This window comes from Apodemus sylvaticus, chromosome 12 (assembly GCF_947179515.1).
Source record: "Apodemus sylvaticus chromosome 12, mApoSyl1.1, whole genome shotgun sequence".
NCBI classification, from domain to species: domain Eukaryota; kingdom Metazoa; phylum Chordata; class Mammalia; order Rodentia; family Muridae; genus Apodemus; species Apodemus sylvaticus.
The window spans coordinates 76049718-76193896 of NC_067483.1; the positions used below are offsets into that span (position 1 = coordinate 76049718).

At 38.6% G+C, this 144179-nt stretch overlaps 1 pseudogene; it reads left to right on the forward strand.

Annotated features, from left to right (window-relative positions):
* The first annotated feature begins 28039 nt into the window (after positions 1 to 28039).
* On the forward strand, positions 28040 to 90493 carry LOC127697073 (ferritin light chain-like; annotated as a pseudogene).
* The last annotated feature ends 53686 nt before the right edge of the window (positions 90494 to 144179 follow it).

Below are 144179 nucleotides of genomic sequence, written 5' to 3' on the forward strand. Positions count from 1 at the left end.
CATCCAGGCACCAAAGCCATCCGGATGTCTAAAGGCCCTGGAAAGAATACAACCAACAAAACCCAGGGCAACATAACACCTTCAGAGCAAAGCCAAACTACTATAGTTATCAAGTGGGTATCCAAACATGACTGAGGCAGATGAAAATGACCTTAAATCCAATCTTATAAAGATAACAGAGGCATTTAAAGAAGAAATGAATTAATCCCTTAAAGAAATACAGGGAGATACAATTAAAGAAGAGAAGGAAATGAATAAAATTGTTTAATACCTGCTATTAACTATTTCCATTAACTATTTAATGGAAATAGAAGCAACAAAGAAAACACAAACTGTGGGGATCCTGGCAGTAGAAAACTCAGAGACGAGAACAGGAACAACAGATGCAAACACCACCAATAGAACATGTGAGAATCTAAGTCAAAGAAGAGACAATAGAAGAAACTGATGCATGAGTCAAAGAAAATATAAAATCTAAAAAATTCCGGATACAAAACATTCATGAAATCTGGGATACCATGAAAGGACCTAACCTAATAATAATAGGAATAGAAGAAGAAGAGTCCTAGATGCAAAGCCCAAAAAATATTTTCAGCAAAAATCATAGAAGAAAACTTCCCCAACCTAAAGAAAGAAATGCCTGTAGACATAATGGGTATTATAGAATACCAATTAGACTGGATCAGAAAGAAAATCCTCCCTACACATAATAATCAAAATACAAAATTTACAGAACAAAGGGAGAGTATTAAGAGCAGCAAAGGGAAAAGGCCAGGTAAGATGTATCAGAATTATATCATATTTCTCAAAGGGACTCTAAAAGCTTGAAAGGCCTAGACAGATAGGTATCTTGCAATCTTTAAAGAACCACAGATGCCAACCTAGACTACTATACCCAGAGGAACTCTCAGTCACTATAGATGGAGAAAAGAAGATATTTTAAGACAAATTCAAATTTAAAACAATATCTTTTCACAAATCTAACCCTACAGAAAATACTACAAGAAAAACTAAAACCCAACCAAGACAACAACATTCAAGAATACACAGGAAATAAGTAATTCCATACCAGCAAAAACAAGGGAAGCACACACAAACACACACACAAACACACTCACAAATGCACACACTCATAAACACTAACATTAACAACATCAAAATAACAGGAATTAACAATCACTGGTAATAAATATCTCTCAATATCAATCGACTCAATTCACCAATAAAAAGACACAGACTAGCAGAATGGATACAAAAACAAGATCCATCATTTTGTTGCATACAAGCAACACACCACATCAATAATGATAGACATTACCTCAGAGTAAAGGGCTGGAAAAGAGTTTCCAAACTAACAGACTCAAGAGAAGCAGGTTAGAGTGGATATTTTAATATATAATAAAATATACTTTCAACTAAAATTAATCAAGAGACAGGGAAGTACACTGCATAGTCATCAAAGGAAAAATATACCAAGATGGTATCTCAATTCTAAACATCTATGCCCCAACCTCAAGGGCACTCATATTTGTAAAAGAAATAGTGCTAAAGCTTAAATATACATTGAACTCACACATTAATAGTGGGAGACTTCAATACCCCACCCTCACCAAATGAAAAGGTCATCCAAACAAAAACTAAACAGAGAAATAATGAAACTAATGGGCATTATGTATCAAATGGGCCTAACAGATGTCTACAGATTATCTCATCCAAATACTAAAGAATATATGTTCTTCTCAGTACCTCATAGATTCTTCTTCAAAATTTACCATATATTCTATCACAAAGCAAGCATGAACAGGATAAAAAGAAGACTGAAATAACACCTTGTATCTTATGGACCACCATGGATTAAAGCTGGAGTTTAGCAGTAACAGAACACCAGAAAGTATAAACATTCACGGAAACTGAACTACTCTCTACTCTATGATTTGTGTGTCAGGAAAGAAATAAAGAAATTCAAGACTTTCTAGAATTAAATGAAAATGGAGGCACAACATACCCAAATTTATGTGACACAATGAAAGCAGTGTTAAGAGGAAAGTACCTAGGACTAAGGGACTCCATAAAGAAATTAGAAAGTTCTCATACTAGCAACTTAAAAGTATACCTGAATGCTCTAGGAGAAGCAAACACACCTAAGGGGAAAATATGGCTGGAAATAATAAAAACCAAGGCTGAAAACAATCAATTAAAAACAAAGAAAACAATAAAAATAATCAATGAAACCAAAAACTGATTCTTTGAGAAAAGCAACAAGAGAGACAATCCCTTAGCTAAATCAACCAAAAGATAAGAACAGTATTCAAATAAACAAATCAAGAGGAGACACAACAGCAGACAAGGAGGAAAATCAAAAAGTCATTAGGTCTTACTTCAAAACCTGTTTTCAACAAAATTAGAAAATCTTAATGAAATGGATGATTTTCTAGACAAAGACCATTTACCAAAGTTAAATCAAACTAGTCAACTATATAAGCAGCCTTATTACCAATAAGGAAATAGAAGCATTCCTTAAAAATCTCCCAACTAAAAACAAAAAAACAAAATTCCCCAGGTTCAGAGAGTTTTAGTGCAGAATCCCAGCCAGGCTTTTAAAGAAGAGCTAATACCAATACTCCTCAAACTATTCCACAAAATAGAAACAGAAAGAACACTGCTAAACTCATGCTATGAAACTACAGTCACCCTGATGCATAACCACACAGAGACTCAATAAGAAAGAGAATTTCAGAACAATTTTCTTATGATCATCGATGCAAAAATACTCAGTAAAATACACGCAAATTGAATCCAGGCACCCAGAAAAACATTATCCATGGTGATCACGTAGGTTTCATATCAGGAATACATGGATGGTTTAATGTAACCCACAGTAAACAAACTGAAAGAAAAAAATTATATTACCATTTCATTAGGTGCTGCAAAACCTTTGACAAAAATGCAAGACCATTTCATGCTAAAAGTCTTAGAGAGATCATGGATACAAGGCACATACTAAACATAATACAAGCAAAATAGAGCAAGCCAATGGCTAAAATCAAAATAAATGGAGAGAAACTTAAAGCAATTCCACAAAAATCAGAGACTTGAAATTCTAGCTTGAGACATAAGACAATGAAATCAGAGCAAGATGATCAAAATTGGAAAGGAAGAAGGCAAAGTAGCACTACTGATGGATGATATGATAGTATATATAAGTGACCCCCCAAATTCTACCAGACCACTACTAAAGCTGACAAAACATCTTTAATAAAGTGGCTGTATACAAAATTAACTAAAATATATCAGTATCCATCATCTATTATAAACTAGGCCAAGAAAGAAATTAGGGAAACAACATCCTTTACAATTGCAAAAATAATATAAAGTATCTTGGTATTACTCTAACCATGTAAGTGGAAAACCTATATGACAAGAACTTCAAGTCACTCAAGAAAGAAATTCAGGAAGATATCAAAAGATGGAAAGATCTCATGGATTAGTAGGATTAAAATAGTGTAAATGGCCATCTTCAATTGGTAAGCACTACAGATTCAATCCAATCACCATGAAAATTCTAACTAGTTATTTACAGACTCGACAGAAGAATTCTCAACTTCATATAGAACAACAAAAAACCCAGGATAGCTAAAACAATCTTGAACAATAAAATAACTTCTGGAGGTATCATCATCCCTGATCTCAAGCTGTACTACAGAGCAATTGTAATAAAAATTGTATGACATTTGTGTAGGAACAGATATGTTGATCAATGGAGTAGAACTGAAGACCCAGAAATAAATCCAAGGATCTATGTTCATTTGGTTTTTGAAAAAGAAGGCAAAACTATACAATGAAAAGAGGAAAGCATCTTCAACAAATGGTGCTGGTATAACTGGATGTCTGCATGTAGACAAAAGCAAATAGACTCATATCTATTTAACTGCACAAAACTCAATCCACATGGATCAAAGATCTCAATTTAAAACCAGATACACTAAATCTAATAGAACAGAAAGTGGAGAACAACCTTGAACTCATTGGTACAGGAGACAAGATCTTCACCAATCCTATATCTGAGAGAGGGCTAATATCCAAAATTATAAAGAATTCAAGAAATTAGACACCAACAACTCAAATACTCAAATTAAAAAATGCAGTACACAACTATACAGAGAATTCTCAACAGAGGAATCTGGAATGGCAGAGAAGCATTTAAAGAAGTGTTAATAATCAGGGAAATATAAATTAAAAGGATTCTGAGATTCCATATAACACCCAACAGAATGGCAAAAATCAAAAACTCAAGTCATAGCTCATGCTGGTGAGAATGTAGAGCAGGTAAAAAATTCCTCCATTGCTGGTGGGAGAGCAAACTTTTACAACCATGTTTAAAATCAATTTGCTGGTTTCCTAGATAACTAGGAATATTTCTACCTTAATATCTACCTCTTCTACTTATGTGTATACTCGAAAGATGCTCCACCATGCCACAGAGACACTTGCTCTACGATGTCCACAGCAGCCTTATTGTTGATAGCCAGAAATTGGGAACAACCTGAAGAACAGATAAAGAAAATGTGGTACATCTACACAATAAAATACCATTCAGCTGTTAAAAACAAAGACATCATGAATTTTGTAGGCAAACAGATGGAAGTTGAGACTATCTTCCTGAATGAGGTATCCCAGTCCCAAAGGATATGCATGGTATGTACTCACTAATAAATGGATATCAGCCCCCCTAAAAAAGTACAGAATACCCTTAATACACTCCCCAGACCCAAAGAAGCTACACATGAAGGAAGGCCCAAGCAAGAATCCTTGAATCTCACTTAGAAGGAAGCATCAAATAGTCATAGGAGGTAGATGGATGGAGAGAACTAGGTGGGAAAGGGCATGGGGAGTGGTGCTGCCTGTGCCCTAGACTACTGCTGCTTGATCCTACCTGCCCTTGGGGGTTGGAGGTGAGGTGGCAAAGAATCAAGGACACAGAGTCCAGGAGAAGATGAGAAAAGCCACAGCAAGGCTACTGCAAGCTCCTTTAATACTCTCTACCTGAGCCCCAAGAAAGCGTCTCTTCTAAATAGCAGCTCCTGATTGGCTGGCATTATCTGTACCAGCAATCCTTGGTCTCTCAGGCAGTTCTCTCTCTCTCTCTCTCTCTCTCTCTCTCTCTCTCTCTCTCTCTCTCTCTCTCTCTCTCTCTCTCCTTCCTATTTTTAGTGTTATTTTTTGTTTTCTTTTGGGAAGAGGTTGCAAGGGCAGAGGTGTGAATATTGGGGATAGGGAGATGAGTGGGATCAGGTGCATAATGTGAAATTCACAAAGAACCAATAAATAGTTTTTAAAAAGAAAGAAAGTTAGGAGCTGAATGTGGGGGTTGATACAAGGGAGAAAACAGGGAGTAGATATGAGATATGATCTAAAAATGTTGTGTTTGTTATGAAATTATTGAAGAATAAATACAAATGAAAAATGAACAGTAGGAGGGCCTTTCTGTCGTGGATTAATTGCTTCCATTTAGCCAGCTGGGTCCTCATTTTATCTTATAAAGGTATCTGTACGACACTTATTGAAAGAATCTAATTATATTCTAGAAACTCTCCAAGTTCTTTATGCAGTTAATATTATTTAATCCTAACACAGAGAAGAGACCTATATAGTGGCCCTTCTTTTTATTAGCTTACAAAGAACTAACTTGTGTGATGGCATTTTCCAAATAAATTTGCTTCCCTCCTCATTTCTTCCCCATCATCTTTCTGTCCCTGGTGCCCTCCAATGACCTCTCTTTGGACCCCTCCTATGACCTTTGGCCTCCTTTCCTCTTCCAGATCATTTACCAAAACCTCTTGTTTTCCTCTCACGGTCCATTATGTGCATAGCCTACCTGCAATCTCACAGCCCTCTGATTTGTACAAAACAAATTTAAAAGTTAGGATCTGCGCTTGAGTGATAACAAGAACCAACTTTTTTTTTTTTTTTTGGTCTACAAAAACACACACATCCAAAAACTGATTATAAAAAAGATGGAAATCAAACTTCCAAGCAAATAGAAGCTGCAAACAGAAGTAGCTAAACTTACATCTGGTAAAGCAGCTTTCAAACTAATTCTAATCAGAAGTCACAAAGAACACTACTGCACCACAATGAAGGGAATACTCCTTAATAATGATATAATAATTATAAGCATTATGTTCCTAATTTCAGAGCAGCTCCCTTTGTAAAAACAAACACTAAAAGATGTAAAGGGCCACACAGGTCTGGACTCAATAATAGTAAGAAACAGCAATACCCCACTGCCACAGCTGTAAAGATACCCACGTTAATATTAGCCAAAGTATTTATTATCTAAATTATAATATAGATAAACTGGATTATAAAGATGCAGAATATTCCATGCCACAGAGAGGGAATGTGCATTATTTTCAGCAGCATGGACAACATTCCCCAAAACTAATCACAGCATAGACCACAAAGCAAGCTTCAGCAAATCTGAGAATATTGAGGTAATTGCTTGCATCCTATTAGACCATACTGCAATAAAAATAGAAATCAATACTAGGAATGACTATAGACATTATATAAATGGAGAGTGAATGATACACTTTTGAATGAACTGTGGGTCATTGAAAAAAATCAGGAAGGAAATTGAAAAACAATTACAAACATATGGAAATGAATGCACAACCTACCAGCCTGTCTGTCCTGAGAGGGAAGTTTATAGCTGTAAGTGTTTACATGAAAAAACTCAGAGTGATCTCAAATAAACAACCTAATGATGTAACCTTAAAGCCCTAGAATAATATGGAGCTATTTGCAAAAGGAGAATTTGAGTTACAGTGTGACAGAGTGACTTGCTCATGTTCTACTGCTGAAATTCAATTTAAGACTGCTAACTCTAGTTTAGATGTTGCCACTAGACTAGGAATTTAGTCTTTCGAGTACTAACTAATCTCCTCAGTTTACAGATAGTCTGAGACTCACATTTTGCCTTTATTTCCACTTTGCTCTTAAAGTCCCTAACCAATAAAAATTTAAATGTTTGAACCAGATTGGGGAATCTTACATTTATTTGTGGAAAGTGATTTCTTTTAGATGAGTTTGTTACATTGTTTTTGTACACAGAATGATCCTGTGTTCACTGCTCAGTAAATAGTTCTTTCTCAGACTGAACATCTTGATTTTTTGCTTTTTTGTTTTTTTGTTTTTTATTTCTCTCTCAGTTCTTCAGCTCTGCCTTTGGATTCTCTCCAGAGCGTAGAGAACTTCTCACTACTTCCAGCAGGACCGTTTTGGTTCAGGTAAACATCGTTATTCACCTGTCTTCTAGCCATAGCTTCACAGCTAACCTTCTTTCAAGGTCTTTACGGTCTATGTGTCACAAGGCGGCCACAGGATGCTCTCAAAATGCTATTTGGTTTATGTTAATCCTATGCTGAAAGCTTTCCAGAGACTGTGACTCCAAAGTAAAATTAATTTTTTCCTTTTATTTTTTCAATTTTGTTATTAGATATATTCTTTTGTTATTAGATATATTCTTTATTTACATTTCAAAAGATTTCCCCTTTCCTGGTTCCCCCCTCCCCTCCCCTTGTTCCCCTCTTCCAAGCCTGCAAGTGAGGAGAAGGGAAAGCCGATACTGTCTCCTACCTCTGTCTCCCTCATTGAGACTGCGGATACACTGTTAGGCAATACTACCCTGAAAACATGCCTGGCCTATTGATACCTATCGGGACTTTACCAAAATTACTTAAGTATTTCCATTTTTTAAATCTTATTCTTGTTTCTGTTCTAAATTTACCTTATCAGAAACTGCTTCCTTGATTACTAAAGACCACAATTTCTGTTTCCCTTTTAGATTAGTAGTTCTCAGCCTATCTGTCACAACCCCTGTGGCAGTCACATATCACATAGCATGTACATCAGATATTACGATATGGAAGAGTAGCAAAATTACACTTATGAAGTAGCTGAAAGGGTTGCAGCATTAGGAAGATTGAGAACTACTGCTTTAGAAACTTTACACATTAATACTGTATACTTGATTACCAAATAGAAAATATTTCATATATAAATATAGAAGAAAATATCTTCAAGCATTTTCCAATTCCAAAATAATTGCCAATGTTTACTTCCTCATAGTACTCCTTAACAAATATTTTAAAATATGACAGTACAAAAAGTAATGGATTTATCATAGATTAGATCCCTGTGAGGGATCCATATTGAGACATGTACACCGGTTAAAATTCATTGCTGAGGCCCCTATAATCTTTATTTAATAATCAGCTCCGCTTGTCTCCATAATGGGAAACAACATTCTGCTCTTAATAGTGTCTAATTCCCTGCTTCTCTTAAAATTTGGCCACCAAAATGTACAATCCTGTAAGACACAATTAAAACTGACTCTTGTTCTTTATTTCATAGGCAGTGGATTTTTTTTAAAATACATTTTTTGAGTTTTCTTTTCTTAATTAATTTAATTTTTATACTCCATATTTTATTGCCCCCTCATGTCCTCCCTCTGACTGTTCCTCATCCTGTACGTTCTCCCCACCCTGTCTCCACGTGGGTATCCCACCCTCCACCTCACCTGACCTCTAAACTCCCTGGTTTAGGTGCATCATCTCTGAATGAACACAGACCCAGCAGTCCTCTACTATAAGTGTGTTGGGGCCTCATATCAGCTGGTGTGTGCTGCCTGTTTGGTGTGTGCTGCCTGTTTGGTGGTTCAGTGTTTGAGAGCTCTCGGGAGTCCGAATTAAATGAGATTGCTGGTCTTTCCACAGGATTGCCCTTCTCAACTTCTTTAAGCCTTCCCCAATTCAACCACAGGGGTCTGATGTTTCTGTCTTGTAAATGCCCACAGTTACATTGAACGGGTTACCTGGGGATTGAAGGGAAGCTGGGGATGTATGGGAAGGGGGCAAAAAGAGATGGAGATCAAGATAACATCTGCCATTCAAGGTCTCAAAGTTTAATGAAGAACCCCAAATATATAGGCAGAGGGAAAGGCTGGAAACTTCTCAGCAGAACCAGTTCAGTTGCTCTGCAGGTGGCTAGTGTTTCTCTGGAAACTGCAGGTCCTTGAAGAACAATGGGCTTCACCTTGGTCTGAGCACTCCACCCTAGGTGGAGGGGATTATGGCTAACACAGGAGTTCTCCTGGGAGAGGAACTTCACATGTCAAGTTCCTGCCAGGTGGCATGGCACCTCAATAAGGCTCTCTACACTGTCTATTGGTTGGGTGAAAATATCTGCATTTGACTCTTTCAGCTGCTTGTTGGGTCTTTCAGAGCGTGGTCATTCTTGGTCCTTTTTGTGAACACTCCATAGCCTTAGTAATAGTGTCAGGCCTCGGGACCTCCCCTTGAGCTGGATCCTACTTTGGGTCTGTTTCTGGACCTTCTTTTCCTCAGACTCCTCTTCATTTCCATCACTGTGATTCTTTCAGAGAGGCACAATTATGAGTCAGAGTTGTGACTATGGGATGGCCCTTCTCTCCCTCATTTGGTGCCCTGTCTTCCTGCTGTAGGTGGGCTCTATAAGTTCCCTCTCTCTACTGTCAGGCATTTAATCTAAAGTCCCTCCCTTTGTGTCCTGAGAGTGTCTCACCACTCAGGTCTCTGGTGTATTCTGAAGGGTCCTCTAACCTCCTATCTCTGGAGGTTGCCTGTTTCCATTCTATCTGCTGGCCCTCAGGGCTTCAGACCTTTTCCCTCACCCAATACCAGATCAGGTTTCCCCTCTCCCCCCACTTACTACTCCCCATCCACTTTCCCTCCCAGGTCCCTCCCTACTTCCCTACTTGTGATTGCTTTGTTCTCCCTTCCAAGTGGGACTGAGGCATCCTTACTTGGGTACTTCAGGCTGTTGACCATTCTGAGTTCTGTGGACTGTATCTTGGGTACTCTGGACTTTTTAACATCCACTTATTAGTGAAAACAACCATGCTTGTCCTGTTGGGTCTGAGTTACCTCACTCAGGATGATATTTTCTAGTTCCACTAATTTGCCTGCAAAACTCAGGATGTCCTCATTCTTAATAGCTGAGTAGTATTCCATTGTGTAAATGGACGACATTTTCTGTATCCATTCTTCTGTCGTGGGATATCTGGGTTGTTTCCAGCTTCTGGCTATCACAAATAAGGCTGCTATGAACATAGTGGAACATGTGCCCCTGTGGCATGGTGGGGCATCTTTTGGTTATATTCCCAAGAATGGAATAGCAGGTTCTTCAGGTAAATCTATTTCCAATTTTCTGATGAATCTCCAGATTGATTTCCAGAGTGGTTGTACCAGTTTGCAGTCCCACCAGCAATGGAGGAGTGTTCCTCTTTCTCCACATCCTCTCTAGCATGTGTTGTCACCTGTGGTTTTGTTCTTAGCTATTCTGATTGGTGTAAGGTGGAATCTCAGGGTCATTTTGATTTGCATGTCTCTCATCACTAAGGACTTTGCACATTTCTATAGATGCTTCTCAGACATTCGAGATTCCTTAGTTGTGAAATCTCAGTTTAGTTCTATACCCCATTTTTTGATTGGGTTGTTTGGATTTTTGGTGATTAGTTTCTTGAGTTTTTTATATATTTTGGATATTAGCCTTCTATTGAATGTGGGGCTAGTGAAGTTTTTTCCCAATCTGTAAGTTGCCAATTTGTCTCATTGACTATGTCCATTGCCTTACATAAGCTTTCCAGTTTCATGAGGTCCCATTTATCAATTCTTGATCTTAGAGCATGAACCATTGGAGCTCTGTTTAGGAAGTTTCCTCCTGTGCCAATGAGTTCAAGGCTCTTTCCCACTTTCTCTTTTATTAGATTTAGTGTATCTGGTTTTATGTTGAGGTCCTTGATCCACTTGGACTTGAGCTTTGTGCAAGGTGACTAGTATGGGTCTATTTTCATTTTTCTATAAACAGACAGCCAGTTAGATCAGCACCATTTAATGAAGATACTTTCTTTTTTCCATTTTATATTTTTGGCTTCTTTGTCAAAGATCAAGTTTCCATAAGTGTGTGGTTTTATTTCTGGGTCTTCAATTCTGTTCCATTGATCAATGTGTCTGTCTCTGAACCAATACCATGCAGTTTTCATCACTATTGCTCTGTAGTATAGCTTGAGGTCAGGGATGGTGATTCCCCCTGGAGTTCTTTTATTGTTAAGAATTATTTTTGCTATTCTGTTCTTTTTGCCTTTGCAGATGAATTTGAGAATTGCTCTTTTCATGTCTTTGAAGAATTGTGTTGGAATTTTTATGGGGATTACATTGCAACTATAGATTGCTTTTGGTAGGGTGGCCATTTTTACCTTGTTAATTCTGCCAATCCATGGCCGTGGAAGATCTCTCCATTTTCTGAGATCTTCGATTTCTTTCTTGAGAGACTTGAAGTTATTTGCATACAGGTTTTTCACTTGTTTGGTTAGAGTTACCCCAGGATATTTTATATTATTTGTGGCTAATGTGAAGGGAGTTGTCTCCTTAATTTCTTTCTCAGCCTGTTTATCATTTGTATAAAGGAAGGCTACTGATTTATTTGAGTTAATTTTACATCTGGCCACTTTGCTGAAGTTGTTTATCAGCTGGAGAAGTTTTCTGGTAGAATTTTTGGGGTCCTTTATGTATACTATCATATCATCTGCAAATAGTGATATCTTTATTTCTTCTTTGCCAATTTGTAGCCCCTTGATCTCTTTTTGTTGTCTTATTGCTCTAGCTAGCACTTTGAGTACTGTATTTAATGGACATGGGGAGAGTGGGCATCCTTGTCTTGTCCCCCATTTCTGTGGGATTGCTTCAAGTATGTCTCAGTTTAATTTGATGCTGGCTGTTGGTTTTCAGTAAATTGCTTTTGTTATGTTTCGGTATGGACCTTGAATTCCTAATCTCTCCAATACTTTTAACATGAAGGAGCGTTGTATTTTGTCAAAGTCTTTTTCTCCATCTAAGGAGATGATCATGTGATTTTTTTTCTGTGAGTTTGTTTATATAGTGGATTATGTTAATGTATTTTTGCATATTGAACCAACCTTGTATCCCTGGGATAAAGCCTACTTGATTGTGGTAAATGATCATTTTGATGTGTTCTTGGATTCTGTTTGCAAGAATTTTATTGAGCATTTTTGCATTGATACTCATAAGCGAGATTGGTCTAAAGTTCTCTTTTTTGGTTGCATTCTTGTGTAGTTTAGGTATCAGAGAAATTGTGGCTTCATAGAATTAGTTAGGTAGTGTTCCTTCTTCTATTCTATGGAATAATTTGAGAAAAATTGATATTAGGTCTTCTTTGAAGGTCTGGGCGAATTCTGCACTAAATTCATCTGGTCCTGGGCTTTTTTTTTTTTGGTTGGGAGTATTTTTAATGACTTTTATATTTTTATTTATTCTTTTTTTGCTTATTATAATAGATTTTTGACTCATGTATTTTGTTACATGCAGTTCTAATCCCTTTATTTTCCTTATAACCTATTTTTCTACTGAGTGAATATCTACAGCTCAGTTTGGTTTTTAATTTTGTTGGTGGTGCAGAGTTGGCATTATGCAGCATGCTGCTTTGGCCACTTTTGTGTACGATTCTGTGCATATGCACATGGACGTCTGTGGGTTATATACCCAAGGATGACATTTCTAAGTCAGAGGTTAAGGGGATGTGAAATTTTAGTCGATAATTCCAAACTATGTTTCAAGCATTTGTGCCAATTTACAGTCTCACCAGGAGGCCAGACAAGTGCTAAATAACCTACATTCTTGCCAACATTTAGCTCTCTGAGTTTTTCAAAAGTGAGGCTAGGCTCCTGGGTGGGTTGCTGCTTTTCTTGTGACTTTAATTTTTAATGTCCTTATTGCTAATTACACTGGGGACTGACTTTCCTTTTTTTTCTTTGTTTGTTTGTTTAAGTATTTATTAGCTTCTCCAATATTTTCTTCTTGAAAGTACTTCCTCCAAGCCTGCTCACATTTGTAGTTCTGTTTTCCCAGTGGACTGCTAAGAGATTTTTGTCTGACTCCAGTACTATCCTTTGTGTTAAATTTGTTGGCAATGTCTTTCCCTACCCTGTATCATCCTTTGTCTTCTCTCAAGTGCTTCTAGTTAAAAAGAAACTTTGGTTTTAGTATACTCCAGGTGTCAGTCTTTCTTTGCTCATGCTTCTTGTTCTTTTTCTTTGCTCAAAGTTCATGGCTTTAGTTCTGCCTAACTTTTAAAACATTTGCACATTAATACCATGTGTTCGAATCTATCGTTTAACTTCAGTAATTTAAACTTTTGGGGACTTATTTGAAAATCCTTGAGCCTGTTTTGTTCCACAGATATTTCAGTTGACTTTGGAGAGGATGATTTCCTAGTGAAGTGCAGCCTTATTTCTTTTAATTTACCTTAAAACAGTATTATTCATTAGAAATAAAAAAAAATAATTATCTTATACAGCAAGCTTTGTTGTCTTTTTAGAAAAATGTCCTATCCACGAATATACATACCAATTTGGGAGTTATTTCAGCAAATTTTACCATGTACAGAGGTAGAGGGCACACATTTCATTTTGAGATTTCAATTAGAATCCATGGCTGTATAAATAGTGTAGATAAGTTCAGACAGTCTTGACATCTTTACAATACTGTAGTGACTCTAAATTTATGAACACACTTTCCTTTGTCTATTCGTTAGATGTTTGGTTTATCACAATATTTGTTTTTCATTTTCATTCTAGATATCTTATGCAGTTTTGATATCACAGGGCCTTCTGTGTATTTTCTTATAGATCACAATTCTCCCCATCTTTAATCTTGTAAAGACTTGGGTCTAATAGGACTACTCGGCAACAAAGCTGGTCCTGAGAACAAAGCATCTTGTCTTATATGACAGCTGCTTTTCTGAGTCCATTACAGCTCCAAGAAAATTCATAGTTCACATTCAGAGAGCATCATCAGCTTAACGGTGAGAAAGAAAATGGATCTTTAGTGAGAGTAGTGGGAAGGTCACTTCACAGAGGTTGGGAACCTCATCTACTGAAGAAAGGCCCTTTAAAATGAGGGTTGGGGCTCGCCTTGTCCTGCAGTGTAGCCAACAGCAGGATGACTTCTGCCTGTCTCAGTCTGTCCCCACCCCCAGCCTAATAATAACAGTTTATGGGCTCATTTAAGAAACACATAGAAGGGTTCAGATCTTTTATTCCGTGAGGCTTACCTAAACTGAAGGCAGCGGATGGCTTTACTCAGTATACAAATTTAAATGGTAATTCTTAAAAGAGATATGCATTCCCAGGATAACATTTAACCAAGCACTTTGCATTTTGTGTCCCAGTGAAGCTGACAAGTGAAATTAACTAATCCATTAGTAATTTTCTATAACCTCCTATTGGTGGTTAAGGCCACACTTAGAGCACAGTCATATAAAATCAGCTTGCATATTCTAGTGGTAGTCTTCCTACTGAGAGCAAGGTGACAAATTCCACTAAGCAAATTTTGCTTCTCCATATGATTAATTTTTTACTCTTCATGTTTCTTATTGCCTGTTTTTAGGCACATTCAAGTTAGAATCGTTATTCCTTTGTTATGTTTTTCAGTTCATATTTCCAAATCGATATCTATTCTGTAATCAATCAAATTTTATATCAGATATGGTTTTAACCTTGAGGAAAAAACCCTCATTTTGTTATTTATTTTAGATCTCTACTGGAAGTTTTCCTTATTTATATTTCTTTTTAAAACTTCATATTTATTTATTTATATTTATTTATGAGGCATATATGTACAAACAGAAGACTTGTGGAGATCAGAGTACAGTTAGCATGAATCAATTCTTTCCTTCTTCTCTGGGATTTGGGGATTGGTCTCAGCTTGTCCTGTTGGGCAGCAAGTGCCTTTACCTATTGAGCCATCGTGCTAGCGCTTTTATTTCTTTATTTCTGTGAAAAATCATAAATTTATAATTTTTGCCTGTGTACATGTGTGGTGCACATACATTTATGTATGTATGCTTGCCTATGTATGGGCACATGCGTGGGGGGATGGATGTGATACTGGGTGTCTGTCTTGATTGGTCTCCCTCTTATATATTGAGATAGGTCTCCCACTTGAACAAAGACCTGCTGATTCTGTGAGCTCATCTGGGTAGCTTGTTTCAGGCATCGCCTGCCTTTCTCCACTGTGTTCTGGGATTATAGGCTGGCTTCCCAGCCTTCCCTTCATTTACATCAGTGCTAAGGATCCAAACTCTGGTCCCCACAATTGAATAAAAAATACAATGCCTGCTGAACAGCTCCCCAGCCTAAGAGTGTTTACTTTAAAGTCTTATAGCTTGATGATTTCTGTGTGTTTCTGGTTGGTTTCTGTTTGTTATTGTTTTGCCTTGCTTCTACCTAGAAATTTTTTGATTCTTCTTCTGGTGACTACTCTTGGTTCAATGATTAATATGTTTTTTTGTTTGTTTTTGTTTGTTTTTTGTTTTTCACAAAATACTGGTACATTTTAAAAAAACATTATAGTAATTGAGAGCCAATGCTTCTAGATTTTCCCAGATGGAGTTTATGTTTATTTCACTCAGAGTCTGGGTATATTAAGAATTCAGCACCATCTTAATTCTATCTCAAGGAGAGCTGGACGTCACCCCTCAGAGGTGTCTTTATCAGGTTTCTTTCAATCAAGTGTAACTTCCATATTTCTTAAATGGAAACTATGAGGTCAGTGGCTACTTCTGGCTTGGTAAGTCTCAGAGTTAATTTATGAGTGTCTGCAACCTTGCTCAGTGTTAACTCTTCTGAAATTGACTAAAGAGCCTACGTGAAAAGCGATGCAAAAGACAGCTTTTACTCCCTGGATTTCTGCTCTCCTTTCTATACAATAGCGACTTGTTTTCTACATTGGAGTTCCTTGATATTTATTGTTGTTGGCTTGTTTGGTTTAAGACTATTATGTCCACCCTCCCATATTAGGTTAAATTGTTCTACATTTCTTGATCCATTAACAACACAACTGTTTTTTTTATCTTAATTTAAATTCTTTTTTCACTTTCTTTCTTTCTTTCTTTCTTTCTTTCTTTCTTTCTTTCTTTCTTTCTTTCTTTCTTTCTTTCTTTCTTTCTTTCTCTCTCTCTCTCTCTCTCTCTCTCTCTCTCTCTTTCTTTCTTTCTTCCTTCCTTCCTTCCTTCCTTCCTTCCTTCCTTCCTTCCTTCCTTCCTTCCTTCTTTCCTTCCTTCCCTCCTTACTTACTTACTTACTTACTTTCTTCTTGGTTTTATTTGTCTCCCCACCACCAAACTGAAAGTTCACAGTAGGAACTCTGACTCAGTGATGCACTTCAGGATCCTAGAACTGTTCCAAGATCATTGTGGGTGGTCAGTTATATTCAGTTAAGGAACTAAATGGACATATATATCTCAATAATGAGAAGTGTTTCTGTGTCATTTTACACCTGGTAACATGATTGTAGATAACTGACTATACTTGATTATGCCCGCACTTGTGGGGCATTAGTAATTGTACTGGCTGGTTTTGTGTGTCAACTTGACACAGGCTGGAGTTATCACAGAGAGAGCTTAGTTGGGGAAGTGCCTCCATGAGATCCAGCTGTGGGGTGTTTTCTCAATTAGTGATCAAGTGGGGAGGGCTCCTTGTGGGGGGTACTACCTTTGGGCTGGTGCTCTTGGAGAGCAGGCTGAGCAAACCAGGGGAAGCAAGCCAGTAAGAAACATCCCTCCATGGCCTCTGCATCAGCTCCTGCTTCCTGACCTGCTTGAGTTCCAGTCCTGGCTTCCTTTAGTGATGACCTGCAACATGGAAGTGTAAGCTCAATAAATCCTTTCCTCCCCGACTTGCTTCTTGGTCATGATGTTTGTGCAGGAATAAAAACCCTGACTAAGACAAATTGGTACCAGCGTAGTAGGGTATTCCTGTGACAACCTGACTGTGTTTTGGGGAGGACTGTGGAAGGACTTTGGAACTTTGGGCTAGATGATCCATTCAGTGTTAAGAGCTCTGTGGAATGTTCTGTAGGAGCTTGGAAGATAATGATGAGAACAGTGCAGAAGATGGAGGCCTGACTTATGAAATTTCAGAGGGAAGATTAAAGACTCTTATCAGGGCCATGTTTCTATTGTAAAGATTCTGTGGTTTTGGTTACCTGGGGCTGAAGAATCAGCTGTGATTAACAAGATACCAGAATCACTAAAGCAAACCTTGTGTTACTGGGACTATTGATGCTGGTTAGTTGGAGCTAAGAAATTAGCGGTGATTAAGAAGAGACCAGCATCACTGAGATGAAATCTTCTTGGAAGTGTTTTCTGAGAGCACAGAGAGTGTGTTCCAGAGATAGCCACAGTTGTATTTTGTGCTGTTGCTGGACTTGGTACTGTGTAAGAGTCACCCAAATGGTACTGGTTTTGAAGGCATGAAGGGGTCATGAAGAGCAGCTGAGGCTCTTGGCACAGTGAGAGGCCATGGAAGAGGATTGGTGAAGGTGTAGCCTCAGTTGCAATTGATGGCCCAGGACTTGAAGAGGTCATGCATAGGAGCAGAGGCTTGTCACCATGAAGAGAGCCTATAAGAGGCTGTTGGTGAAGCCTAATTACAGTAGAAGTCAGCAGTGTTTTGGAGATGCCAGTGCCATGAGATGACCACCAAGAACAGCAGCAGCAGTGGAGTACAGGCAGCTGTAGCCTAGAAGACAAGCTGTGTGCTACAAAGGGCAGACCTGGAGAAGTGACCCACACCCTTGGAGGAGCCCAGAAGATTGTGAGTTGGATCCCAGACATTGAACCATTGGAGTTTGAGTTTTGCTTTTGGTTGTGACTGTGCCCTGATATGTTTTCCTCTTGAAGGAAGAAAGTATTTTAGTGGAGCCCACAGTTAAAAGACTTTGAATTTTAAAGATATTGGACATTTTAAGATGATTGAATTTTTAATATGTAAAGACTGTGGGACTTTTAAAGTAATTTAGATCTTGGGGATGAATAAGAAAGTAAGGGTTGAGGCTTAGTAGTGATGTGTTTGTGTGTCAAGTTGACAAGAGGTCAATTGTACTGGCTAGTTTTGTGTGTCAATTTGACACAGGCTGGAGTTATCACAGAGAAAGGAGCTTCAGTTGGGGAAGTGTCTCCATGAGATCCAGCTGTGGGGCATTTTCCTCAATTAGTGATCAAGTGGGGAGAGCCCCTTGTGGATGGTACCACATTTGGGCTGGTGCTCTTGGGTTCTATAAGAGAGCAGGCTGAGCAAGCCAGGGGAAAGAGACTAAATTCAGAGAGCATATGAAGAACACATGGCTTCACAGATAATGCATTTTCGATTCAGCAGTCTCCCATTATCCACACGGGATACATTCCATACTGACCAGTGGATGCTTAGCATGCACATTTATGATAAAGTTTGATTTATGAAATAGGAATAATAAGACATTAAGCATAATAAAATAAAAGAGTCATAATAATATATGGCAATAAAATCATTAAAATATTTTCTTTAGCTCTTAAAATGTAATATTTCTCTTTTATTGAAAATGTATTTTTCTCCCATAATGTATCCTGTTTATCATTTCCTCTTCTTCTACTCCACTAAGTACCTCTCCCCAACTCACACCCGTGTGACCCACTCCTTTTCTGGCTCTCATTACAAAAAAAAAAAAACCCCAGGGTTGTAAGGAATAATAGTAAAATGAAATATAACAAGATCAAACAAACAAACAAACAAACAAACCAAAAGCCCATTGGAATTGGACAAATGGAACAAACAGAAATTAAAGAGCAGCAGAGAAGGTGCTAGACTCAGAGACCCACTCATTCACACACTCAGGAGTCCCATAAAAGTGTTACACTAGTAGGCATAGTATATATGTGTAGGACTTGGTGCAGACCTGTGCAGGCACTGTCTATGCTGCCTCAGTCTCTGTGACTTCATATGAGCCTCCATCATGTTGATTTAGAGGGCCTTGTTTTCTTAGTGTCCCCTCCCTGTTACTCTTTGTCTCCTCTTCTGTGAGATTCCACAGGAAATCAAGAAGTGCACATAGCACACACATGCACATATACACCAAAACCCATGAACATGTGTGCTCAGACATGTTTGAAAATAATGCGTTATAATGGGTAACTGAGATAACATAATGGGAGAAATGCCTGCTGATTCAATCTCTAAAATAGACTTAATTTAACTGTAGAAGCTTGTTTGTAGGGATCAGGACATTCTCCTTGCTTTGATTCTAAGGAAGGCACATTGCATGAACTTCCCAGTCTTTATAATATTGGATTGTGTTTTGGAGATTAGACCAATACAGTATATTTCCTACCAAAAATTTATAAAGTACTCACTATGTGCCAAACATTGTTATGAAAATGGCTGATATCAAAAAGCATCGATAGGATAGGGTATCATTTTCATATCTCATAAGAGTAGACTAAAAATTGTCCTATAGTTCTAGTCTGTTCATGAAAGCAACTGAGAAGCCCTTAGTGTGACAGATGTGAGGGGGAACCAGAAAAAGCCCACACAAAGTGTGAATGTGCTTGGGAGAAGACAGGGGAGTTGATGAGGATGTCAAGAAAGGTTCATTGCTTGATGTCACCTAAGCTGGGCTCTGATGAAGAAATGGAATGAAACAGATGAAGTAGAAGATGATTGCTCTGCAAAGAGGATATTATGCCAAGGAACTATATACAGAATTCTAATAACAATAAGGTAGTATGAGAATAAATACGTTGTAAAGACTGCAGAGCACTGCAGAGGTAGAAAGGGGTGTTCAGTAGCCATGCGAGTAGAGTTGTGTTCCATAGTTCTATCATAGTGAATGGATTGGATGGAGACAATAGAGTCAGACTTCCCCTAATTCAAGTTTGAACTAAGTGGAACCTAGAGGAAAATTAGTAACAATGAACTCCACATTCTAAATTTCTAGTACCTTTGTTTGGTATGTATGTTTTGTGTGGTATGTATAGTTGTTAATTATTTCATAATATTTTTATATTTAAATTTTCTCATACATGTATTTATTGATATTTGAGAGTTTCCACAATATGTTTTTATCATATCCATCCTCTTCCCCACCTCTTCCTAGACACACCCTCATATCCCTACATATTCAACTTTGAGTTCTTTTTTTCCATCAAGGCCAATTTGTGCTGCTCAAATATTCTTGGATATATAGTTATCCACTGGAGTATGATAGTAGGGGTGTAGGGTATGGTGCTAAACTCTAAGAGAAAATTAACCTTTTCTTTTGCAGTAGCTAAGATTGCCAATAGACTCTCATCTAGGGGTAGAACTTTCAGTGACTTGCCTCTCATTTTTGAATTCTGTCTGGCTTGGCCTTGCCCAGGTTTGGTCCATGCTGCTACAACCATGTTCATAGGTGCAGCTGTCCTGTTGAGTCCAGAAGACACTACAGTCATCGGCTCTTACACCCTTTACACTCATCTTCTACTCTGGTCCCTGATCCTGTGCATGGTAGTGTGATATATATGATCCATTAAGGGTTGAACATTCTATAGTCTCTTATTCTATAGACTTGGGAATTGTCAGTCCCCATATTGATTGTCATCTATTGCAAACAGAGGCTTGTATATTGAGGGCTGAGAGTTTTCTTAGACTGTGGGTATAATGATATGCTTTTGAGGAGTTCCTCAAATACTATGTTGACTTAGTGGTATGGTAGCAGTAGGTTCTTTCATAAAGCCTATAATCTGTTTAGCCACAACGTTTTGGCTCAATGAACCAGCTATGGGTTTCATTTTGTGGAGACAGTCTTAAATCCAGCCAGAAAGTGGTTGACTGCTTCTAGTAGATTTATTCCACTGTTGTACCAGTGCTCAAGGTCTTCTAAGGCCAATAACTGATGTCACAAGGCTCACAGCTGGGTAAGACTGTCGATTATGTTCTTCTCTGGTGAGAAGTGTAATCCCTTCTAGCATTATGAAAACCAGTTAGAAGGAATGGAGCTGCGGCTGGGAGGAGTCAGTGTGCTCTGGTGAATCCAGCAGGCCACAGCAGGAGCCTTCAGGTATCTGCTTCTGGATCTGAATAGCCTGGGCCACAGCACTCAGTCTCCAGGAAGTGCAGGAGACCTGGTGTGCACCAGGAGGCAGACTGGGAGTGCACAGCTTGCTCGGTGGCACGGAGCTTAGGTGCCAGTCCTGAGGCCTCTGGCGGGAGCCCTCAGATCTCTCCGCTTCCGGATCCAGATCAGCCTGGGCGGCAACACCACATCTCCAGGTCCTGCAAGAGGCAAGAGGGGCTTCCAGGAGGCCGGCTGGGAGGAGTCAGTGTGCTCTGGTGAATCCAGCAGGCCCCAGAGAGAGCCTTCAGGTGTCTGCTTCAGGATCTGAACAGCCTGGGCAACAGCAACCTGTCTTCAGGCAGTGCAGGAGGTAAGTTGTGCACCAGAGGCCACCTGGGAAGAGGCAGCTTGCACTGGTGAGTCCAGGATTGACAAGACAAACTAACACCAGTGAGAACTAGATGGCAAAAGGCAAACGCAGGAACGTCACTAACAGAAATCAAGGCAATATGGCAACATCTGAACCCAATTCTCCTCTACCAACATGTCCTGGATACCCCATCACACCAGTAAAACAAGATCTGGATTTAAAATCACAGGAACACATGAAGGACATACTTAAAGAAATTCAGGAGAAAAAGGATCAAAAGTTAGAAGCCCTTGCAAGGGAAACACAAAAATCATTGAAAGAAATTCAGGAGAATACAAAAGCCAATAAGGAGGAAATGCAAAAAACACTTAAAGAAATACAGGAGAACTTTGGTCAACAGGCTGAAGTCATGAAAGAGGAAACACAAAAATCTCTTAAAGAATTACAGGAAAGCACAAATAAGCAAGTGAAGGAGCTAAGCAAAACCATCCAGGATCTAAAATCAGGAGTAGAAACAACTAAGAAAACTCAAAGGGAGACAACTTTGGAGATAGAAAGCCTTGGGAAGAAATCAGGGGACATAGATGCAAATATCAACAATAGAATACAAGAGATAGAAGAAAGAATCTCAGATGCTGAAGATACCATAGAAACCATGGACTCAATAGTTAAAGAAAATGCAAAATGCAAAAAGCTTATAACCCAAAATATCCAGGAAATCCAGGACACAATGAGAAGACCAAACCTAAGGGTTATAGGCATAGATGAGAGTGAAGATTTACAACTTAAAGGGCCAGCAAATATCTTCAATAAAATTATGGAAGAAAACATCCCTAACCTAAAGAGAGAGATGCCCATGAATATACAAGAAGCCTACAGAACTTCAAACAGATTGGACTAGAACAGAAATACTTCCCATCACATAATAATCAAAACACCAAATGTACTAAACAAAGAAAGAATATTAAAGGCAGTAAGAGAAAAAGGCCAAGTAACATATAAAGGAAGACCTATCAGAATCACAGCAGACTTTTCACCTGAGACTATGAAGGCTAGAAGATCCTGGGAACATCTCATGCAGACTCTAAGAGAACACAAATGCCAGCCAAAACTACTATACCCAGCAAAACTCTCAATCACCATAGATGGAGAAACTAAGATATTCCATGACAAAACCAAGTTTACCCAATATCTATCCACAAACCCAGCCCTACAAAGGATAATAGGAGGAAAACACCAATACAAGGAGGGAAACTTCGCCCTGGAAAAAGCAAGATAGTAACCTTTCATCAAACCCAAAAGAAGTTAACCAATCAAAATTAAAAGATAACATCAAAAATGACAGGAAGTAACAATCACTATTCCTTAATATCTCCTAACATCAATGGACTCAATGCCCCAATAAAAAGACATAGACTAACCAACTGGATACATAAACAGGACCCTACATTTTGCTGCATAGAGGAAACACACCTCAGGTTCAAAGACAAACACTACCTTAGAGTAAAAGGCTGGAAGACAATTTTACAAGCAAATGGTCTCAGGAAACAAGCTGGAGTAGCCATTTTAATATCAGATAAAATTGACTTTCAACCCACAGTCATCAAACGAGACTCTGAGGGACACTTCTTGCTGTTCAAAGGAAAAATACAACAAGAAGAACTCTCAATCCTGAACATCTATGCTCCAAATGCAAGGGCACCCTCTTTCATAAAAGAAACTTTATTAAATCTCAAAGCACACATTGCACCTAACACAATAATTGTGGGTGACTTCAACACTGCACTTTCCTCAATGGACCGATCAGGGAAACAGAAACTAAACAGGGACACAATGAAACTAATTGAAGCTTTGGACCAATTAGATTTAACAGATATATATAGAACATTCTATCCTAAAGCAAAAGAATATACCTTTTTCTCAGCACCTCATGGTACCTTCTCCAAAATTGACCATATAATTGGTCACAAGACAGCCCTCAACAAATATAAGAAGATCGAACTAATCCCATGCCTCCTATCAGATCACTATGGAGTAAAAGTGGTCTTCAATAGCAACAAAAACAACAGAAAACCCACATACACATGGAAACTGAACAATATTCTACTCAATGATACCTTGGTCAAGGAAGAAATAAAGAAAGAAATTAAAGACTTTTTAGAACACAATGAAAATGAAGACACAACATACCCAAATCTATGGGACACAATGAAAGCAGTGCTAAGAGGAAAACTGATAGCCCTGAGTGCCTCCAAAAAGAAAATGGAGAGTGCACACACTAACAGCTTAATGACATACCTGAAAGCCCTGAAACAAAAAGAAGCTATTTCACCCAGGAGGAGTAGAAGGCAGGAAATCATCAAACTCAGGGCCGAAATCAATCAAGTAGAAACAAAGAGAACCATACAAAGAATCAACAAAACCAGGAGCTGGTTCTTTGAGAAAATCAACAAGATAGATAAACCCTTAGCCAAACTAACCAAAGGACACAGAGACAGTATGCAGATTAACAAACTTAGAAATGAAAAGGAGATATAACAACAGAAACTGAGGAAATCAAAAATATCATTAGATTCTACTACAAAAGCCTATAATCAACACAACTGGAGAATCTGGAGGAAATGGACAGTTTCCTAGACAGATATCCGACACCAAAACTAAATCAGGATCAAATAGATCAACTAAACAGTCCCATAACACCTGAAGAAATAAAAAGGGTCATAGAAAGTCTCCCAACCAAAAAAAGCACGGGACCAGATGGCTTCAGTGCAGAGTTCTATCAGACCTTCATAGAAGACCTAACACCAATACTCTTCAAACTATTCCACAAAATAGAAACAGAAGGAAATCTACCCAACTTGTTCTATGAAGCCACAATTATGCTGATACCAAAACCACACAAAGATCCAACAAAGAAAGAGAACTTCAGGCCAATTTCTCTTGTGAATATTGATGCAAAAATACTTAATAAAATTCTTGCCAACCGAATCCAAGAACACATCAAAACGATCATCCACCATGATCAAGTAGGCTTCATCTCAGGGATGCAGGGATGGTTTAATATAAGGAACTCCATCAATGCTATCCACTATATAAACAAACTCATAGAAAAAACCATATGATCATCTCATTACATGCAGAAAAAGCATTTGACAAAATCCAGTATCCTTTCATGCTAAAAAGTATTGGAAAGAACAGGAATTCAAGGCCCATACCTAAACATTGTTAAAGCAATATACAGCAAACCCGTAGCCAACATCAAACTAAATGGAGAGAAACTTGAAGCAATTCCACTAAAATCAGGGACTAGACAAGGCTGTCCTCTCTCTCCATATCTTTTCAATATAGTACTTGAAGTTCTAAGAGCAATTAGACAACATAAGGAGGTCAAGGGGATACAAATTGGAAAGGAAGAAGTCAACTTATCACTATTTGCAGATGACATGATAGTCTACTTAAGTGACCCAAAAACCTCCACCAGAGAACTCCTACAGCTGATAAACAACTTCAGCAAAGTGGCTGGTTATAAAATCAACTCAAGCAAATCAGTAGCCTTCCTATACTCAAAGGATAAGCCGGCTGAGAAAGAAGTTAGGGAAATGACACCCTTCAAAATAGCCACAAACAACCTGAAGTATCTTGGTGTGACTCTAACCAAACAAGTGAAAGATCTATATGACAAGAACTTCATGTCTCTGAAGAAGGAAATCCAAGAAGACCTCAGAAAATGGAAAAATCTGCCATGCTCGTGGATTGGCAGGATTAATATAGTTAAAATGGCCATCTTGCCAAAAGCGATCTACAGATTCAATGCAATCCCCATCAAAATCCCAACTCAGTTCTTCACAGTGTTAGAAAAAGCAATTCTCAAATTCATCTGGAATAACAAAAAACCCAGGATAGATAAAACTATTCTCAATAACAAAAGAAATTCCGGGGGAATCAGTATCCCTGACTTCAAGCAATACTACAGAACAATAGTGTTAAAAACTGCATGGTATTGGCACAGTGACAGAGAAGTGGACCAATGGAATAGAATTGAAGATCCAGAAATGAATCCACACACCTATGGTCACTTGATCTTCTACAAAGGAGCCAAAAACTTCCAGTGGAAAAAAGATAGCCTTTTCAACAAATGGTGCTGGATCAATTGGAGGTCAGCATGCAGAAGAATGCGAATTGATCCATTCTTATCTCCATGTACTAAACTTCACACCAAGTAGATCAAGGACCTTCCATGTAAAACCAGACACACTGACACTAATATAAAAGAAACTGGGGAAGACCCTTGAGGACATGGGCACAGGGGAAAAGTTCCTGAACAGATCATCAATAGCTTATGCTCTAAGATCAAGAATTGACAAATGGGACCTCATAAAATTACAAAGTTTCTGTAAGGCAAAGGACACTGTTAAAAGGACAAAATGGCAACCATCAAATTGGAAAAGGATATTCACCAACCCCACATCTGATAGAGGGCTAATATCCAATATATTCAAAGAACTCAATAATTAGACCCCAGAGAACTAAATAACCCTATTAAAAATGGGGTATAGATCTAAACAATGAATTTTCACCTGAAGAAATTTGGATGGCCGAGAGGCACCTTAAGAAGTGCTTAACATCATTAGTCATTAGGGAAATGCAGATCAAAACAACCCTGGGATTTCTCCTTACACCAGTCAGAATGGCTAAGGTCAAAAACTCAGGAGACAGCAGGTGTTGGCAAGGATGTGGAGAAAGAGGAACACTCCTCCACTGCTGGTGGGGCTGTAAGATGGTACAACCACTGTGGAAATCAGTCTGGATGTTCCTCAGAAAACTGGACATGAGACTTACAGAGGACCCTGCTATACCTCTCCTGGGCATATACCCAAAGGATTCCCCGGCATGCAATAAAGATACATGCTCCATTATGTTCATAGAAGCCTTATTTATAATAGCCAGAAGCTGGAAATAACCCAGATATCCCTCAGTGGAGGAATGGATACAGAAAATGTGGTATATTTACACAATGGAATACTACTCAGCAATTAGAAACAATGAATTCACAAAATTTTTAGGCAAATGGTTTGATCTGGAAAATATCATCCTAAGTGAGGTAACCCAATCACAAAAGAATACACATGGAATGCAATCTCCGATAAGTGGATAATTATTAGCCCAGAAGCCCTGAATACCCAAGGCACAAATTGCGTAACAAGTGACTCCCATGAAGAAGTATGGAGAGGCTCCTGATCCTGGAAAGGACTGATCTAGCATTGGAAGGGAATATAAGGACAGAGAAAAAGGAGGGAGGTGATTGGAGAGTGGATGGAGAGAAGGTTTATGGGACATATGGGGAGGGGGGATCCGGGAAAGGGGAAATCATTTGGAATGTAAACAAAGAATATAGAAAATAAAAATATTAAAAAAACTGAAAAAAAAAGAGGGAATGGAGCTTCCAAGTCAGTTCAAGCTTGATTTCTCCATGTTCTATGACTCAAGGATATAATATTGTCAGCAACAGGACCTCACTGTCATGTTATGTAGAATAACCAAGAACACTGGCCAGAACCTATAATATATGGATCTCTTTAGGACCTCACTGGCCAATGAATCATAAAGAAAAAACTATGTTCCTGACATTAGGTATTGGTTATGTTATTCTTTGGTGTAAAATAATGCTATTATTGCTTTACTGCAGGATAATTCCATTTTAACTGTTTTTATGCTTGTATATATAAAGATATTACAGCAGTGGGTTTTCATAGTACTTTAAAAAATGTTTTTAGTGTTGTATATTCTTCCCAGTTTCCCTCTTCTACCTGCTTTCTCCTTGCCTACACCAATTAATCCCTCTTGCTCCAAAATTCTTTTAGCTTTTTATACTAGTGTGTTCTGCACCCCCTTAAAAGTGTTTTGAGACAAGTTTTAGCATGTGGTTCTAGCCAACTTAGAATTTGTTATGTAGACAAATCCATCATCTATTTGTAACAACCCTTTGTCTCTGCCTTCTAATTGCTGGAGTAACAGGCCCAGCTCAATATTTTTATAGGTAATGGGTATGTCTTTACACTATGTGAATAAATAGGCTGAGTAATATGTTAAGTGTTAATGTCCTAGTCCTCAAAGCAAGTGAGGTTGGTGATTTGACATAGCAGAAGAAGCTTTCCAGAAGTTATTTATAGATGAGCTTGTGGAGGTGGGAAATTATCCCGAATTATCTGAAAGTTCCCAGTATAGTTGTTGGAGATGGGAAGGTCAAGAGGTGTTGGAGATGTGATGACAGAAACAGTAGGTAACAGTGACCCTGGCAGAAAACCAGGAATCAAAGAGACTTCCAGAAGCTAGACAAGGCAAGAGAAGGACTTCTGCCTTACCGCCTGAAGTAGGAACCAGCACCATCTGACAGACAGGCTGAGTTTGGTCCAGTAAACAGATTTTTAGCTTCTGGTTTCCAGAACTGTAAATGAATATATTTTGTTAAGGTACCATGCTTGTGCAATTTATTACAATGTAACAGGAAACTGCTGTCCTACACAAATGCATTTAGAAGAAGGATGGATAGCTGTCTGGAGTTGGAATAGATATAGTATCCTGGCATCCATTTATCTACCTACTGGGAGGAATGTTTTCTGATCGTTTTTATGTAGCAGTTATTTCCAGGGCCAAATGACATTTTTTTTTTCCAAATGAGATTTTAATCCCATCCTCTTTGCCAATGAATATGCAGTTCATTATAGAAGTAATAAAGACACGCTCCAAAGAGAAAAGCAGAGTAAAGGCCAGGTTTGAGAAGTATGGAGTAACCACACAAGCACAGCAGCAATTTGAAGAATGCACTATCCCAGAAACTGTCAGGATTGAGAATCAGGTCAGAGTAGGCTCAAAGGACAAGCAAGGGCCACATATCAAGGATTCTGGAGAAAGAGAAGAAGATGTGGTACAGCCTACATGATTTGAAATGTGGGAGGATGAAGAGGAAGTAAGAACTAGTCCATCCTGTCCTAGCACCACGAATAGAGAGGAGAACCAAAGATGTTTGCTCATTCATTCATCTAGCCGTGGAACTAGCAAGCAGGGGACTGGTACTTCTAACGCCATTTTCAAAGAGTGCCCACTTACCTTTGCTGTCAGATGAAAATCACTTGTCCAGAATATGCCAGTGGTTTACCCAAACTGGGTGAGATTCTGCTAATACCCTGTGGCAATTCATATCATGTGGCGTAGGGAGATCAACTAGAATAGTCTATGCTTTAGATTATGGGCGGCAGGAAGTTTGACTCTCTCTTCTCTGCTTATGCTACATGCTGCACAGCCCATAAGCACTGATATGATTGGGAGGGAAGAAGGGATTGTAACTTCTGAGTGGAATGTTTTCTTTTGTATATTGACTTTATTAGTGGATATTGTATATCCATTAAATTCTGATCTTTCTTTTTTTTTCAATTTTTATTTTATTTATATTTTGGGAGTCAGGGAGAGGAGGGAGACAGGGTCTCACTATACAGCCCTTGCTGGGCTGGAACTCTTTGTAGACCAAGCTGTCCTCAAACTCAAGAGATCTGCCTTCCTCTCTTCCCTGAGTGCTGTGATTAACAGTATGTGTCACCATGCCTAGCTTACATTCTGATCTTTTCATGGAGAGGCCTTTAGTTTTTTGACTCTGGGTAGTCATACTACTTACCAAGAATACTGAGGCAAAAGGGGAACTCTGTCAACACGACCCCATACACTCTAGGAGACCAGTAACCTGGCTCTCTGAGTAAAATGTTAGTGTCCCAGATTTGACTCCTCCACATGCTGACTCTGTGCTCTGGCCAGTCAGGCTTTCTATAGATGCTTATAAATAATTTTTCATCTCTACAGCAGACAAAACAACCAAAGGATCTTTTGTGAGCTGGTGAAGCTCATTTTTTTTTTCTTTTTGAGTCTTTCCAGTCTATCTTGACAAGGACAGTGTCTGACCTGCAAGATGGATTCTGACAGAGGCTGTCGGTGGAGCTCAGAGGCACAGGACCAGGGACCCCCACAATCTTGGAGCACAGAGACCTAAAGAGACACTGCCTTCTTTAAGAATCCGGAGACACTGTAGGAAGAAGCTGGAACTTTGCCCATGAACCTAATGTGGTTGTGGGCATCAGTAAGGAGGGGAAGTGTCCCAGTACCTGCAAGTCCCTGTTAAACTTCTGTGGGTGCTGCTTGCTGAGAGAAAAACATGAGAGTGAGTTTGTGAGACACAAGAAAAGTGGAGTGTTTACGATTACAGCACAATTCTATTTAAAAAAAAAGTCGGGTCTGTTGTACTGAAGGGTTAAACTCCCTGAGGACTTTCCTTGGCCTTGACTGCCCATGCCCCAGCCTCCCCCGCCACTTCCTCACATTTCTGAGATGTCCCTTGTGCCGAATTCTTATTCAACTTCAAACTGACAAACTGTTTTTAATCTTTTCCTTCCATCCAGCCTGGAGATTGGGAAGCAAAAATCAATACCAGTTGGCAGGTGATCAAGCTGCCTCAGACTGGTGTGAGAAGAACACTGAGAGCAAGAGGACAGGAGGAGGGGTGGGAGGGGGCAGACTGGGGGTGGGGGTGGGGGCTGCTGGAGGGAAAGGAGTTTGACTAAGTACCATGAATTACTGGCTGGAGGTCCGAAGGGCCCCGTGATATCTATGGCCTTGAGCAGGGGACCTTGGGAATGCCATCAGAACAATTAAGTCCTGAGCACACAGCCTTTAGAGAGAGAAGGGTTTTACTAAAGCTTGAATGGAAAGAGGAAGGGAGGAAGGAAGCTGGGAGGGCACAGGTGCCAGAGGATTCTGTAGCATCCTTTAAGTAGAGGCTTGACAACAGCACCACACTATAATGGTTCCTTTTAAAGACAAGATAAACATTGGCTTAACTCAGTTTTCAAAATCGTGCTAAGACTCTCTAGAATAGGATGGCGGGGGAGAAAATAACAGGAAACCTTCAAGGGGAAGCCATCTGACCCATCTTTGCTCCTTTTAGAATCTCACCATTTAGAATCTCACGATCAGCCTGTGACTGTGAGACCTGAACTTGTGCTTTATAATTCTGTAACCTTAGTCTAGTACAATCCAAAATGTCAGAACTAGTGGATCTGTATGTGTGTTTCTATGTGTGCAGCTAGATGTGTGTGTATGGGTATGTGTGTGTGTGTGTGTATGTATTGTGTGTGCAATGTGCACACATGTCTATGTTTGTGCAGGTGCATATGCATGCATGTGTATATATATATATATATATATATATATATATACATATATATATATATATGAATATAGGCGTAGGGTATGTATGGAGGCCAGAGATCAATATTGGGTATCCTTTCTCAGCAGCTACCTTCCTAGTCACTAAGACTTGGGATAGTCTGATTTTGGTAGGCAGGTGGTCAGGGATCCCCCTGCCCCCATCTCTTGCCTTCTTAGATCTGGGACCGCAGATGCATAGCACACACCCAGATTTTTATGTGAATGCAGGGGACCAAACTCAGGTCCTCATGTTTGCGCAGCAGGAACTGAATTTAGTCCTCCTACCCCCACCTCCTGCATCCTTAGAATTTGCTTTGATTCAGGGAGGATACACTAGGGTAAAAATCACCCAGAAACCCTCAGAGGAGCTAACAGAGTAAGTTTCAAATTGGAAAATTTGAGGTTTCCATCTCTTACTTTTGATTTAAAATTCAAAATTCAAAATTTAAAATTCATCCTGACTTCAACTCAAGCCAGGATGCTCCATTAAACTTTGACAAGTTAGATTTCTCTCTAAGAAGGAGTGGCAGCTACACTTACCCATGGGTATCCAGATTAGACTTAGGAGGTAGTAAGGTCTGGTCTAGTCACATCGCTGTAGCAGATTATTTTCCAAGGTCCGTGACATCACTAGCCTTCAGAAGCTTGCAATGTTTCCAGTCAAGGTATTATTTCTTTCCTGTTGAGAGGATCTTAAATCCAATTAGACAACCATTGGTTGCCACAATATGTGAGTACCATTTACTTTCTTGTCTATCTTGCCAGGCAGGTAATTGTTATGGTTCATAGATGCTTTCTATAAACAGCAGTATCCAATAAAGAATAATACAAAGGACAAAATACACAGAAATAGACTAAGTTGTCAAATACCTTCTAGAACATGGGTCTGGGATTGAGTATGGTGGTCAAAAATTGACTATTTATGAAGCAAGGAACAACAACGACAAAAATGTGTCACATCCTAAGAGAAAACTGGACCCAGCCTCACTATTTTGAACGTAAGGAAATGAATGCAGCTCCTAGTGGTGTCTCATAAAATAACAGCCTAACCAGTTTTCACCATCATTATAGCCTCTACCACCACCACCTGATTATTTTCTTGATCAACATTACCATCATAATCATCCTGCTCCCTGGGTCTTTGTTCTGCATCAGAAAGAGGACACAGGTCTGGAAAAGCATCAGATAACACAGAGCTAGCTACAGGGCCATGTTCAAACCTCGTCATTTTAATATGAAGCTATACAAGGGACAGACAGCGTCATTGAGCCCAGACAGAAGGGATTTTAAGAAAGTCAGAAAATGGTTCAATGTAAGGAAAGAGTTTTAAAACAAAAACAATGAAATGTTTGAAGAAATCAATGCTCAGTTCAAAGCTCCAGTAAAATAAATTTCATAGAACAACTTGAATAACATTTTAAAATAAATAATACATGTCACATAGGCAGATGAATGAAAATATATGCACCGAAATGAGAAAGAGGATATTAAAGAACACAGTGTTCATATGAAAAGAATCTATTTCAATTTGTGTAATTAAAAAGTTAAAAATCAATTAACGTTTACTGGAATTCAACAGGCTGAAGACTCTAGATACAGAGAAAACACTAATGTACTATGAGCATCAATTATAGAGAACAGGTTTTTAAAAGTCCACCAGAAAGGCAGCTCGAGGGCATATAGGGTGTTTCCAATTCCGTTTACCAGGAATCATAGCACAGAATGGTGGAGAAACAAGGAAATAATTGTGAGATGGTATCAGCAACATGTAACATAAGTGTCTAGATAAGAGTCTCATACTGACATGAGGAAATATAATTTCAATAAGGAAAAGGTAAGCAATCTTTAAAAATGGATCAAAGAGGGTCAGTAAGATGACTTGGTGGGGGACGGGCTTGCCACAGGGTCCTGATGATCTAAGCTGCATCTCTAGGATCCTATGGAAAAAGCCAGCTGAGGTGGTTAACATCTGCAATGCCATAACAGTTATGGAATATGGAAGGTGAAGTTAGGAGAATTATCTAAAAGCTCAAGCATCCGGTTACTCAGAGTGCAGAGTGCTGAAGAAACAAAAGAAACCCTTCCTTACTGAGGTAGAAGAAGGCAGGACTCCAGAAACTTGTCCTCTGGTCTTTACAGTCAGGCAGTAGAATGCCAGTATTTCTACACACAGAACATATCAAGAAATTTAAACATGGGCAAAATAGTTGAAAAGGCATTTTCCAAATAAGAACACCTGCTTGGGTATAAAGTGTCTTCTCAAGTGCTCTTGTGTTTTGGGATTAGTCTCTCCTGAGCAGCACTATTGGGAGGTGATGGATCTGGAGGACCTTGACCCAATCAATGAGTGAATACATCGATGAATTCATATCGATAGACTACAAGTTGGAGCCTGGGAAGAAGGATGTGTCTTGTTCTTGGCCACTTCATGTCTCTGCGCCCTGACTGGGATGAGCATCCTGAACATGGTACATGCTTCTTGCTGTATTGTTCTTTTTCCGTTCAGGAAAAAAAATGGAGTTTAGTGACCATGGGTTCAAACATCTGACACCATCAGTCAAAATAAGTCTTTCCTTTAGAGGGTTTCATTAAGATATTTAAGTATAGAAACAGAACAAATATAATATCTAAGTGGCTAAAAATTATAAAAAATCTTAATATATGTATGTATATATACTATTGAAATGTGAATTAAAGTCATATTCTACAACCCACAGTTAGAATACCACTTATTAAATCATCTGATGTTAGTAAGTGTTATGTTGGACAAGGCATAAATATGGGTCATTCAACCAAAAAATTATTTTGGTATTACATACTGAATACAAAGATGTACAATGTGGCATCCCATAATTCTATTGCGATGCATATGGTGAACGAGTGTATGTGAACATGAGAAGTCGTAGTCCATTATTAAAAGAAAGGACAGTTATTTCAGCATATCATGTCAGCATGAATACACACATATATACATCAGAAGGACAACATGTGCTCATCTCTGACAAACATCAACTTTCAATTGTTAAATTTAATAGAAAAAAGGAAGGTGACTAAGAGGGGATCACAGGTGACTTTGTGCAGTATTGTAATTAAAAACAGTCTAAGAAATAAGGAAAATTAAGGCTAACAAAAGCAGTGAATCATTTATGAATCACCAGTATTCTTTTTTGTATAATTTTTTTGTATAATTGAAATTTTTCTTAATTTAGCTGTTAGGACTGGGAGGGAGAAGCAGACCAATGAAGCGGGGATAAAACGCGCTAGTTAGTAATTGAAAACTCTAATCTCTTGCTACCAAGATGCATTTTTGGACAATTGTTAGACTTAACTCAGTTTCTCCTTAAGCTATTAGACTCCCCCTTTCTTTCAGTAAGTGGAGAGAGCATTATGGGATGGTAGCTCCTTCAGGTCACTTTGCCTCCAGAGTAACATAAAACAAGAGGGAGTAGCTTTAAACAAGAGAGAAAAAGAACCCAGCTTGCTGTAAGGTTAGACCCTGTCTTAAATGAGTATCTACTTCTTAGAGTTTTCCTGCTGTGAACAGACACCATGACCGAGACAATTCTTATAAGGGCAACATTTAATTGGGGCTGGCTTATAGGTTCAGAGATTCAGTCCATTATCATTAAGGCAGGAACACAGGAGCATCCAGGCAGACATGGTGCAGGAGGAGCTGAGAGTTCTGTATCTTCACCTGAAGGCTACTAGCAGAATACTGTCCTGCTTCTTGTACCTTGCTCAGCTTGCTTTCTTACAGAACCCAGGACTACCAGCCCAGGAGATGACACCACACACAATGGGCCCTCCCACACTTGATCACTAATTGAGAAAATGCCGTACAGCTGGATCTTATGGAGACATTTCCTCTAGGGAAGCTCCTTTCTCTGTCATAATTCCAGCTTGTGTCAAGTTGACATACAGAACCAGCCAGTACAACTACCAAGGTGGTTTCTTGTATTAAATTGTTAAGGCTTTAATAATGGGCCTGTCTATAACATGTTACTTCACTAAGAGTGCCTGCCTGAATCTACATCAGAGATAAAACTGATCTACAAAGGGCTCGCCCTTTTAATTCCCCTTTCCTAGGACCTCTTTTCTTGGATGCTCTGTTCATCTGGATCCTATCACCTTCTTCCTGAAACTCACCCTTTGCCTGACTTCTGCCTCTCAGCTGTTAGGCACCAAGTCTTGCTTGTCCTGCTCTTGAAATGTCCCTTGAGCCTACTATATCTTCAGCAATCTCCATTTACTGCTCTGTCTCACACACTCAGGATCTTGCATCTGCAGTCTCAGGTGGGGCCCCTCCTGGGATTCAGTTTGCATGGAAATTACCTTTCCTTTGGATCCCTGCTTGCCAGCTATCCAATCTCCTTACCCAGGACTAGAATCTACCTCTGTGGCATCCACCATCGTATCTTCCCTGCTAAGGGCTTTTCTTCAGGTATTCCTTTCTAAGATCTGATTTGGGATGGTAGCTATTGACCATAAGACCCACATCTTGTACCCAGAATGCAGTCATTCTCAGCCTTATTATGGATGGAGGTGCACCTATTGACACAGCTGCCTCTCTTCTTTCAGGTTCAAGGCAGGTAGCTTTCACCTTCCATCTACAATAGATGAAGGTTAGATACCTGAGACTTTAGAGGGTACAAACGTGTCAAGCTCTCCAAGAGGTGCCCATATTTTCTCTTTCCTCACTAGGTTCAATGTGTGAACAAAATATTGTCTGTGAGTCCCCCAATGCTGGCTGGGCGGGGCAGCAGAAATTGTACAACAAACTGAATCTCTCTCCAAAGAATCATCTCTTGGGGACTTTTTCGCTTTAGGTTACTTATTAGAAAGGGTAGTGTGAGCAATAAAGAAAGCGTTCTAATGAAAATTAAATCCCTATGGGGAGACATGTTCTGCCAGTTCTTGTTTGTTGGTTATAAAGAAATATATTGAATACTGCCTGTGTATCATATATCTTGGTGTCCAGTGATGAGGAGACACAGTGAAAACCTGTTTTTCAGCCCTCATATGTGAGCATTTTATGCTTCCAAAGTTTTGTCAATCAACCAGCATGTTTTGTTCATTCATGTCTACATACATTTAAAAAGCATTCATTAGCCTCCTGGTGTACAGAGGTGACACAGGAGACTTGGTATTTTTTTTTAATTTCTGTTATTGAGACATTCACAGTAGTGTATAGACCATTTCATGAGACTTGTGAGAAAGAAGCACTCAACTGTTTTTAAAATTATGGTGAAGAATTTTATGGGAAGAAAGATGTGAAACCTTTCTTTCTTTATCTGCCACATAAAATGCAGCACAATGAACCTTTTTAGGTTTTATTATTCACAATTCTTATTCTTATATACCAGTATTATGATTACTCTTTCTGTTAGATGTATTAACATGGAAATCACAGACTTCACTGTTTACAACTCTTTATCATTTTGCTCACTTGCCTTTCTTCTAGAACAGTTGCTAAGGTCAGCAATGTTCTTCTCACCATCATGACCAGGGCTTTTGTTTACCATTTTCTTGTTTGACCTTCTTCTGACAATCATCTTTCTTCAAAGTCTTCTCTTAATGTGGTGACTTTATTTTTCTTATTCCACATTATTTCTTGCTTCCTTGGTCTGGATGTTCTACTGATACTACACATATTAGTGATTGCTCCAATTGTGTCTGTTCAACTTCCTTTCTCACTGTGTACTCAAACACTATTAGCCAGGCCTGGGAACCTTCACATGAAGTTCTTGCAACCATCTTAAGGTAAACACACCTCCAATGAAGCCCATCTTTCGGCTTAACCCTAAACACATTTCTCTTCTTCAGATTGCATTTTCATCTCTTTGTTCATTGCACCAATCCTGCTGAGTCACTCTGAAGTTTGCATCCTTTTCACATTACAAAGCTCATCATTCACCCAGTCCTCAATCCTCCCCACCATGTTGCTTAGCTGATGTTTTCCTCCATCTTCTCTGCCACTCTATCAGTTCAGCCTCATCAGTTCTTGATGTGGCCAAACCTGAATCCCTCACCACTAGTCCCCCATGGTTCCTCATTAGAAGAACTGTCCCCCCACCAAATCCTCAAATCTTAGCATACTAATCTGTTGCTTAAAGATGACTTTATGTGTTAATTACCATTTTCAAGATAAAGTCCAGGATCTTCAACACTAAGGGAAGTTCTTTTCCTTTAGTGACCTTTCCCTGTGTTTCTTCTCTAAACTTCTTAGTATGATACATAGTCTTTCATAGAATTTAAAGCACTTTCAATTTGCATTGCCTTGTCTTACTATTTCATGCACATAAGCCTTTTTGCCTATTGTCTTCTTAGCTCACAATTACTTTCCTCAAATAATATCTCATCTCAAAACCCTAGTGAGAAAGTACAGCACTTCTCAAGACCCTGATTTCAATGTCATCTAATTTTAGAGCAGTGCTTGGACCTTTAACCAGGATAATGTGATCTCAGTGCCTGGTGCTACTCTCAGGTTCTATTCCATATCCCTCTTAGAGGACTTCTTTGGGATCATAACATATATTATTGAGTCATTTATTAATTATATTCTCTGTCAGTAATGTGGTAAGGATAATGGCTCTCCAATGATGCCTAGAGAGGAATCCCTAGAACTATAAATTGTTCAGAACATTGCATTGAGAAAACCAGGTGGATAACCATCTGATCTTTAAATGAGATTATCTGAGATTATCCAAATTGGCCCAATACAATCACAAGGCATCTAAAATGAGAAGGACTAAGAAAACTAGCAAGTTGTAATGATGTCAGAACAAATATAGAGTGAGGACTGAATTCACCATTGGGAGTTTTGAAGATGGGAGGGGGCCAGAATCCAGGGAGTGCTATCAGCTTCTAGAATTTGTACAGAAGTAGGCCAAAGATTATCCCTGAGAGTCCCTGAAGAAACACAGCACTGCAGACTGCTTGATTATAGCCTCGGCATATTCCATTTAGGCTTCAGATCTCATGGACTCTTGGGTAATAAATTTGTATTGGTTTAAGTTGCCATATCTATAATACTTTGTTAAAACACCACAGAGAACCTTCTGCAACCTAGTTCCTTGTGTCTCACGTCTGCCATTTAATTAATATTTAATATTTTTTGTATTGAACAATGAATTCGGAATTGCAGTTACTAAGGGAATTCAAAGAGTGTGATTTCCATCTGTGCATGTTCAAAGCTTTGATGCGGAAAACTCCAATTATGTTACTAGTCACAACATAATGGAGTGGTATGGTGTGCTCAGCGCTATTGACTTTGCCTTGTAGGAAAAAAGATATCAGAGCCATGCTTAAAATTAAGGAAAAACAGTGTGATCTAGATATAACACGGGGTACAGTCTATCCCTCATGTCAATAGATCTTAACTCAGCAAAGGAATACATATTTGAATATAAATCAGCATGAGAGGACACTTGTAAACAGCATAGATGATAAAGGTGGCTAAGGCAGACTTCATGGACACTCATGAAAATGTTAGGGAAACACATGAAGGGGGCTGATATAGTGACACAAACCTGTGATCTCAACACTCAGGAGGTTGGAGCAGAGGATCTCAAAATCAAGGCCAGGCTGAGGCACATAGATATCTTAACACACACACACACACACACACACACACACACACACACACACACGCCTGCATGCAGGCACACTGTACTTACAAGTTCATTCTGAGAACTGAGAACATGAGAGGATCATGCTACAAACTTGCAAGAGATGCTGACACTTGCTTACGCTGTTAAATGGCCCCGCAAAGAGTACATATTGAAGAGGAAAGCCAGCTTTACACCCTAGAAATACTGTTTTAGGGAGAGAACTGGTTAGAAATATATTGAAGAAAGTCATTTTAGACAACTATGTCTATTTTATTGTGTGTAATTTTTTTAAAATCACCTCTGAATGTTGAGCTGACCTCTGTCCCTTAACTGATCATTTTTCTGTAAGGCTGATGGTGCCTGTTTTACGTTGTTGTTTCTTGCTTTTCCAAATGTTCTCTGTACAATTGGTTGTCCATTTATTTCTTTTCATCACTTGACACTGGGCATTTACTTCTTCAGGCCTGACTCAATACATAAGTCTAGTGAGTGTGTTTTGCCAGCACCTACCACCACCACGTGGGCCAAGCTACTTAAATGCAGGCTAGTGCAGAATTCACGATGTAACCTGGAAGATCTTGAGCTCAACCCATCCTGCTTCAGCCTCTAGTGTTTAAATTATAGACACCCAGCCTTTTGTCTTTCTCTTTTGACAGCATCTACACACCCAGTTTTGTCCCTCAGTTCCAAATATTTGGATGAATTCGGTGGGTCTTGTTGCCTAGCTCTTTGTTGTCTTTCTCCAAGATATCTATCTCACTTATTCCAACTGAAGTTTAATAAAAGAAACTTGGGTCCTTGTGGGGAGAGATGGAATACCCAGATAAACCTGGTCCCCTCCTCAGTTCAAGAGTGAAGTCCTCAATGGTATTTAAAGGACATGGCCAAACCCTTGGGAGCAGTGGGGGAGGCAGTTCTCTTAGCTGGGGCACTTCAGGGGAAGCCTGCTGCATGCGGCCCATTTGTGGCAGTGAAAGATTTATAATAGTTTTTCATAAATTAAATGAATGTCGAGAGCAGGGAGAACTGGCTGAAGCTATTTAATTCTGGCCGCAGACTGCAGACTATTTCCAGGAAGGTAAATGGGACTTGGAGCGAGTCCTTGTGGCATGGTACAATAAGGAAATGTAGACTTTGCCTGGGTGTCACACAGCACAGTGGGAATGGCCAACAAAGTGAACCCCGAAGGGTTTGTAGGATGAAAGTAAGGCTTCACATCTCTGCCTGTGCCCCCAAATCCCAGAGCCATGAAGATCCTACAAGGGACCAAAATAAATCACATGAAAATAAGGAAGAGGCTTTGGGAAAACAGCAATCTACTTTCCCTCCTTCCAAACTGGTTTTGTAGCAAGGAAAACTGAAGATTGTGCTATGATATTTAGTGGACTGGACACTCTTATTTCTGAATCTAGACCATGGTTTACAACTTAATGGAGCCATACAACTTAAAATGACTGCATTACTACCTTCAATTTATGTGATTCAGTAGAATCACAAAGGAACACAAAGGTAGATTGGCCAGGGTCATTCTTCCGATCCTTCCCCCATCCCCACTCCCGCTTCTCCTCTGAGAGGATGGGGTCCCCGTGGGTATCCCTCCCACCCTGGTACATCAAGTGTGTATGGGACTAAGCACATCTTCTCCCACTGAGGCCAGACAAGGCAGTTCAGCTAGAAGAACATATCTCATAGATGGGCAATAGCTTTTGGGATAGTCCCCACTCTATTTGTTTGGGACCCACACGAAGACCAAGTTACACATCTGCTACATATGTTCAGGGGCTTATGTGTATATGTTCTTTTTTTAATGGTTCAGTCTCTGAGAGTTCCAAGCGTCCAGGTTAGTTGACTCGGTTGGTCTTCTTGTGGCATTCTTATACCCTTCTGGGCCTACAATCCTTACTTCTATTCTTCTACGAGTATCCAAACTCCATCCACTGCTTGGCTGTGGGTATTTGCATCTGTTTGAGTCATCTGATAGATGAAGCCTCCATAGAAGACAGCCATGCTAGACTTCTGTCTTTAAGCAAAGCAGAGCATCATTAACAGTGTCAGAGATAGGTGTTTGCCCATGAGCTGAGTCTCAAGTTGGGCCGGTTATTGGTTGGCCATTCCTCCAGTCTGCTCTATCTCCCATCCCTGCTTTTCTTGTAGACACAATAAATTTAGGGTTGAAAGTTTTGTGGGTGGGTTGGTGTCCCTATTGTTTTATTGGGCTTCCTGCCTGGCCTCTTCATGTTCCATATCACCAGTTCTGTGAGTCATAGCTAAGGTCACCCCCATTGATTCTTGGATGCCTCCCTTATCCCAGGTTTCTGTCATGTCCCGGAGATAATCCTTACCTCTCCAACTTATCATGTGCAGATTTCCATTAATTCTCATGGCCGTGAGGAGGTTGGTCTTCCAGGGAGCAAACAGGCTTTGCTCTGTGTTTCAAAGACAAGGCCCACATCACCATTCACATGAAATGAACTATCTGACTGCACCTCAGACTCCTGGCATGTAAGTCTGTAAATTCCACATGAGTGCTGTGGAATCCTATAGCATCTTGTGCATCATCGGACAGGAATTCAACTACTCTGAAATCACCATTTTCTCTTCAGAGTCTGATACCAGACCGTATACTGAACACCACAGAAAACTGTTCTTTAGTTATTATGATTTTTAAAATGGGTAGCTGTGAAAAATTATCTCAAGGATCTCTGCTTGGCTATTTGTGTTACTTGATCCTCCTCCCTCTGAGGAACCAATTTCTTCATTCACCCAATTGAGAAGATATTTTCTCTCCCCAGGCCTGTATTAATGGTAATATAAATGGTGAAAATTTGCAATTTCTTTTTTTTTCAACCAGGATTATAGTTAATAAGAGACGTGTACATTAAAAAGGAAAAAAATCCTTACTTTGTTAAGTGTTACAGAGGAAAGTGCGGCGTCCTTGGAAATAATAACAAGCAGTAATACATTTTCATCAATGTAAAGACTTTATTATAACTGGAATCAGTCTTTGACTCTGCAGGTGGGTTTGTAAATTGGTACAATTATTTTGGAAAGCAATTTGGTCCATAAAAACCTCACAAAAACTCTCAGGTGCTTTAATCCCGTGATTCAGTCGTTAGGAATTTCTGTTAAGAAAATAATTTTAAGTGAGGCTAAAGATGTCTGAGCCATTGTAGATCCAGCAGCATTAATGTGAAGAACCATTGGAAATTCTTCAATTCTTTAACAAAAGGAAGGGTCACGTAATTTAGGGTAAATTATCATGCAATGGAAACCTTGAAGTCTTTTGTGAAGCCTTCTTACACTCTTTTAAATGATCACAAAATTCGAAACATATGATTGTAATTAGTGAAAGGAAAATAGAACATTTAGTTCTGGCCCATTTTGTGCCAGATATCATGAAAATAATGAATAATAGATGGGTTTTATTTTCCCTGTATATTTCTGCACTTTCTCTGGTAAAGATAATTCATTTTGTAAATAGAAAAGGAATATCATAAAATATAATATTACATTTTAGAAGACTGGAAAACAACTATAAACAAACCATTTGTATCTCCAGGCTGAATAATTAGTCTCTATTTTTACTTAATTTTAATAATTTATATTGTTTCCTAATTTTATGAAATGAGTATATTACTAGTTTGGGACATTAACATTATCTGCCCAGACAGCAGACTTTAGAAGTAAATAGTTTCAAAGCCCATGTATTATGACTTATTCTCTAATTATGATCTATGAATTGAGACAATCTAAGCTCTTGAAAATTATTTATACATTTAAAAGACAGATTATTAATACATTTGAGTTTATTTTGGGGGAGTTTAAGCTTGAAAATTTTTGTAACATTGCTAACTATAAATAAAGTTTCCTTTAAATTTTGTATCTTTTCTCCTTTCATTTGATTTGCTGTTCCTTCCTGATACAGATACTCTTTCACATGGAAGGAAAAAATTACACTTGTTTTGTAATACTTGGCTAAATTTCAAAGAACAATGTATAATGAACATTTTGAACTAAATTTTACGAGCAGCAGAATGAACTTGCCCAATTAAAAACTCAACAGGATTTGCATTGCCATAGTTAGTCAACCTTCATATTTTTAATGACTATATATCGATAGAATTCCAAATTCAATATTTCCTAGCGCTTGCTGAATGGTTACAAATTTATCCAGTGATCATTTCAATTGATGCATAAATAATAACCCAGTTATTACATGTTGACAAAAATAATAGAACCTGACATGCAGGTATTCAGAGTCCCCTATATCCCTTGGAGACATTACTTCTCTTCTAGTTGTGTCCTTTCTGATGAGACAGCCAAAACCCAGGATGGAGGAATTATTGCAGTGGCCCCATAGAAACCCGAGACTTCCTAAATTTAAAGCAAGTCCACAATTACTCTCAGTAGTTAAGCACTCTTTCCCCTAAAGAGTCATTGTATGTTCAGCTTAAATATTAGCTCACTTTCTATAATGGCAGTGCTCTTAAAAAGACTTTATGTAAGTGCACTCAGGAAGCTAGTTATTTAATGCTATCCTACAGTGAATTCTTTATTATAATAAATACTTGTTACCAAATTTACCTTTTCTTATATGGGATTTTGTTTAATGAGCCATATCCACATTGATTTCATTTGAATGAAGGGATATTATTTCATAGACCAGCATAAGTTTCTAAAAGAGGCAATTCTTTTGCTGTGGGGTTGTCAGTCTCTCTGTTATTACCTTGAAACCCGAGCAGTCAGAGACTGGTGTTGCACTGGTATATTAGTTACTTTATGTGTTGCTAGGACAAAAAAGTTTATTTTAGATCAGAGATCAAGAATATAGTCTATCATAGTGGGGGAATCATGGCAGCAATAGCTGGAGGCGGCTGGTCATATCGTATCTGTAGTCAGGGAGCTGAGAGAGACGGTTGCTCTACGATCAGCATCCTTTTTTCTTCTTATGCAGTAGAGGATGTCAAACCATAATTTGGTACCACCCACATTTAGAATGAATCTCTATTCCTCAGCCCAATCTAGAAATCCCTCACAGACATGCTCAGAAGTTAGTTCATCATGATTCTAAATTACTTCAATTTGACGAGGTGAGCCGTCCCAGTAGGGAAAGGCAGGCCCCGTAATTCACCCACAACTTGCCATAGGTCTGGGGAGCGTAGGACTATACCAGCTAATTCTGGTGGAGGCTGACAAACAAGGTTTGAACGGTGTTCTGAATCTGTGAATACAGACTCAGTAGAAGGACAACAGTGGGAGGATCCTGGCTGGACATTTCCAGACCCAGTCTATGAGCATCTCACATGGGTTCCCTGTCTGCTGCTAACACCACCAAGTTTCAGTTGCTGTTTTTAAGAAATAAGAAGTAATAATGTTCTCTACAATTCACTGGATTGTATTGCTGGGCTAGAAATTTCTCACATCCTACTGGGGGGAAGCTTGTGGGTAGAAGTGAGAGAAATTCCTTTGCATGGCATCTGTTAGTTTTCATAAATACTCCCATCATAAATGTTCAAGCTACCCATTGAAGTCATCATGTCACAGCATTGGGAAGAAGTTTTAGAAATCAACTTCTCCTAGCTAGCATGATTTTAGGCTCCAGCACATTCTTTTCTTTTAACTGTAAGCTATTACATACGCAGAAATACATAAGCACGCTCTGTGATGGCCGCTTAGTATTGCGTGTCTAGGGTTTCAAGGATGACTAATTGCTTCTTTCTCAGCATTCCTTAGTTACTGGTAGCGCTAGTGCAGAGTTCACACTTCCCTCCTTTGATGTTAGCATGTCTATTGGTGATTTCCTTCTTCATATCTTGTTTGTGCAGCATTGTTGAAGTAGCACTTGTGAAGTGTCATTTCTAGGAGACACACTCTAACAGCAGCTTTTCTGGTCCTCTGCTTATTACAATCTTAATGTCCTCTCCTCTGTGATGTTCCTTGAGTCTTACATACAAGAGTTGTGCTACAGATGGGTCAAATGGGGCTGGGGATCTGGGGATCATGTGCTCTCTGCAGTTTGATCTATTGTTTTCTGTAAAATATCTACTGTTCTTGTTTGGGGCTGGAAATTTTTCATTTTTGTTTTTACTTAATAAACATAAATCACAGGCCCTCCATATCCTTATTGGCTTTTCTGAGTCTTGGATTTAAAAAAAAATTCCTTCTTCTTCTTCTTCTTCTTCTTCTTCTTCTTCTTCTTCTTCTTCTTCTTCTTCTTCTTCTTCTTCTTCTTCTTCTTCTTCTTCTTCTTCTTTTTCTTCTTCTTTTTCTTCTCCTCCTCCTCCTCCACCTCATCCTTCTCCCCCACCCTCCTCCTCCTCCTTCTTCTTCTCCTCCTCCTCCTTCTTCTTCTCCTCCTCCTCCTCTTCTTCCCCCCCTCCTCCTTCTCCTCTTCCTCCTCCTCCTTCTCCTACTCCTCCTCTTCTTCCTCCTTTTCCTCCTCCTTCTCCTCCTCCTCTTCTTCCTCCTTCTCCTCAGTCTTCCTCTTTCTCTTCTCCTCCTCCTTCCTCTTTCTCTTCTTTTCCTCCTCCTCCTTCACCTCCTCCTCTCCTCCTCCTCCTCTTCTTCTTCTATTACCCACCATCTTCATTCCCTCTTGTCCCCAGCTATAACCAGATATTTCTTTATATTGTGTCAAGGCTGATGCATAAGCACCTTTCCTTCACCAGAGTTTGTTTTATATCCTTGCCAGACTCCCACATTCCTATCTTTATTTTCCACAACAGATACTTTTCCTGATGGTGTTTTCGTGATTCTAAATGATACTGAGGAAATATTTTTCTAGTCTCTTCCATAGTTATTAAAGTTATTTTCTTTGGATATTGATTTTCACAGCAGTAGATATCCTATGCAATCAATACATTATAGAATACTTATTAGGCATAGTATTCGTTCAGCAAAACTACAGACAATAGTAAGATGGTACTTTGTCTTGAAATTGAATTGACAAGAAAAGTGAAACAAAATTTATAGGATTAAACAACCAATTTGAGTTAAAATTCCTCCTCAAGAAGGAACCTATCTGTGAGACTGCTGTGTGACCAAGAACCTGAGACGAGATAGCACAGGAATCTAGAGGGAAAACCAGGGATGACGAACTGCCCACTTTCAACATGCAAATTCTAAAAAATTGTAGCAATATAATGGCTCCTAATGACATTCTGCTATACTCATAGATCAGTGCCTTGCTCAGCCATCATCAGAGACGCTTCCTCCCGCTGCAGGTGGGAACAAGTGTAGAAAGCCACAGCTGGACACTGTGCAGAGAATAAGACACCTTGGAATATTAATCCCTAAAAGGATTCTCTCCATTAAACTGTCCCCCTCAGAGCTCAGGGAACCTGGCAGAAGAGGAGACAAAAAGTCTAAAAGGATACCAAGAAAACAAGGCTTTCTAAATCCATATGATCATACCTCACATGAACTCAGTGTCTGTGGGAGCATGCACAGGGCCTATGCAGCTTATATCTGTAGCAGGACCTCTGTGCTTATATTATGGCTTCTAGTTTATTGCTTTTATGAGATTCCTGGGTGTGCACATGAGTGTGTCTCTTAGTTTTATGCCCCCTCTTGGGATCTTTTCTTCCTGTCAGCTTGTTTTGTCCAATTTCAATGTGTTAGTTTTTGGTTTATCTTATTTTATTTTGTTATTATCATCTAAAAACAGCAATTTGAGTCACATGGAAAATATTTTATTATTGAAAGTGGCAGGTTATAGGAAACTTACAAAGGACATAAGGCTGTTTGAAACATCATTAGCACCAGACAGACTTTACTCAACTGTGAAGGATGAATATTCCATTCAATCCCCTTCCACTGGCGAAACAAGTAGAAATGACAGACAGGCCAAACTGTCAGGTTTTATGATCCTAAGTATACTGGGGGATCATGGATTAACATGCTAGACACTGAAATCTACATTTTATCAGCCATCCTCTTAAGATGGTGCTTATACAATGGTCACAGTCATTTGACTTTAAGCATCCATCGGCCACACATACGACAACATCACCTGTTTCTCTTAATCCTTTACTCAGCTAGATCTTCATAATCCAACTATAGTGTAAAGTAAAGTAAAAATGCACAAAATAATAAGCCAAGAGGACTCTGCTCTGTAAGCATGTCCCTCATGGGGAGAAGAGATTTTTTTTTGTCTACTGTTAAGGAGAGAACGAATTTTAAATGACTCCTGAGCAATCTTCATGACAAAAATGAGTCCTTCTGTTTGATACCCACAGGAATAGATTTAGGGAGACAAGCTCAGGAATCTGATATGCTAGGGCATCATGTCTTCCCTGTGACCCCTGAGTGGCTCATTTTATATTTTCCAGTAAAAGTAGGAAAGCAAGGAAGAGAGCTTGAAATAATGGTATCTGAATACCATATTGGTAGATGGCAACAACGCCTACCAGGCCATAGAAAAGACACAAATTCTGTAATGGAAAAGAGACTAAAAATGGCGTGGGTTTTTTATCCTTTAATTTCAAAATGCCACGGAATTTCCTTGTCCTTGTAGAAGCTTTCCCAAGACTGTCAGAGCTGGTCAGACAATAACTATTACTATCACAGTGGATTTCATTTTAACAATAAAAACAAACCCCCACTTCCCATGATATGGTTTAGAATGTATTGCATACTTATCTTTGTCAATACAACAAGCCAGCTTGCACAGGGAAGACCATCAGGGATAGGATGGAAACTATCAATACTCCAGAACTTATTTTTGGGCATTGGGAAAGATATGATATCATGAAACCAAATTTTTAAATGTACTCCAAGTAGATTGAATGCAGTAATATGTCTTCTAACCACATACTTCTCCAGACTCTGTGGTCATGTATTATGTCATAAACTAGAAGTCCATCATATATTTGGGTTTCTGTTTTCATTGTTTCTACTTTCTTATCCTTGCTCTAACTACTTTTTCTTATTTCTATGTCATTCTTCAGTTAAAATAAAATTATGAGTTTCTACCTAAAAGAAATAGAACCCTTTATAGTATGTGGATGTCTGTGCACGACTACATTAAACTCCATGCTAAAAACAGATTTCAAGGTACAACATCACAGAATAACAGTTTTAGAAATAGTTTGGTTTGCACAATGTTTCATGAAGTTTCCAAGGTGATGGACTTACATATTAATTACTGTAGTTTTACAAAAAGAATCGGATGGTTTGGAACCTGAGATATATCCTGTGCATGGTACTGCTGTGGCTTAGATGTGAAGCGTCCCCCACAGAGAGTGAATAGATGGGAAAAATGTCCACTTAGATAAGTGCACAAAGTGAAATCTAGACCAATAACATTTGGTATGCCATATATATATATGTATGTATATATATATATATATATATGTACATATATATATATATATTTATATGGTTGCATTCAAGGGCTTCGAAGCAGAGATAGTGGGATACCTCATGACATTCAGTGTGCTAATATAGCAGCAGACAAATACCATGGGATGATTAGAAGCAACCAGCAGAGGTCCAGAATTAGCTCTGTGTTGTCATGAATGAGACATATTTTCATAATTCTTTACCAGCAAGAAAGAAGGGCCAGTCAGAATGTGGGAGAAAATGAGTTTGCAGATAGTTATCAATTGTTCCACACTTGCTGTATGTCTCCAGTTTTACCATAGACAATCAGCTGGTTCTGCCTATTTCACTGAAGCACACAATTGGTCTGTATGTCCATGAATTTGGTTTGTGTGGAAATAACTGCAGTGCACTTTAGTTGGAGCAAAAATGAAACGGGATACAACCCACTTCTCAAAGAAAATAACAACTGATTTCTTTTATATGGTTCATTAGAGACATTGAAACAGGAGATGCTTTAAAATTGAATAGTGGTAGTTTTGTTTTCTGCAATGTAAAAGCATTACCAGAGTTCATTTTAGCTTTGTCCTCATATCTGTTTTTATAACGTGCTTCTCTTGTTCCTTCTCTTGCTTCTCTCGTTTCCTTTCGTGCCTTCTCACCATCTGATGTTGGATTTGAACTATCTGGCTCTTGGTTCTTTTTTTTTTCACAGCTCAGACATTGCCTGTGGGAGTTGAAAGAGGACAGAGGAAGGCAGGTCTCGCTGCTGTCAATGTACAAGCTTGAGTATACAAACTTGCTACCTAGTCTTCAAACTGGTCTGCCTACACTTACTGCTTTTGTTCTTCGTACCTCCACCCTCTCTCTTCTTTTATCTTCTTTCTCTAGCTTGCCTTCTTTTCACCATACTGGTTCTTCACTTGCCCTCCCTCTGACCACTGATGTTGTTTTGCCCTCTACATGATAAGTGACTAAACATGAACGTCATCATGTAAGGTTCAGCTAATTCCTGCTCAGCCAACAGAACAGCAGAAATCCACGTGATTCTAAAGAAATCTAAATGATGTGGTAAATCTTGCCTGAATTAGTAAAGGATCCTGGGCAAATCATTCATCCCAAACCTGTTAGTTATAATATAACATGTATTATCAGTACATGTAACTAGTTTCACAGAGTAAGAATATAAGAACAACTACTAGTTAACTAGTCTACTAAACCATAATTCATTTATTAAAAACATATATACTTTGGTCCTGATCAGAATTTCTGCATTAGAGGAATATCATAATGGAACTAATAATAGAATAGGGTGGAGTGTATGTGAACTGAATCCAACAAAAGTAACGACCTTGGAACAAGGTGATGGAGAATCTTATCAGCACTGTGCTCTATTTAATATTCTTGTTCAATGGACCCCTCCAGATCCGATATATAGTAGCAAAGAAGAGAGGATCTGGGATGACAAGAATGATTTGTGAATGGAAGCAGTCAACAGAAGGAATGATGAGCATGCTCAGTCAAGTGATTCCGAAGAACAGAATGTGCTGTAACAAAGAATGCAACTCAACAAAACCCCTAATGGCGTCAAAAAGACCTCACGCACTCGTAAACTGTGATGCCCTGTTATTCTATTAGCTTAGGTTTTTATTATTCCTTTCTACTTTTCAAATTTATTCTTTCCTTTTATTTTCTTAAGCAAACAGTAATAGGAGATTCTCTCTGATTTTTATAGGTTCAGATACTGAGGCACGAGAATGAAGCACTTCATTAGAGGGAAGCAGCAAGGAAGGCTGGAGCAGAGGGCAAACCTCTCCCAGCCTTACCCAAACCTTCTCTCCCAGCATTACCCATTTCAGCGCTGTATTCTTGATCCTATTGATAAACAATGAAGACTAATTGGCGCTGAAACCCTCATGCTAAGAGCACAGGATGGGAAAAGTACATAGCAATTATATAATATGATAAGGAAAATATGTTAACCCTCTGACATTGTTTCCACTGAATCTTACTGAAGCCCAAGACAGTCAATAGCTTGGGTCATTTGAAGCTGAAATTGCAAAGAGGCTATGAGGCCCACACTGCCTCTAAGGATAATGGAAGATAGACTAGGTGATCTGTTAAATGTGACTGGCTCAAGTCTAGAGGATTCAAACAGCTCTTGTTGTATTCATTAGAAACAGGTTTGCTTAACAGTCTCTAGAGTTCCAGGAGAATGGAGCTGACATTTGCAAATGATAGCCGTACAAACTTTCTTCCTTCCACAATTCTGCTTTTTCTATTGTTCCTTTTCCTTGGAGCTTTCCTTCTGGATGTTGGTAAATCTCCAGGAAATGCTCTTGTGTTTTCTGTTGTCACATCTCATCAGTGCTCTTCTGGGGAGGCTGGAGGGAGGAGGCAGGGAGGCGGGAGAACCAAGAAGAAGGAGAGAGTGCCCTGGGCTGAAATGGCAGCAGCATGTAAATGAAGGCCAACTCTGTAAACACTTCCCAAGCAGTCACATTCCATTACAACCAAATGTAAGTCCTAGAAAATGGCAGCGGACGAGCAAACAAGCAAATAATAAACAACTAGGTAAATAAATAAATAAGCAGAAAGATAAATAAAAGGCAGGTGACCATGCTTAGTTCATCTTTAATTCTCAGAAGGATCATATCTTCAAATGCTAGAGGTTCCAGCCATTCAGCTGTTTATTCCTCCCTTATGTATTCCAAAAAATACATGTATTTACTAACTATATCCAGTTTTTTAGACAGGAATAGAGTAATGGATATTAATTCTCAAATGTCCATCCAAACCTTTATTCCCTCTACTCCCTTGGTTTCTTATAAAGTCAATTTGGCAAAGGAACTGAATTCTTGTAATCATTTTCAGACAGAAAGGCAAATTTCCCCCAACTAATTAGCAGCAAAGTTAGATAGCTGCCAATTATCAGGATTACTTTTGTGGCTACTTAAGAACACATAGTCTAAGAACTACTGAAGTAGGGATTTCTGGTTTCTTTGGAGAGTCAATTGTATCATGTGATGTTTTCTGGAAACTGTCTTTTGAGAGGATGTTTTGCTGAAGTGTATGGGAGGATGTTTTCCTGAGAACAGATATGTGGTGCTTTTTTGGAAGTTGCCCGGTGAAAGGGCATGTGATATTTTGCTGGAATGGATACTTGAAAAGCATGTGATGTTTGGGAAGATGTGTAACCCAACAGATAGTAAAAAGTGCTTCTGCTTTGGTTTGTATAGTTTTCTTTGCTGGTCTTCACTTGTTGGTACTTCATAGAGAAAAGCACCAAAGAACTTCTGGTGGTAGTTTGGCTGCTTCTTGCCACTTCAGTGGACTTGTACAGATCAGCAGAGCCTTGCAGTTTCTTCTGGATAGAGATGCTACTACTGGATCTAATTTGGTGTTTTGCTAGTTGATCGGACGGCTGTCAACAAAAATTGGAATTGCCCCAAATAACTATTTCTAATCAGGTCCATGACCACTGCTTCCTATTAACCTTTCTTTTTCCCTACTCCTGGTGGATGTAGGAAAAGGCTAGAAAGGAGGTTGAAGCATTAAAGAACTTTTATTAAAGTAGGTTTTGAAAAATCTAAGCTTACAGACCATCTCTGAAAGCTTGGTTTGCTACCTCAAAGATGGACTATCGGGATGAATAATAATGTTTGGAACAATGGTACAAGCACATAGCTCCAACAATGTCAAATTGATTCAGGTGTAAGTATACTCAGATTATTTAAATTCCATTATGTGAGGATATCAATGGATAATTCTAGCTACTTGAAAAATTAGACATTTAGGGGAAAGTAAGGCATAATGCACACAAAAACACAGACAGCATGATTTCTTTGCACAAGAAAACAAGGGTGTACAGTGCTTGGCTTAGTCAAGCTCAATTTAACTGTTGTGCTTCCTGGTCTCATATGTGCTCAGTCTGTGGAATCAACATCAGATAGAGGAAAGGGGTATGCATTCACTATGTGCAGGTTTTAGTGCATACATGAAGGGAACTTGGAAGAATCAGATATAGGTTTAGTTTGGAAGCAGAGGTAGGCGACGTCATGGGAAAATGCTCTTCTGCTAAATAGAAAAAGATGTGAAGACTTTGGTGAGGTCAAAGTAGAATCACATTTCAAATATAAGAAAAACCATATGGGAAAGCATAGACTTTCAAAAGTTCATGGCAGAATTCTTTATCTATATAGAAGCCAGTGGTGAGTTTATGTAAGGCATAATACCCAAAACAAGCCAAAATGAAAATATTGTATGAAGAAGTCAAATTCAGTTACACTGAATGAAATATTCAAGAGAACCAAAACAAGGCAACTTCATTTTTATAATTTTTATATTCCTTTTCTTTTTTTACTCCTTCCCTCATGAGTCAACTTCTGGCAACTGGTGTTTTCCTGCCCCTATTCTAACCATTACCTTCCTCATGTTCCTAAGCTCTCACACCTGCTTTACTATAATCCTTTATCCTCACCAGATTTCAACTAGTCATTACATAAGCTCAATATTAAAATAAGAAGAAAAGCATACTTATATATCTAAACAAAGCAGATAAACAAGACTTCCCACATAACACAACTAAAATGAATCAAACATATGAAATAATTATTTTCAACATGCTGACCTAAAATGAGGTAGCACATGATTAGCTCCTGTTACTGTTACAGAAAATTGTCTGGACTATAACATAAGAAAGAATTGAGATAAAAGCAGGTGGCCTTGATTAGGCAAAGTGAAAATATTGAGAAGGGCAGGAAGGAGGAAACAGTTAGGATTCAGAAGACAGAGCATTGGGTATCATGAAGGGGAGGATCCAGAGGTCTCCTATATAAATATCATCCTGTTCTTTAGAAAAGTATTAAGCATTCAGACACAACTGTCTGAACATAACTATCTGAAGAATTGAAGTTAACATATTTAGTGCTCACAGAGCTCTACAATCTCATGTTTCATGAAAACATGTGGTAGAAAACAGAGCATATAATTTCAACAATGTAGAATTGTTATTCATGGATGACACACAACATGATGTTTAACACATTTTAGAAGCAAGACTCTTAAAAGATTTAATTGTTTCCTGTTTGGTGGAAATATTAAAAAAGTAGAATCTACACATTCTGGTGCTTGTGCTTCTGCCCTGGTGGCCTGGCCATGCACTGGCAGGCAATGCCCTACCTGTTCTTATCTCATGGAGATTCACTGACCTCGAGCTCCCAAAAATGTCTCCACCAAGCTCTCTAGGTTCCCAGTGGCGGGTTGTTACCAAAACAACCCTGTGCTTCAAATCCTCCACAACCTTTGTGGTGCACAGGTCACAAACCCACGCTTTGCTGCCATTCCTTTCTCTCTTGAAACCAGATGAGGCTCCGCATGAAGGAAAATGCAACACAAACTTAGTTTAGAAATTATGGTAACTCAATCTCTGGGTGCAGCAACTAAAACCTAATCTTGTCTTATTAAAATCTGATCCCTCTAGTGGTGGTTTCTTGCAGATCCACCATGCTACTAGGAAACTATAGGAGCGATAGCTTACCCCTCTGCTATCCCAGCTCCAAAGAGAAGTCACCCTCTTCTGCTTCCTCTCTTCCTCTGTCCAACTTGGAAGTCCTGCCTACTTGCCCAGTAGTAAATTGGCTCCTTTATTCATTAGAGGATTGGTTTACAAGAATAGCACCAGGCCTATCCACAACAGTTTCCCAGTAATAAAGTTACATCTCAACATAAAGCATCACAGAAAAAAAAATCTATCACGTAGGAAGCTACAATACATAGTGTATAATTGCCAATGCAAGATGACTAATTGTTCTGATCTAGATGTTTACATCCTAGATTATCTGCCAATTCATATGTTTGAATTCCTAAAGAGATGACATTATGAGGTAGAGACATTGTGGATTTGATTAGGTGATTTGCAGCAGATCTTTCATAGATAGGATTAGTAATCTTTGTTGTTGTTGTTGTTATTGTTATTGTTGTTGTTGTTTTGTTTTTTCCAAAATAGGTTTTCAATGTAACAGAATCCTGGCATTCTGAGAATTGCCTTGTAGACCATATGGGCCCCTAACTCACAGATCTACCTGCCTCTGCCTCCAGAGTGTTGGGAGAAAGGTGTGAGCCATCATGCGCAGCCAGGATTAGTGGGAGCTTTCAAAAGAGGCCCAGAGAACTGCCTTGCCAGTTCTATGGGGGGACCTGTGTGAGGAGTCATTCAGAGAGCATGGGCTGTCTCCATGGAGCACATATGTTGCCGCTTTGACTCTTGCTGATTGCAAGCCACTCAGCTCATAATAAGACCCTGGGTGTAATTAAAGGGCTGAGAGGTTTAGACATATAATGAAGAAACAAGAATCCAAGTCAACATAGAATTGACATAGGTGTGGAAACTGACAGAGAATAAAATTAAAAGTTACTTTAATGGTACCCTCAATACTTGAAACATTAAGTGAAGGCTGAGAAGAAGACAAGAAAAATTGCCAAATCAAAAATGTTGAACTAAAATGTTTTTGTATATATCTTTTATATATTACATATGTATCTTATATATAGCACACACGCATATTGCTTAACAATATGCATAAGAAAGCATCAGTGAATATAATAATAGATTAATAGAAACTTTCCAAAATTAAATGCAGAAACTAAAACAACAATACAATCTAAAAATCATTAGTAAACTGTGGAAAAGCAGTGAGAGACCTAATATACATATAAATTCTTGGTAGAGGAACATATTTGAAAAAGCAATGGCAAAAGATTTACCAGGTTTTACTAAACTTAACAATTATACATATCAATATCACAATGGAACAAGTTCTTTGAGATACTGAAAGGGGGAAAAAAGCTATTATTCAAGTCTATATTTTATAGAGTGTCACTCAAATATAAAGGCAAAAAACTCCCCCCACCCAGATAGTAGTTGAAAGTATTAATGCAGCCATCACATAAAAGAATGTAAAGGAAGCTTATGGGGGGAATGCAAAATGATGCCATATGATGATCTGAGTCAAAACAAAGAATGAACGAACATCAGAAACAGCTCTGACATGGGGTAAACATTCAAGGGTCTGTGACAATTAATCGTCACCATGAACTTGACTGGATTCACAATAACCCACGGCATACCCCTGGGCATGTTTAGGAGGATGTTTCTGGTGAGGTTTAATTGAGTGGGGAAGGGCTAACCCGAATGCAGTCAGCAGCATCCCATCGGCTGCCATCCTGGATCAAATAAAATGCCACCAGTGGCATGAGCACTGGCAGTCATCACTCTTTCCTTCCTGGAAACAGAAACAGAGCTGATCAGCCACCTCATGCTTCTGCTGCCAAATGTTCCCTCTGTGATAGACTGTATCCCTTCAACCATGGGGCCAAATAAGCCCTTTCTTCCTTAAGTAGACCCATCAGGTGTTTTGTCTCAGCAACAATGAAAGTAATGAATATGAAGTCTTGTCTCACTTATATATGCAGATATTTAGACAAATTATAATATTAATAATTAATAATTAATACCTTACAAAACTTAAATGTAGGTCAATAACAGTATAAATGACAGGAAGGAGCTATACTGTAACATAGTATTGCAAGGATCATGTATTATATATAGAACAATAAATTTTATTATGGTCTTTGTACTATACTATATTAAATGTGCATGTGAGTGCTAATATTATGCATATGTTGAAGGAAAATATAACTGAAATTGTACACTACTTTGAGAAGTATTCTAAAGTTTACAATGGCCTACTGTGCTCTGCTCAGAATTTATATCATATGTTTGTTCAACAAATCCATGCAATATATGATACCTTTCTGCTAATCACTTCTTGGTTTTCATCATGACTATTGAAGTATCTCTTCTCTTTAAAAAAATCTTTATTTGATGCTTACTTATGGCTCCAAAGCTTCAGATGGTATCAATTCACATATGCAAAAAATAAGCCATAAAGTTTAAAGGACTTCATTGTTTTCTCAACCATACAAAAAAGCATAGGTTGAAGTTGCTAAGATCCAAGAATGTCTACTATGTGTAAAGTTGTGAAGAAGAAAAACAAATTCAAACTAGTTTTCCTATCACATCTCAAGTCACAAAAGGTACTGACAAAAGTATGTGTGTGATAAGTGTTTAGTTTAGATAAAATTTTCTTAACTTCCTAGAAAGAATAGAAAATCGGTTCCAATTGATGGCAATATGTACCAACAGACAGCACTGGAATGATGTCAAATCTTTAGCAAAGGATCCCCAAGGATCAGGTAAAGAATGGTTATAGATGGACGAGTAATCTTGAACAGGAAAATATAAAATTCACCAAAGATGCCGTGTCTGCCAAAGAGGAAGCAGGTGTCACAGATCTGGCTGAATGAAGGACATTGATTAAGGAGATAGGATACCACCCAAAGAAAAGATAACACCCTCAATTCCAGTGATCATGCCTGGTAGAAGATGTCCAGAGGTATCTACAGTGACAATGTTGCAAAAGAATAGTTACAGATGAACTTTAGTGCTATAGGGCTAAGTTACAAGGTGAAAGAGAAAACAGGGTAATGTCTCCAGGTATACTGTGCACCCATCCTTTAAAGCAAAAATTATCACTCATGTTGTGGCAAATTAATCAGGAAGCATGGCTAACAGTCATCTTGTTCATGAAATAGCTCTATCAAAGCTCTAATCCAGACATGAGGAACTACTTGGAAGAGGAAAGTTTGGAATTCAAAGACCCATTAATAATTGACAAGACACCTGGCCATCCTAAATCTGTTGCTATGTTAGTGAAAATATTAACATTGTCTTTTTACCTTCAAATACAATTTCATTGTTTAGGGCCTTGTTGACTTGTCAAAGTCTCAAACATATGCCTCATATTTGAGTACAATTTAACAACCGATGCCAGTCCTAATCTGTCAATAGCCCAGGACTGGAAATCCTTCACTATTGCCAATGCAATAACATTTATCACGGTGCAATAGATAAATTAAAACCAAAAACTGTAAACGCTTGCTGGAAGAATAGATGGAGGGACATCATTAATGAATCCAATGGCTTCTTAGGAATTGATGGAAGAGAGAGCAGAATCATTCACACAGCAAGATGGGTAGAGGTAGATTGCCAACATGCCCCATGAAGAAATGGAAAAGCAGGTCTGGAAAGATGGCTCAATGGACCTGGGTAACTATCACTTACCAAATGACTCAGAACCATCTGTAACTCCAGATCCACAGGACCCATTACCCACTTCTGGCCTCTGGGAACAGCATTCACATGGCATACCTACATGCAGGCAGGCAAACACTCTTACATAAATCATAAAGATGATTAAAATCTTAAAGAAGGGAAGTAAATATCCACATTGAACTCCAGTGAGGCATGTTAAGAATGAAGACACTGGAGAAACATTTTAGCCATGTCAAGAAAAAGAAGACAACCAAGAAATGAAAGCAGAATTAACAATACCTTATTCCCAAAATGTGATGGTGGAGTGTTTCAAAATGCACACGCAATAAAGGATAAAATATAGAGTTCAACTCTTGGATGGAAGACAGCATTCAAGAAAACCATTGGATCACTGAAGGATTTATGTCTCTGCAACATTATTGTTTTGTACATTTATTTATATTCTAAATAAGGTTTGACAATTTCTTTTTATTGAAAATGGATTTTTCTCACATAATATAACCTGATTATAATTTCTCCCCCTCCTCCTCCTTCCTCCACCTTTACTCAAAGCTGGATTCACCTCCAGTCTGTCTATCATTAGGATAGATTTCTAAGTGATGATAATAATGAAATAAAATGCACTAAGATAAAACTGAACTAACACATTGGAATAGGACAAAACAAAGAAAAAAAAGAGCCCAAGAGAAAGCCCAAGAAACAGAGCTGTCTGCAAATTCAGGAATCCTACAAAACACTAAATTGAAAGTAATAATGTACATGGAATGAGCCTGTAGGATTAAAAAGAGAGAAGGAAGAAATACTTATTAATAAAATAAACTAAAATGAAAATACTGAGTTAAATACAAGAAAAAGCCCTATGAAACAAGGAACCTCCAAAGATGCCCTTGAGTTTATTTTCTGTGGGCCATCTACTGCTGGGCACGCAGCCTGCCTTTAAAAGTAGTTTGTTTCCCCAGTGAGGCTTGGAAGAAGCCTCACTTCTGTTTTAGTTTCCTTGGATGAAACTACAGTTTTATTTGCAAATGGTTATCGATGGATATTACTTCTGAGTAAGAGATGTGTGTGTGTCCACTTCTTTCAGATCTAAGGTCCCGTCTAGTGCAGACCTTTGCAGACCCTGTGCGCACTGCTTCAGACTCGGTGAGTTCGTATGTGTGTAGATCTTGTTGATGTAAAGGGTCTTGTTTCCTTGGCTTACTCCAACCATTTTTGGCTCTTACTTTCTTTCTTCTTTTGAGGGATTCCCAGATCCCTAGGGAAGGGATTTGGTGGTGATACCCCTTTTAGGGATGTGTATTCCAAGGCTTCTCACTTTCTGCACAATGTCTGGCTGTGGATCTCTGTATTTGTTCCCATCTGCCGCAGGAGGAAGCTTCTCCGATGACAGCCGAGCAAGGTGCTATTCTGTGAATACAGAACAATGTCATGAGCTCTAATTCTATTGCTACAGGTTTTTGGTTGACTTTTGTCGTTGGTTATCTGTTGTAGCTGTTTTTTAGAACAGTACTATTTGGTTTTACCCCAGGTCCCTGAGCTATCTAGTCTCAGGTTCTTGGTAACCAGAGCCGTATGAAATATGGGATCCAGCTCATGGCATGGGCATTAGTTAAATCAAATATTGATTGGTTATTCCCACAAGCTTTATGCCACTTATGCATATTTTTGCCATTGTCGCATTGTCCTAATATATTTTGCAGATACGATACCAGTTTAAAGCAAAGGTTTTATGGCTCAGTTGTCATTTTTTTGTTTCTTCTTTGGTAACATGCCAGAGTACCTTCCTGTACCAAAGTCAATAGCATGTCAGGGTGAAGGCTGTATATAGGCCCCAGCTTGACTTCTATAAATTCAATAGGTTTGTGTAGTTGTTATTTTCAACAATGGGGCTTTAATGCCACTATATGGAGAACAGCAATAATCTTGACAACAGGCTGGATCTCGCTTAAGGTTTTCCATGGGAACCTTTGGCTACCAATGCAATTAAATGTAACCCAATTAGCTTTGTAAAGCTTTATCTGGTGGCAAGAGTTGTCAAGCTGGGGCTCTGTCCTCCTCATTACTTGGCAATTTCATTTATATCACCTGCACAAATGCATATTTTAGGAAACCTTTATGCATTAGGTTCCCATACTCCTCCTCACATGGTCCTTAATGTTAGCTGTCACTCTCCACATTTCCTTCCTTTTTCTCTTCTCCACTTGATCCTCCCATTTCAAAACCCACTCATCCATCCTTAACTATCTATCCTATTTCACCTTCCTAGTGATCTCTATCTGCCCCCTCCCAGTTCTTTACTCAATACCTAACCTCTGTGATCCTATGGATTATAGCTTGGTTATCATCAACCCAACAACTAATATCTACAAGTAAGTGGATTTATACTATACTTGTGTTTGTGGTCTGGATTATTTCATTCAGGATGATTATTTTTCTAGTTCCATCTGTTTACCTACAAATTTCATTATTTCATTTTTTTAGTGCTTGAGTAATACCACATGGCTTAAATGTATGACATTTCCTTTATTCATTCATCTGTTGAAGGTTTAGGCTGTTTCTAGTTTCTGGATATTATCAATAGATCATCAATAAACATTGTTGGTCAAGTGTCACTTGGAATAGTGACACTGCTTTGGCTCTATGCTCAAGAGTGGTATAGGCAAATTTTGAGTTAGACTGATTCCCATCTTCCTGAGGAACCACTACCCTGGTTTCCATAATAAATGTTATAAGCTCTGCCCCCCAGCAATGGGTGAGCCTTCTCTTTATGCTGCATCTTTGCCAGCATGAGCTTTCACTTGTTTTATTGATTTTTAGCCATTCTGATTAGTATAAAATGAAATCTCAAAGTAGTTATGATTTGCATTTCCCAATGGCTAAGGATGTTGAAATAATTTCGGTGTTTATAAGTCATTTGAATTTCCTCTTCTGAGAATTTTCTGTTTAAAGCTATACTTCATTATTTTAAATGGGTTATTTGTTTTCTTAATATTTTATTTTTGAGTTCTTTATGTATTTTTGATATTAGCCCTCTATTGGGTGTGTAGTTGATGAAAATCTTTTCCCATTTTGTAAGCTGCCACATTGTCTAAATAAAGGTTTTCTTTGCTGTGCAGAAATGTCTCAGTTTTATGAAATAGCATTTATTAACTTCTTGGACTCAATTTGCAAGTATTTTGTTGAGTATTTGTATGTCAGTACTATGAGGGAAGTTGGTCATACTCTCTTTCTTTGTTCAGTCTGTCTATGGTTTAGGCATCAGGATAACTTCAGCTTCTTAAATGAAGTAGGTGATTTTCCTTCTGTTTCTGTTTTGCAGAATAATTTGAGGAGTATTGGCATTAGCTCTTCTTTGAAAATCTGGTAGAATTCTTCACTAAAACCATCTGGTCCTGGGTTGCTGCTTCTTCTTCTTCTTCTTCTTCTTCTTCTTCTTCTTCTTCTTCTTCTTCTTCTTCTTCTTCTTCTCTTCTTCTTCTTGTTCTTCTTCTTGTTCTTCTTGTTCTTCTCTTCTTCTTCTTCTCTTCTTCTTTCTTCTTCTTTCTTCGTCTTCTTCTTATTAATTATTATTATTATTAAATACTGCTTCTATTTTACTAGGGATTATAGGCTTGGTGGAATACAGGTTTTCACAGTATCTCATTATGATTATTTGAATTTACTCAGTATTTATTATGTCTCTTAACAAAATTTCTAATTTTGTTAATTTGGATATCATCTGTCTTTTAGTTAATTTGGATAAAATTTTGTCAATCTTACTGATTTCTTCAAAGAATCAATGTTTTGTTTCATTGATGTTTTTATTGGCTTTTGTTTGTTGTTTGTTTCTGTTTTATTGATTTCAGCTCTGAGTTTGGTCATTTCTTGCTGTCTGCCCGTGTCCTTTCATTTCTTCTTGTCCAGAGTTTTTGGGTGTGTCATTAAGTTACTAGTATGAGACTGATTTTTTATTTAGACACTTAGTACTTTGATCTTGAATCTTAGAGCTGCCTTCTTTGTGTCCCATAACTTGGAGTTTGTTGTCTATTCATTTTTATTTAATTTTAGAAAGTCTTTAAGTTTTTCTTAATTTCTAACATGGCCCATCTATCATTTAATAGTGAAGTTGTTTAACCAGTATGGGAATCAGAGAGGAAAATTCTCAGAGAACTAAAAATAAATCTACACTATGACCCAGCTCTGTCATTCCATGTCATGTATGTGCCCGAAGAGTTTGACATCCTACTCCAGAGACTTGTTCATTCATGTTCATTGCTATTATATCCACAATATCTAAGAAACCAAAACAACCTAAATGTCCTAGAGCTGACAAGTAGATTTTGGAAATGTGGTATTGCTATGCTACAGAGTACTATTCAGCTGTGAAATAATATGAAATCATGAACGTTGAAGGTAAATAGATGGAATTAGAAAAGATCATGTGAAGTGAGGTAGGCTGAACCCAGAAAGGCAATTGTTACAATAGCTCATCATCAGTTCCCAGCTCCAAATCTTCAGATGTGGTACATACCCTGGAGCAACCGCACATCACAGTGTGTTATCATAGCAAGTAAGACATTATTGTAGCTCCCAGAGTTTCATGAATAGGACTGTTGATGTCTTTTCTCCCAAATTGGCTTGCATAAACCTTCCAGAACTATGGAAGCAGCAATGCTTTCTTACCTATAAAGAAACAATAACTTCCCATTACAAGGTTCTCCAGCAGATTATTCAGCTAAAATACTCTCAACTATTTAACAAACCTAGTCATCAACACCCTGTGCTCCTGATAGCTAAAAATAGATCTACTAGTGTCTCAGTGATCTAGGATCACTGCTAATAAAAGATCCCCCTTTTGTTATATCATTAGGGGATCAATAGAAGCTAATTCTGTGTTGCAATGTTTGGGTCATTCACCTTGCTTTCTCACATAGGCACAGTAGCATTAGACTTTATCACAGGAAGGCTGAGGACAGTACTGTAATGTAATTTTCTTTTTTTACTGTCAGCTACCAGTTACCGTGTATTGTTTTAAATTTGTAAACTTATCTTTATGTTAAGTATGTGCATTTATCCCAAAGGAAAGAAGATACAGGGCATATATAATATAAGCTACAGTAACAAAGAAGACCTTTGACTAAAAATAATCTAAAATAACAGAAAGCAAAATTTAAAATGTTCAATTCACCCAGATTAATCCAAAATAAAATACTACCACCACCATGCTCAATTGATAAAATAAAGCCAGTTTACATCATATGGTCAGGAAGCTATAGAGGGGCTAGAACTGTAGTCCCTCTGTAAGAGCTTCTCTTGAAAATGTAAAATAGTACAAGCATATGAAGAAAATGTAAACAAAAACAAAAATCTGTCATATGACCCTACCATCTCATTTCTTTCTATATATTTACTCAAAAGAAATGAGAACATGGCTAGGTAAAGACTTAGAAGCTTTCTTAGATTTTTCGAATGTGCTTCAAACTAGCAGCTCCTGGCTGGCATCAAGTGGCACATGTGCAGAGAAGCAGTAGCATTTCCATGGAATTGATGGTTATCTGGCCATAAAACGAATGGGGCTTTGACCCATGACACAACTTTGTTGACTTTTAAAGAATCCAAAGATAGAAGAGGGGCTCTCTTGGGAGGAGCATCCCACTCTGTAGGATGGAACACAAGAGAGTAGAAGAGAAAATGGTACTGATTTTAAAAGAACACAGTATGTGAATGTACTGAAGCATTACAGTGAAACCCTGTCATTTGTACAAGTATTACTCATTAATAATTATAATTAAGACTGCAGGTGCATTTTCCTCAATTGACATTAGTTGAATAAATTCATAAAGATCTTAGCAGTGTTATGGGTAAAAATGAACACAATGCATTCTCATTTGCAGTGTGTGTGTGTGTGTGTGTGTGTGTGTGTGTGTATAAAACCTTTTGGTTGTGAAGGACAAATTTCAAGACTAAAGAGGTGGCTCAGCATCTAAGTGTGCTTGACCCACAACCACGAAGACCTGAATTCAAGTGCAGCATCCACATAAGAATGTAGGCACCATGCACATGTCTATAACCTTAGAACTGTTTGGCGGGTCAGACAGGGGTTTTCCAGAGCTTGTTGGTCTCCAGTGTAGGTCCAGGTTCATGGAGTGGCCATGTCTGAGGGGAATGAGAAAGATAGTGGCAGATCAAGGCATCCAATGTCTTCTGACTAGAAGTGAGCTTGTACTACATACCCTCCCCTTCCCTCTCTCTCTCTCTCTCTCTCCTTTTCCCTCTCTCTAATACACATACACACACACACACCACACACTTTACTCCATTAATGAATAAATAGATGGACTTTCTCTTACATGCAAGATCATCTATCACAATGACTTAAATGGAGACAAAAGTAACATTCCAGCCGAGAGCAGGGATGAGCATCAGTGCTCCCATTGTCAATCCTTCTTTCTTCCCATAGGATCCCTACACCATGGAACTGCTTAGTGCTAGAATAAACTTGTGACCTGAATATGAAACATTCACCCAGTCAAGCTCATGTGTTTGATAACTTGTACCCCACTGGTGGTGATAGCTCTTAGAAGATTTTGGAGAAAATGCATCATTGTAGACAGGCTTTGAGCTTTTATAGTCCAGGCCCACTTCCTATTCATCCTTTGCTTCCTGGTCCACAAAGGTCTGAGCTGGTAAGCATCCCAGATTTTCACTCTCGTCACCATGGAGGCACCGGCCTCCTCATCAATATTTCAGATGGGCCTGTATTGGTGACGCATGGTCATGTGACTAAAATTGAGGAGGAAGAGATGACAGGCCTGAGAGTTGTCTCTAGGATGGTGACTTCCCGATGTGATCTCAGAGACAAGAATATGGTGAACACAAGGAGAGTCATATGAGAGCTAGAGTGTTGAAGAAGAAGGGAAGAGAGCTGAGAGCTTTGTGGTGAAGCAGACCTTGGACTGCTGTGTGAAATAGGAAGAAGATTTGGTTAGGTCGTGAGACTTTAGTGAGAGAAGCTGCTCAGTGAGTGTGGGAGAGAAAGATGAGTGTGCAAGGCACAAGGGAGACAAATCTTTCAAGATCTGTGTAGTCTGAGGAGGGCTTAAGTAGGAGAGGGAATAATCTTGATCATCCTTTTCTGGGTGAGAATTGAATTTAGATCCAAAGATTGGAACAGAGAAGAGAAAAAAAGTGACTGTTGTGTAAACAAGAGATAACTGATTTGTCGAAGAAAGGGTAGTAGGAAGAAAGTGGCATATTTTTACTGTAGACCAAAGTAGCTTATAGAGTTAGGGTTGGGGTAGTAGGAGGGGAAGAACAATCAAGAATGTTTCTGAGACATTTCCCACTCCAAGAAAGAACATTTGCGTTAGTGTCCCAGGTGAACTATTGTCTAGTTTTAATTACACTGGTCCAGGACTAAAGCCTTCTCTGCTTTGTGAGCCTTTCCCTGAGCACATTTCACATAAACTCTAGAGGTCAATTCTCTTATTCTGTCGATCAATCACATTATTGATATGTTTTTCCCCTACGAAAACTTGAAATTCAAATACATAATTAATTTAGCATCAACAGACTTTTGTTTTAGCTATTTATCTGGAGAAACTGCTCCTGTAGCTAGATTCTAGTTTTTTTCCCTTGAAAATATGTTTCAATTTCTACATATAAAGTTTCCTAGTGCCACATGGTCCCTCCTGGCTGTGGCCAAAGCAACCCTCTTTTTCATCTTAATGTACTTTAAGAAAGGACCTTTACTGTTTATAACATGATGATCTGCTTATACCCTGTCCCTGAGTCCTTTCAGTCAACTGCTTCCTATACAAGAAGAGGAGGGGGCTGACTATGTTTCTCCACTATTTCCAATGGTCAAACCCCAAACAATCACTGTGGGACTGTTATTCGCAGCACACATATGATCAAATGCAGAAGCACAATATAAAAATAACGCTAATATTTGTCAAACATAAAATATGATGTATGTTTATTTTCTGAGTAGAAAAGAACACCTTATATTTTAACTGCTGATTAGGAAAAATATATGTTTATGATTATACCAGCAAAGCTTCAGTAAGACTCCTTTTACCCACACTTTAGAGAGCTGTATGTTGTAAGCATGAAGCATATGGGGCAAAATGTACATGAAAGAGGAATTATAAAGCTGATGGATTACTTTATTGAGGACAGGTGCATCTGGTCTATGTAACATGGAGAGACTGGTGCTCAACAGCAGAGGTGGTGTTCTTAGTGTTTATATTTGAGACTAGTCAGGGAGATTGCTCTGGATAGTCAGATTTCTGAGGAAGAGAGGAATAAATGATGGGAATTCAGGCAGTGGCTGATTTCCCATGCTTTGTGATGCTGGTCTGTTAACATGGACATTTCACAGGTAGGCACACATCTGAAGGAGGAGGAATAAAACAGCTCAGATAAACAACTTGACTACAGTGCAGTACACTGGTCCAGTCCTCAAGGGGTAGGGCTTAACAGCAGATTGGCTCATGTGGTTTTGATGCTGGTATTAGTAGGAAAATAAAACTGGGCTGCAGAGAACAGTCACTGACACTGCCGAGAAAGAATTTCTATTACTGGGATTTTAGGCTATTATTACGAAAGAAACAAAGGAAACAAACATTTAGTTCGTTGAAAGAGGCATTTGGCTGAGATCATGGAGAACTCCCAGTCCCTTGTTTACTATAACTTCACCAAGATTTGCAGACAAATGAACTGGTTACAAGTAAGCCTGGTTCTATCCTCTGTGGTTACACTTCACCCTCTGAATTTAGCTCCTGCTGGCAAATTAAGTTTGGGTCTAGGTTTCCTGTCCCCCACCCCTTTTTGCTGTTACTGTATGGTATTAGGAGCTGGGATCCCAAGATGGTTCTCAGTTGAACATTTTATCTAATATTGGATCACTCTTTCATCAAACAACACAGCCCTCTTAAGTGTCCTCATCTTTGTTGGCCAGTGGCCAGATTGCTTCTTATCTTAATGAAATTGGAGTCATGCTGGTTGCTTTCTGTCAGCTATGCCTGGAAAAGCTAGACAAGCCTGCTGCTCTATTCTCTTTGCTGAACTTGACCATAGTTTGGAATGATATGGTCTACCCATTCAGCAAACGTTGATAAAAATCTCTCCATTTGAATACTGTCAGCTATAATTCTCAAGTGACCAATCATGAAATGGGCAGGTAGAGACTGGGTTAAGTGAGTTTTCCAAGCTATAGGAGGACACCTACTGCCTTAGAGATCTGCGGGGTGGTGGCTGCTCTTCCAGAGGTTCCATGATTGAGTCCCAGCACCTGTGTCAGAGGCATTGCAATTATGTGTAACTCTAGCTCTGGGAAGCCAACACTATATTCTGGCTTCCACAGGTACCTACACACATATGTATCTCCCCCATACACATAAATAAAATTGATAATAATAAAAGGAACATCTTTAAGATTGTCTATGGGGAATCCTTTCTTTCCTTTATTGGGAGGAAGAGAACAGCACAATGTTAAAATATTCTTGGATTTTTCTTTTTAGAGATAAATAACTAAAATATTCTGTAATTAAATGATAAAGGGTGAATGGGACCATAAATAAATGTAAGAAATACAGATAGGCAGAGAGAACTACAGAGAAGGGAGTTGATCTTCTTATAAATCTCTCTGAGTCCTGGCAGCATCAGAAGTGTTTCCAGTCTGGGGACATAGTGAACCTTCATTGTGTCCAAAGGGCAGGAGGCCAGTTAGCAGCCAATGACTCACATTAACATTTTCTATTTCTTTTCTCATTTTCCGTAAAATATTGTTCCTCTAGTTAAGATTGATTTGTGAACTATTTGTTAAAATGATGAAATCTGGTATCTTATGTCTGAAGAGGAGACTAGTCAGGTTAGTCTTGGTAAAGGTTTTTTTTTTTTTTCAATTTGACACAAATTAGAGTAATTTGGAATGAGGAATCTCAATTGAGACTGCCTGTCTTCAAGTCTGCAGTGGCATTTTCTTCATTAGTAATTGGCCAACAGGACCTGGACCATGGTCCTGGATGATATAAAAAAGCAGACTCAGCAAGATTTGAAGGGCAATCCAGTAAGAGTTCATTGGTGACTTCTGTGCTAGCTCCTGCCCCAACTTTCTTCAGTAATGAGCTATGACATGGAAGTATAAAATGATATAAATCCTTCCCTGTCCAAGTTGCTTTTGGTTATGGTGTTTTGTCACAGCAATAGAAACCCTAACTAAGACAACCAGAAAGGAAGTATGTACTCGCATTTTCTATACAACATATCATCTCATTACATGTCATGTCAAGTGTCCTATCATTATACTGTACTCTATGTGTGTGGCCTGAATTTCTAGTTTTAATCCTAGATGATTTTGTTCCCATGTGTGCTTAGAAAAAAGAAAAAGAACTCTATATACAAATCTGGCTAATATTTTAGTCTTGTAGCAATAACAATATCACATTTATGGAAATCTCATTGCATGCAGAAACCTCGAATAACTCAAAAATCATTATTCCTGGTCGCAAAAAAAGTGTGGATCAAGTTATTCCAAAACCCCATGAAAGGCATTCTACAACCCATAAAAAACCCTTTATATTCTTTGGTCATCACTTCTTTTTCTGTACCAGTTTTGTTTCTCTCACTGTCTGATTGACTTATTCGTCACACAAAACTTCACTGTCACCAAAATGTTCCTTCTCCAAATCTAAGCTTCACCTTCAAACACTATGCTCTGACCCATGGCCCTTGCCTGCTGGGAAGGCCTTTAGAAACTGTGGCATGATTTTTGCAATGACAGCTCTTCTCACAAGAATCAGCCTTACTGGAATTAAGATAAGTAAAATTTGACTTGTGGGGAAATTTTCTCTTTTGTTCTAGGAATGGTGCCCTCCTTCCTGTTCCCCAACCCATCAGTAACCACTGGCATTCTGGTCTCCTGGAAAACTTGGATGAAGGAATGGAATGGGAGAAGACTCCATCCCCTTCCCAGGCTGAGTACTCAGGAGTCAGGTCCAGAAGTGGGTGGGGCTGGCATATCCCAGTTGAATTCTAATGGCAAGGTTAGGGCAGACCTGGAAGATTCCTGATAGAATCTTACTTCACAGTACAAAGCAGTCAAAAAGACAAGTCAGAGATTATGTTTAAAAAGTGAATATGAAGTTGTGACAAATCTTCTCAAAATAAGGAAGTCAAATGAAACACATGGACACATTCAGAAAGAACTATCTCGAAAGGTTCCTTGAATCAATGGTTAATACGTGTGTGTGTGTGTGTGTGTGTGTGTGTGTGTGTTTATGTGTGTGTGTGCTTCCTTCTTTCTTTGAATTCTGGATGAAAACTGGCTCCCCCTCCCACAGAAATGTCCAGATTCCCAGTTCTGTAAAGTCACCAAGAATTAGTGATTACATTTGTGGAAGAAGATGATGCCTCTTTAAGAAGATGCCTCTTTTTTAAAGCCTTAAGGACATTTGGGAATTTTCATCCATCTTTAATTCATTTTAAATAAGTGATTATATATTTTAATATCTAAGTCATTGTTGAAAAGGCCTTACTGCCGCAATTGTCATGTGTTGAGGCAGTTGGATGTTCGACACAGAAGATGTCGAGCATCATTTTAAACAGCAGTGCTCTCACCCTGCCTCTTTAATGGCAATGTAACAGCGTTCCCTCTGATATTCTATAAATAATATAATGTAAATAAAATGTATATTCCTATGGATGTGCCTATCAGAGAGAACTAGAATTTTGTATCATTAGTTTTGCTACTTGCTACTTACTGATCAGGATATAAAAAAGTTTATAGTGTCAGTTAGACAAAATACAATATTATTATTTTTTGTTTCTGTATGAGGAGGCACTACCAATAACATTTTTTATTGGAATTTCATGTTGCAGGCTATAATATCATTGACAAGGTCTCTGCCTTCATGACAGTGTGACATAAAATGACCCCTGCTTAGCAAGGTGTCCCAATGCTGCACTATTTTGGCCTCTCCCTATATTCCACGGCACACTTATTCTTACTATGGCTGAGTTCAAGCTTGGGAGTTGAGGTCTGTAGTCAGGCAATTGGAATTACACAAATACGATTATCATATGCAACATGCTATTAGCTGACTGGAGCACACCACCAGCCACATCACGTCGACTTGGTCAGACTTCATGTCCTTCCCTTGCACACACAAGATATGTGAGCTCTTCCATGAGGCACACTGGAGTGGTTCGGACTGACTTGCAACTTGACAAAGTCTGGAGTCGCCTAAGGGACAAACCTCTAGCCATATCTGTGTGGAATTGGTAAGATTAGGTCAGGTCCTGGGGATGTGTATGAGGGACTATCTTTCTTAGGTTGATTGAGGTGGGAAACCTGGACTAAAAGGGGGGCAACAACACCTGCTAGGCTAGAGTTCTGTGCTGAGTGAACAGGAGAAAGCTAGCTGAGCAGGGGAACTCCTCACTCTCTGACAAGCTGCTTAGGGCTTTGCTACTATGTGTAACCCTGCCTTGAAGAACTGCACCACAAAGCTGTGAATACATTAAGCAAGATCTTTAGGTTGCTTCTGTCAGGGCTTCTTCTTGTTGTTGTTGTTGTTTTAAAACACTCAAAGTAACCAAGATACAAGCCTTGAGTGGCATCACCCTCTGAAGTGGACATAGAACCTGGAGGCACTTGTGGTCTTATTTCTTTCAGTATGAGGCAGCTGCTTGGTCTTCAAGGGAACATCAGGAATGTGTTTCCTTTTTTTTTTTTTTTTTGTCTCTATTTTATTAAATCAAAAACCAAGCCTTTGAGGTGAAGATTTCTCTTGTGGCTGTACCCTGTTTCCTGAGCTACTATACACATTTTTCCAGATGATCACATAGTTTTGTGCAATTCAGTGAGGTTCTTTTTATGTCTTCTAAAAGTCACCCTACTTTGAGGATCCAGACCTGTAATGTGCCTTGCACAGCTTAGAACCATTGGGGCACAAAACAGGAAGTCAAGCATGCTACCAGATGTGACCCCGAGACTTGCTCTCTTTCCTGAAACTGCCTCTTATTCCTAATTGTGCACCTTACTCACTGTATCTTATTTTATGATTTGTGGGCCATGGGTGTGCTGTGACAGCAGTGTAGCTCTGATATTGTAATGCCAAATCAGCTACAGACATTATACAACTGCATAAAGCCAAGTGTTCTAGTAAATCTTTTATTTATACAAACAGGTGTCTGGGTGGTTTGCCAACCCCTGTTTGGGAGTATACCCTGTGAGCTGAAAAAGCAGCTGTGTTTTAGTAAGCATTTTAGTATCTGAAAATCCAATTGCTCCTAGGCACTGTGATAGGTGATATGATCACATCTTATATTCATGTGATTACTCTTATAGACAATGTGAAATGGGTCCTACGTATGGCTAACCCCCAGATAGGTGCTAGCTGAGGCTTTGTAAGCAGAAAGACAAATCCACATGGGAAATAGGAGTCTCTGAGGGAATAGACTGCTAACCCTTTGGGGATCTAAGTAATCTTCACGTTCCACGTGGTATACTAAAGAAATCATGCCTTATTGAGGATTTGGTCTTAATCTTTGTTGTGGCTTGGGTATGAAATGTTTCCCAGACACTCATATGCTTGCATAATTTGGTTCTAATGTGGTAGGACTCTTCTGAGGTCATGAGAGTTTTGGGTTAAGAGGCCTTAGACTTCTAGCTACAATACTAGGGCTAGAGGATTATTGTGGCCCAGGTTCAGAGCCAGGTTACTCTGATTCCCAATCTTCCCAACTTTCCCCATCATAAGAGCCTCTATGCCCTTAACCTGTGAGCCAAAAGAAATACTTCTTCTAAAAGAAGTTGATTCTCATATTAACAGGAAAAATAGTAAGTGAAAAATTTTAAACTCTCCCTTTGATCCTACAGGTACAGAGTAGACAAGATAGCCTTTGTAGTTGGGAAGCAAGGTTTCTGAGTCCGTGTATAGAGTTCATCTCTGTAGCCATGGTTACTTAGTACCTTTTTCTGTGGCCAATGCTCCTTGACAAATGGCAATGTGACAGATTTTCACAATTAATATTTAATCCCATTTGCTTTTGTGCGTTACCATCCATGATTTCTTTGTCTTCAGTATTTCATAGTATTTCCTTCCCTTTAGGCCCTTGGCATTTGCTCAAGTTGTTCTTCACTGCCACGAGTTCTTCTGTATCCCAGTGCTGGAGCACTTCTTCTTACTCACAAGGTACGCGAGCATATTCTGTTAAATATTCACCTATCGAGACTTCCTCCTGCCGTTGTCATTAAATTCCTTTCCCTAACTCTTTCACTTACTGAGTCTACCCTTCCATACACCACGTGTGGGCTCTTTCTTTGTTCTTTTGGCTCCACCAAAGAGCTATTGCTGTAAGCTTGGTAAAGGACAGTACAGGAATTAGGAATACCAAAAGGTATCCTAATGTAGGTTTCATATGACATGCTACAATTTGGTTCTGGTGGAGCCCAGCTCAGAGACACACCATTTTTATCCTGTAATACATATCTAATGTGCATATATATGTGCGTATATATACATATATATGTAAATACATATATATAAACATGAAAAATATATATCGGATATATATGACATACATGTATTACAGTATATATATTATCCATTAATGCTATCATCTGGTGTATATGTGATAATATCCAGCACTTGTGTGAAGCTATAGTTGTTTGATCATTGATATTCATTCTTCTAGGGTAGATTAGCATGGTATTGCTTTTCAAAAAGGATTTTAATTTTCTTCAACAAAAGGACATGTTCTGGTTTAGAATCCCAGAGGTTGTACTGTGATTTTTCCCCCCACAAACATGATAAGGAATCCATTTCTTCCTCTGGGGTTCTAAGATCCCAGGTACACATGACTTGCTACAGAGAACTTCTGTATCCTGGGCTTCACTCACAGATGGTTATTCTTTGTGCCATTGCCACCTTCCTAGGTGTGACATGTATAGACACAAGCAAATAAATGTATCTTCATTTTAAACAGAAGCTAGCACAAGATGTATTGGTTTGTTTCTACATTGGAGAGCATGCCCTGACCTATCTCTAGCTACTGGAGTATTAAAAACTATAAAGGATATTTAATTCTCAAGCCTTCTTGACATCTCCTAAATTCTAGAGTGCATATGCTTTCCTAAAGTGACCAAGGTGCTGGTTACCTCTTGTTCATCTGGTCCAAGTAATGTGAAGTTATCATTGTGGGTCAAAGCGAATTTTTGTGGCCATCAAAATATTCCAGTTATCTTTAGATTTAGTAAAACTGGAAAAATAAGAACATGTCTTTGGGAAAAATTTAAATGTGTAATGTTATATATTCCGTGTGAATGCAAATTATGTCAATTTCTACTGTGCTTGAGAGTGAAAAGAATCTATTTATCAGGTTATGGTCACATATGATGTATGTAAACATAATATTTTGCTTTAGCAAAGATAATTACATATGGCATAGTGTTTCTGGTTGAGGTTGCTTAAAGTTATCTATGTGATTTCCCTTTAGGATCTAGTCAGTTTTTTTAGAGAATATGTAGTTAATTGTCAGGCTTCATGCCTGCTTTGCTGCTGGGATTGTAGAGCACTACCAGTATGTCTCTCAGGAAAGGCAGAACACAATCTGAGATATGGTGCCCCAGCCTGTGCTTTCCCAGTGAGAAACAGCAGTGCTTCTCAAGCTCCTGTGTATTCAGATGCTACTGGGGACCACGAGGAGTCGAGAACAGTTATCGCAAGGCCTGTGCTTTTCATAAGTGTCAGGAAGAAAGGGAGGGCTGAGCCTGGCAAGGAAACCCATCAGGCTCTAAAATAGGAAGGTGCTGGAAGAGAGACCTTCTCTGGGAGATTTAGGTGCATTTCCTTATGAAGAAGGCCTCTCCTCAACCTCTTTGATGAAGGAGACAGTCTTTGTCTAAACTATTTTCTTGCTGCGGCAGATGTGAGTATATATGTCTTACTCAGGGTGAACCAGGGATTAAATGCCTTTTGCAGGAAGGGATGTACAGGAAGGGATACCCATCGGCTAAGCATTCAGGGGCTGTCTAGATATCTCATGAGCATGGAGAACTCTATGTTTTTATGCCACATGACTGATTGTTGTGGTTCTCTCAATGGGGTATTATGATTATGTGTTCCAGGACAGGTAGACCCTGGCTGGGAGCTTGTTCTGATGCCTGCCATTATCAATTATAAAAATTACTGGGCTTTTTGAATCTGCTTTAGCCTTACCAGGTCTTCTGTCTGGTAGCATGATCTAATTGAGAAAAAATAAAGTGGCTTCAGATCCTCTACTAGTGCCATTTAGCTCCATTATTACTTCAAGGTTAAATATTCTTTTTAGTTCACTGTCTTGGCCAAAGAAAGTAAAATATTACACTTGTCTTTTTTTTGCCTATAAAAGAGTGCTTAGTGTTTGAATAGAAGCAGCTGCAAGTATGCTGATCACTTTTGTTCATGCAAAAATGGTAAACAACTACACAGTGAACCTAAAGACCTCCTAGAATGTTCCTCAGGCAAGGTTCTGTTATTTAACCATCCTATGTCTATACTTCTACTGGAAGCCCCAGTATTAATTGCATTGTCTCTCTATTCATATTAACTTCATTCTGTGTTCAACAGTCTTTAAAATGTCTAGATAGTTTCCTTTCCTCCACTGAACACACAATATAATCTTTTGGGAAAAGATTTATAAACTTTGTACTCTTGTTTATTTACCAGGGAATACCCTAGTCTTCATCCTGGGACCCTAACCACTTGCTAAGTTGGTTGTATGTGAGTTGACTCCCAAACTTGTTAAAGTCATTAAATGTAGGGAAATGTTATGCCAGTTTTTGAAAAATTGGGCAACCAAACCTCATGATTATAAGTGAGCCTTCTCCTTGAAGTTTCTTCTGCCAGGTTTTTGGTCAATGACAACAAAAGTAAGTAATAAAGAAATTTAGTACCAAGAGTTGGGCTTTTGCTTGGATAAGTCTGACCATGTAGTTTGTAGGTATTGGACCTATTTTTTGAGAGTAATGTGGAAAAGATTGTAACTAGTGGCTCCAAAACCCTTAGTATGCTGTATTCAGAGCTTATTAGGTGAGGCTTCGGGGATTATAGGATACCAGAATACTTACAGGTATGTAGATAGTAGAGGCTATGCTCCTTAGGTTTCACATGGGAATCGTATTCTACTAGAAATAGACTGGAGTCCATTCATATTACATTTTGGAATGAATTTCTTGCTGTAAGTTCATGACTGACAACTGTGGCTCACTCAATGTTTGCATTTTTATTGTAGGCAGATGGCCAACCAAAGTATTCTGTGCCTCAATTGATCTGAACCAAACAAAACCCAGGGATCTATGTTAGAATGGGTGTGTTGAGTAGAGTATTTCTTTCATTAGACTTGCTAAGTCTTATCAATACTCTCTCACCTTCATCAATATTTTGGAAGAAGTTGTCAGATAATAAGGCTTTCAAAGGAAAGGAGAACACAAGTATGGGAAAGAAAAGCTAAGAGAATTAAGAGATTTTTAAACACCTGATTGGATAATATCTGTTCCTAGTCTTTAGGAACAGAAAGGACTACTCCATGCAAATACAATCCAAATGCACACTCAAAAGTCAAGCAGCAGCCTACCAGGACAACTGTATTATAAGGAAGGATAAGCTAAAATCTTCACAGTGAATGACCATTTGGGCTTATTTAGTCCATGAGAGTTCAATTCTAAGAATTTAGTATGAATCTTAATTCCTCAGCTTGATGCTGAGGGCATTGCAAATTCTAGATTTATAAGCAGAGTGGCAGATGACCTGGTCATAAACAGTGTCAGTGAAGTAGTAGGGTTGTCAAGCTCATGGGGAGGTGTCATTAGAGAAAGCACAAAGCAAAAGTCATAAGGATAGTTAGCGAAGGCAGTCAGGTTTTGTGTGTACAGTAATTGGACTGGAAGCAGAGAATCCTTTGTTTTTTATATTCCATGACTCCATTATGGAATAATAGTACTGTGAGCTATAATATGGGAAGCTGTAACTGCATGTCAGGCTCTATGCCCAGTGCTTCACAGCTAATTTCTCCTAATGACAGACTTGAAACTTAAGGTATTACAAGCCAATATATCATCATTTATTTTTATGCCAATATGAAAATATAAAGTTTGCTCTTACAAAGTGAAAGAAATCTTTTTAAATCTCCTTGACTTTCCAAATTATCTCCTAATTCTTTTGACTGCAACTCTAAATTTTTCCCATGCAGAGTTGTAAAAAACTTGGTTTTTTCAGTCCTCCCCTTTGACCCTTCATCTTATAAGTTAAAGTGATTATCTTTAATAAAATACACAAATCAAGATGTTCAGGTCAATGATATTTATACTCAAATAAGAAGCATCTTTTAAAAAAAATCCAGAAAGTTTCCTCAACCCTGTTCCTTAAAAATTAGTGTCCCCTGTGCCCCAGGAATTATTATATTATATTCAGTACAGTGTTTGGGAAATTTATATCTGAATGGAATCATACCATTTTGAGCCTGACTTATGTCCTTGCACATTATGTATTTTTTTAAAAAATTATCAACGAACACAACATCACTGTAGGTATAGCATTCTGGTCTATTAAGCAGAAGCATTCAGTTGTGTTAACATAGTGGGATTTGAATGACTCTTTGGTCAATGACTGTTTTTAATTGCTCATGGCTTTAGGTTGCCTTGAGGAGTCTTGTTTGAAGATCTGAGTGCAAGTTCTTGAATGCATAGTTGTTTCAGTCTCTTTAACAGTGGATGTGTTAAATATTTTAGAAAGCAAATATTTCAGTTCAAGGTAACTGCCAAACAGTTCTCTAACGTGGTTAGGAATCTCTAGTGTGGTATGGAACCTACCACATTCCAACTAGACCTGTGAACATCTTCCATGGCCCTCAGCTTTACCCCCACTGAATGCAGGCTGAATGCAGTGGAGTTTTGCTATCCCACTGAGTATGAAACCAATCTCATTTTCATATCTCATCAAATCTTCCCTGATGATTTCCCATTCTCTCTTAAATGAACTTTTAAATCATATTCCTTTTTTTTTTGTTATTGTTGTTGTTCCCAGTGCATGCTAAAATAGTTCTTGTCAAGATTTGCAATGATCATCATCTTGGAAAGCCAACTGGGAAATTCTCTGCTTCCTCATTACTTCATCTGGCTTATCAGTCAGCTCCGTTTGAAGGGCTTACTCTTTTTCCCCCCGTAGACTGCCTTTTCTCAATGCCTCTCTATTGACTTGCTATCACCCTGGACTTCCTCAATGGAACTGCTCTAGCAAGTCATCCCTGGACCACTCCTGTTGAGTGATATCACCGTGTCTCACTGCTTTAACTATGAATGTATTGTCTCCGGCTCTGACTCCCCGTTAGAACTACGAGTGAGCAAACAGTGATTCACTTAACCAGTCTGCTTGGGTGTTTCAGGCATAATAATTAAAGCTGTTTCTAAAATGGAGACTACTGGGCTACATCTAATTCTTCTGCTTCCCCTGTCTAAAACCATGGTTGTTCATTTATTCAATTTGCTCTGGTCCAACACCCTGAAATCAAACTTGGTTCTTTTGTTTCTATTGTATCTTATACCAGATTCATTAGCAAATCCTATAGGTCAGACCATGAAACAGAGCTAGAGTAAACCTCCCTCTTGTAGATTTTACTAATGTCATCTTATCTCAGTCACTAGCATGCCACCTAAAATCACTGTGTTCATGTCCAGTTCAATTTCTTGTTTCTGTTTATGTTCTCTTACGGTGTCTTCTAAAACAACAACTTCTTGAAAGGAAGTTTGGATCCCATTACTTTTCTGCTCAAACACCTTCATTCATGTCTGAATCATCACCTGCTGGGTACCAGATAAGAAGATAGTCCTGTGAGGAAAAAGTACTGTTTCTTGCCTTCTTGGAGTTTGTAGAAATGAGGACAAGAACTACGTGATGATTTCATAATCATTTACGAAGTGTCCTGGAGAGCAATCAGATTGTAGAATAAACGATCAAAAATTTTTGATGGAAATGCCATTTAATTTGAAATCTGAAGAATGGGTACCAGGGTGCTGATGCTCTGGGTACTTAGAATGCCATATCTAGAAAGTGGCAGAATAAATATTCAAAGCCAGGTGATCATGACTTTAAACCTTGAACTTCTAGATATCATGTAATATTATCTTTGATGTTAAATATAGTGATTACTACTTATCGAGATCACAAGGTCCCTGTGTAGTGGAACCTGAACTTTAAAAAATGGAATAAGAGGCTTTTAAATTTTTCTTTCTTTAACTTTTTAAAGCCTAAGTGACCTTTAGTCTGTTTTGTAGAAAGATTATACTTTGAGATATTTTGGTAGGAATTAATGAACTAAGAACATCAGAAAATTGAGCTAAAATTACTTATATTATATGGATTAATCAGAATTAGCATCACTTGCCTGTAGGGGTAACTATGTACCATACACTTCAGGTGAATTATCTTGCTTCAGTGTTATAAGTGCATTATGCAGTAGTACTCATTATTCTCATTTAATTGACAAGGACATTGAAGGTATAAACTATTATACTCAAGGTCATATGATCAAATGAGGGTTAAGAGTTGGTTTGGCCCTATGGTCAATTGTCCTGGTGTTATCAAAGTTTCTAGTTTGATAGTGCTGGGTGACAGCAACTGCTAAGCATTCTTTCAGAATGTGGCATTTGCAAGACAGTGAGAAATGTTGATTTACCTCACACAGTCACTGTCTGTCCGTCCTTCATGCTGTTCCACATCCATGGCCTCCCAGAAACCAGGGTGTTCTGCTAACAATTTCAACCCTTGCTAAGTAAATCCCAGAAAGGTTTTTGGATGAACTTGAGTGACAGAGATTGCAGAAAAAGTTTAGCAGTTTCCTGTCAGGGTGCATGAGTGGCAGGCAGGCCCACAATATCTATCTCCCTTTCTACCCAGGCCTTCATTGCCTAGGTCACGGCAGCACCACAGACTATTTTATGGGTTGTTCCTGCTTTAACACTTGAGATTGCTAACAGAAGCTCTAATTCTAGACTTCCTCTTTTATATACAAGACAAACAGGTGTGTGCACATGTACAAACCAGAGCGCACACCTAAGAAACAATAAACAGAAGCTGGTGAGTTGGAACTTTCGAGGAATTTCTCCAGCAACCAGCTAATTGAAACATTCCTTCAATTTGTGCTGCTCAGTTTTGACAGTGGCTCTGCCCCTTGTCATAAAATCAATGGTCTTTTTCATCCCTTCCCTTGTTGTGCTGCCTCTGCTCTGACTGTAGGCTCTTCTTTCCCCACTCCAAGTCTTCCTCAGATCATGGGGGTTAAGTGTTCTTTTCATACTGCCCCGCCAGACTGTCACAAGGCATCGAGTGGCTTTTGAAAATGAGCCGTGTTAAATGGACTTGATGGGGGTTACAGTCACCGTTATTGCTATCACCACCGTGATAAAATGGAGCAATAATGACGGGGGAAGGTACTTATCACTGTCTTTTTGAGATCACTTAAGATAGTTTGGGGCTGAAGCTTTTTGCCAAAGATAAATGGAACACGTCCAAGATAAATGTTACTACCCTACAGTCCTTTGTGCGTGAACTTGCGTGGGTCTGGGTTGTTTACCTGTGCAATAGCTAGGAAACAGGAAGATAAAGACTGGGCAGTGAATTTCTGGTATGTTTAACATGGCCACCTGTCACAGTTGCAGTTTAAGATCAGAACACCTTCATTAAGAGAAGAAAGCCTAGAAGTAGACTGTGGAATCAGACAGATTTGTTTGTTACTTTAAAAACATACAAACAAATAAACAACAACACAAAAGCCCCCCCTCCCCAAGATGATCCACTGTTCATTTTCCTTCAGCAGGTGAGTATATGGCAGCAATCAAATTCTGAGACATAGAAATTTACTAATTTAGTTAGAGGTTTACATGGAAATTATGACACTAACCCAGTCCTGTCATGAACTTACTGTGTGACCCTGGCTGAAGCATTTGATTTTCCTGTACAGATGTCCTCAAGAAGGTCAACACATACCAGTCGGCCCCAGACTTTTCTGGATTTAGTGGTAAAAGTGCAGAGTGCTAGGGAATTCTTCTATCCTGGAAAATCAACACCAGTGGTGACAGTACTGATTATGAATTTATCCAAGAAATCTTTGAATAATGTGAATTGAATTAGAAAAGTAATTTTTGTCACACAAGCAAGCATATTCTTTGTCTATCATAAAATTTAAGTGAGCATCTATACACCTTAGAAATAGACTTCCTTCTTCTGAAAAATTCCTAATTTTTGTTCAATAGAAACAGTCATAAGAAAGATACAATGAGAAGGACATGTCACCTTTCCTGTGATCTTGGGCAGAGACTGCAAACAGCAACTACATTTCAAAGGAATGTGATCATAGAAAGAGAGGCCACCACCAAAATAGAATTTAAAGACACTGGAGCTAGAGAGATGGCTCAGTGGGTATGTACACTTACGGCTTTTCCAGAGGACTGGACTTCATATCCTAGGAAATATTTTCTAAAACAACTTCCTATATAATGCCAGCTCCAGGGGATCAGACATGTTCCTCTGGCTTCCAAAGGCACCTGAGCAAACACGCATACAATTTTACATACACATACAAAAGCACACTGATTTATGGTGGCCACCTTAACTTTTAATAGTTTGTGCACTTGTTACTAACCTGTGAACAGAAAAAAAATCACATCCACATAATTATTACAAAGGAATGAGTTTAGACTCTCGTTCTCTCTCTCTCTCTCTGTGTGTACATATGTGAGTGAAAGTGTGTATGTGTGTGTGTGTGTATGAATAGCATAGCATTCCTGAAGAGCCTCATCCCTTGCTGAAGCAGTATGTTTGTTGTAAATAATGTGCCTTCATTTCTCTATTATTATTACCCCAAACACAGTTAATACTAAGCTTCACTCTTGGTATTGTATGGTATGTGTGCTTAGCTGAATGTTTGACCTTGGTTGGTCATTACTGAATCCTTCTTGGTGACTCAACCATGGTTTACCTACTTCATGCAGTTCCTGGGCTTTCTCAGAATGTCATACAATTGCAATCAGGCAAAAAGCAAGCTTCTTTGTGATTATAGAATACCCGCATGTCCAGTTCATACTATTATTGCTTTTAACGAGGATTTGGCTTAGCCTTGTTCTGTCTGGACCTTAATGGCATCATTCATAAAATTAATTATTTGTGGAAATTTCGAAATCTATCTCAGATCTAACATATTCTATGCTGGAATCAGTAATAGCCCTGAAGATTTATAGTGATGAAATTTTGTCAAGTAGATACAATACTATAACAGCACCCCCCATGTACCCATTACTAAGCTTATCACTTAAATAGTTCACAATTGCTAGGTACATAAAGAAAAGCAATGTGAGTATAAAATGACATATATTCACTGTGAAGTAGATATATACAACCTGCTGCTTGAGGTCCATATGCATCCAGAATAGCTATGACTGCAACCCAATCCAAAATGGTAAACGTACTCAAAATAATAAGGTTTTTTTATAAATGTGTGTGTGTATATATATATATATATATATATATATATATATATATATATAATCTTTTTGTAACTCAATTGTGCACCCCTTAAGCAGGAGCATGGTAAATCACACCATTATGTCACAATGTCACGAGGTTGGACAGGCAATGCATAAAGCAAGATGAGAATCACTTACATTTTTCTTTCTTACAATGACAATTGTAATATCTCCTTAAAGATAGATTTGTTCTTTGACAAGGCCGCAGTAGTTTCAAAAGAGAAAGATTAATTTATAGTTGCCAATAACCTTCAGTCAAAACATGAAAAAAAAAAAAACCCTAATGGCATGGTACTGAGAAGTTCTAAATATACAGTGAGCCACCGAACACCTGTCACCTCACCCCCTGGGGTTCATTCCACAAGTGAAAATGAAGAGTCACATGGAAACCAGGTGACTTTATAAGTGATAGTGGTCTACTTTCACATTTGAAAAAAAAAAATAGTCTCAGCAATTATAGGAAAAAATGGTTCAAAACCATTGTAGTTTAGAAATCAAAAATAGAAGTCATAGGATATGAGGATAAAGTCATTCTTTATACATTTTTGACAATTCTTTATATAAAAACTCCAGTGGGTAGCTTTTCCTTCCATATAATTTGTTTGACTTTTATTTACATGGATAAATAAATTGAGTATCTGATTTGCTCATTACTATGTAGCTGGCCAAACAGTCCTACTACCTAACCTGCCACATCTTTGATAAAAACACGTTTCCATGGCTATCCTTGGGGAAGGGCTATGGAACAGGGCATTCGGCAGATACCCTGCGTGACTTATGTGGTTCACAGTTTATTCAGTTGTGAGAAAATTGATCTATGGACTCAATGACATTGAGGGAGCAGAGAGTCTAAGTTTGCCTTTCATTATGTATTCTTTCCAGCTCAGTCAATGTCACCCTGTCAAAAGGATCATTCTTGTAGAGTCTTGTCCAGCATGTTTCTCAAGACAACCTTTAAACGGAATTGGTGGAAAGACTGTCGTTTATCCTATCATACATTCTAGGCATTTTTGGTCAAAGATTAGTTGGCCATGTGTGCATGGCTTATTTTTGAGTTTTATCTTGTTTCCTGTTGTGATTATTAACATACTAATGTGTTCTACATTTTGTAATACATTTTGGAGTCAGGAGGTATGATATGTGTAGTTTCATTGGATGTCTGGAATGGGGATACATGAGCGTGAGGAAGAGGGATGTGACAGATAAAGAGGGAAATAGACTTCAGAGGTCTGGGTACAAGACTAGTTAATCATTAGCTGCAGTGCATAAGAAAGCTTGCTGCTAGGGTTGTTTTCATAGCAAGTGCTCATGCTACACACAGAAATGGTACCCAAGAGCATTCAGAGATGTGATTACGATGTTCGTTTCCTGCTGCTAATCTTCCCTTTTTCATGCTTTCCCTCCTTATTTCTTCTCTCCTTCCTTCCTTTCCTCCTTTCCTTCTGTCCTCCTTTTTCCTACAGGTTACCTTATTTCTAACTTTTCTTCCCTTTAATCTTCATTTGTTTATTTATAAATTGTCACAGCATATCTTCTACAAAATTTTCAATTGTATTAAGTATAGTGAGGAAGCTATGGAGCTGGGATTGTTTACTTAGCATTGAGATTTCAACTTAAGCCTTTACACATAATAGTAAAACACTTACCACTAAATTTGACCCTGCCCTATCACACTGTGTGTGTGTGTGTGTGTGTGTGTGTGTGTGTGTATGTGTGTAAGTGCATATGCATGGGCATGTATATATCTTTTGTATGTACACATAGGTACATACATGAATTTGGGAACCAGAGATAGACCTCTGTTTTTGTTTTGTTTTGCTTTGTTTTGTTTTTTGACTCTGAATTTGTACATTAGGATTGGTTGGTTGGGATAACCAGAATGTGTCACCACTAGCTGGTGTTTTGTAGTCTTTCCTTCCTTCCTTCCTTCCTTCCTTCCTTCCTTTCTTTCTTTCTTTCTTTCTTTCTTTCTTTCTTTCTTTCTTTCTTTCTTTCTTTCTTTCTTTCTTTCTTTCTTTCTTTCTTTTTTTCTCTGTTTTAATGTGAGTGTTGGGACTAGAAAATGGACCTTCCTGATTGAGGAACAAATACTTCTCCAACAGAACATCTCTCAGTACTACTTCCATTTTTCAAAGATAACTTTTTGTTTTAAGAAATGGTCTCACTAAGTTGCCCAGATTGGTCTTAAAGTCCCCCTGTAGTCATGTCTGGTCTTGCAGTCATTCTGTCTCATACTACCATGTGGTTGGAAATATGGGCAGTGCCACCAAACTTGATAAGAAGAAATTTCTAAATGTCCTCCAAAGGGCAATATGATACACTGATACAAAATGTATACAAAATGATACAATGGAAAAGTCAAGCAAGTCAAACTTTGACTTGTATTTTTTTTTACTTCCTGCTTTTACAGATGTGAATTATTCCTCTGGTGTATTGGTTGGCATTCTCAACTGTTCCATAAATAAAACAGCATGGGAACCTGTGAACCACATCTTTCTATTAACTATTTATTTCTTGATTTGTGAGAAAATGCAGGTCAACTATTCTGATATTTTCTCCCCAGTCCTTTGAGGCAGCAAGGACTCTTTTATTGCCCTAAACTCTGTAGCCTGCTTCCTCTTTGCAGTTTGTGTTTCTACAAATGGGAAGTGTCCTGCAGCTGAGCTATGAGTGTAATGCTAGAAGTTCTTAGTGCTGCTAATCTTTGCCCTGTGGCACAGCTATAATTACCCAACAAGGAAACCAAGTAGCGTTTACCCGGACAATGCCATGTAATGACACAGTATTTATAGGTGGCTGTGGATTATTGTGTAATTACACTGAAGAGATCCAAAAGTAATTACTAGCATCCTACCCCTGGAGTTTAGAGGAGAGGAATAATCATGTGTGCAGACCTCTTTCTTTCAAAGCAAATCCTTCTGGTGTGGATTCTCAGCAGGAAGGGAACCAAAGAACTTTAAGAATTCTGTGTGGTCAAGCACTCTGCCTGGGAGCTCTACTGTGAAACCCATTGCTCTGGCCTGTTCCAAGGTAAGGAAACCTTCTTTGCTGTTGTGCCTTATCCCTTCAACTTCTATCACCACGAAATGTCTGTTGAATGTGACAATGAGTTATGTTTTCCTCAGCATCTCAGTGTATCTGGTCCTCGTTTCATGTCATTCTCTGTCCCCAAGCTTACCATCGACCTGGAATATCATGGTGAATGGAAGGATGACTAGGACATGGCCTCTCATTGCATGACTCCATCATCCTGAAAGGAAAACGAGAAAGGCTCAAAAGTCAAGATGGGACAGAATGTGCTATCTTACTTAGAAAGCTAAGGAAGTATGTGTGGAAAAGGTTACTTTTGGTAGAGAAGATCTGGGTGGCTTCCTAGAGAAACCTGAACACTGAAGAGTGGATAAAAATATTTTTCCAAGGTTGGGACAGTGTTAGAAAAGGACATGAAAAACTAAAGAACTGTATAAGCATTTTTACTGAGACAAAAATTAGCAGAAAGATGTTGGGAAAAAAAGGACCAGAATTCATGCTTGCCAGAATGTCTATTACTCAATGGGGATGTGTCAGACTCTCAAGAGATGAGGGAGGTCAGGTTGGGAGGTCTTTAAATGCCCACTTAAGGTAGGTGAGCATCATTGCTAATAGAATAAAGAGATGCTTAGTGGAGATTAATGAGTAGGGGTTATCTTTAATATGATGATACTGAGGAAACTTGGTTAGGATTTGAGGGAACATATGTGGAAGCATTATTAAGGCAAACAGTCTATAAACAGCTCACCTTAATATCGAGTTGAATGACAGTTTGTAACTATTGTGTGTGCCAGAGAGAAACAGACAGACACAGACCCACACATGTACAGAGACATATAGAGAGAGATAGACAGAGAAATAGAGATAAACAACACACAGAGACCAAGAGAGGTTGATAGGATTCCAGATGTTCACATGCACAGCATGTATGTGGAGGTCAGAAGACGACCTTGAGGGAGCTGGTTCTCACCTTCTGGCTTGTTTTGAGGCAGAGTCTCTCTTGTTATGAATGTATGGGTGATCCTCATCTTCACCTCATATCTGGCTCTGGGAACCTTGGAATTTCAGGTGTGTACTACTGCAGCCAGCTTTTTTACACAGGTCCTAGTGATCTGAACTCAGGTCATCAGGCTTGCATATGAAATGCTTTAGCTTAAGCCTTCTCCCTGGTCCTAAACATTGTATTGTTTGACCATCAGTTTTCCATTTTTTCCTTCCTCTAACTCCTTGAATTCTTTTTTTCACTCTTTCTTTGACTTTTGTTAGTTTTGTTCATACATGTAAGCGACATCCTATAGTATTTGTCTCTTCAGGTCTGCTCTACTTTTCTTAGTACAATGCTCTTCAGTTTATTGTAAATAGCATAGCGAGGATTTTTTTTTAAAAGGCTAACCAATATTTCATTACAATGTATATCATCACATTTCCTTTATCTCCTGGTCAATGAACTCTCATATTGTCCCTTAATCTTTGGTATTGGGAGGGATCCTGTACCAAATACAGGAACATAGGTATCCCTTTGCATTTCAGATTTTTGCTTTTATAGACAGATACTCAGATCTGGAATTCTGCACTGAAGTGCAGTGTCTATAGTTAACAGTACTGTGTTGGAGACTTAAAAATTTACAAGTAGGATTGAATTTACAGTAAGCATTCTTACTATCCCAAGAGCATTAGTAATGATGAAATGAGTGAGATAAAGCTCAGAAAGATGTAGGATGTGTCTAAGGCCTTGATGGTGGGGATGGTTTCCTGAGTGTTTACCTGTTGCATTGTGTCCATCACACGAGTGCAGCTTTATAATGACAACCATACCTCAATAAAGTGGTTTAAAGCTGGACAGGGGAGCAGTCCTGCAATGTGAAAGGAGGCACCACACAGTTTGAGTGAACAGATTAAAGTCAATATTAGACACGAGGGATGAGAAGGAGGAAGACTTGAAGGGGAGGTGATTATATGTCATGAGGCCGGTGCCAATCTGACAGCATGCTCTGTGTAAGATTACTCAAATCACCTAGGAGGAGCCACAGCAGGAGGGTGAGTTCAGTTCTCATAGACAGTACTTTGGGAAAAGATCTGTAATTCCTTCTAACAGCAAGTAAAATTATCTTGTGTTTCAATTTTCCACAGTTACTAACTTTATGTGTGAAGGTGAGGGCGCATGGGAGCACCTGTAGGATGTGTTATCTCTTCCTTTCACTGTGTGGATCAAATCTGGGTCAGCAAGCACCTTTACCTGCTGAGCCATCTCTCCAGTGTCCAGTCTACAGTAGAATTATTTGCCATAAGTTGGCAATTTAGTTCTGGAAGCAGGAAAGCACTGCCTTTCCTTTTCTCGTTCTGAAGCACAAAGGCATTTGAGGTGAGGGAAATCTCAGTGCCAGAGAACATAACCAGCAGGCATGAGGAGATGGGTGCAAACAAAAGCGGAAAACAGAAAACAACAAACCAGAAAGTGTAAACGCATCAGCCCGAAAGGAAGCAGATAGCAAGGTCGGCAGCTCATGCTTGCATGCTGGCCTGACTCATGCAAGGAGAAATGGGTTTCCACCATCTTAGACAGGTCCCTCAACATCCAACATACAAACCACAGAAAGTCAAAAGCAACTTATCATAGGGCCTCTGAAGGATCCGACGGCTCATACAGTAACAGTGGAGATACTTTTATCCCCAATTAACTCGTGCAGTGTTGACTATAATTACTGTTATTCTGTTGACTGCTCTACATAATGGGAAGGCTGGGAACATGGAACCGTGCACCATGAATTATCTCTTTCCAATCCGCACTTTGATCTCACCTCAATATTATATGGTATATTTAAAGGGGAGGAAGAGAGTCGCGCCTTGGAGGTCTCGTGGTTTTCTATCTTGCGTCAACAGTGTTTGGATGGAGCAGACCCTGGGGACTCCCACTTTATTAGCTTCCAGGTGCCTTCCAAGTCTTTCCAGGTGCAGCTTCCAGAACTATCTCCTTGCTGCCTTCAGCTCCTAAGACCAGTTGGCACTGTCTTCGCAGTTAGCCCCATATTCCGGATCAGCCACACCCTCTCGGATTCGTCAGAATTATTCCACCAAAGTGGAAGCTGCCATGAACTGCCTGGTCAACTTGCACCTGTGGGCCTCCTACACTTACCTCTCTCTGGGCTTCCTTGTTGATCTGATGACCTGGTTCTGGAGGGCGTAGGCTACTTCTTCTGCAAATTGGCCAAGAAGCGCGAGGGCACCGAGCATCTCCTCAAGTTGCAGAATGATCGTGGCGGGGGGGGGGGGGGGGCTGTGTACTCTTCACAGTTGTGCAGAAGTCATCTCATAATGAACGGGGTAAAACCTAGGAGGTCATGGAAGCTGCTTGGTTCTGGAGAGGAACCTGAGCCACACCCTCTTGGATCTCCATGCCCTTGGTTCTGACCACACAGACCCTCATCTCTGTGACTTCTTGGAAAGGCACTTTCTGGATAAGGAGGTGAAGCTCATCAAGAAGATGGGCGACCCCTGGGAGCTCCGGGGGTACTGGTTGGTTCATATTGTTGTTCCTCCTATGGGGCTGCAAACTTCTTCAGCTCCTTCAGTCCTTTCTCTAGCTCTTCCATTGGGGACATTGTGCTTTGTCCAATGGTAGGCCAAGAGCATCGACCTCTGTATTTGTCAGGCACTGGCAGAGCCTCTCAGGACACAACTATACCAGGCTCCTTTCAGCAAGCATTTGTTGGCATCCACAATGTATCTGGGTTTGGTGACTGTATATGGGATGGATCCCCAGGTGGGTCAGTCTCTGGATGGTCTTTCATTCAGTCCCCTACTCCACATTTTGTCTCTGCATCTCCTCCCATGGTCAACCAGTACTTCCAGAGCTCCCAGGGACTAAACCACCAAACAGAGTATATATGGAGGGACCCATGGCTCCAGCAGCATATGGAGAAGAGGATGGCCTTGTTGGCCATCAAAGGGAGGAGATCCCCTTGGTCCTGAGATGGCTCAATGCCCCACTATAGGGGAATTCCAGGACAGGGAAGAGGGAGTGGATGGGTGGGTGAGCAGGGGGAAGAGGAATGGGATAGGGGTGTTTCAGAGGGGAAACCAGGAAAGGGGATAAAATGTGAAATGTAAATAAAGAAAATATCTAATAAAAATAAATAAAAATTAAATAAGTAAATAAAATAAATAAATAAATAAATAAATAAATAGCATTTTCTTTTTTTATTCGATATATTTTTTATTTACATTTCAAATGATTTCCCCTTTTCTAGCCTCCCACTCCCCGAAAGTCCCATAAGCCCCCTTCTCTCCCCCTGTCCTCCCACCCACCCCTTCCCACTTCCCCATTCTGGTTTTGCCCTATACTGCTTCACTGAGTCTTTCCATAGTTTAAAATGGCTTCCAAGGGGCTCCCTACTCTGCTCTGCATCAGCCCGCTTCAGGATGGCCAACTGAATGAAACTCTCAAGCCACTAGGCAGCTCTGTAACTACTCTGGAGACTCTCTCAAGTCTTGGACCAAGTAAAAATAAAGCTTTTGGAGACAGCAAAAATAAATGATAAATAAATAAACAAATAAATAAAAACAAGGGAAAAAAGAACAAGCTTATATTTGTAAACACTTGGATGATGTAAGTGATGTGTATACTCCAATAATACATTTTAAATGCTCAGTGGAAGGTGGCTAGATGTGGAATATGTGGGTCTCTCTCTCTCTCTCTCTCTCTCTCTCTCTCTCTCTCTGCATGTGCGTGTGTGTCTGTGTGTCTGTGTGTCTCTGTGTGTGTGTGCACACATGGGATGGTGTTTTCAGAGCTAATAAAGTCATGATTGCACTAGACTATTGGATGGATTAATTTTCTGATGGACTCATGAAATAGTGAAATGTTGAAAGTGGAGCTAGGTTGGAGAAAGTGGGTCACTGGGTATCATAGTATCTCTTTTGTTGATGTGATAAAATATCCTGAGAAAAGCAACTTATAATACCCTGGCTCACAGTACAGGGGTATAGTCCGCCCTAAGCAGGAAATCAGGATGTCGAGCACTTGAAGTAGCTGGCCACACATCTCACACACAAGGAGGAGTCAGTGAATAGTCAATGCACACTGATGCTTCTCTCTTCACTCATCCAGTGATGGATCCCACCCAGGGAACACAGCCACCCACAGTGGCTACTCCTCCCACAGTCAATCAATATAATCAATAAAATCAACAACTTTGTGCAGAGACCCTTCTCTCTTGTGCTACTAGATTCTGTCAAGTTGACCATGAATGCTTATGCCCATGCTGGAGAAGTCTGTTGGTTGGGAGGGGTATATCCTGTCCTGGCATCTTCCTCTAAACCTTGCTGCTTTCTGTTCACCATGATGTGAACAGCTCTATTCTGCCATGGTTTCTCCTCCATGACAGACCGACTCTCTGAAATTGTTAGGCAAAACAAATCCTCTCCCTTTTATGGCTTTTCCCCCCTCAGGTATCTGATCAATGGTGATATAAAAGTAACTAACATAACAGGCTTGTGTTGCTTGAAAATGTGCTCGCCACATTTTTATTTAACAAACGGAGACACACTTTTATATTAACAATGAAAGCATATGTATTCAGAAGAGAAGCTTCCAAGAATGATTTACCAGATAGACACCGCCTTCCCTTTAGGCTGTTCAAGGAAGCAATTTGTTTATGGCTACTATGATCCATTCAGTCCAGGAGAGCACTGTCCAACAGGGACCATGGGAGAAAATTACAAGCTTCAAGATGTATTATATAAGAAAAGTTAATTTGAGCATGCTATTGTGTTTAACTCAATATGACCCAAAAAGCATTTCAGTCAGGGTGAAATGCTCCCAGGAACAGCTGTACCAAATTACCCCAAGCTTGGTGAATTTAGAAAACAATTTATTTTCTCTGAGCACAAAGGGTTCTGGAGGCCAGAACTTGAAATCTGTTCCACTGGGCACACACAGAAGGTTGGCAGGGTCATGTTTTCTGTGAAGTTTCTGTGGCAGAATCCATTCTCAACTCTTCCAACTTCGGGTGGCTGTTGGCAGTTCCTGCTTTATGGCTACAGTGTTCCAGTCTCCAACTCTAGGCCCATATGAGCCCTCTTTTTTGGGGTGTGTGTCCATGTCTTTCTGTCTCTCGTTCATAAGGAAACACCTGACTTTACTTATCGTCTAGGGAGTGGTTCTCAAATTTCCTAATGCTGTGACCCTTTAATGCAGTTCCTCATGTTGTGGAGGCTGCCAACCATTAAACTATTCCATCAGTACTTGATGATTATAATTTTGACACTGCCAAGAATCATCATTTAAATTTCTGATATGCAGCACATGTGATATGCAATCTAAAGTAGTCTTGAGCCTTAGGCTGAGAACCACTAGTGTAATGAGTAATCCTGAACAATATTCCTCATCTTAACATCATTAATGTAGAGACTATAGAAGAAAATGAGGAACTAGCAAGATGGTTCAGTAGGTAAGGGTGCTTGCTGTGCCAACAGGAAGACTTGAGTGCACATCCCCAGCTCCCACATAAAACCCGAGTGTGGATGTACCTGTAATCCAAGCTCTGTGAAAGTGGGAACAGGATGGTCCACCGGCTTTCTGGATGCTAGCTTACTCCCAGGCTCAGTGAGAGACAATGTCTCAAGGGAATAATGTAGAATGGGGTAGAGTAGAATGGCCAACATCCTTGGCTGGCCTCGCGCACACACACACACACACAGACACACACACTATGTACAAACACATAAACATAACACATACCATATGCTAAGACACATAAAATTAAAGAAAATTGAAAGTTGACGTACGTATAGTTCTGACTTCTCAGATGTTTATTCCCCATTCATAGACTATCCACAGGTGATTATCTTCAACACTGAAGAGCCAGTGTGGGCATTGCTCTTCCTTCTCTTTAAGCCAACACAAATCTCTATGCACATGAACTGTGGATACGTGCTTACTTACATAGCATTTCCAACAAATAACTTGTTCCCCAGATTTCCATTGACTTTGCTGCCTACTATTGCTTTCTATATTTTACAAAGCAAGCAAAGGATACAAAAGTTGACAAAGATGCATAGGTTGTTTGCAGAGGAGATAATCTTGCTCTGGAAGTATTTTCCTGACATGATACCATATTGGTTTCTAATAGCTTGTTCTACTGAAACCTGCAACATCAAGAAATACCCTGATTTAGAAATTTATGCTTGACTTAATGCTAACTTTGTCAAAGGTTGAATCCTGCCTGAAAGCATTGCTGGGTTAAAAGACACAATGGGAAACAGTAGCATGTAACTCTTCTGGTGAAAGATCATACTCACTGGAAATCAAAGTGTCTGCAAAGAAAATATTATTTGTTTTGTGTACATGGGTCCCCTGCTTTTTAAAAAAGTGAGGCTTAAAAAATGTACTAAGGTATTTTATTTGTTTACATTTCAAATGTTATTTGCTTTCCAAGTTTACCCTCTGTAACCTCCCTATATCATTCCTCCCGTTCTCTGCTTCTATGAGGGTGTTCCCCCACTAACTCACCCACTCTCACCTTCCTGCCCTGGCATTCCTCTACACTACAGCATCAAGTCTTCACAGGACCAAGGGCCTCCCCTCCCACTGATGCCAGATAAGGCCCCTTCAGCTCCTTTAGACCTTCCCCTAACTCCTCTATTGGCATCCCTGAGCTCAGCCCAATGGTTGGCTGTGAGCATCTGCATCTGTATTGGTCAGGATCTGGCAGAGCATTTCAGGGCAAAGCTGTATCAGGCTCCTGTCAGCAAGCATTTCTTGGCATCAGCAATAGTGTCTGGGTTTGGTGTCTGCATGTGGGATGGAGCCCCAAGTGGGGCAGTCTCTGGATGGCCTTTCCTTCAGTTTCTGTTCCACTCTTTGTCCCTGTATTTCCTTTAGACAGGAGCAATTCTGGGTTAAAATTTTGGAGATGGGTGGATGGCCCCATCCCTCAACCTGGGTGTTAAAATACCTAATATCTGGATATGGTCTCAACAGGTTCTCCCTCCTATTTGTGGGTTCCTGGGAGGCTTTTGCTTTCCTGGCATCTGGAACTTTCTGGTTGCTACCACAAGTTCCCCATGCCCCATTGCTACACACCTCTGTTCAATCTCCTGACCCTCTGTACATCTCCTCCATCTCCTCCCATACCTGACTTGCCCCTCTTTTCCCCTCCCCCTCCTTTCTTCCTCCCATGTCCCTCCCACCCTCTACTTCACTTGATTATTTTGTTCTCCCTTCTAAGAAGGACTGAAACATCCATTCTATGGTCTTCCTTCCTCTTGAGCTTCATGTGGTCTGTGAATTTTATTGTGGGAATGTATTCCACCCTCTTTGCCTAATATCCACATATCAGTGAGTACATACCATTTGTGTTCTTTTGTGATTGAGTTACCTCACTCAGTATGATATTTTCTAGATCCATCCATTTGTCTGCAAATTTCGTGAAGTCATTGATTTTAATAGCTGAGTAGTATTCCATTGTGTAAATGTACCATAATTTCTGTATCCATTCCTCTGTTGAAGGACATTTGGCTTGTTTCCAGCTTCTGGCTATTATAAATATGGCTGCTATGAATGTAGTGGAGTATGTGTCCTTATTACATGTTAGAGTATCTTCTGGCTATATGCCCAGGAGTAGTATAGCTGGATCCTCCGGTAATGCTATGTCCAATTATCTGAGGAACCGCCAGTCTGATTTCCAGAGTGGTTGTACAAGCTTGCAGTTAAAAAAATAAGATGGAGATATCTTATTACTGAAGGAAGAAAATTTCTGATTAAAAAAATAAAACACATAGGTAGAAGAAAACTGTACCTAATATTTTATGAAGTACTTCATATGTTCTCTCTCTCTCTCTCTCTCTCTCTCTCTCTCTCTCTGGTCTTAGAGAACATTTTAAAGAAAATAATGCTATCCTCATTTTATGAATGAAAAGTTAAGACCCATACAGGGTGTTTTTTGTACCAATCAAACCTAACAGCTATTTTGTTACAGAGTGACAATAATTATACTCCACCATTTGTTCATTTTCTTTCCTATTTAAAAAAAATTAAAAATTTATATTAATTTTCTAGCATTTCCTAGCCCACTCTTCCCTGACTTCTTACATCTCTAGGTGCACACTGATAAAATCTCTAAAATATAATAAACAATAGAAGTACACAAATGTTCTAGGATCTGTATTGTATCATTTTGCCATTTTGGTTAAGAAACATGTAATTGTTTTCTTTTCTACTTTTGTAATGTTTTGATACATTATTTATCTCTTGAGTAGTCAAATCAGATAAAGATAAGAAAAATAACTTTATAAGCTGTATAGATTTGTGCTTTTTAGGACATAAACTAGTCCATGTTTATTGAACGGAATTAATAAAAAGAACAAATAAGAGAAGTTGTTTAGAAAGGTCTATTGATAAAATAATTAGTGAAGAAAGTATGCAAACTTACTAAGATAAAGACAGAAACAGAAAATATCCTGACCCATAAATCTAACAGAGGTATTAGAAGTCGCACTCATTGTGTGTAGAAGAGCCTTGTCAATGTCATAATTCTGATGACTCAGATCTTTTTCAGTGGCTGATTTTGACACTTCAGCTTTGCAGAGGTCTGAGGACCCTCTTCTGTGTCAAATAGATATTCCATCTTCTCAGCTGAGCCTCCCCCATCACCTCCCTTCCTCCCCCCATCAGCTCTTCATATGGTGCCTTTGCTGGCGATATTGACAGACTAAAGGATTGCTCATTCCCCATAGCCCCACAAGGTAAATTAAAAAAAGGAAAAGTCAAAGCTATTTCTGGACCCTCTCACACTCAGGGACTCCCAACTCAATACATCCTGGTTGCTTAGAAATGATGCTTATTAATAAGTGAGGAAGGCACAGTTAGTTCATGAGGCTTCAGGGTCACCTATTTAGGGGATAATTTACTTCCTAAACACATTTATGCCTTGAATTTTTATAAGTTGTTGAGTGCAAGCTATTTGTAATTAGACAATTACTTTTATGGATCTTTGGATGTAATCAATGACTAGAGAACTTGTAGACAATCCCCAAAATCTTCTCATCTTTTAACATGTGAGATTTCTTAGCTGTTAGGTCTAAAAAGAAGGTAAGATGATGATTATTTATATGACTGTCACATATATACATACATTATCAGAATATCATTCCTTTTTAACAGAATATAAAATGACCATGTATGGACAGATACATAAATGGGTATATACACACAAAACAGCAACATCCATGTGTAACAACCACAATTTTTGAAACAGGTTTTAGAACGGTATGTCCAGTCATGTGACACCTGGATCATAAGGTTGAATCTCTTGACTGTAACGTTCAAATGATTAATAAAATAGAACATTGGGAGCTTGGTTCATAGCCAAAAAAGGGGAAACTCTTATGTGCAGACATTTTAAGGAATTTCTGACACCTGTGACACACATCTATTAAAGACAGCAGAGTGAATACACCATTATTAGTCTTTCTCAACCATTTGAAAACAAACAGAATAATAAAGCAGAAGGACTCTGTCATCAGTGAAGCCAGAAAGCAATCTTAGTGTCAAGGCTATAAAGCAGATTCCCTAGAGCCTACGTTAATCAGCCATACCTGAAATCTGCAAGCAGAGGAATCCTCTGCAGACAGTAAACACTGTGCAAAGCCTTTGAAGGAAAGTTAGATACACAAAAATGCAGATGTCAACAGCACCCAAGCTTCAAACTGCAGTCAACAGAATTCTGTGGATTGGGTGGTATTATCACATAATGGGAAGTGGAGCATCTAAGGCTCAGAGAGTGGTAGTAATTGCTCAAAGCCACCGGGTAAAGAATAAGCTGCCATGAAAATTCCTCTAACTTTAAATCCCTAACATCCTCCTAGACAAGGACAAGCAAGCACACATTTGCAGATAGAGAAATGAGAAAAGAACAGGATGTTTATAAATATTCTGTAGAAAATCCCATGTTGAAATCTCCATTATTCCCTATGAAATGCTATTGCATTCCAATATCTAGATTATAAAGTCCTTGGAATGACACTTTCCAGAATGGGATTTGTGTCCTTATCAAAAAGGCTTCTTTTACTCAGTGAAGCAGTATAGAGCAAAATCAGAACAGGGAAGTGGGAAGGGTTGGGTGGGAAAACAGGGGGAGGGAAGGGGACTGATGGAACTTTCGGGAGTGGGGGTCTAAAAAAGGGGAAATCGTTTGAAATGTAAATAAATATATCAATAAATTTAAAAAAAAGAAAAAAAAGAAAAGAAAAGTTCATCGGTGCTTTTCCTCCGGAAGACTGCCTCCAGGAAGAAAATCCGCCAGCCAATGGACCATCAACAATTACAGGGTACTGTCTGATCTCACTTAGAGCCCTACTCACTTTCTCTTTTTCAATGACATGATGGCATGTCAGTGTCCATATCTAAACAGAGAAGTTGCTTGTTTTCAGCAAGACTACTATTTCAATATCACATCAAACGCATCACAGAAGATGGTCTAAAACCTCAAGTTGTCTAGTGAGCATCATGCATTGTATTTTTGTATAGTTTGTTTGATTTCAAATAGATTTTGGTCTTTTGAAACTCACCTATTTTTTCCTTTGATACTTGTGTTTTATTAAAGGATGAGTGGAGTGTGGTTGTACAGGATGCTGGGTATACAAAGATGAATGAAGCCAAACGTCTGTGGCTTTCAAGAAATTCCATGCAGGGTATTTTAGTAGGAAAGGAGGTGTTTCCCGTATACCTCACACAATTTACCTCTAGTTTTTAATCATGGCAATCTCATCTTTTTGGGAAGCACATCCTGAAAGGAGAGCTGGAAAAGTTCCATTGGCTGTGGAACCATTAAGCACTAATGTTGGATTTTCCATTTTCAGTCAAAGATGGGAAGAGAGAATATATGTGGGATTTGTAGTCTGTTCCTTTGTGCACAATACCAAATGATGCAATGGTCAGGAGAATACTAATATTGGGAGACTGCATAATCGAATTGTAAATAGTTTAGCTTGCACTCTGCATCATAGTGAGGCAACTGAAGTGTAAAATATAAAAAACAATATTCAGTCATACTTGAAAATGATGCTCTTTATTATTGGAGGCCCACAAGCTACCATTTAATAAATTGTTAGGAGAGGAGTGACTAACATTTCTTAGAGTAGGCTATTACTCAGTACAAGTTGGAAAGCACATGCTTGTGTTCACTATGCTGGCATCTACTATGTTGTGGTGTTTGTACTAGAAAGTGGTGAACTGTCCTGACACTTTCTAGCTATGGTCAAGTGTCCTCTTCTCTTCTATCCCTACACTGCTGCCTTGAGAAACAAGTGAAGCTGTATGCCAAGTGCTTTGTACAAAGTGACAAACAATAAACTTTAGAAAATCTGGGGGAAAAAAGGCTTCTTTTATTCTATTTTGTATTGTATTGTATTGTTTTGTATTTCACTGGGCAAAAAGTCCCTTTTCACAGTGTTCATTGCTTTAAAAGTCACAATCCTCCTGACCCAGCCTCCCAAATGCAAAGATGATAAGGATGTTCTACCTTACTCATCAAGAGAGATTTCTTGGCATCTTTTTGACAAGTAAGAATACAATATATCAGCTCCAGAAAAGAACTCTTACCATAACCCGCTTGTTCTGGTCTCTTATAAATCTCAGACAACATCTCTAGAACTATGGGAAATAAATCCCCTTTGTTTCTTTTCAAGAACACAACCTGACTCATACAATTAATAAGGAAGAGATAGAAGAGCATCGAAGTTACTTTTCAATTCTTTTCAGACCTTCTCTTTCTCACAAACATCTGGCCACATGAATGCATTGTCCTTACTCAGAATAGTAAGAAAACAATAGAAACTGTGCCCACTAGGAACCACCAGAGAAGTAATAAACAAACAAACAAACAAACAAACAAATAAATGAAAGCAAAAGTAAAATACAAAACACACAGTAGGAATGTCACATTATGAATAAGATGACAATTATGGGTCAATATGATCCTAGGATGTCAAGGAAATTAAAGAGAAAATGATCTTTTGAGGCCAGAAGATCTCAGCAAAGCATAAAAAACATGAAGTGGAAGTAACAACACAGAACATGAAGGAAATTGAGTTGAGAGAGTTCAGGACTCAAATAGAGATGGAAATTTTTCTTGAATAAACGTCACATGAGCAATGGTAAAAAGGGAAAATAGATAGGACTTAAGCCACAATGGGGACCACTGAGAAAAGTCAGCATAACAAATACAAATGAGGAAGAGAAAACAACAAATATATACATCCCCCAAAACATAAATATTCATACCATTTACGTTTCATTTAAGAAAATGGTGGGGTAAGTTGAACGCTAAAATGTTTAAGCTATTAAGAAAAAATATTAAACAAATGACATAGTAGATTTATAGTATGTTTTGGGATATACTTATACCCACAAAGAAACAGTCTGCTAAACCCATGCTCTGTGATGGAGAAAAGCATTGACTTCTTTTCCAAAAGCAGGCATCTGTTGAGAACCAGTCTAGAAGGCTGGAGAGAAGGCTTGAGATTAAGAGCATTTGTAAATGTGTTCACACTAGGAGTAGATGTATTAACACACACTAGTCCAAATGGTTGGCTTGGATAACAACAGTTGAAGAATGCACTTCGCATACATCAACACCTAACACAGAACTTAGATTGAGGGTTAAAGGGAAGGGAAGTGGGTGGGTCCCTCAGTGTCATCCTTCATTTCCAGTATTTAAAGATTCTTTATTTTATTAGATATTTTTTTATTTATATTTCAAGTATTATCCCCCTTCCTGGTTTCCCGTCCGAAATCCCCCTTTACCATACCCGTCCTCCTGCTCACCAACCCATCCACTTCTGCTTCCTGTCCTGGCATTCCCCTATACTGGGGCATCAAGCTTTCTCAGGACCAAGGGCCTCTTCTCCCTTTGATGTCCAACAAGGCCATCCTCTGCTATATATGTAGCTGGAGCCTTGGGTCCCTCTATGTGTACTCTTTGTTTGGTGGTTTTGTCCCTGCGAACTCTGGGGGTACTGGTTAGTTCATATTGTTGTTCCTCCGATGGGGATGCAAGCTCCTTTAGCTCCTTTGGTCCTTTATCTACCTCCACTATTGGGGACCTTGTACTCATTCCAATGGTTGGCTGAGAGCATCCTCCTTTGTCAGGTACTGGCAGAGCCTTTCAGGAGTGCTTACTCCTGTCAGCAAACACTAGTTGGCATCCAACATAGTGTCTGGGTTTGGGGATTTTATATGGTATAGATCCCCAGGTAGGGCAATCTCTGGATGGTCTTTCCTTAAGTCCTTACTCCACATTTTGTCTCTGTATCTCCTCCCATGGGAATTTTGTTGCCCCTTCTAGGAAGGACCAAAGTATCCATACTTTTGTCTTCCTTCTTGAGCTTCATTTGATCTGTGAATTTTATCTTGGGTATTCTGACCTTCTGGACTAATATCCACTTATCAGTGAGTACAGACCATATGTATTGTGTAAATGTACCACATTTTCTGTATCCATTCCTCTGTTGAGGGACATCTGGTTTCTTTACAGCTTTTAGGTATTATAAATATGGCTGCTATGAACGTAGTAGAGCTTGTGTCCTTATTATATGCTGGAGAATCCTCTGGGTATATGCCCAGGAGTGGTATAGCTGGGTCCTCAGGTAGTACTATGTACAATTTTCTGATGTACCACCAGACTGATTTCCAGAGTGGTTGTACCAGCTTGCAATCGAACCAGCAGGGGAGGAGTGTTTCTTTTTCTTCACATCTTCACTAGCACCTGCTGTCACCTGAGTTTTTGATCTTAGCCATTCTGACTGGTGTGAGGTGGAATATCACGGTTGTATTGTTTTGTATTTCCCTGATGACTAAGCATGTTGAACATTTATTTAGGTGCTTCTCAGCCATTTGCTATTCCTCAGATGAGAATTCTTTGTTTAGCTCTGTACCCAATTTTTTTGTTTTGTTTTTTGGATTTGGTTTTTATGAGACAGGGTTTCTCTGTATAGCCCTGGCTGTCCTGGGACTCACTCTGTAGACCAGGCTGGCCTCAAACTCAGAAATCTGACTGCCTCTGCCTCCCAGAGTGCTGGAATTACAGGTGTGTGTCACCACCACCCATTTGTACCCAAATTTTTAATAGGGTTATTTGGTTCTCTGGAGCCTAACTTCTTAAGTTCTTTGTATGTATTGGATATTAGTTCTCTATCAGATGTAGGGTTTGGAAAGAATTTTCCTAATTTGTTGGTGGCCATTTTGTCCTATTGACAGTGTCCTTTGCTTTACAGAAGCTTTGCAATTTTCTGAGGTCCCATTTGTCAATTCTTGATCTTAGAGCATAAGCTATTGGTGTTCTGTTCAGTAAATTTTCCCCTGTGCCCATATGTTCCAGGTTCTTCCCCATTTTCTCTTCTTTTAGATTCAGTGTATCTGGTTTTATGTGGAGGTGCTTGATCCACTTGGACTTGAGCTTTGTACAGGGAGATAAGAGTGGATCAATTTGCATCCTTCTACATGTTGACTGCCAGTTGACCCAGCACCATTTGTTGAAAATGCTGTCTTTTTTTCTACTGGATGATTTTAGCTTCTTTTATCAAGTGACCATAATTGTATAGGTTCATTTCTTGGTCTTTGATTCTATTGCATTGATCTTCGTGCCTGTCACTGTACCAATACCATGCAGTTTTTTTAAATCACTATTGCTCTGTAGTATAGCTTAAGGTCCAGGATGCTGATTCCCCAAGAAGTTCTTTTATTGTTGAGAATAATTTTCACTATCCTGTATTTTTTTATTTTTGTTATTCCAGATGAATTTGAGAATTGATCTTTCTAACTCTATGAAGAATTGAGTTGTAATTTTAATGGGGATTGCATTGAATCTGTAGATTGCTTTTGACAAGATGGACATATTTTACTATATTTATCCTGACAATCCATGAGAATGGGATATTTTTCTGTCTTCTGAGGTCTTCTTTTATTTCTTTCTTTGGAGATTGGAAGTTCTTGTCATAGAGCTCTGTCACTGGTTTGGTTAGAGTCACACCAAGGTATTTTATATTATTTGTGACTATTATGAAGGGTCTTGTTTCCCTAATTTCTTTCTCAGCCTGTTTATCTTTTGAGTATAGGAAGGCTACTAATTTGTTTGAATTAATTTTATATCTGGCCACACTGCTGAAGTTGTTTATCAGCTGTATGGGTTCTCTAGTGGTGTTTTTGGGGTCACTTAAGTATAGTATCATATCATCTCCAAAGAGTGATTCATGGGTCTTAATCAAAATTGCTTGGAAGAAAGGACTGAATTTGTAATAACAACAGAAGTAATAATGAAGCCAATATAAGAAATGTCTAAGGCCTACATTAGGAAGAGTAAGACACAACCATGTAAAATCTAAGAACATAGATCTTTCATTTTTCCAAAGTTATACTCTTTTTGAAATAGAAATAGTTATGGCAAATGGGTCATCTGTTTCCTCAACAATCTGATGTTTTATTACAGTTTCAAAGGAAATATCTTTAAGATGGTGATGTATGTGTAGGAAAAATATGAACATATTCTGAGGCAAGTCTGAGAAAAAACTTAACCTGAATAATTTTGATTGAATATTGAATTAAGAGAACAAGATAAGAACATGAATAGGTCTTCAACAAATGGCCAGCTAAGGTATTATAAGAGTGGTATTTCAAGTAATTAATGGTGGAATGAAGTTTGTACAGATGAGGTGTTGTCATATAGAAATATATTATTAGGTAGAATAGTAAACCCTAAATAATTTGTGTGTGTGTGTGTGTGTGTGTGTTATATGAAAGATGGACATATACCAACCTGTGCCTCCACAGATGTTTCTGGCTTTTGTATAATATACACTTTCTGTTTATTCTTCCAAATGTATGTTAATGTTTTTCAACATTTTGCTTTTGTAATTGGGTATAATATATGTTACTTGTATTTTTCTATTTGTATTAACTTAGAAAGTATTAGAGCTCATCCTTCATTTTTTTCAAGCAACTTTTTCTTTGTTTCTTCCTCCTTTCTTCCTCATCCCCTGCTCTCTTTGTATTCTCCTAGCCTGGTGGCTTCCTTTCCACTTCTATGCATTGATTTGCAATTAGAGACGATATTAGAACAGAATGTTATAAAGTAGATATCTCTTCAATTTTATTTATTTATCCACTACTTACTTGTGCACATGCTTTAAATGATAGATAATGTTCTAGAATCAGACTTGATAACCCTAACCCATATTACCTGTATTGAGAGTGATTGAGAGAGTCTCCCAACTGTTCAATGGATAGCTTTTATGCCGAGGGCTTACAATTTTGTAGCATTTAATTAGGGATCCAAATAAAGAAAAGATAAATAGAGACCAGCTCGGAGAACAAAAGTATACTCAACTCTTATTTAGCTATTTTAAAAAGCACATTTCCCTTTCCTTCTCATGAATACACATATAGAGTCTCCACCTGAGCCAGGACACAGGTCCTCACCAGATGTCGAACCTGCTTATAGCTTAATATCGACACTCCCAACTTCCTGATGTATGAGCAATACATTTGACAATAACCTTCCTCCTCTATGTCTATAGGATTGTGTTATAACAACCCAATCAGAATAAGATATGCAGTGTTCCAAGTAGTGTCATTCTTGCTCCTTTCAGAAAGCACACATTTTTCATTACATGTATTTTTCTCATGCTCTGATCCCACGTTCCCCATAACCTATTTTTTTCATTAATTATTTTATTTATTTACATTCCAAATGTTACCCCCTCTTCTGGTCCCTCTTCCCAGAGTTCTTCACCCCATTCTCTGCCCCTTCACTTCTGACAGGTTTCTTCCTTTCCTAGGCATTCTTTTTCCATAGTGCCATCAAGTCTATACTGGATTAGATGCATCCTCTCTAACAGAGGTCAGACAAAGGACACCTCTGCTGCATAAGTGCCTGGGGCTGCAGACCAACTTGCATATGGTCTTTGGATGGTGGTCCCATAACCTATTTTTAATGGAAATTGTTTCAGTTTAACCAATGTGTACATTTCTGTTTACATGTTTTCTTATAAGACTTCATATTGCTTATGTACGGCTTTAATTATTTTCAGAATTTATACCATGTTTTTATGTAGTTTTGTTTTATTTTGCCATATATTGTTATGCATATGTACTTGTGGTTATATTTAATTTTTTTTAAAAAAAGGACATACTCATTTTCAACTACATTTACACTTCCTCCTAGCAAAAAACAAGTAGTGATGGCTACATGTAGTTAGGAAAGTTTCATAGTGTTTTATTTTTTAATCCTCTGTGTCTTGCTATTCATATATACTGTACCTGAATCCACCAAATATTCATTAAGTGATAGCATTCTTGTGAATAACGATTTTGTGATAAATACTCAGATCTTTTTTTTTGAGCATGTGTCCTTCTTTTTCTTTTCTTTTCTTTTTTTTAAATTTTTTTATTTGATATAATTTATTTACATTTCAAATGATTTCCCCTTTTCTAGCCCCCCCTCCCCGAAAGTCCCGTAAGCCCCCTTCTCTTCCCCTGTCCTCCCACCCACCCCTTCCCACTTCCCCGTTCTGGTTTTGCCGAATACTGTTTCACTGAGTCTTTCCAGAACCAGGGGCCACTCCTCCTTTCTTCTTGTACCTCATTTGATGTGTGGATTATGTTTTGGGTATTCCAGTTTTTCTAGGTTAATAACCACTTATTAGTGAGTGCATACCATGATTCACCTTTTGAGTCTGGGTTAACTCACTTAGTATGAGGTTAATATGATATGTTATGTTAATATGATATGTTAGTATATGTTAATATGATGTTCTCTAGCTCCATCCATTTGCCTAAGAATTTCATGAATTCATTGTTTCTAATGGCTGAATAGTACTCCATTGTGTAGATATACCACATTTTTTGCATCCACTCTTCTGTTAAGGGATACCTGGGTTTTTTCCAGCATCTGGCAATTATAAATAGGGCTGCTATGAACATAGTAGAGCATGTATCCTTATTACATGGTGGGGAATCCTCTGGGTATATGCCCAGGAGTGGTATAGCAGGATCTTCTGGAAGTGAGATGCCCAGTTTTCGCAGGAACCGCCAGACTGATTTCCAGAGTGGTTGTACCAATTTGCAACCCCACCAGCAGTGGAGGAGTGTTCCTCTTTCTCCACACCCTCTCCAACACCTGCTGTCTCCTGAATTTTTAATCTTAGCCATTCTGACTGGTGTAAGATGAAATCTTAGGGTTGTTTTGATTTGCATTTCCCTAATGACTAATGAAGTTGAACATTTTTTAAGATGCTTCTCCGCCATCCGAATTTCTTCAGGTGAGAATTCTTTGTTTAACTCTGTACCCCATTTTTTAATAGGGTGGTGCCGCCGCCCAGGCTGATCTGGATCCGGAAGCAGAGAGAGTTGAGCTGAGGGCTCCCACCTGAGGCCTTGCCCCAGATTCTGTCTGTGGACCAGATGGAGCCCGTGTGCACCCCCAGGGAGCGCCAACGGTGTATGCTGCTGTGACCTCCCCTGTGTTCCGCTCACTCCGCTGAGCAGCTGATCCCCCAGCCGGTCTGGCGCACACAAGGTTAGCCTGGTGCCCAGGCCCTGAGTCCAGGCAAAAGCCTGGGAGGCCAAGGTCCGAGCAAAGTTCCCCTAGGACTATGACTGTTAATTGGGTCTGCCAGGTGACTAGGATGGTGGGCGTGTGCGCCCGCGCTCCCTGAAAGCGCTGGGAGAGTCTGCTGTGCTAACAACCTCCTGGGCGGGTTGACTCACAGATGGCCCACCAAGCCGCCCAGTTCTTGGGGTCAGTCCTGTGCCTTTTGGGACCTAGACCCCCGCTTTGTTAGCCTCAGGTTATGCCTGTTAAGGCTCTGCCCGCCAGAGCTCTTGGTCATCCTGCAGGCAAAATGGCGGCACGCACGCAGGCCCGGGCAAAAAACCTCCTGGCTGGGTTGGCACCCCGATGGCCCCCTGAACAGCCCAGGGCCTGGGTGCAGTCCAACGCCCGTCGGGCTCAGACCCCCGCGGTGTTGGCCTCGGATTATGTTTGTGTACCTCAGTCTGTCCGATCTCTGGAGTCCGAAACCAAGATGGAGATGAGCCTCTCCTGACTGGCGGGAGGCCGAGTTCTGAAGTGGCTTCCGTGCAGCGAAAGGCGCCGCACAACTGCAGCTGCTTGCCGCCCGGCTGGTCAGCGAAGGTCAGTGGTCATGGGCGCAGGGCCTAACTGGACCCTGTGCCACCTTGGTTCCACTGCTGATGGCCCTTCAGCTGGACCAGCCACTGCTGCACTGCCGCCGCCGCCGCCACCGCATGTCAGTACTCAGATCTTTAAAATATTTTCTGCAAGCTACAAGAGCAAGGTTGTTGGGATTTCTGAAGCTGGTGAAAATTACATCTCATGTCTCAAAGGCATATTCTTGTTGTTCAGATCTGTTTAAAGGAAAAAATCAGAGAAAGAAACAAACCTCTGTTCACAGAGCATCTCAGGAATCTCAGAGGCTGGATTCTGGGAAGTTGTGGATAGAAAAGCTGGTAGAGTTTATCATCTTGGTTTAATATGGGGTGGACATTCATGGAATCTCCTGAGTGTGGAACAATGCTCAAAAAACACAGAGAACAGGTACACACTATAAACATATCCTCCTGTGAGTTCTCTGAATGGTCACAAGGAGTCTAGTTCTTTAATGCTAGCATGAAAGAACAGACTAGCCTTAGACCTAAGATGTGAAAATATTTTGCATATTTTCTGTATATCACTGAAGACTAACATTTTAGTAATCATCTGTGTTCCATCATTGCTTGTATAAAGTCCTGAATTCAAAAGCTCCCTACTTCTATCTTGCTGTGGAAACATGAACAAATGACTAACTTATTAAGCATTTATGTTCTACTTTGTTCTACAAAAACTTCGAGTCATCTAAAGGCAATGAAAAATTTTTGGCAGGGGCAATTAGATGATAGATTGTCCTTGGATTGATGGAACTGCTTTACCCAGAGACACCTTGAAGTTACGAGTGTCCTCAGTACTGTATCCTGTGTATGTACCCAGCAACAGGCAGGTATACATGGAGAAACTCTCACTTTCTTGTCTTAAACAGAGGCTCTTCAGACCCCTCTGAGGTATAAATTGAGAATACACTTTCCCCTAAGCTACCTCTTGACATAGGTGCTTCATTTTTGCCATTCTGTTCATCTCGCAAAACCCCCAAACTACTAAGAATCATGAAAGTCAGAAAGGCATTTAATCCACAGTAACATTACCAGACTCCCAGAAAGACATTGCATTCTGAGGGATACAGCAAAATCTTGGATCATTTTGAAAACTCAGACTACAACGAAAGCTAAAAATCTGCAGAGGCAGCATTATGGAAATAAAAAGAATACTGTGTGGTGAGCAGAAAAGTAAACATCAGAATAGGACACCTTGTACCTGCTTCCCATCACGGGATGGATGCTGGGGGATTGATTTCCCTTAGGTAAACTTTACTATTTCTAAAGTGGTCTTGATCATTACTTCTTTACAGAATTATTGATATTAATGTTAACTTAGAGAAGAACTTAGAGTTGAGTCAGGTCCACATTAATTAATGCTCATCTAAGGAGTTATTTTTCAAAAATTTAAATTATTATTTTGTGTGTCTGGGTGTTTTGGCTTCAGGTATGTCTGCACACTACATGACCACAGTGCCAAGGAAGCCAGAAGAAGTTGTTGGATGCCCTGGAACTGGATTTACAGATGATTGTCAGATGCCACGTAGAAACTGATCCTGAGTCCTCTGCAAGAGCAAACCCTTAATCACTGAGCTATCTTTCCGGTTCTCTTGTGAAGGTTTGTATAAAATAGCATGTAGATAGGACATCTTGACCTCTACAAATGTAAGTAACTTGATCACACCTGCGCTCTGTATCTGGCATGCAGTAACATAGGATGAATTTTTGTAGGCTTTCTTGCTGTTATAATTATACTGCCTTTTCTTTTAATGATGAGGTTAGGATGCCTGAAGATAGTGAAACTTAGCAGCTAGCCCAAAATATTTGTCTTGTGTTGGAAGGAATGACTTCATTCTGAAATTAGTAATATAATTCAGAAATGTAGAAGTGGTTGAATAAATGGAAGTCATGCATGCAAAGATGAAGAACAAAATTACCTTGATTCAAAGCATCTGCAAAAACACAATAATAGGAAATGATAAATTCTAGAAATACATCGTGGTCAATATCACCAAGGAAGAGTCAAATAGGATGAAGAATTAAAGGTGTATTAGATTCAACAGCTTAGTATATAAACTTGATTTGAGTGAGAACAGTGTAAAAATGACAATATCAGTTCAACAGGAGCAGAGGAATGATGGAAAAGGCAGATGACACAGTAGAGGAGGGAAAGGTATACTTCTCATAACCACCACAAATATCCAAGGGGAAGAGCTGATTAGGAGAAAGGATCATTTCTGCTTCCTGACTGAGGTTTCAGTTCATAGTTGGCTGGAACCATTGTGTTGAACTTGGGATGAGACAGAGTATACAATGGCAAAAGCCTGAGGCAGTGGCTGAACACCTCATGAGGCCAAGGAGCATAGAGAAGTTATGGGAAAGAACATGATACAAGACATACTCTTCCAAGACTTCCACACAACGATGATGCACTTTCAGTGGTATCCACTTCCCAGTCTCCTCTCCTAGTGCTCCATGTGCATCTTGGATTGCCCAATGGACTATAAGTCTTGAATGGGCAAAGCCTCTAGGATCTATCTCTTGAAAACCTCTTTTCAGACACCTAGACATTGCTTTATTAGTCTCTCAGGTGACTTTTAAGCAAAGCACATTAACAATCAAGATAAACTCCAATAGGTGGAGAGAACAGAGAATCAAAGTTGAAAGATATTTTATTCTGGGCTGCGGGAACCAATGGGAGGAACAAACACATGAAACCGTAACCTAAAGTAAAATTTTGTCATGTAGAACTTAATAACTATATGAAATAATATGAAGACTATAAAAATATCAAGAAAGGCCTAGCTAAGAGCAGAGCCAGAATTAAATGTAGAACTCCAGTGTGTGGTGGAATTGTGGAGAAGACTCGTTCATTTGCACTTATTAGTAGAAATTATTAGGTTAAAGACAGAGGCATGGGATGCAGGGATTCATTGCACTCTAAGAAAACGAAACTCCTAGCAGCCTTGGTTTAGTTCTGGATGCTCCTTTTATAGAGGTGAAGGCAGATAAATATGAGCAGCAAATCTGTCGTTTAGGGGAATTTGGAAAAATTAATTTGAAAAATGTATTTGAGACTACCAAAAGCTGATTTTAATACTAAAGGTTTATATTTGTTTGATGTGACCTATTTTCCCCATCTATTGGGATCAAGAAAGCATTTTAAAGTATATTGATAATATGTATTTATTGAATAAAGGAATGCACCTGTGATTCTAATATATTGAACTCTTGTCTACTTTGACACTTCTAATTCTCTTGTTATTTTTAATTTTCTTTTTATTCATTTTTATCTTATAGATGGGTATTTTGCCTGAATGTAAGTGTATGTACCATATGCACGCCTTTTGTCCTTGGAGGCTGAAAGAAGGCATCAGAATTCTTGAAACTCAAGTTACAGATGGTTGTAAGCTGCCATGTGGATGCTAGAAACTGAACCCCAATCCCTTTGGCCAAGTTTTCTTGTTCTCTTGTTCTTTTAAGACAAACTGAGACCCATTGTTGGGAAGTGAGTAGATTAAATGTGTCTTTGACTCTTTATGTCCTTCTTGTGCCTTTTCTTTGGTTCATGTCCTTATGTTTCTTTTTTCCTATTCCCAGGTTTTGTTATCTTTTATTTTATTTTATTATTACTCTTTAGATTCCTGCTTGTTTTCCAATGAGAGATAGACATGGTGTATACAAGGATGGGAGAGGAGGTAGGGGTGATCTTAGGGTAATGGGGGAAGGGAAACCATAAACAATATAAATTGTATCAAAAAATCCATTTCCACCAGACATGGTGCTGCATGCCTTTGCTCCTGGCACTTGGGAGGAAGAGTCAGGCAGATCTCTGAATTTAAAGCTAGCCTGGTCTACAAAGTGAATTCCAGGACAGCCATGGTTATACTGAGAAACCCTCTTCTGGAAAGCAAAAACCAAAACCAAACCAAAACAAAAACAAAACAAAAAACACAAACAAACAAGCATACCATTTTTTCAATAAAAAATAATAATAAAATCAAACTGAGGTAGGGTTGGTTGGTGGTAGAAGTAGGAAGAAGAGGAACTATTTTCCCTCTGATAGAATTCAGCAGAGCAGAAGTTGGTTTTCCTTAGTGTTGGGATCATTACACATAGATTAACAGCAGGCCAGTTTACTGATGCTGTATTTAAAACTGATCAGGTGAGATGGTTTATGTGGAGAGGTGTCTTGGAAAAGGATGCAGGCATTTCCTTGTCATTTGGTTCTTGTTTTAAACATACATACATACATAGTTTGAGAAACAGGAAGTGGGACAATACTGAAGAGGTGCTGGATTCTATTAAACTCTGCAGGCTAAGGAAATGCTTGCTTGAACATAATTTGTGAAGGAGTAATACCAGGTCACTAAGATATCAGGTGAGGTTATGTGGTGGCTATGGATTTAAAGGCAGTACATTATGAAAAGGCCATAGGACCCCAAAACAATTTTATAGTAACATTTCAAAGATAGGAGGAAGAAAACAGAAAAGACAGGTGTATAACAAAATCATCGCCAAGCCAAATTAATGTGTCAGGTGAGGTTGATTCATTTTGTAGCTCACAGCATATCATTCACAATCATGGGGCCATATTGGCATGTTTTCATAAGGCTTCCTGGTCTGAAGGAAGTAGAACAGATGAATTCTAAGATCACATTTAGCTCTAACTTTTCTATGTTTAGGGGCTTGTAAATTCTCTCAGAGGCAGACATGAGGCTCTATGACTCTGCTCCTCCAAAGGCAACTGGACACCTGCCTGAAGCCCCGTGTCTGGATCCATTTCCTATTGGTGCTGAGCGAGAGGAGTGAAGCGACTCACCATAAGATTCTATGTATTGACCTACCGTGTGCCTGAATGGCTCTCACCTTGCTACATGCAATCATCCTCACATCCCTAAGACAGATTAATATTCATCTGAAAATGGATAACAGGAGGACATGAGTCTGAGTCTCAGAACCCACATAAAATAATTTCAGGTGTGAGGCAGCTCATCCTTGTAGTAGAGATGGGCAGATTCTTGGAGTTCATTGACCAGTGAACCTTAACCTAGGGAGCAGGCTCCAAGCCAAGGTGAAACCCTATCTTGTCCAGAACAAGACAAAACAAAACCAAAGACCTAATAAAACCAAACAGAGTGTACAACTTTCCAGGAAAACCATCCAAGGTTTTGACCTCTGCAGTTCCTATGCAGATACATACATACATTTGCATAGACATGAACATATATCATACACTACACACACACACACACACACACACACACACACACACACACACACGGGCACACACATGGGCACACACACACACACTGTTGGCTTGATTAAGAGCCAAACTCAAAGACATACTTCTTGGAAGGAAAAATTTCAACTCTGGCTACAGAACTCTTTCCATGTGTCTCTCTCTCATGCTGGAGGTGACATGAAAGGCGGTCAGAGTTGAGATGAATAGGAAGGAGACAGGTGCTGTGTGCTAACAGCAAGACACCAGTGACTCCACCTAGAGCCAGCTAGAAGCAGCTACAGCTGAGCCATCTACATAACCACAGACCTCTATGTGGACTGCCTCTGGAGTAAGGTGAATTCCTGATGACTGTTCTGCACACAGGAAGGTACCTGTTGTCTAGGGGGTGGAAAATAATCTTGCCCAATAGATTATGGAGGCCCTGAGGATGAGACTCCCCACACTAAGAATAATCAGTTTCCCTGAAAAACTGCTAGCATAAAGTAGATCTCTATTTATATGACAGCATGAATAAAATAGACTACTTTGCATTTATATAGCGCTTTCCCTCATATAAGAGCCCAGGGGCTTCACTAATACAGTCTTGGAATGAAGCACAGACACCTTTGGGAGTCCACCAGGCTGACAATTGCAGTAGATGTGGGGAAAGGCAACATGCTGCATTGTACCCTGTGCTGACAATGTGTGCTTTCGGTAACCCCAACTAGACAAGCCCTCGCCCATTTTCTTTTAACTTGCTAGCAAGAAAAATAAAAGTAGGGACAAGTGTTCCATTTTGTAGACTGCTGATTAAAGCAGTTACATGTTAAAAAATACATTTTTTTAGTTAAGGTAAAATGACGTAATTACCTATTTAAAATGATAGTGGCTATCTGGAGTTTGTCTTAAATCTCTCCCTTTCTCTCTCTTTTTTTCTTTCTCTTTATAGACATGGTTGTGTGTTTATATGATGTTTCACATAAATACATTATTTATTTGGTAATCTATATTCCCACATAATAGAGAAATATTATGATTACAAAATCCTGGCACATAGCATATTTCATTTTCTAAATCAAAACCCTATGCCATCTAACCATTCCCTTTAGAGTGTTTTCTTTCCTCCTTCAAAAAAATAATATTGTGATATCATTGTGCTTAACCTTCAGGTTATTTTCCTAACATCCCAATACTGTAGGAAGTGCAGTACTAAGGCTGTTAACATCCTTTACCAAACAGATAAACTAATTTCCTGAAACTTTATAAATTTATGTGTGACCATCTTAAGGCACTGATGATGTATATTGTAATTTAGAAATTACAATGTAACTTTATTTAAAAAGTACAAACCCATTGAAAAACAGAGTTCTTTTGAGTTTCAGTTTGTCACTTACTTTCTGTTTAGTAATTTGTCCATTTTGCAGATAGATTTGCTGGTGTGTGTTTATTCAGCATAACCTTTTCACATGCTACGGATGTTTGGGTATTTGATCTCTTATTATATGTATAAATTAATATTTTTAGTCACTTCTCTTGGATCATTCAAACTTGGTTTCCCAAGCTTAGCCCTCGATTCCACAAACTATGACCAGGGGCCGTTAGTTCATCCTCCCCATTCCAATCTGTCAACTACAAGCTAGGATAATCAAACACAGCTTCTATCAAGCAAATTTAATACTCTACACTTGTGTTCACATGGAAGGACATTTTTTAAATAAAAGCATTTATTTAATGGGCATATGTGCATGCCTGATTTTCTGTATGTGTAACACATGTATGAAGGTGCCTGCAGATCGCAGAAGGGGCTGTCAGATCCCCTGTAACTAGCGTGACAGGCAGTTATGAAACTAGATGTAGGCACTGGGAACCAAAGGTAACTGGGGGTGCTGAGTGCATGAACAAAGGCCAGACACATGTACACTTTTTGCTTAAGACTAATAATAAGAAGAGAAATTGTTGAGAACTTTGCTATGACTGGAAGAAATAATTTTACATGACTGTTGAATTCCATGACTGACCCATGGCTGACTACAGTTAGCGGAAATGTGGATTTCAGCTATTGTACCACAGCGAGGCTGTTGATGGGTCTGTGCATGACAGATGCTCCATACTGGCCTAAGTTGACATAATGGACTATATATATGTATTGAAGTGGGCAGGTATCAGCAGTGAATATGCAGAGATTGATATCATTGGGCTATGTTAAACTGGAATAGCATAGCAATTGACTTTCCATCATAATTATTCCTGCATTTCATGGTATTTAATAGCTCAATCAATAACCTCAATGACCATGTTCATTAGGTATACAAGTAATAGCATACTAGTTAATGTAATGAATATTAAAAACTAAGCATAACTAAGGCAAACAGGTTTTCTGGTCTAGGACAGTAAATCTGAGAAACCATCTTATGTAGCCCTGTGTATAATCACATGTAGAATCCAACAACAAATAAGATCAAGCAATTTTAAGAATAAAGTTAATTAATAAGTTATCTGAAAAATGTTTCAACAAAATCCTATAGACAGTAATTACTAGTGTCATGATGGGAGTTTGATGTGAATTTTCTTAATTATTATTTGCAGAAACCATTGCAAAGGTGTGATTATTCACATTTACAACTGAGAATGCTGAGGCTGGAAAGAATGTTTAAGTTGCATGGGCATAAGTAAAGAATCAGGCTAGGATGATTCTGCTCATATTTGGCCATCCTTCAAGTGAGCAAACCGGTCTGAAAATTATTAGGAAATTTGATTAACTCTCAGTAAAATATAGATTATGTGCATCTTTGTGAGTATCGCCAATAATGAAATGAACCTATTACTAAATAGACAAGTGCTTCTTCAATAGCTTCTTTTGGATACTGTCACTTTGACATTTCTTTGCTTTTTTTTGTCAAAATTTTAATTTTCCTGGGGTAAAAAATTGAACCAAGAGGTTGGAGAGATGACTTAGCAGTTAAGAGCATGTTCAGCTCATGCAGACAGCCTGAATGACTATTGTTCCCAGCACCCATATCTGGTGCCTCACAACTGCTTATAATCTCAATTTAGGGAGATCCGATACCTTTAGCTTCCATGTGAAACTGCACACACATATACACATATGCCTGCAGATAATGAAAATAATATAAAACTAAGTTGATAGGCTATATTTTCCACACAAGTATGACTTTATCAACTAATTTCTTTATTTATCTTTGAAGTTGGGGTTTTGGGTTTTATAATGAGCCACAGTCTGAGCCTGTGCACAATTTATTTATCTATCTATTGACCATAAGTCTATCTAAATACCTACCTATATCGTTATCTGTTCACCTCTTATGAAGCTGAGGATTAAACCCAGGCTCTCATGTAGGATGGCAAACTCTGCTACTCAGACACTCCTAAGCCACAACTTATTTTACAAATTGATGTCCTAATGTGTAATGGTTGCTAACAAATGAGTCAACAGGGATAGAGAAGAAGCAAGTAGCCATAGTGAATAAGTGCCGGACAGAGATTCCTTATTAATGGTGAGGCTGTTGCTATTGCTTGATTAAGTTTATGTGTGTAAGAGGAAATGGCCAAAGCAGTTAAAGAATTAAAAATAGATTGCTTGCAATGGCTGAAAATAGAATCAGGTATGATGGGATTAGAAAGAAAAGAGATATGAGTCAACAGATATGTCTAGAAAAAGAGAGATGATAAGAGGAGGACAATGTCTAATCTGATTCCAAAGTAATTTAGAGCCAAATGCAGGCTAAAGGATAAGGAACTAGGTTATCAGTACCAGTGTGGACAAACAGAGTATGGTTTAGCCAGCTTGTCGGGCAAGTATCTGTCATAAAACATGGCATTACACTTACATCAGAGGCCAGTTCACAATATCCTGATGTCCAGACCTGCTTCCTGAAGATCAGGTCCCAGCCTAAGCCAGGGGCTCAGACTGTGACTCATTATAAAACCCATATCCCCAATTTCAAAAAACCATGGGTTGAGAGTTATCTTTACAGACACATTTACAGACTCAGGCTTCAAGTTCATTCTCTTATAAGTTTGGCCCAACCAGACTCAGGTTCAAATACAACTTCAGTACTAGGTCAGCTCCTGTGAACTTAGGTTCTAGCCTGAGTCTCATGGGCAAAGTTTACAGGCTTAATTAACTCCCTATAGATCCAGGCATCACACTAGTTACTCTGAGGACATTACTATTACTATGCATGGACCCTATGTATAGACCCTATGCATAGACTCTACCAGATCATTCACTCAGAATCTTGGAAATGTTGACTAGTGAAGGATTGTGTCTAGCATGGCTTGAGTCCTGGAAACTTGACTTAAAGTGGTGAATGAAGAAAGGACAGAAACACAGATACACAGACGTAAGAGCTGGGATTTACATGGACCCTGTACATTCTGATAGAGTGGCTTCTACGATTACCAGAATGCAGAACCTGAGTGTGCCTGTTCTTTATAGGACACAAGGGATGAGGTAGCAAGTCTCAATATGAAGTCTCTGTAAATGAGCGGTCTCAGCTGGAATCACTTGGTAGGAGGAAGCTGCCATTGCTTGTGTTTATCCAAAATGCTGACATTTGCACTCTGACCAGAGGAAGACTTTTCCTGAGTCTCATCTGTACAGAGAAGGCTTTGTTGGCTTTGCCATTCTTAGGGATCTGAGGCATTTGGTCCTTGACATGGGTTTGCCCAGGTCAAAAATTACATACTTGCTTAGCATTTCACTTGTCCTTTACACATTAATTCAGGGCTTCCTTGACTCCCTGCAGACTACTCCTGTGGAAGTTCATTCCAAAATTGCAAATGATGTCTACTTCTTCTCATAACTCATAGATACAAAAGGAAAACCACAAAGATGATAAACAACCAAGAAAATATGGCTGTAAAAAGGCAAAATAAAACAAAAGCAACCAATTTCAAATTAATGGAGATATAGAAAAATAAATCTGCCCCATGTTTTTAAATAATCCTGAAGAATTTCAGTGGCATTGAAGAGAACACAAGTAAACAACAAGGTAACATTGAGAAAGCAATCCACAAAAACAATTTAAAGCTGCTTAGTTAGGGTTTTACTTCTATGAACAGACACCATGACCAAGGCATCTCGTATAAAGACAGCATTTAATTGGGGCTGGCTTATAGGTTCAGAGGTTCAGTCCATTATCATCAGGGTAGAAATATGGTAGCATCCAGACAGGCATGGTGCAGGAGGAGCTGAGAGTTCATCTGAAGGCTGCTAGCAGAGTACTGACTTCCAAGTAGCTAGGGTAAGGGTCTTAAGACCATGTCCACAGTGCCACACTTATTCCAATAAGGCCATACTTCCTAAGAGTGCCACTTCCTGGGCCACGTGTATATATAAACCATCACAAAAAGTGAACACAATTAAGCCCCGGGAAAAATCCACTTGGCAACCATGAGCTGAGGAACACATCAGTATGATGGAAAGTTCCACAGAGAAAATTATGGATCAATATGACATGTTTCCGATGGGCTCATATGTTGAGTACTTGGTGGCCCGATTTGCAAATGTTGTGGAAATGTTAGGAGTCAGGGACGGATAAAGAAAGTAGGTCATTGTAGAAGAGTCTTCAGAGGTACATTAACCATGGCTACTGCCTGTCTTGACATGTTCCCACTCTACCTAAGTCGGGAAGCTTAATGTGTTGAGTTCTTCGTATGATCAAAATTAAGTTGATTACACCTAAAAATAGTCCACAATAACAGCAAAAAAAAAGTTATATTAGCCCAATGGTAACTGAACACATATAATAAACAAAGCACCAACCAACCAACCAATCAACCAATCAAAAAAACAGCAATGAAAATATATCACTTAAAAACAAAACAAAACCACATCAATAACAGTAGTAATGGAAAAGAATATATAACTATAAAGAAGTCTGTAAAGTAAATAAATAATTGGTCATAGTAAATCCTAACCTTTGAATAAAACTTAAATTGCAAATACTTAAATTGATTAATCTTTCCAATAAACAGAAATAAAACTGCTGAATGGGTTTTTTTCAAAGAAAGATGCAACCATAAACTGGCTATAAGAGGATTGCATAGATTTAGGAACAAACATTTAAAGACTGCATTTAATTAACAAAATAGGTTCGAGATTTAAGAACAAATAATGGTTTTAAAAAGAAGAGTATATTCTATACAAATAGTACCCTAAAATAGTAGAATTGACTCAGACAAAATAGAATTAAGACTTGGAAAAGCAGATGGAGGAGTGGTTTATCAAGATGATGCAATGATTTTGAAGCCATAGCCACCCAATTCCCTTCGAATGCAACCAGAAGTTCTCTATAGATAGTCTAGGAAAGGGGCATATTGTTAAAAAGTGCTAGTGACTTACAGATGCTTTCACGGCTCAAAAAAGGTTAGAATTGCAGTAGCCAGATCAGGAAGATCAGGGATGAGGATATATTCTTGTTTCTAATGCACTGGTTTTATGAAGTGAAGAGAGCTTCTACCAAAACCTCCACCTATTTAAAAAAAGAGGTTCCAGACTATCCTGTTCGAGGAGTTAACCAAGGCAACTGTGAGGATAGAGAGAACTCAGTGGACCTGACAGCACTTGAAAAAACTGCAAGGTCAGAGGCAGCAGCACCAGCCAGGAATTAAGGCTGGCAGAGATAAGGTCAGCAACTAAGAAAGGTGGAGAGGGGCTTCAACCATCTACCACTGCGTGCAGAGCATCTGAGCAGAGCATGATCATCTCCCTGGTTGGGCCAGTGGAAAACACGAGGGCCCTCCATTAGCTTGTACTGTTGTAGTTCAGATAGCTAACCAATCTCACCAATTACCCCAGTCTTTGTCATATTTCTTAATAACTTTAGAAAAACACCATGGGCAAGAGATGTTACTGTTCTTTTATTTTATTTTTTTTCTCTTATGGCAATCCCTACCATTCCTATATTTCTTTTCACCAATTTTCTGTTTTTCTTTCCTTCTTTCCTTCTTTCTTTTCTTTTCTTCTTTTTTTAAGATAGCTTCTATGTGAAGAATGGGTGGGGCTGAGGAGCCTCTTCAGAGAAACCCCAGGAATGAAAGACATATGAGATTTTATGTAAATTTTTAGGAACATTTCACACCCGTGATTCAGTTGAACATAAAGAGCATAGACAGCTAAATTCTTTTTTTAATTAATTAATTAATTTTATGTATACAAGTACACCATTGTTCTCTTCAGACACACCAGAAGAGCGCATCAGACCCCTTTACAGATGGTTGTGAGCCACCATGTGGTTGCTGGGAATTGAACTCTGGACCTCTGGAAGAGCAGTCAGTGCTCTTAACAGTTGAGCCATCTCTCCAGCCCTCCCTTTTTCTTAATTTCTCACTTTTCTCTAACTCTTCATCATAGAGCCTTCTTACAGTTTGCCTATACCTCAAAATGCTCATGTCTCTTAATACTCATTAGCACAAGACAACCAACTTTCAAGCCACTCTCCTAGGATAATATTTGGGGACTATGAGTATCCAGTACTCTAGCTCATTGGAGCAATTCCAATTGAGTTGACAAATGTCCTATTACACTCCAAAATCCCACATAACTACCACCTAAACACAAAGTAAATAATTATACAAGTGAATAATAAATGCAATAACAAAATATTACTGGCAAGATTTAATTCATCACTCTAAAAGTAGATAAAGTAGACAAAAAGTAAGTACTTACAAGACTGAAACACACTGTATGAACAAATGGTCTAAGTTATCAGTACATTCTTTTGAATAGCAATAGAATATATTTTCTTCCATGTATGAGGATCATAGACTATGAGGATCATGGGCTGGGGATTAGACAATAACCTAAAGCTTCTATAAAATAAATGAAACAATCAAAAGAAGAAGCAACCAACAGAATAGGAAAAAAACAATCTTTTTATGGGGGGATTTTATTCTAATTTATTTTCTTTCTTTTGTTTATCCCCTCCTTGTCTCCCACTTACAGAGTTCCTCCTCATCCCCCCTCTTAAATTGGGCATCAGGAAAGAGCTAATTTTTAAAGTATAAACATCACACAAGTCAATTAATGAAAGATGGACAAAAGGTTATTTTAGTTAGGGTTACTATTGCTCTGATGAAACATCATGACAAAAAGCAACTTAGAGAGGGAAGGATTTATTTCATTCAGTTTCATAGAAAGGTTCATCATCAAAAGCACTGAGAGTAGGAACTCATGTGGGGTTGGAACCTGGAGGCAGGGGCTGATACAGAGGCTTTGGAGGAGTGCTGCTTACTGGCTGGCGCCTCATGCCTTACTCAACCTACTTTCTTATAGAATTCAGGACCACTAGCCCAGGAATAGCACTACCCATGATGGACTTGGCCCTCTCCCATCAATCACTAATTAATAAAATGCAATACAGTCATTACTGAAGCCCCGTATAGAGGCATTTTTCAGTTGAGGTTTCCTCTTCTCTAATGACTTTATCCAGCAGACACCTGAAAAATTATTTATTTTAAAAGACAGACAAATATCCAAGAAGTATGTTTAAAATAGTCAACATCAAAACTCTAATCCAAACCACAATTCAGTATAGCCTTCTCTCTGTTAGAATAAAGTTGATCAAACAAACAATAGATATCATGTGTTGTTGATTATATAGAGAAATACAAATCCCAGTGTACTTATAATTATTATGGAAAGCAGTATCCACAGTCCTTTAAATAATTAGCAATACATCTATTCTATAGCAATTTACTCATGATGTTATATCCAAGATAATAGAAATAATCACTTAAACATAATAGTGGTCCAACTTAGATGACACTAGCCATGTGTAGAGTTTGTACATAAAGAGAGTTGGCTTCGTTTTACCACATCCTCACTACCATTTGATGCTTGCTTTCTAACAATATCCATTTTGATTGGGATAAGATGAGTTGATTCTCAATGTAATTTTAATTTGCACTTCCTTGATGGCTAAGAAGGCTGAGCATCTTTTCACATTTATTGATAATTCATACTTTATCTTCTGATAACTGCCTACTTATTTCATTAACTCATTTTTGATTGAGTTATTTGGATTTTGGTATTTAGTTATCTAAGGCCTTTGTGTTTTATAGATAGCAATCCACTGTCAGAGAGTTAGCAAAAGTATTTTCCCATTTGATAGAATGTTGACTTATTCAATTAATTGTTGCCCTTGTTGTCTTAAAGGTTTTATACTTTAGTAAAATCAATTATTAACAAATATCACACATTATTTCTTGTTTGTGAACCTAAGATTGTACACAGGTATGTAAAACCACTTATACACCTATATGTGACACAAAATCAGAAAAGATTCTGGGTGAGGTACTAACAGAAAGGGAGATATGAGAAATAAAAACAGGAGGTTATGGGGTTGACTATGGTTAGAATACATGAAATACGTAAAGAAGTGAAATCTATTGGCATACAGAATGACTATGAGTCATAAAAATTAATAACAAAGATATCTGCATTCCATGATCATTGTGGCATGATCCATAATAGTCAAGATATGCAGTCATCATAATAGCCTAGTAAGGGATAACTGGATAACTTGATAAAAAAGAATTTATCATTTAAATTCTTATTTTAAATCATTTAAATTAATATAAATTTAATATATATTTATATAATATATCAAAATGATGCAAGATGAGAAATTCAAGACCTAATACATAGTTTGGAAGTCACACTGAGTAAAACTGCTTTTGTACTTGAAACTGTCCCAAAGAATAAATTTTAAATGTTATTGCTACATGCACATGCATGAAATAATGTCAACAGAATGATGGATATGTCAATTAACTTGACACTGGTGATCATTTCTCAGGGATCACATGTATTAAATATCTATCACGTTGGACACATTAGATAAACATGTAATATTTACTTCTCAATTACATTTTAATGAACCTGGAGAGAAAACAAAACACAAGAAGCAAAGATGATCATGCTTGTCCTCCTACTCTGGAAGTGGTTTGTTTATCCTTGCTTCTTCACGATACCATCAGGGACTCTCTGGAGGAATTTAGAGACCTATAGACCTGTTACTCATGGAAACACCATGACACTGCCAAGGTTATTGGTTGCTCTTCTCAACTTGATGGTAAGGCTTTATGCCTTCCCCCATAGCATTCATTCACCCTAGCAAATTAGAAATTTTGCTTCTAACGGGACACATTGGTGTGAATATACACTAACTTCTATGCTTCCTTTGTCTGCATCACAATTCATTAGCAGGAAGGTGATTAGTTAAAAGTTCTGCTTGATTTAAGCCCCATTCTACAAGATGAAACCCATACCAGGCACTGTTGTTGAGGTCAACTAGCTGTGGCTAGACAGGTCATAGGCTGTAGGTAAAAACTTACTACTATTATTCTGCTAAATGCATGTAATATTACCAATATACCAATATATTAGTGTATCTTTCAATTCTCATCAGATAAGCTTCCCTTTGAAGTAGATAGGGATTAGTTTACAGTCCCAATTAATCAACATGTCTCTTCCTGGGTGGGCTTTAGAAGTTGTAGTGAATCAATTTTTGCCTGTCTTGATATTTATAAATGTTCTCTGAGAACTTCGTCCAGAGAATGGTGATGGGTCTTTTGCATGTATGTTCACCACTCAATTTGGTTCATTTAAAAGTCTATATGAATTAATTTGTGGAAAAACAAAACTTTAAGAATATTGAGTTTTTCAGTGAAACCTAAACGACACTGAGTTTTTCAGCTTATGAATACATCTTTCAATTTAACCTAAGTTTTTCTAAATTTTTCTCCTTGGTTACTTTCAGCATATGACTTTTGTCCATTTTCTCAGATATACCTATATGATTCATTTGAAATTAATATTTTATGATTTCATTTCTGACTTTCTTTTCCTGGTACTTAGAAATACAATTGATTTTTTTTTACTATATGGACCTGAAAAACTACAGGCCTTTTGCGTGTTACTAATTAATTATAGTGATTTTTTATAGATTGCATTAGACTTTATGCTACTAAGCTCATTCTATACGGGAATAAAGAGTGCTTCCCTATATGGTATGATTTGTCATTAATTAACTAATTAATTAATTCTTGTTTGCAATATTTCATTGGTTATACCTGAAAATACAATGATGAATAGCCATGCAAAGTTAAATATCCTCATCTTTCACCTGACTTGAAGAGGCATGTGTTTAATCCTTTACCATTAATTAAGTCTGGAAGTAGTGGGTTTTTATCGATGTATTGGTGGGGTTGAGTTTGTCTTTGTTTCTTGAATGATTTTGTCAAAATCACTTGCTTAATTTTGTCAAATAAACTTTATTTCACTTATCAGAACCAAAATGTCATTATTTTTTCTTCATTAACATGAAGAGTTACAGCATTTTAGTTTGGAATATATCATTAGAGTCATTCATTTAACCCACTTTGATAATAATGGACTGTCTTCACAATGTTGATTTATTCATGCTAAAAATGTACTTGAAGACTTTGTATGTATGTTTATAATGGATATTCATCATCTATTGTTCCTATATTTTTATTTTTTAGTATTAGAAAAATTTGGATATTATAAAATGGGTTACATGTCTGTTTTCCCCTTTTAAATTTATGGAATATTATATTAAATTGGTAATCCTCTAAACCTTACCTCTGAAAAAAGAAAAATACATGAACAATATTAATAGCATTAGTATTTCTTATTATTATGCCCATTTAATAAGTGAAGAAGTATATATTATATAGAAATTACATAACTTTCCTGAAGGAAATGATGTATCCAGGATGTGAAAGAGGACTGACTCTAGAATTTATGTTCTTATCCATTATATTGAACTCTTTCTGTCAGTTATGTTCAAACTTTCTGAATCCTTCTGAGTCTCAAGGTTTTTGTATTTGTTTTTCAAGGCAGAGTCTGAGGCAACTGACATTAACCTCAAACTTACTTTGCTAAGGCAAAGTAACCTTGAACTCTTGCTCTACCTCTCAGCCTCCTGAGACCCTAGATTACAGGTGAGTACCACCACTCCAACTTCAGCAGTTGTAAAGGAAAACATACTCTCCCAAAAGGAACCAATATTGTAATATGGGTCAAGGAACATTCCCTTCTTTCAGCTAACTGCTTCCCTCCTCCCACACAGCATTTTTACAAAAGTTAACAAAATCTAACAATTTAACAAAGTTGTGAGTATTATTTCTCAGACTGACATGATACATTGGTGTGAACATAAATTAACAACTTCTATGCTTCCTGTGTCTGCATCACACTCCATTGGCAGGAAGATACTCAGTTCAAAGCTTTGCTTCCGTTATTTTTCTCTGTGGAGTAGTATGGATTCGGAGGAAGGGCACAGCTGGTAGGTGGATCGGAGAGATTTCTGCATGTTTCCTCTTCTCCACGAACTGGATGCCTGCCGTCTACCTGCATGTTCACTGTTGTACTCCTCCTCCTCAGCACCACTTCCTGAGCGGAATGAGGGAACTGGAGAGTCAGCACAGTACGACTCTTACTGTCATTTGGATGTAGGTTTCAGGATTCAGCTTTGTCCAAGGAACTCCAGATGTGTCCTCACGTAAGTCATTAGTTTGATGAAGATTCTTTGGTCTTTCCTTAAATGTGTGTCTCATTGTGCCCAGCTAATTCCACTAGACAAAGACCTTTAATTTGCCTGTATGTGAGAGGAAATATAAGAAACAACTAAGGTAAAAATATTTTCAAGATTCCAATCATAGTTTTTGCTTTTCATTGCTTTTCAATTAAGGGAGTCCCTCTGACTTGTCCAGAAAAGGCTAGACCTGGTTTCTAAGGGTTAAATGAGCTATGTATGTTTCTCAGGGCTCTCTTAGAAACAGAAAATATAGGGTGAGTATGTATGTATTCACATACATACATTTATTTATGTTTATATCCATATGAATATCCTATGTGCACATGAATCATTGTATTATAAAATAAATATCATTAGGTGTCATGAACAATATGAAGATATTTGTCATAAAGTACTGATTTTGTGATAACGGGCTGAGAAGTGCAGTACTACCTGGGAGAATCCATGAACATTGTGGCTTCCAGCCTAACCCTGACTCCCTGTGAGCTAGGAGTATCCAGGGTTGAAAAAGTTCTATGCCCAAACATTTAGACAAACATTATTTCTAGGTGTGTCTGTGAGGGTAGTTTCAGGAGCGATTAGCATTTAAATTGGTGGATAAATGGGATGGGTATCATCTAATCCTTTGAGAGCCTAAATAAATAAATAAATAAATAAATAAATAAATAAAATCAGAGGTTGGTTGATTTGACTACTGGACTATAAAGCTGTCTCATCTATCTTTTTCTGTGTGATTCTTTGATGGAAACTTCATTATCTATGAATAGAAACTTAAAAACAGTCTTGGAAGTTCAAATTAAGTCATGTAAGATATATGCAAAATTTATCATATACAGTAAAATTTATTCCTCAAAATTAAGACATCAAATGCTTAATACATTTTTAAAAATATGCCTTTTAAATCAGAGGGTAAAGTCTACTATTTTTAGGATGCCATTACAGCCTGACATCATTGCATTCAGATTACTCTGAGAGATGTGCATTCAGATGTTAAGGACTTGGTTGACATTTGGGGATTCATGTGTAGCCAACTTCATCATGTCTGCTCCACAGACCCTTCAAGGGTAAGGAAAAAAATCCTCTTTCCCTAGTACCTAGGACTGGGCTTCACACATGAGAGGCCTTCATGGGTGCAGGTACCCTTTCATGATCTGTATGCTTTTCATTTCACTAACAGAGGGATATATCTTCTCTCTGAGAAATTTCTTTCCCAAGACTATTTAGTGTCATGATTTTTAGGAAGCCAACACGTACAGTTGCTTAAATATTTCCTGTCAGTTCTGAGTTGTTCAAAAGATGAGATGAACTGTAGAAGATATTATTTTCTGGAGACAACTTTAGACTCCTTTAATACCATAGCCCACAAAAATACACCATGCCATTTTGGGCAGATGCGAAACTTCCTGTTTATCTCTCCCCTGGTGTTCCAGTTCCTTTGCAGAATGAAGTATCTCCAAATCGCTGAGACTGTAATTTCCAGTCCAGTGTCGTCCATCTCATTTCTTGCCTGTCCTTTCAGTTTTATGAAGGTTACAGACATTCTTCCTGGATGTTTGTCAAAGTGTTTATCTACTCAGGAACCAGCTACTCACCCTCTCGGCTTGGAATATTTTATGCAGATTTTTCTTTCCCTTGCTGCTGGGCACCTCCAAAAGACTGCAGCCACTATGTCAGGGAGAGAAGCATCTTTGAAGGCAGTTTCATTTGCTTTGAACCATATTCATTCATGTCAGTTTCTGCTTTTTACTGGTTGGACACAGAATATGCGCTATGTCAACAAATGGGACCATTTTCTGTTTGGTCACGAGTCAGTTATTCATTTCTTTCTGTTATGCATTTCTTTCAGTTCAATGCACACAGAGGATGGGAGGTTCCACTTCATCAATATTTAAACCTGTTGTTTCCACAAGGAGGAGGGCACAAATATGTTCACATAGTCTCTCTCTCTCTCTCTCTCTCTCTCTCTCTCTCTCTCTCTCTCTCTCTCTCTCTCCTCCCTTCCTTCGTCCCTCTCTTCCTCTACTTAACCCAATCAAAAATATTTTAGGAGTTAAGTATTATTTCCACTACCAAAATGTTTACATATTTAAATTAAAGGGAACTTACACCTTTAGTCAGGTATTCATGCATTCAAAAGGGGCCATAGAATATGACCACATACTCCATATTTTGTTTGGTAATAGAAACAAAGGGAACATAAAATAACAGTCTTCTTAACCTTGAAGAAACAGAAGCCTTTTGTTTGAGGAAACCAATGTGGAAATGGAGCTGGATTGTTTTAACTGCCAACTTGATACAACCTAGAGTCACCATGAAGAGAGTTTTAATGAAGAACTACCAAGATCAAGTTGACCTGGAGTCATGTCTGTGGGATACTATCTTGAATTTTGATTGATAGAGGAAGAGCCAGTCCATTGTGGATAGCACCGCTACCACAGCAGGGGGTCTCTGGACAGTATAATGGAGCAGCAGCTGGGCTGAAAGCAAGCAAGCAAAGATGTTCCTTATCTATTTGTTCTAGGCTAGAGAAGAGATGCGACTAGGTGCTTGAGTGGCTGCCTTGATTTCTCTGAAATGACAGCCTGTACTTGGAGTAGAAAGTAGAAAGCAAAAGCAACCCCAAACCCTAAAAACCCAAACAGAAAACTTTTCCTCACCTATGCCCCTTTATTCTGTCAGAGTAACAGTAAATGTAACTAGGAGAGAGATGAAGATACAGAGGGAATTTTTGGTCTAGCCCTTGAATGTATGCTGTTTGAAACTTTTACGTCTAAAAGCATGATGTATTAGTCCAGAGTTGGAGGTCTGTCTTCATATTAAAGGGGAGAGCTATTTAGCTTCTTTTCTGAAAATAATTTTTCTCTTGCGTCTGAATAGATATCATTCTACACTCTGTCTATGCAGAAAGGTGCAACTGTCTGCATTGCTGAGCAGCAAAAATAGAAGTTCAAACATTATCATAAATGGTGGGCAGTCAGCTTCATGTGAGTAAAACTGTCTTTCTACAAAATATCCTAATGAGAAACTTGATGTTTGACTTGGAGTAAGAATGGCATTGGGAGTCTCTTTTTCTTTCGGGCACCAGAAACAGACTTCCTTACATGCAGGGGTATATTAAAAATAGTCACAGTGCTGCTGTTGAGATGAGTATTGTTGATTTCTGGGGGTTTTTTGTTTTGTTTTTTGTTTTTTTTGGTTTACCCCGTGGTAGTGTTTTTTCTCTCTTCCTTCCTTGACCCTCTTCCTCCTCATTCTTTGCCTTTTAATTTTAGCCTCATTTCTGTCCCCCTTAGCCATTGGTCAGATTTATGCTTCTGCCAATTTTTACAGGCAATGAGATGTGTAGAGAAGCAGAGTTCATGTCAGTCTGCTGTTCAACAAGGCTGTGAATGAAAACCCATCTGGGTCTCTTCCCATCCTGGCTCCCTGGGACTACAGAGGTGGCAGCTCTGTGAAGGTCTGCACTTCATGAAGACCAGAGATGTTAGTGTTCAGATTAGAGAACACTAATTTCCTTTCGTTGGTTGAGAAACGAAAGGAAAATCTCAGAAGAGGGCCTTGAAAAGTGTCATGTGTTGGGATTGGTGTGTTGAAGAATTGCCAGATGCATCAGGTCTTGAGCCAGCTTCAACAAAACTGGTTTTTGATGCATTTCTTGACCCTAATGTATACAAAAGCACTATACTGGGCAGTTTTAGAACACAGTGAGTCAAAACTGTAGAGCAGCTAGGAACAGTGAGGAACAGTGAGAGCTGGAGTAATTCTCAGGCCCCAACACAAGAACTCTAAACCTTGGGTCCACCTCAGAATACAGAACTTCAATCTGATAGACAAGGCATTTACACACAAATAATCTTTTGTTCCCAGGAGAAAATGATTTCTTTCTGTAGGGAGGAACCTGTAATTTAGGCTCTCAGAATGTTCCTGGACTGTAGTCAGGGACATCTCAGAACATACAAATATAAAAATAAAAGATCCAAAGATAAAAGATCCAAGAGCACTGGGAGAAAACCAATAATAGATGTACAGCCCCTAAAACTAAAGATACTGTCATCCTCAGGCATCTCATATCAAATAAGTATGCAATGTTTAAAAGGAACTTATAAAAGGGGAATTTAGAAAAATTAAAAATGGGAGATTACAAGCCTTTAAAATGTATAAACTATATTCTTTGGAAGAAAAAATATAATTTTAAATTATCGCTGGAAGACTATCTTAACAGTAGCTTAGAACTAGTTATTGTTATGTTTCCAACATGAAATGGATTTTTCCAGCATAAGAAATGAAACAGATTATAGAAAAAATCTGAAAGCTATAAAGGGTCAAATCCATAGTTTTACAATCTGAAACCAAAACAACAGCAAACATTAGAGGGAATGAGAAAGAGGCAATGTGAAAATGACATGTTAAATTTTTACATCTGATAACAGGATGTATAACGTAAATACATGTATGCATGTATATACTTATACTTCAAAACTGAAGAACAACAAAAGGTGGAAGTAGAAAAAGCCAGACAGAAAAAGGTGCAACAACTGTTTCTGTGTGTTTGTTTGTTACATTCTTTCTATTTATTTATTAAGTTAGGTAGTTATTCATTAATGAGGCAGGTTCTCATGAATCCCATGCTGGCCTCAAACTTTGTGCAGCAGAGGATTATGTGGAACATCTGATGTTTCTGCTTCCGTGTTCCTACTTCCATTGGTGTAGGCACGTGACACCGCCCTAGGCTTTCTCCTGTCCTGGGCATGGAACTCACATCCTGTGTATGCTTCAAAAGCACTCTACCAACCAAGTTACATCCTTTGCCCACAGCTTGGTACTTTTAAAGACCTAATTTTTAAAAAAATAAATCTCTTAAAATAGGAAAATATATTAATATTCTTCTTTGATGTCTTCTATATTAAAAATATCTCTTTTTTTAGAATTTAGACATGAGTATAATACTAGACATCCTTTCTACCCTTTCCTCTCCCCAGACTTCCCCTAAGCCCTCCTCCACCTCCTTCTTAAATGTGTGACCTCTTCTTTTTTACTTATTATTGTTTTATACAAACAAAAAAATCAGAAACAAAAACTCCAACATCTACTGAATTCACTCAGTGTTGTTCAGATGAGCGTGAACTAGGATTGGGTTGGATAACCTATCAGAGAGTTCATGTCTGGAAGAAATGGATTCTCCTCCTCTCAGCAGCCATGGGTGCCTGTAGCTCTTCATCTAAGGAAGGGAGCTTGTGGTATTCCCTCATCCATATTGCCCCATGAATAGTGTTGTTAAGTAGTTGATGTGCCCTTTCCTGGACAGCAGCGCTGTCTAGAATCCATTCATCTTTTCTGTCAGGCCTGCACATCAGTTTTCTAAGAATGAGAAATTGACAACTTTTTCAACAAAACCTATTTTAGGTATGATTATTAGATGACCTGCTATTTTATTAGATGGCATGCTATTTGACTATCTCTTATTTACTTGGAAGTTACATTAAATGTGCATTGAAACTTCACTCTCTCCAAAAATTGGAAGGTAGCTATTTTTTTCCATATCTTCTTGTCCCTAGCTTCACTCTAGATACTTTTTCTGATGTAGCTTTCAGTTCATGAATTGTCATTTCATCTTTATTTAATCTGTCATCTAAAGTTATCAATCAAGATTTTTCAAACCTCAATCTGGATCTTTCTTAAATATTTGGATATTGTATAACATCATTTTCCTAGCTATTGTTTTAAAAAATATTGAGTATATTTTTTAGACAACACATCATAGTTCTGCTGTTGGAAGAGGTAAGATATTCTTTCTCTGCTGGTTTTTGTTTACGGCCCTTTATTTGGGATGGTTGTGAAATCTGGAGAAGAAAGCAGAGACTGGTGGTAGGCAGAGGGCTTTGCCTCTGTGCAGGTGTCAGCTGTGTTCCCAAATGATCAAAAGAACTTTCTGTGTATTTTTTCCAGTAATAACATTCAAGACGAATAATTTCAACTGTTCTACAAGCTGAACTCTTTTTTTTTCAGCTTTATGCAAACACCATGGAATTTGAACATTTGAGGTGTGTGTGTGTGTGTATGTGTGTGTGTGTGTGTGTGTGTGTGTGTGTGTGTGTGTGTGTGTGTGTGATGGAGGCCTTTCTTTGTAAAAATTTCACATCAAATAGAAAGAAATTTACATCTGGTCTCAGAACAATTTTAGTAATCATTGTTAATCATCCTTAAAGTCAAAAGGTAATTAGCTCATTTTCTTTTTGTTTTAAACACCCTTAAAGTCAAAAGGTAATTAGTTCCTTTTCCTGTGTCATTATGGCCAAATACTTGACAAAAACAACTGAAAAGGGACATATAGTTTGGTTCATGGTTAGGGGGCCAGCGCATCATGGTGAGGATGCCCTGGCACTGGGACCAGATCTCTCTCATGTGCAGCAGTGGAAGTGTGGGGTAGCTTGCCCATACATTGGCATATCAGGAAGGAGGAAACTTGAGTAGATAGAGGAAATAGAACATAACCCTCAAGAATCACTCTTCTCTCTCTCTCTCTTCCTTTTATTAAATATCTTCTTCATTTACATTGCCAATAGTAAAACCTTTCCTGATATCCCCTTCCCCTAAGACCCCCAGCCCTTCCCCCTCCCCTTTCCCCTGCCTCCACATATTTGCCTCTCTACCCAACATACTCTCTCCTCCCCCCCTCGGTTTCCCTTTGTTGGGGCCTCTGTTGAGCCTTTACCTGACCAAGGACCATTCCTCCCACTGATGCTCAACAAGGCCTTCCTCTGCCACATTTTTAGCTGGAACCATGTGTGCCCCTTGGTTGATGGTTCAGTCCCTGGGAGTCTTGGGGCATCTGAGTGGCCGAAATCATTGCTCTTCCCATGGGGCTATAAACCCCTTCAGCACCTCTAGACCATCCTCCAGTTCCTCCATTGGGGACCCCATGCCCAGTCCAATAGTTGGTCGCTAGCATCTGCCTCTGTATTTGTAAGGCTCTGGCAGGGCCCCTCTGGAGATAACCATGGCATGCTCCTTTTGGTATACACTTCTTGTCTTCCATAGTAGTGTCGGGGTTTGTTGACTGTTTATAGAATGAATCCCAAGGTAGGGCAGTCTCTGGGTGGCCTTTACTTCATAGACCTAATTCCACCAGCTACTCACTGCATCCCCAAACATCATTATCTCTCCAGAGAGCACAGCTACCTCAGAATCAAGCATGATGATGCTGATCCTGTGGCGGCCATTTGGGATTCCAACCATGATGTCCAGCTATATTTAATGTTGAAAAGAGCTTTTGCCCCCCCAGGGAAATGCAATGCATTGCCTCCTAGTTATTCATGGAAGTTGTAGAATGGAGAAAGCTGCTACTAAAAATTGAAATGTATCAGCTTTAGGACATACTATGAAGGCAGGCAATGGGCATCCTCTGGCTCCTAAGCAGTCTTTAGACTGCTTAAGAGTTTAAAGAATTATGGAATATGATAAAAGGAAGCAGAATAAATAATATGATAGTTAAATGCAGGAATCAGTGAAAGATAGAAACATGTAATTAGCAACAAAACATTCTTTTGACAACAGTGACTATTGAAGTTCCACTAAACATTCATGGGCTGGGTAATTCTTAATCCATGCAGAAATTCTTTGCAGAAGTAAAGGTGAAGAGTGTATCAAACTCATTTTGTAAGACTAGAGTAACTCTGAGATAAAGGTCAATGAAAATTTGCAAGAGATAGAAAAATAATGAACCAGTTATGTTCTAAAAGTGCATCTAAAATTTAACCAACTGAAAAATAGACTTAAAAATTCAAAATAAAATCTTAAACACTACCACTTTAAATCCAAAAATCCACATGGAACAGTGTGAGCCCTAGAAATATGGAAGAATATATTTATCTTAGCAGTATAAAAATACTATATAAAATTCTATATAAATATATTTTCTTCAAATTAATTTGTGAAGCAAGGATATAAGATTATTTCAAAGAAGAGAAGATTTAAGAACTGTGTGAATATTTAAAACATATATCAGAAGTAATTATTCCTAATCTTATCAAGGATACTTGCAAAAATGATTATTTGTTATAATACAAATATGAAATTATTCTCAAAATAAGCCAGGATCAGAATTTGGGTCAGTATTTTATTAGCAGTCTTTAATAGCAAAATAAAACAGTAAGTTTATAAAATTATACATGCTTGAAATTAAGAAAACAACCATCAGCATTGGCAGCCAATTTCACACAGAAAATACAAAATAATCTATAAATTATGAAATCCAATAAGAGACTTTGTCAAGTTGGCTACATATAAAATTAGTATACATAAAATGATTGAGTTCTTATATTTTCAAATGAACAAGAATAAAAAAATCTCATTATATAAAATTAATAGAGATTTTGACAAATTGGCCAATGTCACTTCAAAGTTTAAAAGCAGAAATACACATAGGATTTATTGCAAGCTCAGTGGCTTTTAACAGGAAGGAAGAGTCACCTCCTTTCAATGACACCAGTGCAGGACAAGGTTGTGGATGAGGGGGACCCTCTGTACAGTCTCTGTGCTCCTAATGCATACTAATGAAAATGTCTTAAGAAAACATTAAAATATTAAGCAAAGGTGAAGTGAAGACAATGTGTAGATGGAATTCTGTCTTATGTAAAGTTAAAAGGTGACAGCCCAAGAATCCTGCCTGACATAGGTGTTGAGAAACAGGTGACTGAAAGATTACAGACCAGAAGAGCATCTCCTCATCTATTACAAAGCTGTGAAGACCTATTGTAGTCATGCCAATCAGATCCAGATTAGAAATATGGAGGGATACCATTGAGAAACTCAGTAAATATGTTATGTACACAGTAATTATTCTATAAATTAATGAGAAGACCAAACTTAAAGTGAAGTAGGTTTAACTGCTATTGTAAAAATAGTAGGTGCATCAAACTGACAAGAAGGTAAATTTCCATTCTATGGAAACACCTAAGATAATTTTTAAAAGTGAACATTTAAAAGGTGCTTACAGAAATGTATCAGGAAGATGTGAAAAATATGACAGTATATTTTATTTTATCATACCATTGTTAAAGTAGGCTATAAACCAAAAAGCATGAACTAAAATAGGGAAATATATTAAGTGCTGAAAGTTATAATATTTGAGGAAATTGGCAATAAATATGAATGCTCATTCTTTAACAAACAAACAGAAACTCCCCACAATTAACATGAAGTCAACAAGAAGGTCTTGGTCACTACTGTCAGTCTAAGTAGATCCAAGGCACATCAAAGCCACCTAAGTATATAAAAGACACAGATGACATCATCAGTCATTCTAGCTCTGTGCATGCCTGTGTGTGTATGCATGTGCACATGTGTGCTTCTGTGTGTTCATTCATGAATACAAGTGCATGTGCATGTGTGTGTGTTTGTATGTATGTGCTAATTTTATGCCATCTTGAAACACAAGTTAAAGTCAATTGGGAAGAAGAAACCTCAATTATAAAAATTCCTACAACAGACCAGCCAGAGGACAACTCTATGGTACATTTTCTTGATTAAATGTTGGTATGGAAGGCAAACCCTTGTGGGTAGTGCCACTCCTAGACACGTGACCCTAGATGATATAAGAAAGTTGGCTAACCAAACAATGGGGAGCAAGCGTATAGGAAGCACTCCCCCAGGGCTTCCGAATCAGTTCTCACCTTTGGGTTCCTACCCTTCTTAAGTTCTTACCCTGACTTCCCTCAGTGATAGTGTATGACCTCAAGGTGTAAGATGAAATAAACCCTTTCCTCCTCAAGTTGCTTTTGGCCGTGGTGCTTTATCATAGCAATAGAAACTGAAGACAGTGATCAATTACTATATAAATCTATTTCCCATTATGAGTCACATCTAGTTTTATTAAGCCTAATACCACACTATTAGCTCATTTATACATTTAAACACAATCAAGGAATTTTTAAAATAAACCTCCTATTATGTATCCTAACAGTGGAGGGAAAATAGGCTTCATACAGATGTCTGTAGAACCTGACACAGTTTCAAATGTTGTCAATACCTGATCACAGATCCTGGACATAAATCATGGGTTAGGTATGACCTCTCCTGACATGGATGCGAAATCTAGCCTAGTTACTTTTTAGAAGGCTCTATTTGAAATTAAAAAGTGTGTGTCTTTTCTGTAAGAAGAAGAAAAGAGGGAAAAATGGATAACAGATAGTAGTGAACCGCGCTGAACATGTTGATGAGTGCCTGCAAAGTGCTTTGCATTTGATGGCCACAAGCACATTGCCAGAGAGGTCCTTTTTAACCCCACTTTGCTCCACTTGCTGCCCAGACATCATGATCTGGATTAAGAATCACATCCAAACTTTCCTGCTTCAGCATCTGGATGCCACTGTTGATTCTCCACCCTCACTGTCAAGGGTCATTTAAAGGTCATTTAATTCCATGTAAGACCCTACAGTTTACATGTTTTTCTCTTTTCTCAGCTCTGCTAAGTGGGTTTTCATAAAATATTTTTGCAATATGTGGTATAATTCAAAATAATCCTATCAGGATTTAAATATCACGGAGTGGTTATTATACTTTTTACTCTTAAAAGTACCGTGACTGGTTTATGTTAAAAATATGACCCTAGAGTTGCAGAACCAATCACTTGAAGCTGCCCATCACACATAATGTCACTTGTCCTTGGGCTGCGACATCATTTCTTGCCACCTTCACTCCTCACAGGATTATACTTTCAGTAGAGTGAGTCGGTAAGAGGCAAAGGCAAGAGTGCTGAGACCTCATCATCTCATTTCAACACATATGCCAGCAAGCGATAAAAACCGGAGACGTGAAATAGAGAACTATCAGTTGATAAAGAAATAAAATTGTCTTTAAATGCTATGTCGTTCAAAGTTTTCCAGGCTGCATCCTTGTCTACAAAGACAGCGATCCCTTCTTTAAAGACAGGGTCAGTCAAGGGCAGCCAGTCATTTATCTCTGAGGTGGCAGAAGTCTATAACTTAAGAGCACCCCACTTGAAAATGACAGTCATCTGGAGGCCCCTTTTATGATATCTCCAGCTTTCCCGCTGATAATAGAACAGAACTTGAGAAGGGCTACTCCGTGCCATGAATCAAAACGTACTTCACAAAAGTCATTTCCTATTGATGTTGGTGTGCCTGTTCCTCATTTATATTGATCAGTGGACATTTGTTTGCCAAGATAAAACTAGAAGAGATTGCCTGGATGCCCTGTGACATTTTCAAAGAGGAAATGCTTTTTCTTCAGCATTCTGTATATGACTGGTTTGCAGCAAGAGAAGATTACAAATCTTCTACCGTAGCGGGGTCTGAGATACAATGAGGATGATAATGCTATGGGGTCACTTCTTGTTTCCCAGGGACAGTTTTCTTTCTTTCTTTTGAACACTGTTGGAAGGTGTATTATTTTTTAAATGAAGTGGAAGCGTTTGTTCATTTCAATTCAGTTAGGCTATAGGATTTGGATGTTTGCAACCAAAACCCTGGAACTTATTACTCCCAGAGAACACATGAGTTCCAGAAAAATTCTGCTGTTACAGAGGAAAAGAAGACTGGCAATAGACACCACAGTGAGAGTGCTAATGCAGATAGGGTGGAGAGTCACGTGCCCCTCCCCCATTTATATTGGAACATGGACTGTCTTGACCTTGCTGAGGACTTATTGAAAGTTGATGGCTACTTGAGGAAAGAGAGTCAGTTATATATCCTGGGGTATCACTGCCCATGTGTTTGGTCTCATATCCAAGTGCATCCTGGCAGCTCAAATTGGACTCAGTGGATTATTTTAGAGGCCTAAAGTTGGGAATAGAGTGGGTCACCAGGAATGGAGTGAGGTGGCTGGTCTGGGAAGGGGTGATTGGGGTTGATATAAACAAAATACAGTGTGAACATCTATGATATTCTCAAACAATAGTAAGTTATTGCACACACACACCTGCATGCATGCTACATGAGCAGCAAAACAAACAACCCCCCATGTCCACAACAACAACCAAGTAGTCTATTCTGTGCAAGATAGAGGGAAAATAAATGACGACATGAAGAGTGTCCCTTGGTGTCAAATAGAAGAGCTGACAGTTTATTTGTTGATTTGGGCAAAACATTTGTCTCCATTTGGTTCATGAAAAGGAGTACTCCTATCGCAAGTATTAGAAGTGCTTGGTAAGGGGTTGCTCTTCTACATCATGGAAGATATCTATGATCCAGATAACAGGCAACAACAAAGCTATCTGTGACTGGCTTATCAAAAACAAGTATCCGCTTTAGTTACAAGGCTACTTTAAGACCGAAGCTAGGAGTTGTAGGTTAATGCATTCAGAAAGGGAGGCTCAAACAAATGCCCAGTAAGCAGTGGTTACTGTATTTTATCTTGACAATGAAATGTACAAGGGCATCAAGAAATTGGCCTTCTGTGGTAGCATCATTCTCTTCCATTGATCTTGGTGATACTTCAGGTCACATACTAGTCCTTTATGGCCACCTGAAGACACTAGTGATGAGGCCCAGTTGTCAAATCAAGAACAAGATGCTACTTTGAAGATCATCCACAATTTTCTGTTTAAAAAGATATATGACACTTTCCCCTATTTTCCCGATTTCTGTTGCTTCTGAAACTAAAAGCGACATTTATGCAAAGTCCTTCCACTGCTATTTTATGTTCCATGACCAAGTTAATTCGTTTTCCTCGATATTCCTGCATTTGTTTCAGTTTGTTTCTCTTTGTAGTTTCTCTACTGAAATGTGGATTTCCCCTAATATCTCATCTGCAGCCACCTTTCTTCCTCCTTAAAAATCTCTTGTCCACTTCCCTGGAATACCTGGTTTTAATGTGTGTTCTTAGCCAAAAGTGGGTTTTAAAAAATTCTGGAAAAGGTAAAATATTGAGTCAAAGGAGATCAAGTGGATCAGGCAATGAAATGAACCATGAATATGGTTGCAAGATTATCAGTTGTTGTTGTTGTTGTTGTTTTGGTGTTGGTATCTATGTTGCATACATGGTGTTTATATGTGTTGCGGATAGTGTATATGTGCTATGGTGTGTATGTGTGTGTGTACATGCATGAATGTGTGTATGTATGTGTGGTGTGTATGGTATGTGATGGTATGTGTGTATACATCATCTACATGTATAATCAGAAATCATTCTTCTCTATGTTTGAATGGTCTTCTCATTTCTTAAATGAGTTGAAGTTTTATAAAATCACGTTTATTTTTTTCAGGCATCTCTGGCTTATTTTTTAATTATTGTTAGTACTATTATCACAAATGTACATACACATACATATAAAAATCAAGTCTAGATTATATAGCCATATTATTGAGATGTCATGGCTGATATCATGAGTATTGTGTACAGAATACACAATTTCACAGTATGTTTCCCTGAGCCTTAGTTGTAAGGATTGTGTTGTAGATGTACCAATTGGGATGTCACAGTCAGTTGTTCTCTGCATTTTGACAAGTTGGGGATTTCTGTGATAGTCTCTGTCTGCTGCAAGATCTTTTTTAGGTTCTGGGTTAGAGCTACCTTCAGAAAACTGGAATTAGTCATTGCATGGTTAATCCAGGCCCGGTATGAAAGTTACATGCTATATGGGCAGGCTGAGATCAGGAAAGTTGATCAGACTGGACTGGTGCACAAAATGTGTGGCCAGTGCCAAACTCAAACACTTTCTAATACTTAATTATGATGAGGTATTCTGTAAGACAAACTTTTTTTCTGATAGCGCTTTGGATTTTGTTATTCAGCAGTTTCTAAAATGGCCCTAACAAATTTTATCGTTTTATTGTTTAGTCATATTTATACATCTAACCATACACCCATCATTTAATAGATTTTGTTGACTAAATATTTCTACTTAGGTACAATGTTAGCTATTGAAAATGAAAACTCAATAAAAACACTCATGCTGTCAAGAGAGTATAAATAGGCAAATATATTAAATATATTCATAAATCACAGTGTTCATATGAACTAATGTCCATATATGAGAGCACAGAAGCTGAGGAGTGTCATTGAAATCAATGGGGTAGAAGAAGGTGTAGACTCGCTTTCCAGGTGAAACGATTGTGGGATGAGCTCAGAAAAGAACATTAGCATTTAGTATAAATGAGGGGAATTGGGGCTCGCAGGGCATGTCGTATGAAGGCTGGAGCATTCCCAAGACCCTTGAAACATAAACCATGATCTATCACTGGTTACCAATGGCAGGGAGAGACAGCATGTGTTGAAAGTTTGTAGGTGAGTACAAGGAGTAAAGTCTAAGCTACCCTCTGGATGACTTTGACCTTGGCAACTGTACCAGGCTGTGAGAGTGTCGCTCTGTTAACCATTGGGAAGCACTGCTTGGTTTACAATGAACCAGCACCATGCTATCTTTGGACAAGAGTCTAAGACAGATTATTTCAGTAGGAATGTAGAGTGTGTGAGAGAAACAGGCAAAAGCAGAGGACAGGGGACATCACTCAGGGTATATGGTAGTAATTTCAGGCAGTGGTCGAGCTGTGGTTAAGGATTTTATAATTCTTAAAAAGAGAGAGAATTACTGACAGTTCAGAAACATACACCAGGCAGAATTATGGGTACTGATGAATAAGGGATTTGGAGGTTGATACAGGGAATGGGACAGCTGATCCTGTGATGAATTCTGTCTGATACCTGTGATTGGACTTGTGATTACTTTTGTTTGTTTGTTTTGTATTTAATGTAAAATATGGAGTGAAGGAGGAGAAACAGGTTGGAGTAGGAAGATTGGTAGGGTTGTGTACTGGAAACTGAGATGTCTGTGGCATGTCTACATGTGCTTCTGAAGCTCATGGGTTTTAAAGATTCCACAGAAAATCTTGGCCATGAAAGCAAAGTTAGAGAGTTAGAAGCTATTAACACATTCCTGTTAGCTCAAGCCAGTGGTACAGATGGATGCAAAGAATGAATGTAGAACACAACCAGGTTTTTGAATTGCATCTCAGAGTTAGAACAACTTTTAAGATTGATTTAAGAAAACATAAGTCATGACATGCAGAAAAGAAGAAAGAAAAAAGAAGGGAGAGAATGGGGTGGAGAGAAAATATAGAAAGGCATTTTCCTTAGATATTAGAATTCTAGATTAAAATAATAAAGGAGAAATGAATCAGTCTCTATCTAAAAGTAGGTTAGTAAGGTTTGACAAGCATTTGCATATTCCATTCTCAAGGTAATGCTAAGCAAATTGCTTATTAATACCAAATATAGAATAGTAATGTTATAGTAGTCCAACCAAGAAGACACTACATTAAGGAGGTGGTCCAAATTTTTTTTTTAAAGAATTTTTTTATTTTTATTTTTTTATTTTTTTTAATTTTTAAATTTTTTAATTTATTTTCTATATTCTTTGTTTACATTCTAGAAGCCTTCCCCTTTCCCAGTCTCCCCCCATATGTTCCATAAGTCCTCTTCTCTCCATCCATTCTCCTGTCTTTCCCCTTCTCTTTTCTCTGTAGGTAATCCCCTACAATGCTTGATCAAGCCTTTCCAGGATTAGGGCCCTCTTCTTCCTTCTTCATGGGAATCATTTGATGTACTAATTGTATCTTCAGTATTCAGAGCTTCAGGGCTAATTAATATCCACTTATTAATGACTTCATTCCATGTATATTCTTTTGTGAGTTACCTCGCTTAGGATAATATTTTCCAGTTCCATCCATTTGCCTATAAATTCATGAATTCATTGTTTTTAATTGCTGAATAGTACTCCATTGTGTATATATACCACATTTTCTGTATCCATTCCTCCATTGAGCTGGGTTCTTTCCAGCTTCTGGCTATTATAAATAAGGCTGCAATGAACATAGTGGAGCATGTGTCCTTATTGCATGCTGGGGAATCCTCTGGGTATATGCCCAGGAGAGGTATAGCAGGGTCCTCTGGAAGTGTCATGCCCAGTTTTCTTAGGAACCGCCAGACTGATTTCCATAGTGTTTGTACCATCTTACAATCCCACCAGCAGTGGAGGAGTGTTCCTCTTTCTCCACATCCTCACCAACACCTGCTGTCTCCTGAGTTTTTAACCTTAGCCATTCTGACTGGTGTGAGGTGAAATCTCAGGGTTGTTTTGATCTGCATTTCCCTAATGGCTAATGATGAGCATTTCTTAAAGTGCTTCTCGGCCATCCGAATTTCTTCAGGCGAAAATTCTTTGTTTAGCTTTGTACCCCATTTTTAATAGCGTTATTTGGTTCCCTGGGGTCTAACTTCTTGAGTTCTTTGTATGTATTTGATATTAGCCTTCTATCGGATGTAGGGATGGTGAAGATCTTTTCCCAATTTGTTGGTTGCCGTTTTGTCCTTTTGATGGTGTCCTTTGCCTTACAGAAACTTTGTAATTTTATGAGATCCCATTCGTCAATTCTTGATCTTAGAGCATAAGCTATTGGTGTTCTGTTCAGGAAGTTTTAAAGACAATATTGGCACAAGCCACCATTATAAACTTTCTAATCAGTTGAATATCCAAATGACTCTGTGGCATGGCATGCAGAAATGTATAACCTGAACCTACACATAAAGAATTCTTTAACAAGTGATGAGATGACTCAGGAGGTAGAGGCACCTGTCATCATAACTGATGCTCCAAGTTTGATCTCTGACACCTACATATCAAAGGAGACAACTAATGTTCTTTTGTTGTCCTATGACCTCTGCATGCACTCATACACACATAAATAAGTATAATAAACTTTTTTTAAAATTCAGAAAATGTCAGTAGGAGACACTCTATAGAATATTGGGCTCACAATCTTTATGTTTAAAGGTCAGAAAAATGCAAGATCAAAGAACCATTGTATATTAAAAGAAACCTATGCAGGGATAAGCTTCTTTTTCTGGTTCCAAAACATTAACTCTTGAGGTGGTAATTTAGGAAAATAAATATAGATAATTTTATATCCAAAATGAAGTTCTCACACTGTTCATGATACTTCTATGATTATATAGGACAATGTCTGTTTATTAGGAAATGCACATTGAGATATTTAGGGACAAGGAAGTCTTTTTTTTTCTGATGTATTTTTAAATGGTTCAGAAGAAGGACAAGATGATAAATGGGTATAATAAATCATGATAAATCCATTTTCTGCATAATATGCATAAATGTTGAATCTCTTTGAAGAGTCTACAGAAGTTTATTGTGTTGTTCTTTGAATTTGATATATTTCTTTAAGTTAAAAACTGTCAAAATGAAAATATCCACAAAATGCAATACGATACACATGAAATTATAAACTGAGTGGATTAAAATATTTTTGCTTAGCTTTGGTTAACACTCCCACATATTCCTAAGGCCGGTTCATCGTTTTAGGACACTCATTTTACTTTCCTTCACTATCTGTCAATCTTTTGCAGAGTGAGGCCATATGGGAGTGGGGTCAGGGTGGAGGGTGCTGCAGCTAGGCCATCTGCGGTGACTTTGTGACCTTGGACAGGATACGCAATATCTCAATTCACTTGTTTAATAATCTTCAAAACAAGAGGAATGAAAGAACCTGTGTGAATTACGCGGAAGCTCTTAAGTGTTGCCTATCAAGCACTAATTAGTAGGGTCCTTGGAGGGTCTTGGCCTATTTTATCCATTCAATTTTCTTCTTGTCTCTTCTTTCCTCTTTCTTTTCCTTTTTAAACATCAAAAGACATCAAAAATGGGAAGGTATGCTGTTTACATGTAACTCATTATATAATACAATGCTGAACCTTTATTTCCTAGGCTGTTCTATTCTATTACCTCTTTTTAATTTTTCCATATTGATAATAGAATTATTTATGAAGTTAAGTACACCAGAGTTCAGTGAATTTCCCATTCATTCAGGTCCAAACTGTTTTTCTTACTATTCCAATAAACTAATAAAATGTCTTTGTTAGTGTATTTTCAACTCTGTGAATATTAACTATTTAATATGTCAATGAAGAGCTAGAAAAGATCATCACTCAGATTTAATGACTTCTGCTTTGATATTTTCTTAGTTAACAAAGAAACATAGGTGACCCTGGTACAAACATAGCTACATCACTTATTTTTCTAATTGTTTCATAAAATACTTGATAGAAATAATTTGAGGGAATAATGAATTTTGACTGAGGTTTAAGGAAGGATAGTCATCTGTTTTATTAGAAAGACATGACAGAGGTCAAAGTGACTGGAGTATCAGCCTGGGACTTTCACATCTCCATGAAATAGACAATGAAGAAAGTATTTATCTGGCTTTCTTTCCCTTTCTCATTTTATTTAGTCTGCAACCATAACCCTTAGAATGATGGCATCTACGTATGGAGTAGCTTGTATTTCCTCAGTTAAGTCCCTTTGAGATGCCAACTGCTCAGTCATGGTGGCAATGAGTTTTTACTATTACAATGATTAAAAGAACTATTCTTTTTAAAATTAAAAACATACTTAATGAATATCAAAAGGAGAAATTTCTGCATATTGTGTTAGGACTGTGAGACTGTCAGAATAGTTTATTTTGGAACAAACTTTTTAGGAGTATATATTGTATGGCCAGCAAATTTTTCAAATAGGGTTATTTAAGTTTTTATTTTATATTGTATTAATTATTATTTGTGGTGTGTGTGTGTGTGTGTGTGTGTGTGTGTACATGGTGTGGGTGTACATGTGTTTCACAGCGTGCATATGCAGGTCAGAGGACAACTTTGTAGAGTCAGTTCTCTCCTTCCACCCTGTGTGTATTCTGGGTTCAAGCTCAGGTCATGAGGGTGGAACAGCAGGATCTTATTCATATTTATACATCTTGCCAACCACGAATTCTGATTCTTTTATTGGATATTTTCTTTATTTACATTTCAAATGTTTCCCCCTTTCCAGGTCTCCCTTTTTGAAACCTTCTATCCCATCCCCTCTCTCCCTGCCTCTATGGGGGTGCTCCCACATCCACCCACTCCTGTCCTCCTGCCCTGGCATTCCCTTAAGTGGGGCATTAAACACCCTCAGGCCCAAGGGCCTTACGTCCCACTGATATCCAACAAGGCTATCCTCTGCCACATGTGTAGCCAGTGCCACAGATAGCTCCATGTGTACTCTTTGGTTGGTGGTCTGATTCTAAAGCAATTCTAGCAGGTGAACAATGTCTACTGCCCTGTTCCTTTAAATTTTTTAGTAATGTAAACAAAACACGGTGGAATTGTGGGTTTTTTTAACCTACAACAATAGCAAAGACATTCTATAACATTTTGGGAATTTTAAGCATTTTCTGCTCAGTATTTTTAACAAGATTGCTTCAGCCCCTGTTCTAAATATGCAGATACACACGGTAGCATGCAGGACTAAATAAGGAGGTTCTCTCTAAAATTTAGGGAGGACAAATCATGACGAAAATGAATGTATGGTTCACTGATATCTCTAAAGTTTATCCACTTACACAAGTAATTCACAGGTAATATTCTAGTTTTCTTTTCTGTTGCTGCTAAAAGGAACCTAGGCAAGACAGAATTATTATGGTTTATGGTTCTAGAGGAATAAAGTCCATCTTATCAGGAAAGGTATAGTATGGCAGCAAGGATAGGAAGCTGGTTGATCGCATTTTCATCCTCAAACAGGAAGCAGAGTGACCCATCAGGAACTGGTGTGGAGCTATAAAACCTTAACCTCCACCGCCAGTGAAGTGCTTCTTCCAGCAAGCATCTGCCTCTTAAAGGTCCCATAAACTCCCAACCTATTTGGCACCAAATGTTCAAATTCACAAATCTGTGAATGGCAGTTTTCATTCAAATCATTAAAGTTTGTAATATGGAAGTAGAATAGCCAGGATCCAAAGTGTGTTGCTATGGGATTCTAAGAATCTAAGATTACAATTTGAGTTTGGACTACACTATGGTGCTATTTAGTATCAGGCACAAGAAAAGGAACAAGTTTCAATGTTATAGAAGTAAAATATTTCTTCTGCATTATAAAACATTAGATTTATGCTCTTTAATCTTTGAATAATATTTTCCTGGGTAGATAAATACATTAGTAATAAATTACTCTACACTTATAATTTCCAGGGTTCTAAGTTAATCTAATTGAGTTCGAATATATAACATTAATATTACTATATAGAAGAAAAAGCAATTTTATGTTAATCAAGACATTCTCATGTGATATTTCCAACTATCATTAACATGGTGCGTGTTTAATGTGGACTGGATACTTACCCATTCTCATTGTCTTCTATAATATCCTGCCAAGATCAACACATCAGGAGTTCTAAGAGGACTCAAAGCCACAAATTGCTCCCATGAACATGGAACATTCATCAAGATGCCATTCTTATCTTCAGAATAAATACCAGAAAATAATGAATTAGTTACCCTTTCAAGTAAGTGCCTGGAGCTACCTTTACTGTTGAGAGAGCTGCTTCCCTAAGCTGTGACTTCATTGTCCCTTACGTTTGGCTTCAGTTCCAGAGGACAGACGACTGCAGGCTGTTCTGATCTAGTAAAGCAGAGATATCAAGAAGTGCCACTGTTTTATTAGGCTTATCAAACAGCAGTCTAGCAGGTCTGCTGGCCAGGGTGTGCTGATCTCTTATCATAACTCTGGCCCACTTTATCTCACAACAGTGATCTGCAAATAGCATTTCACAGTGGTGCTTAAAATATGACTGACAGCCCATTAAAGCGTTGGAGAGCCTGATGTCCAGTATGGGAAGGTGCACAGTACATAAGGTACAACATTACGGTTTGATGCCCGTTGGAGTAATAACATTAAGTTCCAGACCAATGAGATGACTTAGCCAGCAAAGGTGCTTGCCTCTAAGCCTGACAACATGGATTTGATCCCAGAAGCTCACATGGTAGAGTGAAAGAACCAACTCTCACAAAGTAATTCCACTTATGAACAGTTCCACTTATGAACTATGACACATATACATGTTCACATTTATACATGCACACACACACACACACACACATGCACACACACACACACACACACACACACACAGTTGGGGGAAAGTATACGATAAGAAAATCCTGTTATTTCAGGGGTAAGCAATTTTATCTTTACAAAGTATTTTCCACTATCTACCTACATGTCTACCTACCTACCTACCTACCTGTCTACCTACCTACCCACCTACCCACCCTCCCACCCACCCACCTACTCATCCATCTATCTATCTATCTATCTATCTATCTATCTATCTATCTATCTATCTATCTATTTATCTATCCATCTACCCATCTATCTATTTATTCATTTATTTTGGCTTCTTAAGCTGGCACTAGTTTCAACAGCTTCCATAGCCAAGGGGGCTGCAGAGCATTGACCAGCCAGCTCAGTAAAAATGAGGATTTAGTTACATTTAGCATTATGCCCCCCACACACAAGTTATTAGGTGGCAAGATAATATGTTTGTTCTCTGCGGTCTAACATAGCAAATTTATTTCTTAAGAAACTGAAATGCCAAACAGTAGTTGCTAGTTGCTATTCTGCCTCTACTCAAAACCATTCCTCAAGCTTCATCAAGTGTCAAAATTAGAGTTTGTCAATTAAACCAATGTGGAGAAAGAAGATATATATTTAAAGAGAAAGAAAATGAACTATCCTCCACCAATCTCTATTCTCAGGTATTTTCTTATTCTTGTGGGTTCATTATGTGAAAATTCAGAAATTAACTTTGTAACAGCATTGCCTTTCTGTTGGTGACAATTGTCTTTCGAACTTATTTTATTCTTTGACAGTTTTACTCATGTGTAAAGTGAATATTAGTCACTTTAACCCACTTAACAAGTCCCCTCACTACTTTCAGGTCCTGTGTGTGTGTGTCTGTGTGTTCCACTGAATTTAATTGGTATTGTTTATATGAGTTGTGTGGGAATTTATTTCCTGTAACACGGTCAGTTTAATATATCGTTGGAGACACTGACAATCCTTCCCCTAGCTATTATTAATCATGCACAGGCCCTCTCAAAGGGTCTTCTCCCTCCACAATGAAATGTTGACTGGTCAATTTTTACTCAAGATGTGTGTAGATAACAACAGTTACATTAAATTCATGATTGAAAAAGCTATATCAGTTCCAGGATATGTCTTTTTTAGAACATTGCTCCCTATCCTCCAACTCTTTCATAATTTCTACTCTCTCTTCCATGATGTCACCTGAGAATTGGAAGGAGTGAAATAGAAAACCCATTTAGGGAATGGGTGCCTATCCATGAGGATGCCTCTGTCCCTTAAGTGCTGCCCAGTATAATACTAAGCTTCTCTGATAATCTATGGACCTGACCATGATTATTTAGAAGCAGTTTGACCACATGTCCATTTAGCAAAAACCCTACTAGTAGGTTCCCCACTAGGACCTATGATATTCTCAGCCACCAGATCTTAACCAGGTTATCAAGCCAGGTATGAATCCCTCCTATGGAGAAAGCCTTGACTTTAACCAAAAAGTAGTTGCACCTACGGCAGTCACGCTAACATTGCAGCTGCAGACAATATGATTCCAGCTGCAGATAATATGATTCTAGTGATGGGATCCCCCAAACAGTTGAAAACATAAGCCTGGGTATTGACTTTCTGATGCGGCCAGGCATCTTCAGGATGGTGTGGACACAGACTGAGATGACTTTCTGAATAGGAACCTGATCATTCAGGAAACAATTCATTTGATCAGCAAGTGGGACCTCGTGACATTAGAACAGCATCCTCACCCACAGGGAACTGTTTACTCTTAGAAGAAACAGCCTACAGAATTTGAAAATAGTGCTTTCCAGCTCTGTCTCTGACAGGAGATAAGTACCTAGAATACAAAAGAACCCTCCAAAAATAAGCATCAAGAAAACAAATAACAACTTTTTTTTTAAAGGCCTCTGGAACTGAGAAAGAGTTCTCAAAAGAACAAACACAAATGGCTAGGAAATAACTGTGGC